Source organism: Acomys minous (genome assembly GCF_964271855.1).
Source record: "Acomys minous genome assembly, chromosome: 13".
NCBI lineage: Eukaryota > Metazoa > Chordata > Mammalia > Rodentia > Muridae > Acomys > Acomys minous.
In genome coordinates this window covers 21303753-21447931 of record NC_140495.1, presented here as the reverse complement: position 1 = coordinate 21447931, position 144179 = coordinate 21303753, and the positions used below count along the sequence as shown (strand labels likewise).

The window sequence follows — 144179 nt, the reverse complement described above, 5'->3', positions numbered from 1 at the left end:
TTTGGAGACAGGATCACACTGGGTCACCTAGCTTGGACTCCAACTCACGCTGTAGCCCAGGCTGACCTGCAATTTAATATGTAGTCAAGGATACCCTAAATTCAAGATTCCCTTGTGCTAACTTCCCTGCATCTAGAATCATAGGTATGCCCAGACCTGGCCACTTTATCTGCCTTTATACACATTTCTATTCTCAAAGCTCTCTGAGGTGTGTGAACCACCTGAGGCCTGGAAAGAAAATGGTATTTGTTTGAGGTCACACATTAAGAAGTTCTGGAATGGAGGCCAAAGTCCAGTGATCTCTGCCATCAGATGAGTCCACTGGACAAAGCCTTTTTAGATGCATTAAGAAGCAGAGGGTTAGTGAGCAAAACTCTCGGTTGGGTGTCCTTTTTTTCTTGAAGCATCTGCAGATTTTCCCCATTATCTTTTAGCTTTGAGAAACTGATTATCATTTAAATATTTTTCCCATTTATGGAATGTTTTAGAATGTTTTCTTTTTCCTCTATAGCTGTTCTTATTTTTAGTTTTTTACTCTTAATGGTATCATTAATTTATATCCTAAACATTACACTGGATATTTCCATTTATATAATTATGCTTAGAATTGCCAAACACTCTTTGTTGCTGTTCTTGAGTGTTTCTTATTAGGCTTCCCTTTTCTTATCATAGGCTCATTACCATGTCTTTCTCATTCTGGAGGTCCCCTCGTTCAGCATCCTCCTTGGCATTCTTCCTATTTGACTCAGGTCACTTCTTTGGGGGCAGTGGAAGCCGTCTTGGATGGTTGATGGCCTTTGTTAGCTGGTGTTTAAAAACAGAATTTTTTTCTGGGGTTCCAGGCCCAGCTGATACACCTACAACATTATCCCTGTGCCTTAGGATCAGAAAACATCATGGAAGAGGAGAAGGGAGGATTCTAAGAGTCAGAGGACCAGGATGTCTGCAGAGAGATTATATCGTCTATATATGACAAGGAAGCGCGTGCGCACACACACACACACACACACACACACACACACAGAGAGAGAGAGAGAGAGAGAGAGAGAGAGAGAGAGAGAGAGAGAGAGAGAGAGAGAGAGAAACAGACAGACAGACGGATGGACGGACGGGCAGGCGGGCGGGCAGACAGACAGACAGAGACTGTGCCTTTGTGGGTGTATAGTGGACTTCACTGCAGTAGAAAAGTCCTTTCTATTGAGGACTTAGTTCCCAGTTTCCTCATGTTTGTTTTACTTGCTAAGCCAACCAGTGAGACAAATGTCAACCTTGTATCCTCAGCCAGGTTTCTGCCTTCTGGTAGCTCTGCCTGGAAACAGGCTCATGACACAGTATGTGGTCCTTGTGTCTTCTCTTCACTGTAGCTGCCCTGTCCTCTCCCGAGGATGCTCAATCCAGATGCTCTTTAGGGAAATCTCACAGAGAACAACTTTTACTGCTTTCTGCTACAGTAGAGATTGGGGAGTGGGATCTCAAAGGTTTTCTGTAAGTCTGCTCAGTCCATCTCTCTGCTTTGTCCTGCTTCTAGTGTAGGAGTGTCCCAGGGCACAACAGTGGCTGCCAACTTGATTTGTTGCTGACATCCCCTCTGTCCTTCTCAGTCCTCAGTAGCTCTGAGTGGTGGCTAAGACTCTCTGGCTCTGGTATTCCAAATACCACTCTCATTTCCAGTTTCCCCAAAACTTGTTCATTCTGAAAGTTTCCAGCTCCAGTCCAGGCAAACATCACCCCCACCCCTTTGTTTATGCTGTTTAGAGGTGAATTTCCTTCCATAGCTTACAATCCAGGATCTGAACTAATGCACAGGGTAAGCAGACAATCTAATGTGGTTTTGATCTTTTTTTTATACAGAATTAGCAATGCAGGTTGCCATAGAGGTCCCTAGAAGTGGGGATGGGGGGGGGGCGTGGATCTCTGGTTGATCTCTGACTTGGTGAGGTGGTCATCAGCTTTCTCTTGACAAGCCCAGATCTTCCCCTGGTCTCAGTTCACAGCTGAAGCCTTTTTCATTCCACTGGCTGAGTACTCCGCTGACTCTCCCTTCCCATTTCATCGCCATCCCCCGTAACCATGGAGCTGATGGGAGAATGGCTCATCTTTCTGTTAGATCTCTTCCAGTACTGCAAATGTACATACCTGGTGCGTGATGTGGTAGAAAATGGAACGAGACACATTCAGGTTCCCCCTGGCGGGGCAGCCTTGCCAGGCCACAGAGGAAGAGGACACAGGTAGACCAGATGAGACTTGATAGGCTGAGGTCAGATGTCAGGAGACGGGGGGGGGGGGGGGCAGCTCCCCTTTCTGAGCACGAGGGGAGGGAGGGAGGGAAGGAGGGAGGGGGTATGAAGGAGGGATGGTGGGATCTGGAGGCAACAAGGGAGGGGCTACACCGGGATATAAAGTGAACAAAGTTTTAAAGAATGGGATGAGCCCCGCCCCCTGGTTCATGGCTTTCTAGCCCAGATGGGCGTGACTTACTCTACACTCTTGCTCTTCTAGTATCTTCTTGCTAAGATCCATGTTGTTTGAAGATGTTTTTATTATGTATATTCATTGCACATGTAGTTACTTAAGGGCATTTCCCCCAATTACTAACACATGAACACTGTGTGGGGAGCATATTGCTCCAAACCCTCCTGTCTCACCTTCCCTACTCTCCTGCTGGTCTCCTTTGTTCCTGTAAACAGACTTGCCTCTACATTCAGGCCATATATACACGTATATCTGATTTTACGTGTGTATATAAAATCTAGGAGGCATAAATAAGAGAAAACATATATTTGGTTTTTTTGCCGGGCATGGTGGACCACATCTTTAATCCCAGCACTTGGGAGGCAGAGGCAGGTGAGTTGCTGTGAGTCCGAGGCCAGCCTGGTCTACAAAGTGAGCCTTGGACAGCCAAGACTACACAGAGAGACCCTGTCTCAAAAAACCAAACAACAAAAACAAAAGCAAAAACCAAAACAACAGCAACAACAACAACAAAAAACCCCCAAAAAACCAAAAATCCCCACAAAAACCAAAAACCAAAAATTTGGTGTTTTTGAGATTGGTTTAATTCACTTATTGTAATTATTTACAGCTTACTGATAATTTACTCCTCTTTATGGATTAACACACACACCCTTATCTATTCTTCTGTTCTTGGATGTCAAGGTTGGTCCCATAACTTAGCTATTGTGAAAAGTGCTGAAATATAAACATTGATGTGACATGATCTCAGAAATTAAAATACTATCACATAAATATTACTTTCTTTGACATCTTTAATCTCTTGTCCTTTCAAATATGCTCTCAGCAAGGCAATGCTATGCCCATTTGATCTGTGAAAGAACAAAAGTTCAGACATCATATCATAAGGATACATCCATTGTGAGTGGCAGACCTAAGATTTGAACCCGGTCTGTTCGGACTGCAATGCCCAAACTTTGCCCTCCGTGCCATCCTGCTTGCCACTGTTCTACATCCTGCCTGCTGCAGTTCAACCTTTTGCCTTCTGACTGCTTTCATCGGTGAGCAAAGGTGTGTGTGTGTGTGTGTGTGTGTGTGTGTGTGTGTGTGTGAGAGAGAGAGAGAGAGAGAGAGAGAGAGAGAGAGAGAGAGAGAGAGAGAGAGAGAGAGAGAGATCCATGTAGGACTCAGTAAGTTGCAAACGTATGCTCCAGCCTTTCTTTCTCTAAACTAAGCCAGAATCACAAACTACCCAATACTACGACAAGGCTGTCACAGCCAAGTGCCTCACAGAGAGAGCACAGCGGGAGCTGGTGGAGTCATTTCGAATGGTACAAGGAGCAGCTTATGAAATGAGGAAATTGGGATGGATCTTGGGTGCACTTCTGAAGGATGACGTCCATTAGAACAGTTCTCCTGGTGAGTTGGGGCATGGAAAGCACATTGTTGGAGTTATTTAAAACTGAACTAGGAAACTCTTTGGGGAGCAATCCTGCACTGATGGGGGGCGTGGACAAGATACCTTAACAGGTCATTTTAGTCTGTGATTTCAGTAAAATCTACTGTTCTCATGGTACATTGAGATTTTCTGATGAGTCTCCATTTCTAAGCACAAGATGTTTCTAGGCTGAACTGAAGGTGAGTGACGTATGGGCTGTGGATAACCGGGGATGCATTTCTCTGCGTTCTTCCTTGAAGTTCTTGTAGGCAGCCCCAAGACGCCTGTATCCTGCCCTCAGCACCTTCTGTTGGCAGTGCTGCAGAAACAGAGCCCGCCCCACCTGACTTTAAATGTTGTCACTTGAGTACATGTCTGTGGTCCCCAGCCAAGGCCCCAAGGCAGCTGGGAACAGTGACATATGCTAAATGGTCTGGTTCCCAAGGAGCCGGAGCAGGCCCGCTGAGAGGCCCATAAAATCCTGCCTGCAATTCCCTGCCTCCATATGCTCCGCGAGGTGTTTGCTCCGATCCGGGCTGCTGGGTACAGAGGGAGCCCGGCTAATGGCATTGTTTGCTGAGTTAATTGCTCTGTTTGATCGGAGGCTTTTCTAGGGTGCACAGGGAAATGAGGTGTTTGGTCAGGGTTTTCCTCAGGAGCAAAGTTTACTTCATAACCTGGAAAGGAGACGAAAATTAAAAAAATGAAAGAAAGAAAGAAAGAAAGAAAGAAAGAAAGAAAGAAAGAAAGAAAAGGAAGTTTCTGCAGCAGGGGCTGTGCAGGACTTGAACATGCCTTGTGAGTGGTTAGCCAGACCGTGGGGGAGGGTCTGCAAACCACTTACAGCTTGTTTCTCTCTGCCTGGCAAATGAAGGCAAAAAACAACACAACTCCTCGTAACTCTCCTTGTTTATGACGTTTACATTATTTATTTCCAAAGAAGCGTCCCCTAAGACACGACAAAGGGCGCCTATGAAATAAGGCAATTGTAACAAAATGTCAGACATTACACTGGGTCGGGGAGGAGACAAAGATCGGGCTCAACCCCTAGCATAATTTGGCTAGGAAAACAAAGTACTAAATTAGCCCAGGATATTAGAAATACAACGAAAACATAAACAGAAATACCCAGGAGCCCTGATTTTCACTGCGTAATGAAGGGATGTAAGTCTGATTAGGGGGGGGAAAGAAAAATTATTTCCTGGTTTTAAATTCTGAGGAGACATGTTGAGGGAATAATTTTCCCCTATCATCACCACCCCATGAAGTTGTTTTAAATAAGTAAAAATTATTGAGGAAAAAGTATTTTCTAGACTGTAACACAAAGGCGACACGCATGGTAATCCCATTACTGTGGGTGACAGTTCCTTCGATAGCAATTTTATCTTTGGAACAGCTTCCTGGGGCAAGGAGGCGGGCCTCGGAGTGTCTGGAGTTCCTGTTGGTACAGACTGAATTCCTTCAGCAAATTCAACTGTATTTTCAGACTGAACGGTTAGGGGTCGGGTAGCTGAGGGGTTTTATATAGATGCTAAGAGGAAGGAGAGATGCTGGAGATAGGCAGCTGATTTGTGACCTTATGTGAGACTTTAGCTCATCTGTGCTTGCTCCAACAAGTCTGTGGTTTCATTTGTAACCTACCAAAGCCCCATCGATTCTCTTTGCTTTTTATCATTTGTTTGGGATGCATGGGTGCCCATAAGTCATTTGCAGTTTTACCAAAAAGCACGTGTGCCACAATGTACCTGACAGTTCTATCAAACTGTAGGCCAGGAGTCCCTGAGACACCCAAAGTTAGGGTCTAGTGCGGGGGGGGGGGGTGATAAATCCACTGGGCTGAGACTCACTACCTGGGGCTCCATCGTACGATTTTTAAAATGAGGGACAAGGGTGATAAACAGGGACTTTAGACAGGAATTCAATAGAGATGTCGTTATAGCACTGCGTCTTCTGTATACGTACACTCACAGTCTTTATCAGGGTTAGCAGAAAACCTCAATCCAATGTGACTTATCTTTAGTACGTAAAACTATGAGATTCCAAACATTTTCGGGACTGTCGATGTCTCTGGAGACGTCAAGTATGTTAAAAGAATGAGATGACTCCCGTCCCAGGATTCACTGAATGGCCACCAGGGACCACCTCTCAGCGTTCATGCTGTATTCTATCCATGGTCGTGGGAGCTGAGTCACCGTGCGTTTGACCCCTGGATGCTCCAACATCATTCTCCTTGGCCAGAGCTGTTGGTTCAGGGACACAGGTTGTGTTTCAATCAGAGACGATGTGGCACAGTAATAAGGTCGTTGGGACTACTGGGCTAGAGATATGCTTCTTGCTGGTTGGTTCTGGCAGAGAGGATGAAGTCGAGCTATAGCCGTTGAGGCCGTTCATCAACCACCAGGATGGAGGTTCTGAAGTTGTTATGGAGGCAGCAGTGAACGGTGGGGGGAGATGGGATTCTCACAACAAGATTTAAGTCCCTGGATCAAGAGATTTCTGAAGTTAGACCTTTTCTCTAATACATACATACATACATACATACATACATACATACATACATACATATTGTTCTCGGCCCTGATGTCTTCATACGTAAAATAGCAGTGCTTATAATTATTCCATTGGATTATTGTGAAGGCTAAAGGAGAAAATTTACCTCATAGAGCCTGACGTGCAATGTGGACTAAAGGTGAAATGTCTCTCACAGGCTCGTGTGTCTCACACTTAGTCACCAGCTCGTGGCCCCATTTCAGGTGGTTACGGGACCTTTGGGACATGGGTTCCAGCTGGAGCACATAGGTTAGTGGGGCGGGTATTGATGGTTATAGCCGGGCCTTGCATTCTTCCTTACCCTCTGCTTCCTAATCTGCCAAGGTGTGAAGCACTGCCTTGTGCCACCGTGGTGGGCTGAAACCACGAACAGAAGCAACTCTTCCCTCCTTGAGGTTGCTTCTGGGGGGCGGGTCTCACCAGTGAGAAAGGTAGCTGATGCAATGCAGAGTGGATGCTCAGAAAGGGGTAATCTCCACTTACACTTCTCCCAGCTCCCCAACTTTTGGGGCTTTAAGTCCTTCATGGGTACAGACAGGTCGAATGACATCTGTTTTGATGTGATATGCAGGTGTTCTCTGTACTCAGTTGTAAGGGGGCTCCCTCCTCTTCTTCATGCTCCCCGGCACCACGCTGGCATCTTTGCTAGTCTCCCTAGTGCATCTCCTCCTGTTTCTCCTTTTTGCAGCCTGTTGCCTAGCTCCCTGTAGGACTATGAGGACCCAGATGACAAAGAGGGTGCCCAGAATTTGCTGAGAAGCTGCCATGCAGGGGCAACGTGAGGCATATATACAGGCCACTGCATTCTAAGGACTCAGAGGTGCCTTACTTTGAGGTGGGGGAATGCCTGAGGTTCTGAGCCTTTCCTGTGGGAAAGGTCAGAGTGTGGCAGGTACTACTGACCTGTACGAGCCGCAAAGTTAGCGGTAGAGTTAGTGGCAAGCGTACACTGATGTTTTCCTTCAGAGTCAGGATTGTGAATCTCTATCTTCCCTCTGCTTTTCTTCTTGCATGGATGCTGTGTCAAGAGACACACTTGCAGCTGGGGGCTCTCTCCCTGGTCTATAATCAGGCAGGAGACTGCTTTCCTGGAATCCTGTATGCAGCTAAAGCTGATGCCCAGCAGCCTGGGATGGGTCATGATCCCGTCTATGCATCAATTACTGATCAAGGAGTCTGAAATTGGTTGTTCCTAGTCAAAGAGCCAGCTTCGGGTGCAGGAGACGCCTCGTTCCAAACTGCATGGAAGGAGTGTGAGAAGATGCTGTCGTCACAAAAAGGGAGGAGGAGGCCACAGGTGTGGGAGGGAGAGGAGCGTCTCCTCTCTGGCTTTGACCTTTCTTATCTCCAGCAGGCCAGAGACTCTCTGGGGCTTGTGGCACCTGCGTGGACTGCAAACAAGCCCCTAAAAAACCTACAGTCCTTCTCCATGGAGAACATCTCAATCTCCCCAGCAGTGTTTTATCTCCTCCATCTTCAGAGGCTCTTTGAAGCAAGGTTCGCAGAACACCTTGCCAGACACACCCAGCCCTGGCAGAAGCGGTTGTGGTACAGATTGGCAGAGGCTTCAGTCACCACCTTTCCCTTTCCTGGGTCATGTCTGCCTTTGTGCATGAAGAAGTCAGGGCATCTGGTGGAGATCCTGGCTGCTTCTCCTCGTGTGTGCAGATGGCAAGGGCCCAGCATCCCTCTTCATCCGGGGATCGATATGATCTCCTTCTCTAAACCAGAGGTGATGCGTAAGGAGGAGCTTCGCCTACAACCCTGGACCCCTCCTTAAAAATTCTGCGCATCAATAAGGTCCTGAGAACTGGCTTCTGAAGGCTCAGTTCCATGCCTTTCCCGAGGATGCCTGGAGGTGGAACTGTGCTGTGCTCAGGTAGCAGTGATACAGTCAGTTTACCCCTGAAGGAATTCCAAAGCTTTGGACCTGGGCCTCTTCTGCAAAGGGGACTGGAGCAGCTTTGCTCCTGCTCTCTCATCTTTTGTTTATTTCTTTCCTAAGAGTGAAGCTGCTTGCAGTGTGGGGTACCACGGAGCCCTGCAAGGTTCGCATGGAGAGAACGGAGCACAGGATGAGCAGTACCTCCCTCTGTGTGGCATCAAGGTCCCGATCTCATTCAGAGAGCAGGCGGGCTCTTCTTGGGCTCCAGGGCAGACTGGGATGTGGTATTCTATGGCTGTCCTTGTAGTTTCATCCTCATGGCCCACAGTGGTTTTATACGCTTCTGATCTTGCCTGTGTGGTACCCAGGCCCCCATCAAAGCCTGCCTCTCTTGCCTTGTGCTCACAGCTCATTGTGCAGCAGATCTCGTATAAGAGATTGAGCATCAGGGTTTGAGAACTCAGTCCTCTAGAGCTCTCTTGATGTGTGACCTCATCTCCAGTCACAATGCCACATACGGGAGACCTGAGATCACAGGCAAGGCCTCAGCCACACACCGCCTCTTCCTGGCTATTATCCATTCACTCAGGGACTTTGTAGAAACTGCATGCCCTTTAGTGTTGACCGTGAGAAGGGCGGCTGCCCATGCCTGAGTTTGCTGACAACACAAGTCATGAATTCCAAGCCTGATCTTGCTATCAGGACACTGATGGCCCTGTCAACATAGTGCAGGTGGTGAGAGAGCAGCAGGTCTTGCACTGACATCACTGTTGGCTTAGGGGCTGACTGTTGCATCCAGGCTCAGCATCACACCCTCAATGCAAGGGGAAGGCTGGCCTCTTATTTGTCACAGGTGTGGGACTGTTCTCCATGAACTCTCAAGATATTGCTTGCTTGTTTATTTTGAGACAGTTTTCCTCAGTAGCCCAGGTTGGCCTTGAACTCATAACCTTCTTGACTCTGCTTCTTTAGCCCTGGGATTGCAGGTGTACACCACCACACCTGGCTAACTTTTGATTTTTAATTTTTTTCCATTTGCCATTGCAGTACCTTGAAACACTCCTTACCATTGGCTGCCCTGTTCTTCTTTCTCTTCCGTTGCCTCTGGCCTTTGTGCTATCCTTCTCCTTCCAGTTATCCAAGTCTGGCCAACCCCATATACTGTCCTCGGACCTCCTCCCCTCATTTCACCAGCGTTCCTCATCCCTTCACTGTAGCAGTGTCCTGATTCCCCAGACTCTGCTCTTGTGCCCAGTGTCCCTGAGACACCTCTGCCTCCAGTGTCACGTCACACTGTCACCTCTCTTCTGGAAGCCATTGTGGTCTTGGCAATCCTTTCTCAGACCGTGGATATCAGGGCAACTGCCTTCTCTGCTTTTCCTTTACGTCATAAACACTGTGCCTCCAGAGTTTGGCTTTGGGTACCCTGCCGGCACTCAGCTCCCCTTGACTACCACCTTCCCCTCCTTGGGCATCTCCTCTTCGTTATCCTTACCCACCTCTTATCTGGGTGGCTGTTCTGTTCCAGGCTGCCCTCCTCTGTGTCTAAGCTGTTGACTATTGCAAGCCTTCACTTGACTCTCAGTCATCAGTGTCTTCCTTTTCAATTCCTCTATAACTCCCATCCAGTCAGATTTCCTTACACACAGCTGTAAACAGGCCTTGTCCCAGCATCTCAATACTGGTAGAATCAAGTCTAAAACTCTGAGGCTGGCAGGGCAGACTCTGTGAGCCATCAAAGCACTGCTTTTTACTGATTCCATGCATCTTGTGTTTTACCCAAGGGTCAGAGTGAAGTCCCGCACTGCAACGCTACCATCACCTAGAGACTTGGTGGAAAGGAAATCCTTGGGTCTGACCAAAGGTCAGAAGGTCTGGGAGTGTTCTCCTGAGGTCTGTGTTTTGGCAATGAATTCCACATGGGCCACACACAGTTGAAGTCTGAGACCGGAGGATCCTGCTGGGACTCAGCAGAGCTGGCTGTACTTAGGAAGCACCTGAGGAGATGATGATAAAAATTATGCTCTACCTAATTCGATTTGAGACCAGTTGATTCAGGATCTCGAACAGTGGGCTCTTGGATTTACATTTTTAAAAAAGCTTCTAGACAATTCTGTTTTGGGATGAAGATGCAGAGCTTTACTGGAACTTGGTCCAAACGCTGGCAATCCTGAAGACCATGTGTAGAGGCCCCCCCAACTCCCTTCATTCCCATCTCCACTGTTCGCTTGCCCCTTCCTCTGCCTTCCTGCACCTGCCCTAATCTTCTTCCTCTGTCACACCCCCAGCCTGAGTGTCTTCTCTTCCATTAACTTTCCCAGGAAGGAAGTGATCTGGTCTTTGAGCAAACACGTGTGCAGGACTGGTGGCAGCACACACCTGTCATCCCAGCACTCAGGAGGCAGGCTCAGGAAGACAGTGAATTCCAGACCACCCTGGGATTAGTAGTGAGACCCTGTCCCCCTAAATGCAAACCAAACAAAAGTTAAAAAAAAAACATGTACATACTCTGTGAAAGCTCAAGTATTTGTTACTATGGTTATATTATCATATGCTAATCTTTTGAATCTGCCACTAGTCATGTCTGGCATTTTTATGGGATGCTGACTGTGACTTGCACCGTTTAAATGATTTAAGTGGATTACGTAGTTTAATCTCCTTGGAAAACTACAGAAGAGGAAACTGAATTGGGGCACAGAGAGGCTAATTAACTTGCCCAAGGACACATACCTGGTAAGAGGCAAAGCTAGGGCTTTATCCCTGACCATCTTGGCTTTAGACTTCCTATCTTAACTTAAAACTGTAAAATCTCAATATACAATTACACATGCATTGAAAATAGCTACGGGAATATCATATGTCTACAACGGTACCCTTTGGTTCTCACAGTTCTTTGTAGGATGAATATTCCTTTGTCTTTTGAGACAATTCGGGGGCAGGAGCTATTGTTGTTGGTCCCATGTTTACGACAGGAAGGACAAGGCTAGAGGGTGTATGTCTCTCACCTCGGGCACATACCTATAGGGTGCTGGAACTGGCATTTGAGGTTGGCGGTTGGTTCAAATCCAGGTGTAGGCAAGGCAGCCTCGTGTGTGTGTGTGCGCGCGCGTGTACACACACACACACATACATTAGCATAAGGGGATGGAAAAAGGACTTTCCTTCATGGGTATGGTCCAGCCTTGTCTGTAGCCTGGCAGAAACCAGCTATGTTGGGCAGGGAAGGGGGAAATGGGCCAAAAGGGCCTTGGTCTTGGCTGGCCAAAGCTATGGACATCTGGTCCTGCAGGGAAGATGGCAGATGGGGGTGTCTCAGTTTTCAGCCAGTCCTGGGGGATCACCTAGAGGGTGAGGAAGGTGGCGGGAAGGGACTGTCTAGTGATCTAGGCAGCAAAGGGATTATTTTTTAAAAATTTTTATTAATTTATTCTTGTTACATCTCAATGGTTATCCCATCCCTTGTATCCTCCCATTTTTCACTCCCTCCCATTTTCCCCTTATTCCCCTCCCCTATGACTGACTGTTCCTGAGGGGGATTTCCTCCCCCTGTATATGCTCATAAGGTATCAAGTCTCTTCTTGGTAACCTGCTATCCCTCCTCTGAGTGCCACCAGGTCTCCCCCTCCAGGGGACATAGTCAAAAATGAGGCACCAGAGTATGTGTGAAAGTCATACCCCACTCTCCACTCAACTGTGGAGAATGTTCTGCCCATTGGCTAGGTGTGGGTAGGGGTTTAAAGTTTACTGCCTGCATTGTCCTTGGCTGGTGCCTTAGTTTGAGCGGGACCCCTGGGCCCAAATCTGCCTATCATAATGTTCTACTTGTAGGTTTCTAGGACCCTCTGGATCCTTCTACTTTGCTATTCCCCCATGCTTCTCTCATTTAGAGTCCCAATAGGATGTCCTCCCCTCTGTCTCAGTTTCCTGGTAAGTGAAGGCTTTCGTGGGACATGCCCCTTGGGCTAGTATGCAGATATAAGTGAGTATATACCATTTGAGTCTTTCTGCTTCTGGGTTAACTCACTCATTATGATCATTTCTAGCTCAATCCATTTGTCCACAAATTTTGAGATTTCCTTGTTTTTAATAGCTGAGTAGTATTCCATAATGTATACATACCACAGTTTCTTTATCCATTCTTCTACTGAGGGACACTTAGGCTGTTTCCATGATCTGGCTATTATGAATAAGGCTGCTATGAACATGGTTAAGCAAATTTTCTTGTTGTGTGCTGGAGCATCTTCTGGGTATATTCCAAGGAGTGGAATAGCTGCAAAGGGATTCTTGAGAGGGCAAGGACACAGTGGGGAGGAGTAGAGAATCCATTGGCCATTCTGAAAGCTCTAGCTAGGTCCACAGTACACGTACCTTGGTGCAGACCACATACTTAGAAAATACCATACATAGCTCAGTTTTAGGGGCTGCATATCAGTGTAGTGTAGTGTTCCTGTTGTCTCTTAACAGGAGACCCCTATAGTAAGGGGTACACAAATTAGTGTCCATGACACATGAGCATAGTGCTGAGCATTCCAGGCACACAGTGTGACTACTGTGTAAACCCTCAAGCATTAATTACTGTGGTCATCTTGTATGTGTCCAGACAACACCAGTTCTACTTTATTGTGATGACTCCCTAAGCTAGGCCACACAAGTCCCTTCAAATGACAGCTTTCCTCTGTCCCCAGGAGTTTTCTGAGTACTTCCCACATACTAAGTACTCTGTAAATATTTGTCAGAGGAATAAATCACTTTCTTTGAAGAGGCAGGACAAGCCACACAGAAAGCCAGTTCTGTAAACAACCTCTCAGAAGTGTTGAGCAGGGGGTGCCGCCTCTTCCTGGACAGATGTGCCACAACCTCACTGAGAAGATCCTGCTTCTTTATTGGGCTTCGAGGGCTGTCCTGACATCACATCTGTGCCTATGACAAACACCACTAAGGCAGGGCCAGCTCTGCATTGTAAGGTAAAAACCGAGAGACAGGTTTGCCTCTGGTGATGACAATGGCTCCTTGGTGTAAGGTCAGGTGGATGCACTTGCAGTCAGGCTCCCTGGGCACCAGCTGTGTAATTTAGTTGGGGCCCCATTGCTACAGCTGCAAGTTGAGGGGTTTCTCTCCCAGGTGCCCAGAGCTGTGATTCTTTTCTGTGAACGTGAGTTTCTGCCTGTCTAGCATCTATGCATCATGGTCATGGTTACGCCCATCCTACACTCCTCTCTCTCTGTCTCTCTGTCTCTCTGTCTTTGTCTCTGTCTCAGTCTCTGTCTCTGTCTCTCTCTGTCTCTGTCTCTGTCTCTCTCTCTGTCTCTCTCTCTCTCTCTCTCTCTCTCTGTCTCTCTGTCTCTCTCTGTCTCTCTGTCTCTGTCTCTGTCTCTGTCTCTCTCTCTCTCTCTCTCTCTCTCTCTCTCTCTCTCTCTCTCTCTCTCTCTCTCTCTCTCTGTGTGTGTGTGTGTGTCTGCTTGTCTGAATGTGCACCACATGCATGCAGTGCTCGCAAAGGCCAGAAGAGGGCATCAGATCCCATGAAACTACTCTTAACAGGTTGTTTTGAGAGGCTTGATGTGGTCTTCTGCAAGAGCAGCAAGTGCTTCTAACTGCTAAGCCAGCCATCTTTCCAGTCCCTCTTCCTGTTCTTTTTAAAGTTAGGTTCCTGGAAGTGAGGTAGCTTATTTGCTAACCATAGGCACTTTAGAGTTTGTCACTCCAGACCCAGGGATTTGGTAGAGAAGCTGGTTTTGAGTCTCAGTTTTGCCCCTTAGTGGCTGTGTGCCTTCAGAAAAGGGACTTGAGTTCTCTGTGTTTTATATTTTTTCATCTTCAAAGCAGGGTTAATGATAGCACTTACTTCTTAGGGTGGCTCTGAAGATGAAAGGAGTTACTACAGGCTTGTCCCTGGTTAGTACAGGCTTGTCCCTGGTTAGTACAGGCTTGACCCTGGTTAGTACAGGCTTGTCCCTGATTAGTACAAGCTTGTCCCTGGTTAGTACAGGCTTGTCCCTGGTACTTGGTAAACACTTTATAAAACATTCTTTACTTAGTGATCACCCAAGAAAGAAGCTGGTGTTGAGAGAATAGAAAGCGTGCTGGAAGAACCCTGCAGCACTGTCTGGAAGGTGGAGAGAGCTTCATTGTGTCCCTGTCATGTACACCAGGCTGTACAACCTCAGAGAGCATGGCAAACTATGGCCGAGGTGGGGGCTGACATAAAGAGTTTCTACCCTCTTGGATGGGATGAAGGCAGTTTGCAGGGTGAGGTCGCAAGGCCGGTACATTACATTTCTCTTATGGGACCCAAAGATTTACTAGACAAAGACAAATGATGATGTAATAACTGAAGAATGAGCTGGTGACATTCCCTCACCCTCCGGATGGCCCTTTTCCCAGCCAGTAAAGACTGGTGTGAGTTTATTTCCTAATTTGAAGGTTTCATAACACAAAAAAGATCCACATTATGTAGGATTTCAAAGGTGCAGTCTCTGGGGGTTCTGGAAAGAACTTAGGACACAGTGCAGCTATTTACAGCAACTAAGACCTGCTGAGAATCTCATCATGAGCTGGGCGGGACCTAGAGGGAAGGGTGCAGAGTGTGCAGGTGTGCACGGCTCTCTGTGATTGCGAAGGCATGCCACAGGGCTCCCTGTTCTAGAAAGAACCTGCCATTAAGCTGTGGGGAGTGCAGTTGGTCCATAGTCTGTCCCAGTAGCTAGTGCTGTGCCCAGGCTCTTGTATTTCAGGGCAGCCCCCGAAACAGAGGACAGCTGGGGTCCCAGGACTTGGCCGTTGTGCCCTTTGCAGGACTCTTCCAGCAGGCAGCCTTTGCTCTGCAGTTTCAGAATGGGTTGGAGGAGAGTTTGTTACATCTCCACAGCTGTCTGCAGCTTCTGTTCCACCTCATCTCCACAGGTATTCCCTTCCTTAACCCCTACCGCGCCCCCCCCCCCCCGCCCGCAACAACAAACTTCTTACAGGCCTAATTCTAGCTCGCCATCCACTTCTCAGCCCCCCTCCCCAAAAGTTACAGCATGAAGACGGAACCCAGACATCCCTACCCAGGAAGATAGATTTGGGGAACCCAAGGCAAAGAGAATGTGTTCCCCACAGCTGGTCGGAGCTTTGTGGAGGCAGGCAGGTTCCTGAGAAGACAAGATGTTTGGCTTCTCCTGTCATTCGGGGACCTGATTTCTGAGTGCCTCTCAGCCTAGTGCTTTAGTGTTAAGAGGGTCAGGGCACCAAGGCAAGAACATGTTAGAACCAAAGAGGCCTGAGGCCAGAAATGGGGATTGACTGAAGCCATCAGACCAGATGGCCAGGAGGACAGGAGCCAACACCAGCAAGGAAGCAAGTAGACTTCTCCTACTGTCACCATATAAGGCTGTCTCAGAGACCTGCTGGGGAGTGACAAAGATCGTTTCTATCTCAAAATGCTAATGAGGTTTTAGAGAAATAAAAAGATTTTTTTTCCCTCACCAGAGCTTGTAGTCTGGGATTTACCTTCAATTCTGGCAATATCTGAGGGGCTAGGAGCTCCTGGATGACAAGGGCATGCAAACCCCCTCCCATGGCAACGTATGGGCCCTTTCTAAACAGCTCTGGGTCCTATCTGCTGGCGCTGGAGAGGTCTCCTACGTGAGGCTGGAGGGCTTTGGGGAGGTGGCAGCTGCTGGGATGTTGTTACATGGCAGATTGTGGGAAGGCAAGCCAAGAACCAGAGCTGCGGGAGACTCAAGGACACAGCCGCAGGACCTGAAGGGATGTGACTCTAGCCATGAATGCGGGCAGTAGCACCAGTGGGAAGCCAGGCCACAGAGAGCTCACGTTGTAAGGGCGGCAACATCAGCAGATCCAGAGGAAGCAGAGATAAACCAATCTCAGGCACAGAGGGATGCGAGACCCTGGCCAGTTGTGTGGCTCCTCCCCCTACTGCATCTGGATGCAGGATGGAGGGTGTACGCTCATGCCCAGATCCCTGGACCAGAGCAGCTACCTGGAGCCCTCAGCGTCTCTGTGGGAGCTTGGATCTCAGAACGATAGACCAATGCGTGAGCCGCTACCTTCCAGTTTTCCCTTCTCTTTGTCATGAGTTACCTTCCATTCCCTCCTGCTTTCACTCTGCTGCCTTTTGCATCGCCCCACTACTCTCTGTTGCTTTAGAGGTGAAAGTCTGGGCATCCTCAGCCAGGCACCCAGTGGCTCCCTCTGCCTTCTGCTGAAGTGATGCAGGGTCCTTCTTCCTATGAGCCCATCACTGCCTGACCCTGACTTGCTCAGGGCCTTTCGCCTTCAAAAACCCTTTGCCCTCGCCAGGATCCTCCGCAGCTTCAACTCCTCCATGAAGCTCCTGGCTTCCTTTTGCCTTCCTATCTTCTTCTCCCCCAACTCCTGCCCCCAAATACACAAGTATAACCTGCTTTTCTTCACAAAGCCTAACCCTACAAAGCACCAAAGAATCACCCTTACCCCTCATCTTGGCTAAACCTCACTGTACTCCTTAATTTTTAAATCTAAAATAACATTTATAACAGTATAATAAGTATGAAACACTAATCTTTGCTTACCACTTTGGTGGTTGCGGGGGGTGGGGGGGGGCAGCATTTCAAATTTGGATATTTATGATTTCAAACTTGATTTTAAAGGAGGAATTCTCATTACAGGGATAAAGTCACCTTCATGAGGAATTGGCATGCACCTGGTCATTTTTTGCTAGTCCCATTTGCAAACACTCTTCCCAAGTGGGGAGAAGAGATTTCCTTTGCATTTACGCTGCACTGTGCTGGCCATTTGCAACATCTGCAAAGACATCTGGATAATTTCATTTTCATATGCGTGGAGATGTCTGTGGCTGTTTGGATAAGTTCAAGATGAGGGAGGTAGAAGCCTTAGTACAAGCTCATGGAGAAACACTTTGTGTAAGCAGCAAGGTGGGGTGGGCTGTTCAACAAGGTTCTTCTAGAATGACTGGCCACGGGTAGGTGAGGGCCAGGCTCTCACTGCATTCTGTTACCAGAAGGAGGCGCTCTGGATCCAGTTTTTACTCATTGTGCTGGCTGTTAAGCCTCTTTTGGTGTTAGGTATGACCCAGTTGGTAAACTGTGTGCTATAAAAGCATTAAAGACCTGAGTTTGAATTCTCAGAACTCACATAAAATGCCAGACACAGTGGCATATGCCCGTGACTTCAGTCCAGGGAGGTAGAGACAGACAGATCTCTGGAACTTACTGGCCATCCAATCTAGCCAGATTGATTGCATTCCATGCTCAGTGAGAGACCCTGTCTTAAAGGTAAGAAGCAATCAACAACACCTGATGTTGACCTCTGGCTTCCACATGCATAGGCATGCACAGGTATGTGCTTGCACACACACACACACACACACACACACACACACACACACACAGTTTGTGTATTCTGGGTGTGGAACTGAGTGATAAGGGGAGGGGTCTGCAAGATAACCCTGCTCTTGGCCAGGAAGTGATAGCACACACAGGGTTCCCCCTCCCCCGCCCTACAGGCGCCTAGAGCCTGGTAGCTTTTAGAACAATGCTGTTTGTGGAGTGTAAAGTGTCAGGAATTTATAGCTGGACAAATCTGAGTTTAAGCGTGGTTCAACTGCTTCAAGGTGTGTTTTGGGAGAAGGCACTTCATCTTTTGGAATATGGAATATGTCCCCCACATTAGTGGAAGCTCAATAAAGACCCAGTCTTGGAGCTGGCCTCACACAAGGATTCCTTTGGGGATTCCTCCCCCCAACACTTGGCCTGAAGGGAAGGATGCTTTCCAAGAAGAGCCCATCCAGGCGGGGGATGCTGGGCCTCTGGCTCTGACAAAACTTTCATATTTGGAAACCAGAACCTTCTAGAGATTCCGCCAGGAGACACGCTGGGTTCCTAGACAGGACTGTCTAGTTCCTTGCCTATTAGTGTGTTGTTTGTCAGTGTGAGGCCAAGGTAGCAGAATCCAATGACAGCTTCCACCTCCCGACTGCCAGAAAATGCAGCCGCTTCACCTGGGCATGCTCTCCAGCCAGGTCTGAGGCAGCCAGCTCCTGCTTACCACCAGAGATGTTGAAAGCAGTGCTGGAAATCTACAGGCTGAGGCATTTCTCAGGGCTGGTCAGTGAAAGCTGTTATAGCTCATTCAGATGAGAATAAGACACCATTGTGGACTCAGGGTCTAGCATCCTGAGTCTACAAGGGGGCGCTTTATATAGCTTTGATGCAGGAAAGTTAAATTTGAAAAATCCAAAGCTTAAATCTAGAGTGTTGATTCCCTTTTTAATTATAAAACTGGAATAATCCCTATGGGGGAAATGACCCCAAGGCATAATAAAAACACATTAAAAATGTAGTAAACCTAAAGAAACTAATCTAATTAAAATTAAAAAATTTTCACCCTTCAATAAAATATCAATGAAATTATTCACCGTTACTGGAGTCAATATTGAAAAACGCAAACTCTCTCATGGGTGGCTGATGACATGAGCCTGAATGTCAGCCTCACCGACTCCCTCCATCTTTTCCAAGGCTGGAAAAGAAGCGGGATCTATCCCAGCCCTCCTGCATCTCCTGGCACCCACCTTCTTTGTTCCCAAGCTGCTGTAGCCTGAAATCAATCCGAGCTAGAAACCCTGAGCTCCGCGAGCCAAGTTTGTTCCGGTTTCCTCAGGCTCTTTTTGGTCTTCCAGTCTTTGAGGTTGACCAGGATCGCTGCAAAAGCTGCTTGCTCCCCCGTAGAGCAGCCAGAAAGGAGCCTCCGGCATTGACACTGACCAACCTTCGCACTGCGATGGTTCCCCGAAAGACCTGAGAAACTCCTTCTGTGTGTTCAGAGGAGAAACCTGAGGAGAATGGAGAACTCCACTAAGGCTGGAGATCTTTCCTCTCAATAGCCCCATGCACTGTTGTCTCCTGAGCATACAAGGAAGGGGCTGAAAGGAGAGGTGAAGCAGGGAGGAAGCAACTGACGTCTTGAATTGCTACTACCAAGCAATGAAGCTGACCCGGGCCAAGAGGTGTTGGTAGAAGGCATGAGTGGCCAGGGTGCAGGTGAGGGCTGAGTGGGGGGATTAGGGAAGAAACAGACACAGTTGCCTGAAAGCACCCTGGAAACCAAGGTGCTGGATAAATGGTAACGTGGCCACAATAAGTACTCCTTCACACCCGTCTTCCCGCCTTGCTGGGCTTTCACTCTCTTCCAAGTCCCTGGACTGAAGGCTTGCACTTCCTGTGTGGACTTTTGTTCATGTCCTGACCCAAGGCCATTGTTTTCATTTGTCTCTGCATGGCAAGCACAGTGGGCCTGTTTATCCCTCATTCTTGATTTGTGTGTTCTTATGGACGACACCAATCGCTTGATATATCAACCTCTCTTTCTTTTCTGCTTTCTTTTCCTTTTTTACAAAGCAGCGCATCCCCTTTCTCTTACTACCAGCCATTCCCATCACTGAAAATTGGTACTTCCGGAGCTCTGGTCCAATTCTCTTGTCTCCACTCTCCCTATCTATCTCTTCCATGTCCACGCTGTCTGCTACCACCTGTGGGCTCTGTCTCTGAACACAGCCTCTTTCTTAAACTCTGAGTCACGGCAAATGTCCTTCCAATATGCTCTGACAAAACCTGCTTTTCCTTCTGGGCTTAGCATCCTCTATGTTGGAAAATGGAACGTCACTAATCTATACCAAGGAGATAAGAATAGAGAGAGAGAATGAGTAATGGAGCGAGGAAGAGAGAATATACTACGATTTTCTAAAGCAATAGACACCTAGAATGACAGGAAGTAGGTTGCACGCACATTTTAAGCAGATTTTTAGGGGTCTTGTGGTTCTATCAATACCCGTTCTCAGTAACTCAGTTATATATGTATTTTTGAGACAGGTTGTCACTATGAAGCCTACACTGGCCTACAGCTCGTTTGGTTAGACCAGGCTGGCCTCAGACTTGTGTGATAATTCTCTTTGTAAATGTAGTTTTTATTTCCTCAGAAGATGGGATAAGATGCGAACTGAACCCAAGACTTATGAATATACAGCTTGGGCTGAGCGCAGAGCATTTCTATCTAACTATGCCTAGGCCTACACCTGGATGCTTCTAGCCTCCATACACTCAAATCTTCTGGAAGACTTAAGCTTCTAGCCTCTGCTAACCTAGGCCTAGAATGCTTTCAGCTTCTGAGACTTACTGTTGAATAAGCTCACCCTTTCTAGTTCTTTTTGAACTCTGACTGGCTGGATCAACTCAGCTATTACTGGCTCAAAATTCACCTCCAAGCTGACTGATTCAAACTGACTTCTCTTCACTTATCACTGAATTGCTCTGACTGGCAAAACTGCCTTTCAGCTCCACAATTGAACTATATAAACCGAACTGCGTTCAACTCAACTTCATGAACTGTGTGCACTTTACTGTACGCCCAAACTGTCTCACTCTCTGCCTACTCTTAAGTAGCTTCTCTTTCATGTCTATTCTCTTAAGAATTGGTCATATCCTATCTCTGACTCATTCTGTCAAATCTTTCTCTGATTCATTACTTTTTCCCTCAATTAGACATTTAATCATAAACAATTAGTCACTGTTTGGGATTGAAAGTTTGCACTAAATTCAAGACAGAGGAATTAAAATTGCGTCACGTGTATATTCCAGCCAGAGGAATTAAAGGTGTATACAAAGGCATGTCTGTATTCCAACTGAATCACACAGAGTAGGTCTTTGGATGTGATCCTTTGCTAGAGTAGCCATGTTGCTGAATTAAAATTCCTCCATATCTCCTGCCTCATCTTTTAGGTGTGAGCCACCAGGATTGGCTAAAATAGACCATTATCAAGTAAGGACAAGAAAAATAAAACAAGGAAGAGACTAAGGAGAATGCTTTACTGCAAAAGTGTTGTTGCACTTCAGTGCAGGGACAAGACAGATGGCCATCAGTCTTGCATTATTTGGATATCCACGGGCAAAGAACAAGTGTAGGGAAACCGACCTCACACCACGGCACATCAATTCCAGTTGCATACTGAGCTAAGTGTGGAGACAGATAAAGGTTGTCCTAGAAGATGACGTAGGCAAGTGCCCTGAGTTTCTTAAATAGAACATGACAAACACTAGCCTCAATAAATAATGCTAATTGCTCTTAAATTAAAAATGCCTATTGTCCCAAAGGCATTACAAGAATTAAAAGGAAATCCACATGGAGAGATACTTGCAATACCAAGGATTCAACCGAAGATGTGTAAATAATAGTGTTTTATACCAGCAAATCACCTGCAACTTTGGCAATAACATGCAACAGAGGAATAGCCCATTGGAAAATGTCAAAGGATATGAACAGGTAAGTCACCAAAGAAGCCTTTCACACTATTTTTTTTTTTCTGGTACTAGGATTTCTGATACCAGGACCACAAGCATTGTCGGGCAAGTGCTCTGTAGCTTCAGGTTCAGAGAGGTTTCGCAAATGCTCGGTAAACCTGTGGAAAGTGACCCCTTTAGTCTGATTAGGTTGCTACAGTAAAACAAACAAGCAAACAAACAAAGAAAAACAAAACAAAACAAAACACACAACCCAAAACCCAAGCGGCATGCACATACCCAGAAACCTTTCAGAGTTCTGAGTGCTGGAAACCAAAGACTACCGGTGCAAATAGTTTACATGTCTGGCGAGTCCTGATTTCTTGTCACAGGTGGGAGCGTCACCAAGCCTTCCCTGGCTGGAGGGAGTCAGGGGACTTTTTGATGAAGGTATAAGTCACCATCTTTCACAGGTCCTACCTTCAAATTCCACCATCTGAGGTCTCCGACTTCAACGTTTAGCTTACTGCAGCTCCTCTACATTAATGCACCCTGGGGAAATTCTAGCTAACTCTGTAATTAGAGCCTACCACAAATCCATTCTGAATGAACGAAATTAAGGAGACCAGCAGGTCCAGGGAGGACAGTGATGTGGAGCAGTTGGAGCCTTTAACATGCTGCTGGGAGTGTAAATTGGTTCTACCACTTTAAAAACCATCTAATACCCATTAACGCTAAACATACACTTCTTCTATAACTCAGAATACAATCCCAGGTACAGAAACAAGAAAAATGACTCAGAAGCCCACTGGAAGGTCGGTATGAAAATGCTCACAGCAGCATTACTTACGATGCCACAAACCTGGAGACAATACATGTGTCTATCAAAAGCAGAGTGAACAGGTATAGAATGCCACACAGGTGACAAAAGAACAAGCTATTACTGTTTGACATAGACTGGATGAACCTGACAGACAAAATGTTGAGACATAGCCAGGCTTTAGGGATCATACTGGGTATGGATCAATTTATATCATGTTCCCCGAAGTCAAATAATCCATAGTGATGGGGGTCAGAGTAGCAGGTGCCTTTGGCAGGCATCTGATGGAGGACTAAGTGAGGTATGGGACTTCTCAGGTATGGGAAATTGTTATATGGCAATATGAAAGCTAAAGATATATATACATACACACACACACACACACACACATATGTTAAAATTTGTTGAACTGGCACAAACTCTTTACACTTAGTCAATGAAAACATTGAGGAATAAATATTTAGTTCCATGGGATAGATGGTGCTGATAAAAAGGAATGCAAAGAATATTGAAAGTATTGACATTTTCCTGGAGCATTGATGTCAAACTGGAGCAGGATGGGAGTGGGAACTGATGGTGGGAGGAAAGTTTTCGTGTACATAAGTGCATTAAGACAAAACCACATTGGCCGACACAGGCCTCTTGGCCACTATGGCTGTTATGGGTGCCTGATGTCAGAGGGTGAAGGCAAGCAGATCTAAAGGCACAAGGGGCAGCAGCTGCCAGAGACAGCTTCAGAAAGAGCGGCCAGTAGCGCTCATCAGGCAGACAGGCAGAGAGCAGAGTGTCAGGAGACCTGCGAGTCTGGAAAGGCCGTGATGGCCGTCTAAGGGATCTACCTCCTATTTTATTTTTCTGGCAGTGCTGGAAACTGAACCTAGGGCCTCAAGCATACAAACACTGCCACCGGAGACACAGCATCAACCCCTAAGCCCAACACTTTACACGGGTGTTGTGAATCTAAATGCAGGTCCTTATGCTTGTGTGACCAGCTCCCCAGCTTTTCACGCCCCCTGAGTTTGGAATGCAAAGGGCTCTTGCGGCAGCAGATTTTTCTGAAAGGCTAATTTGCTCTCTGGGTTGGAAACAGTAGACACTGGGAGCCTGGCCATGGGTCAGAACCTGTTCTTGTGATGCTCAAGTCTTCCAAGGCCGGTGACAAATGTGGAATGACAAGTTCTGAATGTTAATCAAATGTGCAATATTGTCCAGGGCAAAGGATAAGTAAACAGGACTTTAGCAGACACGTTAAGGTCTGTGATGCTATCCTACGGGCCCTTTGCCGTGCCATGAAAATAAATTTCATAAACCTTATGAAATAAAACTGATTAATACAAAGATGAATGATTTGAAACAAATTACTGAGGAACCAAGATTAGAAAGAACATAGGATTAAACTTCAAAAAAAAAATCTACTATCTCGTTATCTTAGGGCCTCATGACTTCAAAATGTGAATATCGTTCATCGAGTGGCTGTTCTCTGAAGAAACATACTCTCCCAGCTAGATAAGCAAAGGCACCTGACAGGGCTGACAGCAAGGCTTTTGGGGACTAGCCTGGGCTTTGCTCTCACGTATCACTAAAACTTCTTGAAAATAGTTTTATTTCTATAAAAGCAAAACTGTTGTCAGCCAATCCCCCTTGTAACCCATAAAAATCACCCCTGCTGTTCCTGTTTGGGTTCAAAAGCACAACGGGGAAATATGTTTAGTCTGTTTCTGCTCAAAAGCCTCCATCACGGTATCGTAAAAGTTCCTTACCCAGTTCCCACCCCCACCCCATCTCCAGCCCCAAATTCTCACAATGGACCAGTCCCAGGGGAGTGATGGGGGTGGGGGCAGACTGAGCTTTCCCACCAATGGGAAGGAGATCAGAGGGAGGTAGATGCCACTGTTTCCATTGCTCTGGCCTTGTTAGGGCAGAAGAAAGAAGCCCCCTTGCTTCAAAGATGCCCACTTCCCATTTAACAGCTGAGGAAACAGCTCCATTCTCTTTAACAATTCCCAGTATCTCTATAATAAATTCTAGGATCTAAAGCAACAGAAAGTGGGATACAGTAAAAGGGAATTGATGCACATTAGCTGCTCTGCAGATGCGTCTTGTAAGGAGAAGACTGAGCATTAGAAGTGGATCTGATGGGGGAAAATGCACAGGGAGAGGCCATTGGAAGGGACGCATGCTAAGTGTTCTTTATTTCTTCCTGCCAGCAGAAATGGAGTAAATGGATCATGCAAGGGAAGTAAGTGTAAAACCCTCTCCTTGAAGAAGTGCACTCTAATGCTGTGCCAGCGCACAGGCTGCTCTTGGCTGTGGCTTGGCTGAGGCCAGTGTTAACTCCAGTTCTGCTGAGGCGGCCCCCTGGTGCTGCGTGGACTGCAGACTCTGCTTTCGGGCCAAACAACTGAGGCCGAGAAGCATCCACAGAATAACTCGGAGAAATCCTGAGAGCTACCTGTGCCTCGAAGGCTACCGACTCCTGGGCATCACCTTTGCTCAGCACTTGGGACAGTTGACTTCATGTGCCACCTGACTGGATCACGGGGTATCCATATTAAACCGTATCTGAGTGTGTCCGTGTGACAGTTTATTGATGAGGTTAGCACTTGAAGTGGTTAACCTAGTAGAGTGTACAGCTCTCCAGGGTGTGTAGCCATCATCCAACTCACTGAAGGCCTGAAAACAACAACAACAACAACAACAACAACAACAACAACAACAACAACAACAAAATGGAGAAAGCAGGAGATAATCCCCTTCTTGTTCCCCTGTGAACCGAGGTGCCAGCCTCTTGCCTTTGGACTGGAGCTTACACCGTCTCTTTGCCACATCACTCCTCACCTCTGCCTCCTGTTCAGAGGCTTTCAGATTTGAACTGCAATTGCATCGCCGTCTTCACCGGATCTTCACCCTGCGGATAGCAGATCATAGATAGGGCTTGGTTTCCAGAAACAGGTGAATCAGCCCTTTAGAACACCCGTCCTCTGCCAGCCCTTCTTACTCAACGGGTCTTATCTTTCTGCAAAGTTCTGATTAGGGTATCACTGTGTCTGCAATCCGACCTCTGTAGGTGGTCTGTTTGGATTCAGTAGTTTAACTTTTTGTCTCTCCAAACAAATATCCCCTGGCCACAGAAACCCCATGAGTCTCAAAAGAAGAGGTATGGTCTGCTGGGGGGATGCTCAGTGGGTAAAGTACTTGTCGTGCAAACATGAGGACGTGAGTTCAGATTCATCTGGGTGTCACGGCACACCTCACAACCCCAGTGCTGGAGGCCATAAAGACAGGTGCACCCTGGGAACTTCATGGCCAGCCTGAAAAATGCCTTCAGTGAGAGAGCCTGGAGGAAGACATCATAATGTCAAATCTGGGTTCAAATGTGCCTGCATGAGAAAGAACACATGTGCATTCTGCTGACACGCCAAACACACGCATACCCACACCCACATACCCCCCTCACCCCTCATAATGTCAACCTCTAGGTTATATATGTGCGTACATAAAAAAGAACGCACATACACCCTACTTACTGACAAACCAAACACCACACACACACACACACACACACACACACACACAAATGCACACACCATAGACTTGTCTTTTGAGCTTTCCTTAATTCTGGTGTTCCTGGTGAGTCGCTGCCGACCTCAGTGACTGGGGCCCTTCCTCAGCCTTCACTGTTTCTGGCTCCTGCTTGCAGAGCCTCGGCTATGTTCTACTCACTTCCTACACTGTGCATCGTATCTTCCCACCAACTCCTGCCCTCTACTTCTGCCTCAATTTTTCACTGAACTTCCCTTCTTAGAAAACTGAGATTCAGTGTCCCTGCACCTCCGAGTCGACCAGTTGGCTGGATCATGGTTTGAAGCTGACCAACAGGTTCCAAATCTACACCAGAGTATCTTCCCTTTCTGTTTATTTGGTTTTAAGGTTTGTTTCTGATTCTGGTCTTCATGTCCTTCCAGGACCTCTGGGTGTGATTCATCAGCTCTTGGATGTCTAAGACATAGGACAGAGGCTGCTGTTGTCCTGGCATTGCATTCCCCATGACTTGAGGTCTTCTAGATGAGTAAGCATGTGCTCTGCAGTCTGACCAGGGCTGTTGACTGTGTGCTGCTTCTAGGAGGAAGTGTCCTCAAGGATGGTGTCCGTGGAGCCTGGAGCTAAGACTGTAAAGGAGGCGTGCCTTCCTCTGGGAGTCTGTCCAACCTGCCTGGCTGGTTACCATAGATTCTAGGAGGCCCTACTAGTCTTCTGATCCTAGCCTGTCTCTGGCGGCCTTACCCTTCTACGGAAATGCTCACGTAAAGAACTACTGTTGCCTCCTCTAGCCGAGTTAGTGATTGAAATTATTCACAGCTCTCCTCTAAGGAGATGAAACCCACTTTCTGATTTCTTAGCTATTTCCAGAGCCACAGCATATTTTACTGCTGGGAGGACAGATGCCTGCTCAAGTGTCTGATGAAGACACTTAAGCTTTATTGTTATTTGACATTCATTAGGGAACCATCTTCCGTAGGCAAAACACAAGACATTTCTTCAGACAGGAACCATAAAAGGACTAATGATGGGTCATAGGCCAGATGGTACGGAGACAAGACGAACTGAGCCCTCAGGCCGTACCAGCTCACGCCTACACTGCCTTTGACAGCAGTGAGACGTGTGGAGTGTGGAGAAGAAAGAAATAGATATGATTCCAGGGCACTGGCAGCATAGCCCGGGGATGGCATTGCAGAAATATAGAGCCACACATGTTGCAAGGTCAGTGACAGTGTCATCCAACGTCTCTCAAGCCTCTGAGGAACTGTTTGTTGAATTAATGATCAAGTCCCCTCTCCCTCAAATAACATTTACTTGGTACTGATTATATGTTGGCAAACTCCCTGAAGTCTTACAGCAACAAAGGGAAGTCAATGGCTTGCTTTATCCCACATGTCAGAATAATAAGGATGAAAAAAGAAATTTTACCAAGGACACATGTGTCATCAACAGCTCTGAAAGGGACCAGTCTTCCATCTACAATCATTTCCTTATGCCTCTCGAATCCTAAGTACAGGTACTTTTTACCTCTAAAGTATAGTGGGGAAAGTATTCAATGAAGAAAAAGATACGTATTATAGATATTTTACACCTATGCCTATTTTATAATAATACATGGTTATAGGGTGGGAAAATACAACCCATATTTTCCCTGCCTTTGCTAGATGAGTCACGAGATTCCCTTCCTGTTTTCTGGCTGACTTCTGGGGTAGGCAATGAAAATGTGAGAAGCCAGAGAGAGGGAACAGAGGCCTGTGAGCACCATCCTGTGCCTGGTAGGCAGCTCTCACTTAGCTACGAGAAGGAAGAGATGAGCCTAGCTTGCCCCGGGGGTTTGGAAACTTAGCTATCAGGATGGAAGATGTTGGTGAGGATCCCTGGCTGATTAAACACCTCTGATTCTGCTAGCGACATCTCCTTGGAAAGCTTCTCTTTTTGACAAATGAGGTCATAGATTTTGCAATAGCAACAGGAAGAACGCTATTTCTTGGGTTCGTGTAACCATGGGGCAGTTTATCTTGGGAACAAGGGTTTCACAATGTCTCCAGACATCTTCATGAGGCAATGCTAATATTTTCTCCACCAAATCCTGTGTTGTCTACGCACCTTTGCTTTCGACTCTGTTTTCCTTCCCTGCATTATCAGTCCCTGTCTCTTCATCCCAAGCTTACTGTGTGTGTGTGTGTGTGTGTGTGTGTGTGTGTGTGTGTGTGTGTGTGTACAGAGGGACAGTGCTGTAGTCTTTCTGAGACACATTTAATTCCATCTGGAGGCTATGTATTGATGAGTTTTTTTTTCCTACTGGAGTTCTACCTTGATGATAGTGAGGGATTCCTGTGTTTTGGGGGGGGGGCAGGGAACAAACTTCCCATCATAAAATATGGGGATCACCTGCTGCTCCCCAACCATAAAGCCATGCTGTCAAATTAAAGAAATAAGCCAAGCAGATGTGAGTGAACCCACAACCCCAGCGTGGTTTCATTTTAATGCTAACTGTCCTATTTGGAGCAAGAGTAATTAGAAAATCAGCAGCGAGTTAGGGGAAAAGAATTGCTGAGGTTTATAATTACTCGGGGTAGAACGAGAATCGAGGATCCATTTACTGAAAGTCTCATTAAATTCTCCATTAGGAGACTCAAGCTGCAGCCATCAGAGCAAGGGAAGAAGGGAAGGACATCGGTGAAGGAGGCCAGGGTGTGGTCAGTGGTCACCTTCGCCTTGCCATAGGAAGCTTGCGGGTCTAGGCTAACCAGACTGTCCATGGCTGCCTGTCTAGCTCAGAGGAGATTCATAGTTAATATCTTGTCCATGTCTTCACCTGCCCATCGCTCCCAGTTTTTTCTTGGTTCCCTCTTGAAAGTCCTCAAGAACAAACTCTATCCCCCTCCTTCCTTGATGTAGATGAGTTTTTTATGGTTTCTAGATTCAGACATATCTATCTCTCAGTGGCTCTTTGATGACAGTTTCCCTTCTGTGGACATCCAGTTACAGTTTGAACCATGTCCTCCCTCTCAAAGGTATGCTAAAATCTAAGGCCCCCACCCCGGTATCTCAGAGTATGACCTTGTTTAGAAATAAGGTTGCTGCTATTGTACTATTAAGATAAGAGCTTATGTCCTTTTAAGAGAAGACACGGGGACCCAGGCACAAGAGAGAAGAGTGTCATGTGATGATGAAGATGAATATGCTATCTGTGATCACCAGTCAAGAACAACTACAGGCTACTTTGAGAGGATTACAAAGGGCACGTGGCCCTACTAACACCTTGAATTTTTTTCCCTATAGCTTCTAGCTGGTGACAATGCATTTCTGTAGTTTTGAGCCATCCAGTCTGTGGTAACTTGTGCCAAGACACTAATGGACACCCTTTGTAACAAACGCCCAATAGAGCTCAGTATTAGATTCTACAGGAATAAAAGACAAGTAAGGTAAGATTCTTGCTTTTTTGAGTGACATACAGTTTTGGGTTTTGGTGGGGAACAGACAATCATGATTAATACCCATCTGGGAGAGATATAAGTGGATTTGATAACTGGGAAGCAGAAAAAGTGAAAATATGCATCTAGGAAGGCTTTGAGGTCATTACAACTTGAGCTGAGCTTGAGGGCACAGGGCTTTGACAAGGATAGAAGTGCAGCATTAGTGGGGATAGCTCATATGGAGGTGTGGTGAGGGAGGAACAGGGCACGTGTGGGTACGGCAAGTGGGCTGCTGCAGTAGGTGGGTAGTGTAAGTGGCGAGCATCTTGGGCATAGATGTCAGTAGGAAAAATTGAGAAAGCAAGGGCTTTAAGACTTAGAGTAGAGTAGATATCTGCTTATATAACAACCTGAGGAGCCATCATTAGCAAAAGTGCCTCTTGAACTGACCTTCCAACACAAAGACCAGAGCATCCTGGGTGTTTTGTAGGTCTTTTGATGAAGAAACTAGCTAAAATGTATTGTGAGTTCTGAGCTCTTGTAACTCTACTGCCTCATCATTTGACTGAATTCTGGAAAGGAAGGCTTTCTTTTTCAATGGACCAGATTCTCTCCCAAATGATGACTTCACACTGGGGCTAGCTTTGGGTAGGAATGGCAGCATCTTGCCGTGCACTGTCTATCTGAGCACCAACCAGACCCTATAGGGAGAGGCTCGGCTTTGTCCCACCTGGGAACTCTTGTCTGTGATCTTGACTTGATCCATACTGTGCTGGATAATTTTATGTCAACCAGACACATGCTAAAGTCATCTGAGAGGAGGACACTCAATTAAGAAAATTCCTCCATAACATCGGGCTGTAGGTAAGCCAGGAGAACATCTTCTTAATTATTGATTGGTGGGGGAGGGGCCCAGGCCATTTTGGGTGGTGCCACCCCTGGGTTCCTGCTTCTATAAGGAAGCAGGCTGAGCAAGTTATGAGGAACAAGAGGGGATGAGGAGGAGATTTGCCTCACTCTGAAGTTGAAAAGAAGCCCATTTTGCAAAGAGATAGGGAAAGATATTTCAGCAAGAAGGAATGAGCGAAGGAGCACTTTGTTAACTTTAAGGAACTGAAAAAGAGACCAGTGTAGATGGGATGTTTAAAGAGAGCCGAGGAGAAGGAGATTGATGTAGGTAATTCAGAACATCAGGACATAAAAGATTAGGGATATATTCTAAAGACAGTACAAAACAATTTAAATGTTAAACATGAGAAGTAATTTGGTTTAACTTTAATTGTATGAATTGCCTAACTGGAAGAAAGGAGCCAGGAGCCAATACTGGAGACACAGAGGCGTACAACTGTAGGGATGGAGGTAGGTGCGTGGAGTGGAGCTAGGTTTGGAGGTAAAGCCAGCAGGGCTGGTTTGTATGCTGGGGAGATCACGCACTGCAAGTAAAGGATGCACACATGCAGTCCCAGCAATAACTTAGGCCCAGACCTCTAGAGAGGGAAGGCGTGAGGGAGTGTAATTTTCCCGTTCAGTCTTGAGCACGAGGATTTTGAGATCCTTGCAAGCTTTCTGGCTGTAGATCCAAGCATGATGCCGAATGTATGGATTTGGATCTCTGAGGAAATGTCTAGGATGGCTTTCTATTGTGTGTGGAGTCAGAGGAACGCACGGGACCCTCGATGAATGGACAAGGAGAAGGGAAAGAGTAGATAACCCCTGAGAGGCACCCAACATGTAGAGTTTGGGTAGAAGGCGAGAGGTCAGTAAAGGAGGCAGATATGCAACAGCTGGGGGATAAGCCAGAGATGGGCTTCTGCAGGGTCAGAGTGGAGGAGCTATTTCCTGAATGAGTATCAGGGGCTGGAGAGAAGGCTTGGTGGTAAACCACCTTGCTGTATAAGCACAACGGCCTGAGTTCAAATCCCCAGCACCCATTAAGAGCTGGGCTCAATGGCGCATGTCTGTAACCCCTGTGCTGGGAGGCAGAGGCAGGTAGATCTTTGAGGCTGGCTACCCAGAAAACCTAGCCAACTGGTGGCGAATTCTGGGTTCAGTGAGAGACCCATTCGCATAAGCTCGCACGCACATGCACACACGCAACGCAGGTCAGATGTTACTGAGAAGCTGAGTGAGACAGGGCTCCATGCATCTGTAGGCTCTGGCAGAACAGTGACTAGCCTTGGCCTTCACGGATGCTGCAACTTCTGCTTCTGCCTCGTTGTACCTTCCATGTTGCGGTGGGTTGTAGAATCACTGTTTGTGCACTAGGTAGACAGACAATTTAGTTGGTCCTTGCAACGACTCCATCAGGTAGATATTGCCCTTACTATTTTGGTTACATAGAAAAGGACACAGTGTTACATTAAAAAAATGTATCGGTTCAGCCTAAGATGCTAAATTAAGATACAGAGTCTGAAGCCTACTTTAAAGCTGCTAGCACACGCTGGGCAGAATCTAAACTGAACAAACTTATTCCTAGATCTAACATACACAAAATACTCTAAACCTCATATAATACTTATACTCCCAAACATTTATCACTACAACCATCAACAGGCCATTAATTCCCCGTTGTCCCCCTCCTCAGTCAACAGTCTCTCACCCCAACTCCAAACCTCCTTCTCTCCAGGAAGATCCGCCTCCCACTTCCTGTCCTTTTGCCCAGCTGATTGGCTAAACAGCGCTTTATTGATAGATGTTACATCCACTCAGCATTCCTCCACAGCTCAGGCTCATGTAACTCACTCATGCACCTAGCTCCTGGTCTTCAGTCTTTATTTTGTACACCTTCAACTTCATCTTCTGTAACGAAAGGAGGAAATTTCAGAGCTGAAAGAGACCTTTGAAATGTTCTTGGATTCATTTACGTTTTAAGCTGGAGAAACTGATCTTAGAAGTGGGAGTGATTCATGCTTTTTTCCTAAAACTCATCGTGAGTGTTATATACCTAGTACTCGAGTACCCATAAAAAGAACAGTATGAGAGTTTTCCTGTGAAGAACCCCAAGCCCTGGACAGTGAGGACCTGAATCTGGGGCTCTGAGCCTCGCTGGCCCCAAAGTTTCTATTGACTTCATGTGAATCTTAGCAGTCCGCCAAGGTTGTGAAAAAATAAACAGAAACAAACAACCCAGGAAGTAGGAGCACACGGTCCTGTTTCTGGCTCTTCCGACAGACTGTCAAAAAGCTCCGCCCATCTGCTTGTTATGCAGGGATGAAGGGCCCACTTGTCATCACTTGTCCAGATGTGCAAACTGGGAATTACACACACACACTTGACATGGTTCAATTTAATCCTGAATTTCCTGCACCATCTTATCTGGCCAAGCTCTCGGCTACCCCATCTCACGGTTTTGGCCCTCGTCTGTAAGCTCTAGCCTTTCCTCACAGCCTGCCTTCATTTGCAGGCTTGGACGGTTCCTCATTATAGCTCCTATTTGCTTTAGATCAACTTTAAGTTCCTTTTATCTTTACTCTGAGCTTTAAAAAAAATCTTCCTGGAACTTTGATTGGTTGTTGTTTGATGCTTTTTTTTTTTTCAAAGGCGGCCTGACAAAGTCTTTTTGGGGCTTTTGCAGCCCCAGCCCAGTTCAATTAGAGCTGAGGCTTGAGCCAAAGTCTCCTTTCCGATTTGAGGTCACTCAGTGTGTACAGTGAGACTCTTAACTCACACATTTCTGTACTCTTGGCTTATTAAGTCCACTCCCTTCAGAAATGTAGCTTTAACTTTTCTCCTACAGAAAAAAAATACATCTTTAATTATCATTAAAGTATGCCTTCTTGGAGACTCACAATGACAAGTAGACAGTTGATACATAATACATGAGGAAAACAGCGTAACGGGAGGAATCATCTACTTTACCTCAAGGTTTCCGTCTACTGTGGCACAGCAGCTGATGTCCTGGAAGTCAGGAAGTGGGGCAGGGGGAGGAAGAAAGAGCAGCCATAACCTTCAAAAGCAGCGACCTGCCTCCTCCACCGATTCCCCCAGCTCCTGAAGCTTCTAGTGCCTTTCCAAATAGTGGCACCATCTGAGAAACAACTGTTAACACGTGAGACAGTGGGAGACATTTTAGAGTCAAATCATGGCGCCAATCCTTGTGGCAATGGCACACTGGCTGTGATGTCATTCTGGCCTCCGGGGGAGGGGTAGATGGAGTGAGGTACCACGTGTGGGCAGCCTTGGGGATGCTACCCTGTCCTGTTTTCAATCTTGTTTCCCATCCTTTCTTCTCTATCCTGTGCTCCCTTTTAAAAAAGTGTATGAGTGTGTGCCTGGATGTATTCCTGTATACCATGTGTATGCAGGGCCCACAGGTAGTATGAAGAGAGCGTTGGCTCACCTGGGACTGTACAGATGGCTGTGAACTGACATGTGGCCGCTATAAATTCTGCAAGATCCATCTCTCCAGCCCCCTACTCTTCATTTCCATTCTCCCTTTCTAGCTTTCTCCAGTGTTCAACCTCAGTCCTCCAGGTCCTCCTCATCTTCACCGCCTCTCTGTGACCATTCAAAGGAGAGGCCATAGTAGGGTAGGTGAGCTATTCTTAGGATGCCCTGGCGAGAGAATGAGAGAAAGGCCTGGGACTCTGGCAGGGACTAATTTCTTTCTCTGTCTAATGTAAAATAAGTGCTACTCATGTGAGGAGCCATTTTTCTTCTTAAACCTCTGCCTGGCCTTCTTAAGTCTATCAAAGAAATTCATATTCTGTATATTAACCTAAATTTGGTTACACTTCTTGCCAGCTAATACCATGGCCTTATTATGCTAACCCTTTGCCTGCCTGGATTATGTCAGAAAGAATTCTGCATTAACGTGACAAGAAAGAGCTTAGGGGACAAATTTGCTTCTCCCTAATTCCTAGGTGGAGGAGTGGGGAGTGCATAATAAAGTTCCATTTCATTGTGTCATATAATTCAAATAAAGTTGGTGTAAATGCAACGAACTCATTTCAAATAACGCACTGTGAATGTCAGGCCAGCGCAAGATAATGAGGACTTAGAAAAGAAATCCAGTCCCTATGTTCAAGAAGCTTAGATTTCACCAAAAAAACAAAACAAAGAAAAACAAAAGCTGTTAGAGCTCCCAGCAGGATCTGCACAGAGGCTTAGAAGTGTCAGGCCAAAAACTCAGGGAATGTTCTTCAGTCAAGCCCTCCCCTTTGATGTACCTAGGACCCAGAAGCACAGAGGTTGAATCCTACTCACAGGTGGGTTCAGACATCTGCACACACACCCATTCAGGCCCCTGTGGCTGAAGATGATGACCAGTGCAGGCAGGCGCTGGGTGCTGCTGAGCAGGAATGTGGAAGGGGCCGTGTTTTAAATGTATAGGCAAGGGCAGTCCTTGAATCCTGGACTGCCCTGTTTCTGCTACCCCAGCTCCCATGTGTATGTTGAGTGTGTGTGTGTGTGTGTGTGTGTGTGTGTGAGAGAGAGAGAGAGAGAGAGAGAGAGAGAGAGAGAGAGAGAGAGAGAGAGAGAGAGATATGGAGAGGGAGGGAGGGAGGGAGGGAGAGAGAGAATGTACCAATTAAAAAAATTCAGCTGTGCTCTCCTTCTATTATTAAATGATCTGTGAGAGATGTGGATGACAAGGAAATTAATGTTGTAAAGAACTGCAGATATAATGCTAACGAACTTAGTGACCAATGCTTTCAACAGAGTAAGCAGGACAAAACAGTTCATCTCAGACAGAAGATGGAGAAGCCACAGCTAGAAAACAGATTAGTGACAAAGAAGAGGAGGTCCGGAGCCTGATGGGAGTGATGGGTACATGTTGTTTGCAAAGAAACCTTTGGAGGTTTCCAACATTCTTGTGAAGCTGATAGTAAGGGAAAAAAAAAAAAACCAAGGCCACTACAGGCGTGATAGCACGCTTGTGCACACACACATTTAACTGGCAAGCATATGTACATTTGCACCTCCTAAATTCAGCACCACAGCTGATCAAACTGAGTCCATGGAAAAGAGAAAATTGGCACCAGAAATTGTATTCTGCTTTTATACAGAATAGCAGAGAAGAGAAAAAAAATATTTGCCCATCAACATAGGAAAATCAAAGGGATATTTATATTTGAAAATGGACAAATGGCTCCATACATTGTAGATTGCTTGCTTAGCTTTCATGAAAACATTTTAAGTTAATAAGAAAAGTCTCTATGGAGAAGAAAAACAAAAGAATAAAAAAAAAAACTGGCCTTCAGGGCAAACTTGAATGCAGGCAGACTCAACGGCCAAACTCTGCCAAGACAGGATAAGCAAGTCCTCAATAGTTCCTGTTTCACAAATATGTCTGTCAGATATACTGGGCCGGAAGGCTGAAGATGATGCTCCAATGTTATAGAGAGTTTTGGGTGACTATTTAGGTACAAAACTGTCTCTATCATCTTTTCATTTGGAAAGCTACTAACCTGCACTCTCGGCATACTCAGATAATCAAGTTTACTCCTTCTCAAGTCTCTGAGGGAGTTGAAGACCAGGTAGCTTAGTTTTACAATGAAGCTTAATTGTTTAGGGGTTAAGATGTTTTTAGGTGTAGATAAGTGTTCTACGTTTATAATGACAATATGTGATGGAGATTGATTTACACTCAGAATTTTTAGACATACCAAGATAGGAAAGATGTTTTCTTCAAAGCTGTCAAATACAAATAGCCAAAACACTAAGAATGTAACATTTATATAATTCCTGATTTTGTCACGGTTCTTCCAGCCATAGGTAATCTATTGTATATATGAGTAATAATATAAATGTATATGTACAAAAATAAGATAATTAAAATAAAAAAAAACTGACCTCCAAGAACCAACTAGAATTTGTGTGGGGGGGCACAGGTCTATAATCCCAACACTTGGGGGAGACAGAGGCAGGCAGATCTCTGTGTGTTCAAGCCCAGCCTGATGTATAAAGTGAGTCCAGGACAGCCAAGGATACACAAAAAAACCCTGTCTCAAAAAAAGAAGAACCAACTAGATATCCCTCTGGCTATGGTACCTTTCTTTAGAAGAAAAAAAAAAGGGGGGCGGGGGAGTTTCACTACTGGAAAGATATGGGACAAAGTAATCACAAGGTCGATATGAAGTTTTACAAGTGATGAGGCTGTAAGCAGTTACAGCTAAGCTGCTTGTGCCTTTGGGGGTCAAGGAAAGAGATGCCAAGGATGGCGCATAGCAGCACACTGGTTTGTTGGGCTAGGGCATAGTGGGCCAAGAAGGGTGGACTAGAGAGTAAGATGTTGTAGCCTGGACTAAACAGGACATGAAGAGTCCAGGACTACCATGAGCTGTGTTAACAGGACCTAAGGCAGCATCTGCATATGCTCAGTCCATGTGATACTTGGGTATGTTAGTATGAGCGTGAAACAATGACGTCATGCCTTGAAGATAACACAAATGTGTTCCAAGCCAACTGGTGAGTAAATACTCAATGAGAGGATCCTAAAATGAGTTGTGTGAGGAAAGAGAAGGCCTTGTGGGATAGGCGGGTCTGCTGAGCTTTACTGGGAAGGGTAAGACAAGCTAGAATTTGGGGGTTGAGACACTTTGGTAAAATGGTAAGGTGGTGAAAGCAGGGTCTAATGAGAAGAAAGGTCTTCTAGTTTCAACCCTGACATGAAAGTTTTGGAACTCAACATCTCCATCCATATGACATAAGAGAAAAAAGTCTAGACACATTGAAATCAATCAAATGTCTTTCTTGGAATTACAGAGAACTGGAGTCCTAGAGTGTGTAGGTTTCTTTCCCTGTTGCTGAGGCAAAGTACTCAGAAAAAATACTAAAGGGGGGAAAGGGTTAATTTTGTAGACATCCCCGTCACAGCAAGACGTGAAAGTGGCAGGAGCTGAAGGCAGCTACTCACATTATATACCCATGTCAGAAGAGAGCAACGAATACGTGGTGTTGCTGCTCAGTTTCCTAACTTACTAAGCCTAGGGAGTAGTGGCGCCCAGAGTTGGCCCGTCTGACCTCAATTAACACAATCAGTATATTTTCTCACAAATATGCTCATAGGCCAACCTAATTTAATAATCTTTCATTGAGACTGGAGGGTGTGTATATTGGAGGAGTCTGACCCCTGGAATGTCTAGTCTTAGAGATTCTTTCCATGTTTGTGTTTTATTCTCTAGTAACCCCACTATATGTGTACACTGAAAATACTGCAAAGATCTGCTGTGGTCCTGCCAGGGAAAGGGGAAGAGGAGTCACTGTGCAGCTTCTGAAACCTTCTCTGGACCAGGAGCCCACACTCCAGAGAAAGAGCTATGCTCAAACAAGAACTGGAACTTTATTCCAGTAATGGAAGAAGAAACTTTCCTTCAGCCTTCTTGTCTCACCTAAGGGGGATCAGTCAACAGGAGATAAAAATGGATGAAATGGATTTTCAAAACTGTAGCAACAAGCTGCAGGGGAGAGGGCACGGTGAACCATACTTTTGGGGAAGAATTAGAAACACACGTGAAGTCCAAGATATGGCCTCACACTAAATGACAAAGACTTAACAGAAAGGTTGAGTGCGCATTGATCGTCTGTGCCAACACCTCACCACCACGCTAGTGGGTTCTGAGTGTAGTAACAGCAAAAGGGCAGCAAGACACAGACTCATACTGAGAAGCAAAGCATAGCAAGTTCCCTAAGCCAAGAGAGGAGACAAAAAACAAGGGCACATGTGAAATTTCAGCCCGTGGTACTTATAGCTAAAACAGACATTAAGCTGAAATTCCCAACTCATTAAAATAAATTTTCACACTAAAAGCGTGTTTACTTCAGTCTCTTTTATATAATACATCTTGTTCAAGTAAACAAGGAAAATTACAATATATGCCAAATGTGAAGTTTGAAGATACAAAATAATCATATATATATATATATATATATATATATATATATATATATATATATATTAGAAATGCCTGAGAGTTTAAGATACCTATGGTTAATTTTAAAGGTATCTAATGGAAAATTAGGCAGAATACAAAGACAGGTAATTAAACAAAGAGATAACACTGAAAAAGAATCAAAGGAAATACCAGAAATCAAAACCTTGGAGAAGTGGAGAATTGAGGTAATTAGACTCAAAATGGCTGAAGAAAGAATTGTAAAACTAAAGACAAGCCAAGAGAAACTTCTCAAACTAAAATATAAAGGGAAAAATAATAAATACATAACTAAATATCCAATGCTGTGAGATAATATGAAAACTAATATAAGTAAAATTGAAAAACATGGAAGAAAAATAAGTATTTCAGATACTATGACTGAACTTTCCAGAATTACAGTCACCCAACCAAACCAGTATATAGTGGGCTAAGAAAACATCATATTCCAACCTCAGGAAGAAAAAGAAAAAGAGAAAATCTTGTAGGAGGCACAAAGCAACAACAATGCAAAAAAACCATTGTGTGGTTTAATGGATAAAAATAACAGTGGACTGACTGTCAGAAATCATGTAAAAGAGAAGAGAATAGAGTGGGATGTTTAAAATGTTCAGAGAAAAATTCTACCAACGTATGTAGATTTCTCTGTCCAGTGAACTAATTCTTTGCAAATGAAGTTAAAGTATCCTGACATCGTAGACATTGGAAGCAAAATAAATGACGACTGTATACCGCTTTATGGCCAGAAATGTACTAGTGTAGATAAAATGGGTCAATTATTTGTTTTAGTCTGTTTTGTGCTGATAAAATGTAATGTCTGTGGTTCAGTAATCTATGAAGAATGGAAATGAGATTTCTCACAGTGACGGAGGCTGAGAAGCATCTGCTGAGGACCACAGTTCCATGTCCTTACATGGCAGAATGTGGAGGGGCACAAAAAGGGTGAACTCTGTGACCTCACACACAAGAAGAGCAGTAGAGGGACAGCTGCTAGGCATTGTGAGGATTCCATCTTCAAAATCCAAGTACCTTCCTGCTACTCCCCACCTCCCAACACTGACACCCTGGGGATTGGGTTACAACATCATATTAATTTCGAGACACATTCAGACTGTATCGTATATCATGCTTCAAAGACAAAGTTGTTCAAATACACACATGGGAATATAATATTAATAGGTTTACACATCTACTAAGAAAGTTGGCTCAAAACATAATGACCTTACTGTCTCAGTTAGAGTTCCGTTGCTGTGAAGAGACACCATGACCAAGGTAACTCTTATGAAGAAAAACATTTAATTGGGGCTGGCTTAAGGTTTCAGGGGTTTAGCCCATTATTGTCATGGAGGGAAGCATGGTGACATGCAGGCAGACAGGGTGCTGGAGGAGCTCAGAGTTCTACATCTTGATCAGAGGGCAGCCAGGAGGAGATTGGAATTCCACACTGGGCGGAGTTTGAGCACAGAGGACCTCAAAGCCTGTCCTCACAGTGACACACCTTCTCCAACAATGCCACACCTACCCCAACAAGGCCACACCTACCCCAACAAAGCCACACCTACTCCAACAAGGCCACACCTACTCCAACAAGGCCACACCTACTCCAACAAGGCCACACCTACTCCAACAAGGCCACACCTACTCCAACAAGGCTACACCTTCTAATAGTGGCATTCCTTACGGTCCAGGCATCCAAACACACACATCTGTGGTGGGGCAAACCTATTCAAACAACCACAAAAGAGAAAACAAACACAGACAATTTTATTGCTAAATATTACCTAATATTTTAGGGATGGGGGGGAATACAAATTCTCCACAATTGCTTCTAGAAATGTAATTGGAAGTAATATTTCTTACCTTACTTGGTTGGGCAAAACATTATCTTAGTACCAATAGCAAATAAGAGAGTATAAGAAAGTAAAAATATTACAATCCACAGCCCTAAGGAGGATGCTTAATTCTCATTCAGAGGACCGAATAGAATAGACACTGAAGGCAGTTGAAGAGAGGGATCAGGACTGGAGTCTACCATAGAGGTCCTCTGAAAGGCCCCACCCAACAGGGGATCAAAGCAGAAGCTGAGTCTCTCAGCCAAACTTTGAGCAGAGCACAGGGAGTCCTATGGACCAATGGGGCAATAGAAGGACCCAGAGGGAACAGGAGCTCTATAAGAAGACCAACAGAGCCAACAAACATGGGCCCAGGGGAGGCAGCAGAGGCTGATGCACCAAACAAGGACCATGCATGGAGAGGACCTATGCCCTGCTCTCAGATGTAGCCGATAGGCAGCTCAGTTTCCATATGGGTCCTCTATCAATGGAAGCAAGTGCTGTCCCTGTTATGAACTCTGTTGCCTGTACTTTGATCACGCCCCCTTGGTGGGGTGCCTTACCATGATACAGAGGATGCAGACAGTCCTGATGAGACTTGATAGGCTGGGGTCAGCTAGTAGGAGAGAAGGGCTCCCATCTCAGAGAACTAGGGGAGGGGAATGGAGGGAGAAGGGAGGGAGGGTGGGACCAGTAAGAAATGAGGAAAGGGCCTACAATCGGGATGTAAATGAATACATTAGAAAAATAAATTAAAATTATAAAAGAAAGGTAAAAGAAAGTAAAAATATAAATCATTTCTCAGGAATACAAGCGCAAAAGTTATTAACAAAATATTATCAAACCAGGCAATAATGTTACACACCATGACAAAATGGGATTTATTCTCACATGAGAATTCAAGGCTTAGCCAATATTCAAAAATTAATCAATAAAATAAACTATATTGAAAGGATGGGGAAGAAAAGTCATATGATTATATCAATGGATACAGAAAAAAATCCAACACCCACTCGTGACAAGAAGTTTCAGCAGCACTCTGATGAGGGAAACATTATTGACTTGATAAAATAATGTATGAACATCCTTGTTAGCATCATTCCTTAAGAAAGAGCTGGGGCTTTTCTCTTGCTCCACCTTTGTATTATTCCACTTTGAATCTTATCTACCAGAGAAAGACACAAACAGATGTTCAACAGTAAGAAGACAAAGAAGTCTATTAGCATTCAGTATGATTGTCTATACAGAATATCCAAAAGGATCAAGAAACTCCAGAAACTAATGATTTCAACAAGATAAAATCTTATTTTCCATATTATATCCCCAACGAACAAGTAGAAATGAACTGGAAGAATTACCACTTATTGACGTACTCTCCCCAAAACACTACATAGCCATGACCACAACACAGCACGTACAGAGTCTGAACAGGTGATCTAAATAATTGCAGAGTTAGGCTTTGTTTATTGATTGAAGCACAACACACTTAAGATGTCAGTTCTTCCCAAATTGCCATAGATTCAATGTAATTCCAATCAGTATCCTAGTGGAGCATTCAGTAGATATCAATAAATTGCTCCTCAAGTTTGTATGGAAAAGCAAAAGACCCAGAACAGTCAACAGCTGAAGACTAAAGTTGGCATCTATACTGGTTACTTTTAAATGGCAAATTGGCACAACCTTAGGATCACCCAGGCACAGAACATCAATAGAGGAACTTTCTAGGTCAGATTGACCCATGGGATTCTGTTGGGGGTTGTCTTATTACTAATTGATATTATTGATTGATGTAGGAAGACCCAGCCCACTATAAGTAGAACTATTCCCTTGGCTGGGCCCTGGACTAAAGAGTTAGAGAAAACTGCATAACAAAAAGCAAAGAGGCAGCATGGGTGTGTTTGTTTCACTCTTTTCTTCACTATGGATATGGCGTGACTAGATATATCAAGCTTCTGACCCTGTGACTTCCCTCAAGGGGTGGACTGAAACCTGGACTTGTCACCTGAACAAAGCTTCTCTGACATATGTTGCCTTTGGTCCACATATTTTGTCACAACCACAAATGTGAAGCCAAAACAGTGACTTTCATTGTCTGATGACAAGATTTACTAAAACTGTACAACATTGCAATGTGTGTGTGTGTGTGTGTGTGTGTGTGTGTGTGTGTGTGTGTGTAATGAATTGACACATAGCTTGAGGGGGTAGAATAAAGCCTGAAAATAGGATTCCCCCCACCAAAAAATTAATAATAAAACAAAACCAAAACCCTAATACTTCACAAGGGAATGCCAGCAACTTAATAAAGAATGGTGCCTGAGCACTGAGCATAGATGCCGACCTTTCATCTTGACAAAGCTATACTGAAAGTGGAGCACAGGCTTACATGTAAATATAAAACAGAAACCTTCAAAAGAAGAGACTGGAGACATGTCCAGCTGCCTTTATGTTGGACAGTATCGTTTCAGGCATAACGCCAAAAGTACAACTCATGAAGGATAAAATGGACAAGTTGAGCTTCATTAAAATAAAAGTTTTCAGCCTTACAAAATGATTTCATAGGTTAAAGTACTCACTGCTAAGTCTGGTAACATGAGTTTGATTCTTGGGACATGGTGGAGGGTAAGAATTACATCCTGCAGGTTGTCCTCTGACCTTCATATGTTCTCTCTCTCTCTCTCTCTCTTACACACACACACACACACACACACACACACACACACACACACACACACACACACCCCACAGAGAGAGTCATACAATAAATAAATAAATGTAATTAAAAACACTAATTTCATGACTGTGCATGTGAGAGCCTATGCTCACTGTCTGTGTTAGTTTGAAGGAGAACACACACACACTCTGCTATTAAACTCAGATATTTGAATACTTGGCCCCAATTGATGGTACTATTTTGGGAGTTTGGCAGGTATGGCCTTGTTGGAAAAAATATGTCACTGGATGTGGGCTTTGGGTGTTTAAAGATGTGCCTATTTTGAGTTCCCTCTCCCTACAGCATGCTTGTGGTTTAAGATGTGAGTTCTCAGCTAGCTTGCTGCTCCAGTCACCAGGCCCACCAGCTGGTACAGTTTCCCACAGTGATGGTGATGGAATTTTATTCCTCTAGAACCATAGGCTAAATAAATCCTTCCTTCTGTAAGTTGCCAAGGGCGGGGTGTTTCACCACAATGGCTGAACAATAACTAATACAGTTCCCCACATTCACATTAAAATCCAAGTGTCCCAGCACTGAAGGAAACATGTGACTTCTTTGGGTATTTGGTGGCTAGCCACTATAATCAGCGAACTTCAGGTTCTATGTAAAACAAACAAACAAACAAACAAACACCCAAGATAATCAGCTCCCGAGGAATGGCACCTGAGGCTGACATCTGGCCTTCACACACATGTAAACATGTGCACTCCTCAACAGCTGCACAAATACATATATAAAGAAATAAACTAAAACCTTCATTTCTGTGAAAGCCGTCATCAACAGCCACCAATTACAAGAACATATTTTTAAAAAGATGTGTCTGATAAAGTACTTTTGTATAAATTGCATACATAACCCTTAGAAAGCAGCTCTTAAATAAGACAACTAAAGAGGAACAGGAGTTCTGAACAGAAACCCACCAAAGAAGACATACAGATGGCAAATAAAACTTGAAAAGTGCTTACATCACTTGTTGCTAGGGGGTTTCAAATTAAAACAGAAACAAGAGGTCCCTGCATATACCCAAAATACTGAAGGCAATGTTTGGTAGGGATGTGAAATATGGAGTCATATTCAAGACAACTTGGCAGTTCTGAGCCAAACTAAACAGCCTTCCCTTATCATTCAGTAACTATGCTTGGGCTCCTACTGATCCGAAGCGTAACCGACAAAAAAACTACACACACACACACACACACACACACACACACACACACACACACACATACACGTACACACACCGCTGTAGTTTTATTCTTAATTGTTCCAAAGTGGAAGCAACCAAGATGATTTTCAATAGGTGAAAGAACCGACAGCCTACAGTACTCCACACAAAGGAATACCATTCAGTGATAAAAAGGAATGAGCTATAAAGCCACAGAAAGACGTGGGGGAACCTTAAATGCATATTGTTGGAAAACATATGTTCAGTTCCAATTCTTTCATGTTTTGGAAAAGGCAAAGCTATGGAATCAGTGCACAGGCTGTGTTGTCAAGGGAGGGGAAGGAGGAAGTCTGAGCAGGTGCAGCTCATGGGATTATTTTGAGGTGATTAAGCTATTTTGTATGCCTATGTAACGGTGCGTGCATGCATTTGCCAAGATCCGCCGAACTTTACAGCACAGTGAGTCTTAACACATGCATGTGTAAACAACCATTTAGGAGGATTCTAGGACTGAATGTAGACTGGGTAGTGTGTGTGTGTGTGTGTTTGTGTGTGTGTGTGTGTGTGTGTGTGTGTGTATGTGTGAGTGTGTGTGCAAAGAACTTAACTACATTGCAAATGTATGAAAAAGCCTACTTACAGAACATTTTTAGACATGGTCTCTACGTAGTTCTGGCTCTCCTGGAACTCTCCATGTAGATCTGGATGGCCTTGAACTCATAGAGATCTATGTGCCTCTACCTCCTGAGGCTGGGTATAAAGGTGTGAGCTACCATACCCAGATGAGAAAAGCCATGCTGAGGGGAATAAGGGGAAAGATGCTCATCTCAGGAACTTTAGAAACGAGAGAGGGCTATAGACAAAAGACAAGGGAACTGCACACAAACAAACACTGCTGTGGCTGGTAATATACATTTCCCATGACGGGAGCTATCGAACTTGTATACTACAAACAAGAAACTGAACGAATGGGCGCTGGGAGCTGCATTTCCACGGGTGATGTGGAAGATTAGAGTCAGACACGGGAGGGGAGGTAGAATAATCCTGACCGTGCTAGCGGAGTAGGAGACAGTGATCTATGGGCTCATATTTCACTTAATATAGATACAGATGGGTACATGTAAAATCTTGGTAGATATGTATATATCACTGGGTCAGCAGCACATATATTTTCTCATCTGTCAGCTGAGGTTTAGATTCATTAGCATTCCAGGCGCAATGCGCACACTCCGAACCAGATCCTTGTCTCAGATGTAGTCATCCACAGAAGTGACCAGTGATCTTAGAGAAATGATTTGTTGTCGAGTGGGGGAAGGGGACCCTACAGGATGATCCAGGAGCATCTGATAATGCCAAAAGGTTAGAGAAGTGTTCAAAAATACACAATGACAGGGCTTGTCAAAGGGCCACAGGAGCCAGGTGCAAGAACTCCCAATGGTTAAAGCAGGAACGAATAACGTGAGGAAACAGAGTGGCCCTGGACTGTATCAGCATGGGTAGAATAAACCCCCGTCAGTGCTGAAATAACTAAGTGACTAAATAAGTGGTGGAAAATAAACATGACTGCCATGTGTAAGAATTCCAAATAGCTTATGTAGCTCTCTTGCTTTTAAAAAGGCGAAGTGTAGCTCCCTACTCCTTGAGTGTGGCTATAGTTATTTTCTTCCAGGCAATACAGAATGGAAAGGCCTAAAAAGATGATGACCTTGTAGTCAAGAAGCCTACAGACAGACCTCCAGCCAGGCGACCCATGTTAACGTCCATAGTAAGAGTTGGTCGAAGCCTTGTACTCTTGATACGGCGTGGCAAACATGGCGCTCTACCTCCATCCAGGTCATCTCGAGCACAAATCAAACAAAAGACAACAGGAAAATAGCATGGCCCTAGTCTGATCAGATAACCTAAAACTAAAGTATATTCTAGAAAACTACTTGATCGGGATGCCCCAAGTTTTAAAACTAAGACTTACCGAAGACAAGGAAAGTCCAAGAAACTCACATGCCGAAGAATTTCAAAAGGCGTGATGACTACGTGGAGCATGGTATCCTGGGTAATATTTGGGATTAATGACAAAATGGAGGTTAAGTAAAAACATGCTGTATCTCAGTGAAGTCTGGACCCTAGTCCATGATCAAGGGCCGGCGCTGGTTCAATCATGACACAGACACATGACTGTGTCCAGTACAGGCTCTGATATTTGGAGCTAGAGGTGGCATATATGGGAGTTCTCTGTAGGGTCTTTGCAACTTTTCTGTAACTCTAAAACTTAAAACTCATTACAAGATAGAAAGTGTAGAAAAGGGAGAGAGGAGGGAGGGCAAAGTCTAAGAACTCAGCCCGAGAGGAGGAGCTGGTGAGGACCGCGGGCTTTGTCTCCAGAAAGAGGCAGAGACCAGGCTAGAAAATTGGCTCATGAACCAAAGGCGCAGCCCAGGGAACCCAATGCCGGTGGGTCTGTTCTGCTTCCTTCTCTGGATGCCTCATGTGAGGCATTTGCTCACTGAATCCTCCCGTGGCCCTGAAGCAATCCCATCTCTGCGCAGGTGAGAGATTGAGATCCAAAGAGGACATGTGGCTTGCCGGCTGCAGTACGCACCGCGCACGGAGCTTGAGCCCAGCTCTGTTTCCATCTGTGCCCCTTGCTCTTTTGAATGACTTGCTGAGCAGAGACACCCACCATCAAGGCGCATCCATAACGGATGTTCTGCGTGACTCATCTCGGGAAGTTCCTCACCTGGGTAACAGTTTCTGAACTTTACAGACAAGGGAAGAACCTTGAAAAGCTTAACTGCTGACTTTTAAAAGTCCCATAGGTAGGAAGAGGTAGTGCCAATATTCAAACACCCACATTTTGCTTTCTGAAACCCAATGCCAAGCCGCTAGCACATACACCTTCCGGGGTTGTTCTTGGCAGTGGCGTTTCCTGTGTACCGTGGGGCCTTTCAGGCCTTTCTTTGAACTACTTCCTCTGACTCTGGCATCAAGTGGAATCAAATGACCACAGAAGCCTGCTTTTTCCCCTTCTCACTGAGATCTACACGTCATACCGGAAGTCTCACCATTACTGCATTGCTGCATTACTGCAGCAGACACAGAGGCACTGACCTGCCTCGGCTCAGCAATTTAAGCAGCTTCCTTCCCGCCGGTGGCAGATCTCTGCAATAGAAATAAAGCTCTCCAGTAACACCTCACGCAGCTGTGCTGCGTGTGTCCCTGTGGCTTATAGCTGCTCAGTGTGTCCCGGAGTGTGCGTACACAGGCCACGGCCATGTCTTGAGCAGGAAACCAGAGGAACCCTGATGCATAGGATACGCCAGTAGTCTTGGCCTCCCGTAAACAGGTGAACTCCTACCTGCAGAAACTGCTGGCTGTTTCGATCTCTTGATTGTGTTTGGTTGGGTATTGTATCCCTGCAACCTGCATCGAAAGGAGCAGGTTCATCTGTAGGAGGGACATAACAAGAAATTCAAGGTCTCTAAGCCTAAGAGAATGATGTCCTTCTCATTATCCATAGATGCCTCTTGGAACATAGTCATCCTTAGCACAGCCAGAGAGTCAGGGAGCAGTTAGCTCAGCAATGGACCACCAAGATGCTCTCTGCCGACTTTGTCCTGAGTCTGTTGGTCATTGCCAAGATTGTGATGAGCCAGGGCTTAGTACTGTGCTGAGACCTGCAGGGCCGCATTAGCAATCTAATTCTCAATGGCAGCAGATGAATTGTTTCCTGGAGACGTTATCACTCTTCCTTGGGAAATGTTATTGCCTATGGGTGCTGGAGATTAACTTGTAAGCTATGGCAATAATATATTTATGATGGGATTTGTTTGTATTTTTACAGTATTTGGTATAGAATTGGTGAAATGCTGTATTCACATGCTATCTTGATCCACGGGACCGTGTTTTAAAGTTTTAGCCATTTGTTTGTTTATGTGACTGTGTGAGTGTGTGTATACATTGTGTGCGTGCTTTCTGATGTGTGTGCTTGGCTTGCATGTAGAGACCAGAAGATGTCATGTGTGTCCTCTCTCATCAGTTTCCTCCTGTTCCTCTGAGGCTCCCAGTAATCCCCTGTGCCCTCACCACCATCAGAGGGGTTGGAAGCAGTTTTAGGGAATGTCTGGCTACTTATATAGGTGTTAGGATCTGAACTCCGGTCCTCATGATTGCGGAACAAGTTGTGCTGGCTGGTTTTATGTAAGTTAGACACACAAGCTCGAGTCATTTGGGAAGAGGGGACCTTAAGTGAGACAATGCCCCCACAGATTCAGCTGTGGGCAAGCCTGTTGGTAGATGATTGAACAGGAATGCCCAGCTTGCCGTGGGCACTGTCACTCCTTGGTTGATAGTCCTAAGTGCTATAAGAATGCAATCTAAGCAAGCCACAAAGCCCTCCTCCATGGCTTCTACTTCAGTTCCAGCCTCCAGCATCCTGCCTTGAGTTCCTGCCTTGACTCCCGTTGATGGACTACAGGCTGTAGGAGGAAATCAACCCTTTCCTCTCTACGTTGTCTATGGTCATGGTGTTTCCTCACAGCAATAGAAAACCCAAGACACAAGTGATCTTGACTGCTGAGCCATTTCTCTAGAATCCTTTGGCCTTTTGAGGAAACGGAACATACAAGATACTGAGTGAAAATGTTGAAGGCATTTCCTTATCTCCAGGGGGATGACGGAACGGGCTACAGCTCTCAGAGAAGAAATGTAAGGCTATTATTGTGCCTGTACTAGATTGGAAAGGAAAACATGTGATGGAAGAGATATTTCTGCATACATTTTGAAATCGTCCCTATGACAACTGGAGGTAGAAAATTAAGTTTACTAGAATTTGGATTTTCTCCATCAACAAGGGATGGACTTGGAAGAAAGAGAAGGAACAGAATATTAAATTTTATGGGCCAGTTTGGGGTTTTCTGTTCTGTGGGCATTGTGTCCTTTGGACTGCGCAGTGATCACCTGCTACATATTGTTTAACACGGCCTGGCAAGCTTGGCTGGATAATGTGGGCCATTATTTAAGATGGGAAAGAGGGTAGCAATGACTTCTTGGCCTCCTGCCTGATGGTGTAGTTGAACTTCCAGCTCTATCTTGGCATGGACTGGCAAATTGGAGGAGCTCTTCTGCCAGATAGCTGTGTTCAATGGAGATGGGCGAGCATCCTGTGTGAACGCACCGCAGTGGGAGAAAGAGCCAGGCACGGTCCATGGGTCCAGAACAAAAGCCCTGCTTGTTGGCAGTCAGGCATCATATTTTTTCCTAGTCATTCACTCACTCACTCATTCATTCATTCATTCATTCATCGGACTCAGCCACTCATCCAAAACACTTTCACCGAGACATTAATATGTAGCAGTCACGGTGCGGTGTGGAGATGCAGCAGCGAGCAGGACAGAAACAACGAGTGCTCTTATTCCGTGAACATTAGGGGGCCAAAAGTGAACCTGAAAGAGCCAGTGCTTTAAACAGTTTGGCAGACACTGGAGCATGAGTGGTTCACTTCCTCTGAAGCAGGTGTTGGGTGGAGAATGGCCTCATTCACAGCTGGCCACACGGGCCTTTTGGCACCAGCGAGACTGTGATGTATGTCGGTGGTACTTTCTGAGGAAGTAGGAAAGGGAGATTCCACCTGACGTAGCCGACATCCCCAGATCCAGAGGAGCAGAAGCAGAGACCTTGGCATCTCCCAGGGTAGTGACAGGGACAACAATGCTGAGCAGGGGATGTTGATGGCAATGCAACCCTATCAGAGAGGAGACGGGAAAGTGGCTGATGCTGCGATGCCCCAAAGGTAAAGAAGGGGACATCTATGCTCAGAGACTTTGTCCCTGTCCTCATAGATTTTGAAAGTTATCTTTTGAAAATTACACACACACACACACACACACACACAGACACACACACACACAGACACACACATGTACCTTAGTCACATCCATCCTTCACTCCTTTCCTCTATCTTCTCTCATCACCAATATATGTTTTATCTCCCTCTCAACTCCACGCTTTAAAAAAAATCGCTGTCTGATTAGTGATAGTCATATCTGCATGTGTGTGTGTGTGGGGGGGTGGTCAGCCAATGAATCATGGGCAACCTACCAGTGGCTGCCCACCCCAGTGAAAAGTGACCCTTCCTCAAGCAGCTGTCAACTGCCATTAGCTCCTTATGTAGATGAAGTGCATCAGAAGTGTCTCCCTGCTTCCCTCTGGAGTTTTGACTGGCTTGGCCTTGTGCAGGTCTTGTGCCAATAACGATAACATTGTGACAACCATGTTAGGTCCAGAGACGGTCCTTTCACAGCATTTATCATCAAATCTCTTTAATTATTTAACCCACTCTTTCATTATATGGGGGGAGGACATTGATACACACACACACACACACACACACACACACACACACACACACACACCCCACACACCCCACATGAGCACTCACAATTGCTTATACTAAGTACCCCAAGCAATTATGAGTCTCTGCATTAACCATTACCCTTTATACTAAGAAGCTTCTCTGATCAAGCATGAGGGCAGTACAAATCTATAGGTACAGACATAAATATTTTAAAGGAGTCTGACAACATGACCAGTGAGCAAAACAAAACAAAAACAACAAAAAACCAAAACAACAAGAAAAATCCAAAACCCAACCAACCAACCAACCAACCAAATAAACAAAAAACAGAACCTATACAACAACATCATCAACAATGAACCATGAATATGTTTTCCACCAGGGTCTACAGCTTCCCTAGTCATATTTTTTAACCATGTTTTTTTTTAAACCATGTACTAGACATGCATTACCTCATGTAGAGCAAGCTTCAAATCCAATCAAGAGAGCAGCTGGCTATCCCCATACTTTTGGGATCTCATGGAAACAAGCAGAGGTACTGGAGTATATTTTTAGGACAGAAATTCTTTTTTTGTTCATTTTCCTCCTGAAATGAGCTCTTACACTTTCAGGATGCAGAACGAGGTAACTATATGTAATAATTATATGAGAACATCACTAATAACACCTCTACCACTACCACCACCACGATTACTAACACCACTATTGAATTCTTACCTGAGCCATGGAACAGTGTGGATCACTGTAAGTTCGAGGCCAGCCTGGTCTACAAAGTGAGTCCAGGACAGCCAAGGCTACACAGGGAAACCCTGTCTGGAAAAACCAAAAATAAAAATATATCATTGCTAAAAATTAAGAAGTATCAGGAGGGTCAAGATAAAGCAATATGTACCAGATTTATTTGTCTGAAACAACAAAACATAAACAGAATATATGAAACGATAGTTTTAAATAGCAGAGGACAGTGATGGGATGAGAGGAAATGATGAGAAAAGTTTAAAGTATACCTATGATTACTCCAGCTTGTCAGAAAAACTGCGTCATCAATGTTATGTGATTTGTCTAAAACTACCCACTTTATAAGGTGTGACCCGAGACTATTTAATTTGTTTGTTTTGTTTTGTTTTTCAAGAAAGGGTTTCTCTGTGAAGTCTTGGCAATCCTAGACTCACTTTGTAGACCAGGCTGGTCTTGAACTCACAGCAATCCTCTTGTCTCTGCCTCCCTGAGTGCTGGGATTAAAGGCATCCTCCACCATGCCCAGCTTACCCAAGATTCTTAATGGGGAATGCCTTTCAGTGGCATCAGATGGCTAACATTGCTTGAACATGATTCATGAAAAGATTGGAATTTTAAATCTCCCCCCTTCTTTCTCTCTCCCTGTCTAATGTGCAATACTTAGCCCCATGTGATATATTATGAGCATATTAACTTTTTATAAATAAGTTCCTATCTCCTCTCCCCTTCTTGGCTAGTAGAAAATAAGTAGGGCTTCTGTTCTCCATGTTCTTCGTATGAGCTTTCTCCTATCTACCACTTCTGTACATTTTTGTTGCTTGCCCTAGCTGAGTAAGCACTCATGAACTCCAATGGATTTTACAGATCTGTAACCCGACAGTGGTTAGGTTATAGATGCCCTAAGCGGGCATCGTAGAACACACCCAGATGGCATGTGAGTAGAAAATGCTTGTCATAATATCTGATGGCTACAATTCTTTAGCAATATAGCTACTATGATAGTTCTAGGAAATATGGAGTGGACGGGCTTTAAAAAGCTTCTATTGGAACCTTAAAAATGACCATCTCTGATCAGCCAACTGACAAATTCTGTGTAAACCATAAATGTCTTCGAGAGATTTCAAGGAGGTGCCAATGTCTGAAGCTATGAAGTGATCTGCTGTGATCCAGGAAAACATCCCACTGTGATGTTGTTCCCCAGAGCAGCAAGGGAGAGGAATGCATGGCTGGGAGAGTCTTTCGCGTCATGGCCATGTCTTGAGCAGGAAACCAGTGGAACCCTGAACCAGGTCATAGGACAACTTGACTAAAGGGGCCAGATGATCTTGAGGCCACAGTCTCCTATGGGCTTTCCAGAATAGCCAGGAGTCCTTATGCCATTTGTTGGAGCAGAAGGCAGCAGCCCATCCTTGCTTAGAGGGCATAGAATGACCTCACCTGAGGTAGCCACCCCATATGGTTCCATAAGATATTTTCTCCCTCACTAATTTAGCTCAGCAACAAAGGCCAGATGTCAACACAGACTGAGGAGAAGACTGGTCCTGCTATGGGAAAGCAGCTTAGAGCCTGACATGTTTGTAGAGACCACAGCACATATGTGAGCCATTCTTGTGAGTGTTCAACCAGAGGAGAATGAAATACTCGACAGGAGAGAATTCGATGTTGGTGCAAGTACACATGAATTTGGATTCGCTGTTTGTCATGGGAGCTTGCATTTGACATTCGTCTAATGGTATGTGGTGATGACCCTTTGTAGCTTGTGTGTAAAGATAGACTACAGTGCATGATGATTTTAAAAGTGTGGTCGCAGAGTCACCTGGGAAAATATTAACCCCCTGTTGAATCAGAAGTTCCAGAGTGGATCCCAGAAGTTCGTGTCTTAGCGAGCCCTCTAGATAATTACTTTGCAACCCTGTAAAGTTTCCTGGGAACCCCTGACCTGCGGTGCTGAGGTAGAGAAGCCAGGACTTTGTAGTGCATTACTGAGGGACTGCGTCAGGGGGAATCCTGCACTTCTTCGTTTTATCAATAAAGAAGGTGCGGATGAAATAGACATGGATGTCTTTTAAGGAACATGGTGGGGCTGCCTCTGAAGATGGGGTTGATTATGCGAGATACTGCCAATGATCCTGGGGTCTCCCAAAGGGAGCAGTCACGGCAGTTAGGAGTCTGAAGCAAGAAGGTATCTTTGTTATAATAGGCAGGAAGGACAAGGTGGCAACTGGGGTACATTGATATACAAGGGTTTGTGGAAAAGACTAATACCAGGACAATTGCAGGTAGGTTTGTGCCTGATGTAATGACAGTTGATCCAAGTATTGTTCAGATTGTAGAATAAGGAAACCAGCTCATTTTGGATGCTTCAATGGAAAACCAAGGCCTCTCATTCAATTTAGAGCATGGTTTCAGACTCTGTACTTTAAAGCAAAAAATACATCCATTCAAAAAAATAATAGTGTAATGTCATGTACGTATGGTGAATGTTCCACTTTTGTACGGTGGCCTGCTGGGTTCATCATTTGCTGCAAAAGAGAAAACCCCAGATCTGGGGCATCTGTTAGTTCTTAGCTTAGCTGGTGTCTTAGCTGGCATCTGCACCAGGGGACGAATATACCATCATGGTCTCTGGACCTGGAAGATGCTTAGCACAGCATCCCTGTGCCTCTTCAGTCTTGGCTTCCTCATAGCTTCTCCCTGATCATTTCTGTATCCCCAAGACCATTAAAAAAAAGTGTCATCCAGTTTCTTCTAGTTCATGCTTTTCTGATTTCTAGTTATGACAGAATCTAAAATTGCTATTGAGCTACCAGTGTAGTCTCACTCAGGCAGAGTTGTGTATTGTTGGCAGTTGAAGTCCGCCTCTGACAAAGCTGGGCTGATGGATGCCATTATCTCAGTTTCAATACTGAACTAATATGACACAGGCGTCTATTTTTCTAAACTAGAACAATGTAGCTGCCCTTCTGTATTCTTCTTTCCCTGCAGTCAGGCCCCAGGGATTTTGGACATGGAAAGTTTGCACTCAATAGTATACAGTTCAATGCCAGTTTCCTCACGCCCTGAACACAAAGAGCGTGCTCATTTTTGCCAGCCCCAGATTCTTCCATGCAAGATTGAGGAATGGCTGACAGAAAGCCATAGCAAGCAACATGGTCATATCCATGAAAATTACCCATATAAACTTCCTAGGACCAGCAGGAGAAGTGATAGGTTGGATCTATATGCTCTAATTATAGAAACATACACAGAACCCAAGTCCCTCCCCTACTATGTTTTTTCCTTCCTGTCTTTGCTCAGCATCAGTGTCATCATGACATGGAGGAGGCTGCTTGATGTCTCCACATCCTGATCCGTACAGTCTTCCTGGAGAAGCAACTCTAGCTAGTTTTCTCTGACATGTGTACAGACAGCAACGACTCACGCAGTCTGTAGAGGCCTGTCCTATGGCAGATCTCCCATCTTAGTTGATGTTAAGCCAACATGTCCTTGTATTTCTAAATTCCATGGTGGCTTGTTTGTTTGTCTGCTTATTACTAAAGCATTTCAACACACATAGTTGTGTACGCGCGCGCGCACGTGCGCGAGCACACACACACACACACACACACACACACACACACACACACACTTTAGTTTCCATTTATTCTTAACTGATTTGAGTATTGCAAAGGAAAAGTCCAAACAAAGACAGATTCTGAGATGCATTTCCTCATCCCTCGTTTGGGTAATGATAGAGTTTGAGTTCTCTGCAGAGAGCGAAATAAGCATTTACAACACACAAAAGGACAGTATAGATTCTTCACAGCGCAGAACTCTTCAACTAATCTTCGTAGCTGAGTGAAGATGTACAAACACGGATAAGGCATCTTTGTGTATCAGGAGAAATAACCCAAACGGGAAAACTCTGGCATTCCTGATCTTTTAGTCTAAGCATTGCAGCTATGCCTTAGTGGGAGAGCACTTGCCAATAGACAAGAGGCCCTACAGTCAATCTCCTGTCTTTCCAAAAATAAAGTCACATTAAAAGACCCCATAGTGTAGTTAAGAAGGGACCGAGGGTGCATGAAGATAAGAAAGCGCTGGAATCATGCAGAAAGCATCTGATACAGGGAGGCAAATAGAGCAGCCCTCACTAAAGATATCAGCAAGGCAGCGATGCCCGAGCAGGGTTCTCAGGATGCATCGACTGGGCAAATTGAAAGAATGGGATATGACAGTTCTGGGAAAGATGATTATGTCTACCAGGAAATGCAAGTACATCATTCTGCGGCAATCCAAACACTAGCGAAAGAAGCTGGAGAGACAGCTCGAGCCAGTCCATGATTGCCATGGGTTATTTGAAAGACAGGCCAGTGGTTCCCAAAGTGTCCCTGGACCAGTGACGCCACAGCATCGAAGAGCTTCTTAGAACTACAAATGCTCAGCACAACCCCCAGCAAATGAACAGTGAGCCCTGGAGTTGGAGCTAGAAATCTCTCCAGGAAATTCAGATGCGTTCCGAAGCTAGGCCTAAGAGCTTCTGGGGATGAGGAGCCATGTCAGGTTCCAAATCCTGGGAAGCTAGTACTCTGGAAAGAACTCACAGCTGCATGCAAACTGAATTGGAAGGGATAAAACCCAAGACAGACTACCAATTGGAAGACTACTCCAACAGTCCTAATGAGAAATTACAAAGGCCTCCTGAGGAGGCCAGAAATGAAGGGACTAGAAAGAGAGAGGGAGGCGGGTTGGAGGCGAGAAGGGCATCTGGACATAAAATGACATCTTATCATGCCATCCAAATAGCGGAGATGCTGTCTCTAGGCACGTCAGCACCCACATAGATGTTCATTATTTGCATCTTCCCCTTGGCTCTCATTGTGAAGAAGACGTCCCTTTCTGAGCCATCAGAACTACTGACATGGAGATTACTGTATTATGCATTGTGCATGCGGAAAACATCACAGGACCCGCCCTGCTGCTGGAAAGAATGGAAGAGAGGTGGGCATGGTAATGCTATGGTGTGTCATCTTTCTGTTAACTTCCGATTGCCTTGTATCTCCCTGGGTACTTGCATTTGCACGAGGGAGGAGAGGTGGACTGGAGTGAGTTACATGGCTGTCAGTACTTCATTAATACCTATGTTTACACTGTCTCAGCTTCTCTGTATTTAGATTCTGACACAAAATCCAGATAGGAAAGTGAGATCTCTTTCTGTTTAAGAGGTGGTTCACTTCCAGCCTTAACATCTTTTAAGAAGGTTCTAAATTCCAGGCTGCAAACCACAGAGGGTGACCACGCCACTCTGATGTTTTAGCAACAGATACTCAAGGGTCACGTTAACGTATTGCCCCATTGCCACCAAGCATTCCCTTGTGGGTTGAACTGTGTTCTGCTACATAGTAGTTCTCAACCTGTGGGTCGTGACCCCCTTTGGGGATTGCATATCAGATATCCTGCATATTGGATATTTTTATTACAATTAGTAACTAGCAAAATTAGAGTTATAAAGTAGCAACAAAATAATTTTATGCTGCCCCCCCACCACCACAACCTGAGGAACTGGATTAAAGGATCCCAGCATTAGGAAAGTTGAGAAGCACTGTGCTAAAGGATGTATTTAAGCCCAAACCCCAGTGATCTTATTTTTGAAAATAGGCTTTACTGATGTAATCAGGTCTACCGAAAGCCATGCTGATTAAAGTCAGCCTTGAGCCAACAACTAGCCTTTATTTAAAGAAAGAAATTTAGATTCAGACACAGGGAGGAAATCACTAGACCATGGTGGCAGAGTTTAGAATGGTGCTCACGCACAAGGCAAGGAACACCCAGCATGCATTTGTACCAGGAAGAGTTAAAACAAAGGTTCTCTCTGGAGCCTTAGGTGAAAGTCTCGGAAACACCTTGGTTTGGGTTTTCTGGTCTTCAAGACCAGGAGACGATACAATTCTGCTCTTTAATTTAAGACACTCAGCTGACAGTAATTGGAGCTTGAAGCTAAGGAAGCCAGCATAGCCTTCAAATCTTGAATAGTTTAAAAACCTGCGATTCTAGCCCCCAAAATGCCAAGGCAAAGACAACAACAGGCACAGTATGATTTGAAACTTACATGAGACAGGCCTTGATATCAGGGGAGCCAGAGAGATGGGCGAGAAGCCTCCTGTGTGTGAAACGCAAAGAAAACAGATCGCATTATTGTATCAGGCTGCCTTAAAGCGCAATAGACGGCCATCTCAGATGTGAGGGAAAACCCCCCATAATTTCTAAGGAAAATAAGGACAGTCAGATAACCCTCCTATCCCGTGACAGCCCATCACCAAATGAGAGATGGGGAACAATACAGAAGACGGAGAGGATATAAAAACGGGCCCCAGACGCGGAGCTTTGCTGGATTAACTGCAGCGCCATTTGTGTATGTTGTCATGTCAATAAAATTACTGAAATTGAAACCTGAAATCGAACAGAGTGTGAAAGAAAGAAGATATTACTCAAGGGACCCAGGCAGTAAATATTCACGTTAAGAGGAGGTGATCTCATGGAAAAGTCTGCGCGCTTTGTGATGCCACTGAAGTCCAAAAGAAGAGGGGGTAATCTCGTTACTTCCCTCTCCGCCGTTCTCGGCTGCACAGAGCATTTGCCTGTAATGAAATTGGGCTCCCGAGAAGTGAAATCCGAGTTCAAAGATGCATCAGTAGGTTGGAGTGCACATTCATTTGTTCACAAGCCTGGTGGGGCTGCTCTCTCTCAATTAGGAGCCACGCTCTTCCCTTCCTCGCCAGCAGGAACTGAAGTGAAGAACAGGCAGTGAATTTCCCATTCTTTGGCTGCGTCTAGAGCGACTGAAGTTAGCTTAGTGATGCAGCTAGAGTTCTGCTTCTCCCCCATCTCCGCTTTCTTAGCCATGTCATGTTCCCCTTTGGTCCCCTCTCCATCCGGCACACTCTCACCGCGTTCCCAGTACATGCTTACCTATACACGGAGCCCTCTCTAGGGGCCTCCCACACCCTCTATTTCTTCTGGCACCTTAGGGAAAGTCTAGTCTGTGCCATTCCTTCTGTGGAGTCTGAGAACCATGAAGGGTGGTTTGCCCACCCCCACCGCCCTTTCTAGTCCAAAATTCCTTGGAAGTGGTTTTCATCCGAGGCAGGCTGTGGGCCCAACAAGAAGACTGACACTCCAATGCTTGATGGGGCAGGTACTGGGAATTCTGGGCCTTTTTTGTTCATGGAGTAAGAATTTGATTCAAAATATACAAGTAGGGCTTCCCAACACCCCCAAACTGCCAATGTTGCCCCTTAGGGGTTATTCTTTATTGAAAGAATTGGAGCCTGCTTAAAGTTCTCACATTCTTATAAAACAAATCAAAAGGAAACAAAACTCATCATCTAATTCATCACTGCATCCCTGCAGGAAAGGCCCAGTGTTGTCAAACTGGTGAAAAGCCCTGCTTTGTCTTTCCTGGGGAAGTCATTAATATGCTGAGCGCCAGATAATTTAGCTGAATTTTTACAAGTGATGGGAGGCAGTTCCTATTACGATCCTTGTTTATAAATGGAAACAACCTTGGAAAGGTTAACAGCTGTTTTTGTTGTTTACCCAGTTTACACAGGCTTAGGATTGAAACCCAAGTGTGTGTACATCTCTCCCAAGCCAAGAGCACTGCCATGCCACACGGCCACTTTGCAAACTCCAATTTTCAGGGATGTGTATAATGTTGTTGAGTCTGGTGACTATTTTGGGCCATGTGTGCTACTATAACACATGTCAACTATTCAGTCATTCTAGCCAGTACTCTGGTCCCACATAACCTAATCCCCAAGCTTTGACAACTGGTGGAACATTTGAGGATAGGATTTCCCTTGCTCTAAACCTTTGCTTTTTATTTAGTTTTTGAACAAGACTTTATCCATGATGATTTCAAAAAAGAAAAATAGAAAAAAAAAGCTTTTCATTTCTTAGACTATATGAAAATTTGTTAAGGTCTCATATTTTTGGAGAACAGAATTTGGACAAAATATTATAGGTATGGTTCAGCTGAGCTAGGAAATAGCAAAGTGATGCTTTTATATCCTGATTTTCACCACATTTTTTATACTGGTACTCAATGTGGTCTTGACTAAGTTTTACGTGTGATTAGATTGGACTCTGCTCTCACTTATGATTTGTGATGACCTAGGCACCTCACACACCATCAACAAAGACAGCAGTTTTATGAGCATGAGCTAGGTTAAAAATATTAGCCCTTTGTGTATCCCATTGGCCAATGTTTGTAAAGGCATGAGCATAGTCCTCGACTCAAGCTGAACTCATTAAAATCAACAATCGAATTGTTTTCTGTCCAGATTCTTCCCCCATGGCTGTTTGCTAAGGACTTTCATGTATATCTGTAAGTGAAACACTCCCATTAGCTCCAAAACATTGGTTAGGCAAACACTATAGAGAAAGTGCATTTTGGATGCAGGCTCTTACTCCTAAACTGGGGTAAGAGGCATTGAGACCCCTAGAAACCAGCAAGAAATGTGCTGCCTCCAGTTCTCCCTCCCTTCTTCTCTTCCCAAGGGGCAACTCACCTTCCCCTTTGCATCGGCATGGCAGTATCCACAGAGTAAACTGCTATGCTGAGTTTAGCCTGTAACATCCATTCAGTTTTCTCTAAAGCACTTCTGTGAATTTTGGACAAGAATACTAGGTTCAGTTTTGGCCAAGATAGAGTCCCAGTCTGCTTAAAAATATCAAGAAGTAGCAATAGTTAATCAATCCTTTGACAGCCTCTCTCCTTATCTCTCTGTCTCTTTCTCTGTCTCTGTCTCTCTCTGTCTCTCTGTCTGTCTCTCTGTCTCCGCCTCTGTCTCTCTCTTTCTCTCCCTCTCTTTATCCCAAGATCCCAATAAAGTAGATGATATAATTCCCACTATCAGATGTAGTCTGTAGTCCCAGCCCTTAGGAGGTAGAGACGACAGGAGGATGAAGAGTTCCCAACCAGCTACAGGATGGGTTTGAGGCCAGCCTGAGCTACGTGTGGCTTTGCTTCAAAAATTAAAAACCAAAGCTGTGTCCATTAAACAACTCTCCATCCCTCTTTCCCCAAGTCCCTTGAAGACAATACCCTGTTTTCTGTCGCTGGAATCTTAACTACTCTACAAATTTTGGGTAAATGGAATTATGTGATATGTGTCTTTTTCTCACCAGCTTATTTCACTTGGCACAATGTCCTTTAGGTTTATTTATGCTGTAGCTTATTTCAGAGTTCCCTTTATTTTTTGAATACTGTATAATATTTCACTGCACGGATATACCACAGTCTATTTACCATTCATTTATTAACAGCTACCTTAGACTGCTTCCATGTTTTAGATATTGTTAATATATCAATATTAAAATGTGTGTATAAATACCTCCAAGAGACCCTGTTCATTACTATTTTGGGTAGAATTGCCAAATCATATAACAATTATTTGTTTACACACTTGAACATTGGTATAAGTTTATACAGACCCACAGTATTCAATCTGACCAAAGGCAGGGAAAGAAAAAATATTTGACTGGAATGAAAACTCCAGGTAAGACTTGGACCATGGCACTGAAATCATGGACTCAGATGTCATGAACAACACACTGTTTTCACTACCTAGTGGCCAAGTATTTATATGTAAAAGTCAACCGATGTTAGTACTAGATTAAGGTCCTTCAGTGAGGAATGTCGGGCCTAGGGGACCTCTGTCTGAACAGAACCACATAAAAGATGGAACAAAAATACTTAAGAACGGAGAAAAGATACAGCCACTGGAAGGGAGGCCTGTGTGGGAAGACGGTGAGAGCGGAGCTGTGAAGGCTTCCTAGAAGGACTAACTACTTTTACTGTGTGTCAGGGGTGGGGGGAGGGGGGAGGGAGGGGCTTGATGACAATGGTTCAACCATTTGCTCATGTCAAATGGAAATCCAGCATCTTATTTATTTCTTTGCCCCTTGTTAAAATTAATTACATGACAATGCCAAGAACATACAAAAAAAAAAAAAAAAGATGAATCTCTGGATTCCACATTATCCAACACCCACAATCAACAAGTACAAGGTCACAGGCAATCTTATTCCCGATACACACCCAGTGACTAGTCAAAGCCTTCAGTGCTTTGAGGCCAACTCCGCCAAAGCATCCGTTTATCTGTAGGCACTTCCCACTATCTCTTTGAAAGTCAGAGGTTCTTTTTCTTTTTCAGTTAAACGTACAATCAAAGCACCATTCATTATTCGTTATTAGGGCAGGTAGTCTCCCAAAATAGCATCAATATCGTCAGTATTTGCATCTGGCTCATCTTATTCTTTCTGTATTTTATAGTGTGATTTCATCCACCCGCATATTGCAATTGTTGATATCACTCCTAAGTCTCTTCACCCCAAGGCCCTCCTCCATCTCTCACCCTGTCTCACTTTTTTTCTTTATAATGTAGTCATTGAGGAAACAGAGTTGTTTTCCTTAAACACTGTCTGGGCTTTGCTAATTGGATCCCATGGTGTCATTTAACGAGTTTCTCTGTTCCTTTTTCAAATTGGTAGTTAGAGCTAGGGGCTTGATTAAATCGGATTTTATTTCTTTATGTTTTTTTGGCAACTGCTGCGTGGTGGAGTCCTGTACTCTTACCGGGAGGGCTGTGATGTCTAGGGGTCTCCATGTGATGTCACACTGCCTGGATCCGCTGGCTCATCTGTGGTTGCTGAGTCTTTACTTTCTCATCGCATTTACTTTGTCTTCACTTAATGTTTTATATAGTAATACACAGAAACAGTACCCTTGAAATGCACCTGTTTTAGAACAGAAAGGTAAATACTCGATACTTTCCCCGTCTTTTATCAGCTTTCAGAATAATGAACGGGTTTCCCTAATTCCCCATTAGGAATTAGTTGTAAACTGATTTCGCTGGTTTGTGCACTGAAACACATCACACTGGTATCAACCCATTAAAATATATCCTTATTGGTGACCAATTGTCTCACCTTTGGATAATGGGAGCCCTTTCGACTTGGATTCCCAGTCAGTTTGAAAAAAAGAAAAGTAACCCTCTATTAGTCCTTAGTTATCACCTTAATTTTTTTTTTTATGATCGTGTTTCAGGCTCTTCTTTCAGCACCAAACTGTGTTATTTTTTAAAGGAGAGTCCTTTAGGGAAAATATTTAGAGACAACAGTCTGGACCTCAGTGTTGTGCAGTGCTATTGAGATAGTCTGTTCTAAGCTTCTCAACACACACAGAGGCAGAAAACTCAGAGTATTTCCAAAGATAAAATTCATGAGTTCCTGCTGAGGCTGGAAATTACAGCTCAGGTTTCTACCAAATCTCATTGATCTTATACCTGTAATATTTCTCCAATATTAAAATTGCAGTGCTCAAAAAGTACAGTAACTACATTTTTTTTTTATTTTTGTATTTTCTGTTTGGGTATTTTATGTCTTATTGATTTGCTTGTTTTGATTTCTGGTTCCTTTTTTTTTTTTTTTTTTTAGAGAGAGAGAATGAATCTTGAATGAGAGAATGAATGAGTAGGGAAATGAGGAGAATCTAGAAGAAGATGGAGGAAGGCAAAGACAGTGATCAAAATATATTGTATAAAGTCTCTTCTTGGTAACCTGCTGTCCTTCCTCTGAGTGCCACCAGGTCTCCCCCTCCAGGGGACATGGTCAAATGTGAGGCACCAGAATAGTCATAGGGGAGGGGAATAAGGGGAAAATGGGAGGGAGGGAAGAATGGGAGGATACAAGGGATGGGATAACCATTGAGATGTAACAAGAATAAATTAATAAAAAAATATTGTATAAAATTATAAAAATAATAATGGTGGAAAAACTACATACACAAATGCCAACATGAAAAAAACAAGCAATGTAGCTCATGATATAATTGGGTAAATACCACTCATAATATTTTTATTGTCATTTTATTCTTTAAGCTTTTTTCTACTTAAGATTTATATGTGTTAAAGCATCTTGGAATAACTTCTCTGTGTCGTTTTGCCACTAAGTTGAGGTGATATTTTTTCTTCACTGTGCTTTAGACTTTTTAGAATTTAGAGAAATTAGAATTTACAGAACTATTTTGTAAATTTTTTTACTTTGATTTATACTGGTGTTTTAGTCAGTTTGGGTAGCTACAACCAAATATCACAGGCCATGGTTTTCTAAGATTTTCCATCACCCCCTCAATCCCTTTGCCCATCACATAAGTCAGGTAGGTATACACAACAGGTAAGCAGCCAAACATTTAGTGATATAATCATAAATCATAAATTTATTTTAAAAATTCTTTGGTATGTATATAACTTCATCATTGTTGTGAGTTAACTGAGCCAGAGAACAGACTGACATGCTCAAAGCCAGAGAGACTTTAGTCTCATTGGCTGGCCATGACATGTGGAGCTCACCCCAACCATGCCACCCTGAGGCCTCGCCATTTTGGGGTTTTTATGTATAAAAATCACATCCTGGTTTGACACTCTTCAATGAACAAGAACACTTAGCAATACGTGGAGATACAGAAGCCAAAAACACATGGCTAGTACATTTAAACACTCTCCTAAAATTATGGGGTGTATGGCTTAGATTGTTTTTTCCCATTCGGCAGGTGTTGGGGTCTACATGCTCGGCTATTAGGTCAGAATGCTGCCTTGGTACCTTTAAAATGGCATCAGTTGTGTTGAGATCTGGGGTCTGTTATAGCATTATTAAAGGCAAGATCAAATTTGCATGCTGTTGAAAGGGGTGTAGTTTTAGTTTTTCCATAAAGATTTAAATGTTGGCTGGATATTTTATACTCTAGGATGCACAGATTTTCAACATCTTTCAGTATTAATCAATATTTTGATTTTATAATCATTAATGCTGAGAACACTGCTTCATATAAGTAGAAAATAACTATGTCTATGTCTAGGCCACTTCAGAAATTGTTGGAAATTCTGTTCAAATTTCAAGCCAAATTTCTTTTAATAGAAACGAAACACAAGTCATCAATTCAAACAACAATTTTAACTGTTAAGCATTCTGATACAATATAACTCAAAGATGCAGTAATTTGAAAGTTAAATGTTGAGGAATGTAGCTAGATTGGATAATTCTGAGTGTCTTTGTTTTCAGTGATTAAACTATTAGGATTTTTATAAATGTAGGAAATTTTACATGTACAGTAAAAACACTGTAATTAGTAACAAATAATAAATAGTCTAAAATCTAAGCTGAGATATTTCAGGGAGTATTTTTAACACAATATTATTTATTTCTTTTTTTAAAATTTCATACAGGTATATATGGTATTTTGATATTATCCACCCCTTCTATCTTCCTCTAATTCATCTCAGGACTCATTAACCTATCATCATCATCATCATCATCATCATCATCATCATCATTATTATTATTATTATTAGTAGTAGTAGTATTGCTGTTACTGTTATACTACTACTGCTGCTACATGAATCCAGGTAGTGCTGTTCATATGCTCATAGTGTTGGACATCCCCTGGGGTATGAGCAGTCTATCAGCAGCCCCATGCTTAAAGAAAAGCGACGGGCTGACCCACAGTAACCTCTAACTGCCCACAGCTCTCACTGTGCAGGTGGGGTCTCAGGATCTCCCATCCCATCTGTGCTAGAACTTTGGCTGGCTTGATCTTGTATAGATCTTGTGCAGGGAAACATGGCTGCTGTGAGTTCATGTGTGCATCAGCCATGTCATGTCCAGATAACAGTATTTCATTCATAGCCTTCTTCCTCATCCTCTGGCTCTTACATCCCTTTTGACTCCTCCCCCACGAGGTTCCTTAAGTCTTGGCTAGGGAGAGGTTATTATAGATGTCACCTATGGCTAAGCATCCATAGTTAACTATTCTCAGCATTTTGGCCACCCACTGCAATAAGAAGTTTCTCTGAAATAATAATAAAAATCATTAAATGCCATATTCTGTAGGTCCCTGAGGTTTTTGAAAACCTTATCTAACTTTTTTACTTTATATATCTATAGAATCATATCTATCTGTTAAACCTAGGATGTATAAACTTGTGACAATAGACTAGTAATTGACATGACCATGATTTGATCAACTAACAATTAGCTTGAATTACTTAATTATTCTAAACAGCTTGCAATAGCACCTTCAAAGTATTGGAAGTAAAACTTGTATTATATTTGAGTTGTATGGGTATAATACCTCATATTAGAGTAGAAATATACATATATAGTATATATAGTGTGTATGTGAAGAATAATCATAAATTTGAATTTTACACCAGTGTATCAAAATTAAACTTATTTTGCATCAATACACAAAAATCTACACCAATGAATTAAAAATTACCTTATTTTGTGAGTAACAACTAAGGCCTTAAGTTGAGCAGTAGATTCGTTAATCTACTTTTTGTTCTATTATCTCTCTGTTCCCCCTTCTTTCTTTTCAAACTATCTCCATACCTACAAAAGAAAGATAAAGGAAAAGAGAGACATCCCTGAGTCCAGACTTGCTTTATATCTGAATAAGACCAACACTAACTTACACCCAACTCCCACTGAAAATAAACATCTGTAGTCTAAGAGTGCAACCAAAAACCTACCCAACAACCCCCACCCCTCTTAGGGGAAATAGGGCGTTGTTCTCTTAAGGTTTCTTCCAGCTGATTTGGATTCACTGCCTTAAATTGCTACAAATATTGTAAAACTAAGCTACCTGGACTTTAAACTCCATCAGAGACTTGAGAAAGAATAAACTTGATTACCTGAGTATGCCGGGAGTGCGGGTTAGTAGCTTTCCAAATGAGAAGAAGACCCGAGACAGTTTTCTACCTGAATAGTCACCCAATTAAGATGTTTTTAGGACTAGATAGATGTTTTAAGTTGATAATGACAAGATGTGATGGAGATTGATTTGCATTCAGAATTTTAGACGCACCAGGATAGGAAAGATGTTTTCTTCAAGGCTGTCAAATACAAATAACCAAAATACTAAGAATGTAACATTTATATAATTACTGATTGTGTCATGGTTCTTCTTGCTATAGGTAGTTTATTGTATATACATGTAATAATATAAATGTATATGTAAAAAATTAAAAATGTTTAACTAAAAAAATAAAATAAAAAATAAAATTTCAAAAAAAAAAAAAACGCCATTGCTACCAACAGTACATAAACTGTCCCTTTCCCCACACCCACACCAGAATTTATTATTTCCATTCCTGATGAACATTATTCTAATTGATGTGAGATAGAATCTTAAAGTGGTTCCAATCTACATTTCCCTGCTAGCCAATGATGTGAAGTATTTAAAGTGTTGGTAGCCATTTGCATTTCTTGTTTTGAGAATTTTCTGTTCAGTTCCACTGCCTATTTTAAAATGTTTCTTTTCTATTTTTGTTTTGAGTTCTTTATATCTTAGACACCAATCCTTTGTCAAAGGTTTCCTCCCATTCGGCAGGCTGCCTCTTGAGCCAATGGGCAGTTTTATTTACTGTACACACTGTTAGGAAGTGTGTTTGATGCTGGCTGTGCAGGGCAAAGTGTGCATTTTGTGTGTTCATAAACAAGACCGCAGTGAAATAAAACAGTGCAACATGGGCGAAACTTGTCAGAAACACCTCGGGGTCACTACGTGTTTGAATTTGAATTAGTTTCTAGAGTTGCATAGCCAAAAATCTTTTACTTAGTGTTGGAAGCTTGCCTCTGAAGAAACACTGGTTCTCTCTGCCACAGCAGCCATTGACTGCTTGTAACTCTTTATCTAGGGCTGAGGACTAAGGGACGTTTCCTCCATCCATGTAGGCATGAGGATTGGGGTCGTCTTTGACCATTATAAGTAGGTAGTCCTAAATGTATGCATATGCAAGCAACACTAACAGGGCTCAGACACACACACACACACACACACACACACACACACACACACACAAATTTAAAAACTTGTTCATTGTTGTCAAGTTTGCCATGACCCCCAAACTCAGATGTGTAGTAACCCCAGTATCCTTACTAATGCCAATGACTCTGAAGCTTATAACCTGAAGTGTCTTAGTTAGGGTTTCTACTGCTATGAAGACACACCATGACGGCAGCAGCAACTCTCATAAAGAAAAAAATATTTAACTGGAGCAGGCTTATGGTTTCAGATGCTTCGTCCATTATCGTCATGATGGAAGCACGGCAGCACGCAGGCAGATGTGGTGCGGGAGAGGTAGCTGAGAGATCTACATCCGGATCAGCAGGCAGCAGGAAGTGAACTCAGATACACTTTCTTCCCCCAAAGACCACACCTACTCCAACAAGGCCACGCCTCCTAATCCTGCCGCTTCCTGTGGGCTAAGCTTTCACATATATGAGACTATGGGGCATGCCTATTCAAACCTCCACAGGAAGATGGCAGCTCCAGATGCTGGAGTTGAGCATCACGTGGCCAGCATGGCTAGCTCTGATGAGGGCCTTGTTGGGGGGTCTAGATGCTGTCCTCTGACTGCATCACATCTCTAGGGTACAGGGCCGGAGGCTTTCTGTGGCCTTCAGTGAGTCATTAGTCCCCTCCACAGAGGCTTCGACTTCACGGCCCCGCCTTCTCATAGTGTCATTGTGAGGGCTAGAATTTCACAGCTTTCATCCGCTCCAGCTCGTGTCTCTTCTATATACTAAAGTCTGTCAGGAAACCGAGGTTTCTTCCTCCTGGCTCTTAATTTAAAACTTTGCTTTGTGAATTCTACCTATGCACGCTGTGCCTTGCATGATGCTATCACCCTTAGATCTACCTTAAATTAGCACAAACGCAGCCGATTTGCACTAAGGGACTAAGTGGGTAACGGGTGGGGTTTATGGACAATCACTTAGGATGAGCATCTGACTCTATACTCCATGTTTAGCTGCCCCCCCCATATCCCACCCCCACCCACCTCCCACCCCCTGCAGCGGCCCCTGCCTGCTGCAATCCTTCTGCCTCCTGAGCTTTCTCTGTTCTGTTTTCTGCCTCTCGTGGCACGAACTACAAACTCCCAGTTATTCATTTTCTTTTCTTTTTCTCCAGGATGAATAGATTTATTGGAACTGGCATCTGGAGAAAAAAAAGTAGCGCTTGAGACCTCACAACAAGCTGAGGGCTGTGATAAGGGAGCTGATACGCAGATACCACTGTTAGGCAGTCCAGGCTCTGCTGGGAAGCGGCGTCCCCATCCTTAAAACAGTCTATCAAGCTACCTGGTTTTTTTAAAGACAGTGGCACTATTTTCTTCATCTGTCCCATTCATTTCAAGCACTTCTGCTACAAATAGAGGGAAACGCAACGCGGACTAGTCTCACATTGTGCTCCAAGATTAGCTCTAAACAGTCCTTATTTTCCAGTTAATGCTGTTGGGAACCTAGTAGTGACCGTGAGAAGGGACAGAAAAGGCCTGTGTCCTTTTCTAATTCTCCCTCATCAGTCAGGGCCTTTTGACAGGGAGCTTCCGGCTCGTGGAGTAGGATTTCTCCTCACCTACCTACACAATAACGCAGTAAGACACCAAAGGTGTGATGGAGAACTAGGCTGACACAACGTGTTGGTAGAAAGCAGAGGCCTGGTCTGGTCAGGAAGGTGCAGGCTGCTTGCTGGCTGAGTTCCCTGGCCTCTCTTAATATTCTCTCCCCCTTCATCTTTTCTCATAGTCCTGGCCCCTCATCCAGGGTTACCTGTGGATCGCCGGCAGGCTTGCCTGTGGTGAGCGTGGGTGGCCGTGGGAGTAGCGGGTAGCGGGTATTCACACTAGAGGTTTCACTTCCTGGCTGTTCTGACCGCAGTCCAAGGCAAAGGGCACGCCTGAAGGAAAGCAAGATTTCCATGAGGGGCTTCTGGAAAAATATGTAGTGGTGTGTGTGTGTGTGTGTGTGTGAGAGAGAGAGAGAGAGAGAGAGAGAGAGAGAGAGAGACAGACAGACAGACAGACAGACAGACAGACACAGAGACAGATAGAGACAGAGAGACAGAGACAAAAAGAGACAGACACAAAGACAGAGAGACAGACAGAGACAGAGAGACAGACAAGACAGAGACAGAGAGAGTATGTGTTAGGGAATAGCATTCACAGAATTGCAGCCTTACAGAAAAGCCGAGTTGGAAGACAGTGTGCCCCATAAGGCACAGCCTCAAGCTGCTGATTCTGGGGTTATCTGGGCTCAGGACTCCTTGCTCACTCTATGCCTGGACCCTGTTCATTATTCGCTTCTCTTCTTGCCAATCTCTGAGCCAGCAAAGTTTATCTTCTCTTTCCAACCCAAACCAAGCATTGCCCAACCAACCCAACCCAACCAAGGAGCTTGGTTGCCCCTAGATCTAAACATTCTTAGGAACGTCTTATTAGCAGAAAAATATGTACCCAGGGTCTTCATATCTTCCAAACAAGAACAGAGCTTAGAAATCCTATAATTTTTGGTAACTGACTATCGTCCAGTTTAGTCTGTCTCTCCTTTCTCTTCCTTCCACAGTCAGACCTTGGGGTGTATGAGATTTTTTTTAACATATATTAGTTTACTGTATATTTATGGAGGTCAGAAACAACTTGTGGGAGTCAGTTTTCTCTTTCACCATACACGTTCTGGGGTGGTTAGGCTTAGTAGCAAGTGCCACTCCCTGCTTAAGCCACTCATGTGCCTGGTCCCAATTCTTTCTTTGCCTGCCTGCCTGTCTGTCTGTCTATGTCTGTCTATCTGTCTCTGTCTCTCAGCTACAGAAATATCAGAAAAGAAAAGAATGTGTGTGCAGTCCAGACAGCACAACACTATCGCGTGTGACAAAAGTTCGACTCAATGAGTGCTTCTTCTTTCATGCTTACACCAGCTCCCTCTCTAAAGGGTTAGCTCCTCGTGTCTGCCTGAAGTAACGTCCCAGAGGCGCCTCAGTTCTGCTGTGGTCTTTTGTTCCATCCTCAAGGTCTTGCTGGTTTCTGAAAAATAACAAGAAGAGAGCCTTGAAAAGCTAATACTTTATCTCCATTGGTAACCAGAAGTACCCCCAAAATGAAATACAAAGATAATTATGGTTTGGATAAAGTATACCTTAAATAGATAAATGATAAACATTTTCCCTCTATGTACAATGCATCAGTACTCTTCTGAGTACCACATGAAGGGAAGAGACTCTGGCCTGGATTCATGTTTTCTAGCCTCTGCTGTTCAGGCTACTTTCCCCATCACCCCCCAGCAGCACCTACTCCTAAACCAGCAGGCATGCAGCTGTACTTTGGAGCTGCCGTTCTCAAGACCACAGATCTGGCACAGGTCAGATCCATAGACATCAGCCATGGGCCTTTGTGGCCTGAACATTCTGGCCTGAGTTGCCATGTGTGTCGTTTGAGTCTTCCTTGGTGGAATCGCCCGATGCAAAGTAGAGCGCTTTGCATGCTCTCTGCATAACTCAGTAGAGAACAGAGGCCTTTGGTAACTCAGGACCTTACCTTATTAAAGCCTTCATGGCCTTGCCCTGCTGGGTTTGAGTCAGAGTTTGGCTCTGGACTCCCAGGACGTTTTGCAGGACCCAACTGCTTTCTTTGACCCATACATGCCTTGTGTAATTCTAATTATTTTTGGGGCCACAATCAGTGTAAATACCTGGCATGCTTAAACATAATCATGGCTTTCTGTGATAGAGTATTTCAAAAGAGCCCTGGCAAGGAGACTCTGAGGCAGAGGAGGCGTCCTGCCTGTACTGGTGTGTAACAACCACAAACTCAGAAATAGGTCTCTGACACTGTGACTATTCCCTCTTGTATCTGAAAAGCTAAAGTAAACTTACTTACGGGCTGTGTGTAGTTAGCAATGGGCCAATTGTCATCATCTGTTACCACATTTTACCCATAAAACAAAGGCATTTGAGTAGGAAATCCCTTAATGCCTTTTCTGACTCAAATTTGTGAGAGCACGATCTTTCTGCAAATCCATATGGAAATACCAAGAATAAGGAAACAGGACCAGGATGCATCACCATATCTTACCAAAACATAGAATGTCTTGGGGGTGGACAAAAATCCCATTAGAACAAACCATGTCTCTGAACTGAACACTTTATTTGCGTTAAAATTAGCATCACACTCATTTACGGAGGCGACGTCCACAGAATTAGCATGGATGCTGATAATTTAGTGGAAAAATAAAGTTGAGTCCCTACATCTCCAGCCTAAAGAATCACAGCCCATGACATGGTTGAGATGACTGTTACAAGGCAAGGCATGAGAGATATGCTCTTCCTATAACAGAGGTCAGTGGAAGTTATCATGAAATTGCCAAGGAATTGGTTTGCAGGTGAAAGCCCAGAAAGCTACTATGTTAGACAACAGAACTTTCTGGAAAGTAAGCAAGTCAGGGGGATGGAAGGCTTCTGTAGACATTAGTTGGGGAAGCTTCTGCAGGGCTTGGTGCTTTTCCTCACAGGAGATGCTCTTGCCTAATTGGAGTCAAGATGTTCCTGAAGAGCATGCTGTAAGCAGAGCCAATACTGCCATTCCACCAGGTTTTCTCCTCTGCTCTGGGGTGGGGAGTGGCGCACTAGAAAATGCATAAGCAATCCACATCCCTGAAGCATCAAAAACCTCAAGACCTGGCTTTGATCAAATCAAAAATAGCTGGCATGCTTTGCTGGGCAGATCTTGCAAACAAGGACATATGTTTCAACCCACCTTTATTACACACCTACTTAGCACCAACTCTGCTCTTGTTGATGTGTCTTCTCAGCTGGGCTGAAGGCACATCAATGAAGATTTATATCCATGTGGGCGGGGCTGTGAAGATTTAAACACCAGGTGCCATGGTAACACAAAATGAGGGCCTTGACCTTGTGTAGCCGGCAGGGGGAAATCATCGCAGCAGCCAGCAGCCAAGAGGACAGCTCCTGCTTAGCCTCTAAAGACCGCTTCGCTTTTGGAAATGGAGCAGGGAGAAAGGTACAAGAGAGGTCATTCCCAATTCTGTCATTCATAAATTTTCCTGAATCTTTTTGGAAGGCATTTGTATTTCTTGCCAGCACCACCTCTTGGGGGTGATGAATTCCAACAAGTTCCAATCCATTTATTACTCACCGCGAGAGAAATTGCTTCCTTTTATGTCTGGAACTTAAACCTGGATCACATTTTGCAGGATATCCCCTGGTCACAGACTTGGGGATTTGGTAAGTCTGTGGCTGTGTACTCACTGAGTTTTGTGATCCCCTTACCTCTCAGCTGTGCATGTGCGAACACACACACACACACACACACACACACACACACACACACACACACACACACATTTTATCTGCCCATCTCAGAATAGTTACATATTGTGCCTTTCTAGAACATACTGTCCAGGACATCCCTTAACCATCGTGCTTCATAGGAAATGAAGATTGCTTTCTCAAAGAGAAGAAAGACTTCTGCGTCCAGTGTCTGATCACGCAGTGTGGGAACACTGGGTATCTGGCTGAGACACCATATGGAGAAATCCTGCATCGCAAGCTCTTAGGTTGCCAAGAGCTTGTCTGGAGATGAACATAGGATTAGCATGGAAGACTAGGGGGTGAGTGGGTGTGTAGCCTGAGTGCTGTTCTGCAGAGGGGTCCTGCTCTGATCATTGCTGACCCATCCAGACACTTTATGTGATGCACAGGACTCTGGTTTATTTTAGTTTAGTTTATTTTAAAAGTTTTGCTTCTGATATTCCTAATCTCTCACTAGACTCTAGGGACTTCTTCAGTGACACTGCTCTCCTTGGCCTGTGCTGGTCAAGTCTGACAGCATGGAAAATCAAAACAGAAAAAAAAAGAAGAAAAGAAGAAAAGAAAAGAAAGGAAAAGAAAAAGAAAATCAAGACAGACTTCTGGGTGTGTCCGTGAGGGAGTTATTAGATGGAATCATTGAGGTGGGAGGACTCTCCCTAAATATAATTGGTAGCATTCCGTGGGCTGGGGGGTCCCAGACTGAGTAAACAGGAGAAATGAGCCATCTTCCTGCCTCCTGACTGGGTGCGATGTACCATCCACCTTCTCCCCCCGTTACTGTGTAGTTCCTGCCGTGATGGGCTATACCCTTGAACTGTGTGTCAATTAAGTTCCTTTTTGTCAAGTATTTTATCACAAAAGTGAAAAAAGTAACTAACACACTGCTTTATGGACCTCGTTGATTATTTAGCCAAGGTTGATATTTTTGAGACAAGGTCTGCTGCTTTGCTCAGGCTAGACCTGAAATCTCATGGACTCAGCTTCCCCGTGCTGGAATTATGAATATCCTATACCCAGAATAAGGGAATTATGTACAGTTTTTTTCTCCACAAGATTGTTGTATTTATATAATTACATAATAGGAAATTTAATTGGGAAGAATTTGGAAAATAAAGGACAAAGTAGGAAGGTAAAACCATCAAACATTTTGTCACACCTCCATTTCTTCCCAGTCTTTTTCCAAGATACATTAATAATTCTTCTTCATCCCAGGGTATTGTAAATTGTCTTTTTCACGTATTACACATCATGAACACTTTTACATGCCAGAGTATTCTCTGAAAACATCATTTGAAATGCTTGCTTGAGAATCTGCCAAATGGATATAAATTTGACCAGCAATTCTCCTTTGGACGGGCCAACTGTTTTCAATATTGATTATCACAAATATTTCTATTTTTAAAAAATGTTGTTTCAACCTTCCAAGACAAGTCTGACTGTTCCCTGCTCACTACAGATGATTGGGCCGCTTTATCTAACTCAGTGGCCTCCAAACTGAGATGCGCTTGTTCCCAGTTTGTGAGGCAGCAACAAACGTGGAAACAGACGCAATAGCCTTAGTTTTTGTCTGTTCTTATCTTGTGCTTTTAAAATGCCTATTTTAGTACTTACTTTACAATCAGTGTAATATACCAACATAACTGTGTGTGCAGGTGTTATGATGTGAACCTGGAATGTCAAGTTCAAAATGTCAAGTTTTGCATATCGGATCTCCAGGATATCCCATAAGTTAGAGGCTGTGGGGCGTCTGGGAGACAGGGCCTGACTCCCAGAAGTGGGTTGCTAGATGTGGGTATTTAAAGACTGTGCCAATCTCTGTCCCAGCCAAAGTTGCACCCTGGCCTAGACCAACTGGTATAAGTACAAGCTTTCTTCTGCCACAGACCCCCACCATTCCCAGCGACATGCCTTACCCACCAACATGGCCAAGGACCTCTGACACCATTGAGCCAAAACTATCCTTCATCCCTTAAAGTTGCTTCTGGCAGATAGTTTTGTCCTGGAAACCAGGAAAGTAACTAATACAGCACACAGCTGCTAACAAGTGACCCTTATCAGAGAACATGGATATCCTTTTTAACCACGAGTGTATGTACTCACATAGGTGCGTGTGTGCATGCATATGTGTATATGACGTGTGTGTGTATGTGAAATGTGTGCTTGCCTGTTTGTGTGCACATGTGTGCTTGCACATGTGCAAAGTATGTGCCTGCATGTGTGTGAGGAGTGTGTGTGTGTATGTGAAATGTGTGCATATGTTTGTGCATGTGAGTATGTGAAGTCTGTGTGTGAAATTGTGCATGCCTGTGTGTGTGTGCATTCTTGTGTGCATGTGCATGCACATGTGTGTGTGCATGTGCACATGTTCATGTGTAGTGGTGTCTCTCCTATGAACAGTCAGGGGTAATACTTCTGTGGCTTTGCTGAGCTCTCTCTTGGCTCCAGCTGAGATGCTTTTTCCTTGATCCCTGCTTCCATCCCTACTGTCCTTCCTGACCTGTTTCACGCTTCCTTCACTCTTTTACAGTACTATCTTCTTAAAGGCTTCCCACACCGACATAAATAAAATAAAAAGCACTCCCTTAAAATAATTCCACGGTCCTTACAATTCTGTAATTTGTATTTGTTTTAATATCTTTACCTTTTAACATGTACAAGTTGGTAAATTTTGATGTGTGAAAACTCCCATGAAGCCATCACTACAATGTGGATGTATTTCCCAAATGCTCCACGCAAAGGACCAAAGCCTGGTTCACCTCCTTCCATCATCCACAGGTTAGCAGAGGTATTTTATATCATTACAGAGTGGTCAGCCTTTTCTAAAGTTTATATAAATAGGACTATTATGTGTCATTTGTCTTCTTACTGGCTCCATGGACTCGGCGTAATTATTTTGAAATCCATCAGTGTTGTTTTATCAATGGCTCATCCCTTATTGCTGCTAACTGTTACTACACAGCTGTATCATAATTTGTTCACTCACTTGCCCATTAATAAACATCGGAGTTGGGGCTTTTATAAATGAAATTGCTGTGAGCACTTGCTCACTAGTCTGTGTATGGGAGTATGCTCTCATTTCTCTTTGGTAAATATATAGAAGAATGGCTGCTTCATCATAGGTGGATTTTTCATTTTTAAATAGATTCATGTCTTTCTTAATTTTGTATTTCTCTGTCTCTGTCTCCCCCACCCGTGTGTGTGTGTGTGTGTGTGTGTGTGTATGCATGTGTGTGTGTGCGCGCGTGCATGCGTGTGTGCATGCATGTGTGTGCATGTGTGTGCGCGCACGCATATACACGTAGGTGCAATGCCTAAGGAGGCCAGAGTTGGGGCCACAGGTGATTGTGAGCCTCCAGATGTAGGTTCTGGGAGCCGAACTTTGGTCCTCTGGCAGTGCTTAACTGCTATCCAGCCCAAGTATTTAAATTTTTGAATGCAGAAAAGATAGTAATATATTATACCCCACCTGTGTGAGAGAGAGAGATGTCATTGGTTCCCTGTCTTCCTCACTACTTGGCATGGGTCAGTGTTTCTAATCTTATCTACTCTCATAGACCTGTAGAAATAGAAATAGAACACATATCATCTTAAAATCCCAAATCTGAAATGCCCCAAACATCTGAAGCTCTTTGAGACCCTATATGATACCACAAGTGAAAAAAATTCAGCAGCTGGGCTCACGTGATGAGTTGTAGTTAAAACAGAGGCACACCAGAAAAGAGCAAGGGGCATGGGAAATGTAAGTGGACTTCGTGCTTAGACTTGGGTCTCTTTCTAAGAGGTCTCATCACACATTTCAAATATTTCAAACTCCAAAAAGACGTGAAATTTGAAATACTGTGTAATAGTAAGAGTTCTCTAGAGGAACAGAACTGATAGGATGACTTTCTCTCTATGCCATCATTTCTCTTTGGTAAATATCTGTAAAAATGGATGCGTCATAGTAGGTAGATATTTAATTATTAAATAGGTTTATAACCTTGTTTGTGTTTGTCGTATATGTATATACATATACATATATGACAAATTATAGCTACTTGATGTTCTTGATGTTTTAAAATGTTCTGCCCAGGTATAATTATTGACTTTGTTTCTCTTATTTGTTTTTGAGAGCTCTTTATATATGAGTTGTCCCTGGCTTATGATGATTCGGCTTATAAATTCTTGAGTATTATGGCTTTAAATCTTCATCTTCTGTACAAAAGCAACAGTACTCTTTCAGATGCTAGACAGGGACATTGGACTGTACACAGCTCCCAGCACTCACATGGTTCCTGAGGAGAAACCACAGGTGCCTGCAGTGTACTGTGTGGCTAAGTCCTGATGTTGGTAGGTAGGATGTAGGTTGTCTGTATGTGGTATTTTCAACTTATGATAGGTTTATTGAGACAAGAACCTTTTTTAAAAAAGTTTAGATATTATCAGTTGTCCTAAAGTCAAGGCATGAATGTTGCTCATGTGGTAAAAGGTAGTAAAACTTTAGTGGCAGCCTTCTGTTCATGTGGTAAAAGGTGGTATAACTTCAGTGGCAGCCTCCTGTTCATGTGGTAAAGGGTGGTATAACTTCAGTGGCAGCCTCCTGTTCATGTGGTAAAAGGTGGTAGAACTTCAGTGGCAGCCTCCTGTTCATGTGGTAAAAGGTAGTAGAACTTCAATGGCAGCCTCCTGTTCACATGGTAAAAGGTGGTAGAACTTCAGTGACACCTCACGTAATGCCATTCCATTAGCACCGCTGCAGACTGCTGACATTCTGGACATGGTTTCCTATCTGATACGCACTTGGCAAATATTTTCTCCCAGTTGCATTTTGTCTCTTGATTCTCTTAGTGTCTTTTGAAGAATAGATTTTGTTTTGACAAAATACAATTTCCCATTTGTTTTAGCTTTTAGACTGGGCTTTTGGGATCATGTCTAAGACTGTGTTATCCAGTTCAACATTGCAGAGATCTTTTCTTTTGCAGTTTTTATTCTAGAATTCTTTAGCAGTGCATGCAGTGTCTATGATTTCTTTTTCTGAACTGCATCTTGGTCATGGTGCACCGTTCTGCACATGGGAGCTCACTTGCCTTAAGGCTGTTTTGGAAAGGTATATTCTCTGCAGCGAGCTGGCCTTCCACCCTTCTTGACAGTCAGTTGGTTGTCCCTTTGTGACAGGGTCTGTTCTAGCTACTTGTGGTTCATTTATACAGTTGTTTATCTTGGGGCCATTTTCACACCGTCTTGATTACTGAGCTTTGTTATAATTCTTAAAATTTGGTAATCTGAGTTCTCCAGTTTGCTCTTTTTCAACATTGTTTTAATTATTGTCAAAAATCATATTTTTCATATAAATTTTTGTAATAAGTTTGTTAATTTCTCTGGAAAAGACTGCTGAGATTTGATAGGAATTATGTTGAATCAATAAATCAATCTGGGAGATTTAGCATCCTAGCAACACTGAGTCTTCTGAGCCACGGGCACAGGACACCTTTTGACTTATTTAGGTTATCTTTAATGTCTCTTGGAACTTTAAATTCTTTTTCATTGTATAAGTAAAATGTAAAGATATTTTAATGGGCCTTATCCCAAGGTAGATAACATTTTGAATGCTATTACAAGTGACACTCTTTTTTAATTTCAATTTATGATTGCTCATTGCTAGCATATAAAGATAAAATTGATTTTTGTGTGTGTATTGATTTTATATGTTGGAACTTTTCTGAACATACACATCAGTACTAATAGCTTTTTCTTTGGGGAATCCATTGACTTTTCTGTGTAAATGATTGTGTTATCTGTGAACAAATATGGTTTTAATTCGTTCTTGTGCCTTTACTCTTCCTTCTTGCTTTATTGAATTGGCTAAAACCTTTAGGAATGTTGAATGAATATAATGAGACTGATTATCTTTTCCTTATTGTCAATGTGAAGTAAGTCACTCAATCTCTCACAATCATGCTGCTTACTTTAGAGTTTTCATGTCTTCCCTGATTACATTAAGGGTTCCTTTCTATTCCTAGTCTTCTGGGAGAAATTGGTTTTTTTTTTTGTTTTAATCAGGAATGGAGATTTAGTTTTTTTTCAAATGCTATTTCTGTACCAATTGAAGTGAGCTTTTTCACCTTTTAGTTTGTTGATATAAATTACATTGAGATTTTTAAAAATTATTTTTTAATTATAACATAATTATACCATTTCCCCTTTCCTTTTCTTCTGTACACTCCTCCCTTCTCTCTTTTAAATTCATGGCCCTTTTTCATTAATTGTTATTATGTATATGTGTGCATGTACACATATATTCCTAATCTGTATATATGCATATACATACGTATTCCCAAATACATAAATACAACCTATGCAGCTATATAATGTTACTTTGTATGTATGTTTTCATGACTGGCCATTGACACAGGATGGATAATCAATTAGTGTGCTGTTACCTAAAAAAGACTATTAAATTTTTAAATATGAACTCAACCAGGCCTTCCTGTGATAGACACTGCTCAGTCTTGATGGCTTGTCCTGTTTGAATAATTCTGGATTTAATTCTCTAAAAGTCTGCTTGAAACATTTGTATCTATGTACACAAGACTAATTGACCTAGAGAGTTTTTTTTCCTGTGATAACTTTGTCTATATTAAGTATTAAGTTTGCTGGCCTCAAGCAAAAAGTTGGGCAGTTTTTATGTCTTATTACCTTCTTCTCTCTAGTGAACTCTGCCAGTTCACTAGAGAAGACATTCGGCCTTGGAATTTCTTCGTAGGAGATTTTTAACAGCAAATTTAGTTATTTAATACAAAGATACCTGCTCAGGCTATTTCTTTCTAAGCAATATTTGGTAGCTAGTATCATATAAGAGTTTTTAGTACTCTAGGCTGTTAAATTTACTATCATGAGGATAGTCCTACATACTCTATAACCCTTTTAATTTCTACCATAATTTTACTTCTCTCATTCCTGATAATTCTAACTTGAACTTCCATTTCTTTGCTGGTTAATCTGGCTGTAGGTTTATAGATGTGCATAGAATACTAGATTTTAGTTTTAGGTTTTTTTTTTTTCTGTTGCTCACTATTTTTGGTGGATATCTGTTCTCATGCTATATCTTCTGATTGCATTCAGTTTTATTTCTTGGTTTCTTCTAGATTCTTGGTGTGTAAACTGCGGTCACTGAGTTGAGGTACTCACTACTCTCAGCCTCCCCCAGAGTGCAGCATTGCCAGCATCCTGTAAGTGGGAAATGTATTTTTATTTACTTTATACTTTCTAGTCATGGTTTTGATTTCTTCTTCAGTTGATGGATTATTTGGAAATGTATTATTTACTTTTTGAGTATTTATAGATTTTTTTCCCAAGATCTTTCTGTTACTGATTTATAATTTTACTATGTTTCAAACACAAGATGTGCTTTGTTCCAGTTCAAGTCTTTCAAGTCTACTGAGACTGGTTTCTTCCACAGAGCATAGTTTACTGTGTTTCATCTCAATAATACTTGAAATAACTGTTTCCGGATGTGTTGGAGGGAGGGTATTCTATCAGGCAAGTCAATCAGGCAAGTCAGTTTATTTTGTTTAAGTTTTACATTCCTTAACGATTTTCTGTCTCCTTGTTCCATCAATTATTGAGATTATTGAGAGAAAAGTATTAAAATCTCTAACAAAACTGTGGCTCTGATATTTACTAATAGTGCCCTCAGTTTTTATTCTATGACGTTGACATTTTGTTTGGAACTGTAAAGGTGTTTTGGTTGCTTATATCCCACTGACGAATTGACTTCTATGCCATTATGTTATTCTTACTTGGGTGCTGAGTATTTGAGTATTAGTGTAAATACTATTAAGTTTTGTTCTAGGCTACATTTAAGTTACTTAGACGCATTTTAGTCATTTTGGTTTTTGCTGGATTTTTCTCTCGACCAAAGCTGTGTTTCGTCTGGGCATAATTACTTCTCACCACTAAGGCGAAGCTTTTTGGGTGTTCTACCTCATGTCCTGTGACTCGTGACTTTTTTTTTTTAAGTCTCCTGGGTGTGAACAGGCTCTTTCCTTCACTCTATGTGAACACTAGAATGATTTTCTTAATTCTCTGCTGTTTCTTCTCTGGAGCTTGGATAGCTCCCTCACAGGCACGCAGAGTGCAATCCTTACACACGCCCCATTCCTCCAGCCTCCAGCTCTGTTGTCTAAACTTAAGAAGTTCATTGCATTCTTTTTGCTATCTTCATTCTGGTTTCATAGTTGGGAAGCTTTTTTTTTCATTTTTTATTATTTCTTTTTTAACATATACATTTATATTATTACACACGAGTAAAATAAATTACATAAGCAGGAAGAACCATGAGACACTCAGGAGTTTTATAAATGTTACATTCATGGTGATTTGGCTATTTGTATTTGTCAAACTTGAAGTAAACATCTTTCCTGTCTTGTTGGGTCTAAATTTCTGAATGAAGATCAATATCTATCATATCTCATCTCTATTAACTTAAAACATCTATCTTGATCTAAAAACACCTTAGCCCCTAACTAACTGAGCTTAATTGTAAGACTAAACTATCTGGTCTTGAACCCCATAAGAGACTTGAGAAGGAATAAAACTTAAATACCAGAGTGAACTTGAAGTGCAGGTTAGCAGCTTCCAAAATGAAAAACTGACTGAGACAGTTTACTGCCTGAACAGTCACACAACACTCTCTATAATGTTGGAGCGAGTGGTGATGAGGGAGGGGCTGGAATCAGAATGTGATGAGGGAGGGGGCTGCAATTGGGAAATAAAAAATTCAAACTGCAGAACAAGCAGGCATGGGATTATATTGCTAATCCCACTACATGGGAATAGCTCAACTGATCCTGGATCAGACCTGACAGGATTCATTGCTCTCAGCATGCTGGATGCTGACATCCTGCATCCTCCGTGTTCCAGCCCCAGACACCTCAGTTGCTGTTACCCATCAGAATAGGACAGCTTCTAGGACAGCATAGTAGAAAACTTCTGATCCCAATTGGTCCAGCATTTCAGACTGTGCCACACAAGTCTTTTATTAAGCCTGGAATTTCTCAACATTTAGAAACTGGACCACAAATGCTATTCTCTGGCTCGCTTAACCATTTTCCTCATTTTTTGGGCCCCTTCAAAGTTATTATTTGCCCTAAAACAGCCTGAAGAAACCTTAAGAGAATCATGTCCCATTTCCTCTAAGGGGGATTGGCTAGTTTTCTGTTTGCTCTCTTGGTCTATAGATGCTTATTTTCATCAGGTGATGGTATAAGTTATTATTGGTCTTATACAGAGAGAAAAGTGGGTTGGACACAGGGACGTTTCTCTATTCCTTTATCTTTCTTTTGTAGGTAAGGAGAGAGGAGCTGAAAAGAAAGAAAGGGGAGATATAGACATAGAGGGAGGATAGAACAAAAGGTAGGTGATTGAACCTACTCTTCAACTCAAGGCCTTAACTGTTACTCACAAATAAGGTTATTTTTAATTCATTGGTATAGACTATTGATGTAAATAATGCTCATGTCAAATGCTAGTCTAATTTTATCACAAGAATATATATCCTAGGTCTAACAGATAGATATGGGTGTATATATGTACATATATATATATATATATATATATATATATATATATATATATATATATATATATATATATGGTAAAATAGTTAAATAAGGTCTTCAAAGCCTCAGAGACCTACAGAATATGGCATTTAAAGAGTTTAAAAAATTATTCTAAAGATTCTTTGACAACAAGACAAGTTAGCTCCTGGCAACACCCAGTCTATCTCAAAGAAGATGATGAGTATCAAAGAACCACTTTATGGAGTTGGCTTCAAATGTGGCAAACCAGTCACTGGGGAAAATGTCCTCGTTTCTGCCACAGACAGAATTCTGCTTAAAAATGGGCAAGCTTGGATGCAGGCAGAGTCGATGGCCAAACTCTGCCAAGACAAGGTAAGCAAGTCCTCAATAGTTTCGGCCTCGCAAATATGTCTATTAGAGATATTGGGGTAGAAGGCCGAAGATGATGCTCCAATGTTATAGAGAACGTTGGGAAACATTTTCAAATCAGCAATCTGGAACAATACTAAAGCTCTTCTTGTTTGCTCACCATCTCTCTGCACCATTATCCAGATGCCTGTTGTGTCTGATAGACAATAGCTTGGATACAACATCTTATTGTTTATTTTTCATCAGAATGGCTTTGGAGACAGGCGCGCTCTCTCTAGCCCTGGCTGGCCTGAAACTTACATGCTTCCTGACTTCCAAGTTCTGGGATTTAGGTTTGCACCATTATGCCTGATTTTGATAAGCTTTTAATGTACAATTATAAGAAGGGAGATGAACTCAACACATTTTTCTTTGACCCAGGAAAAAGAGTTTTCTGTCTGTCTGTCTATCTGTCTGTCTGTCTGTCTTCCCTTCATGGTTTGACTATGGATCCCACTCTCCTCCATTTTTCTCCTTCACTAAGCTGGTCAGAACAGTATGCAGTTCTGCAGATCTCTTTCTAGTCTCTTCTTATAGGAAGTCTTAGCAAAACTCAGAAGTAGTGCATTCTTTGCAGGTAGGTAGGGCTTAGCAGCATGAAACATGGATTGAGAAACTCAGCATTCTCCCTCGACAGTTACAGCAAGGCTAGTCTAGATCTCGGCGGATCTTTGTTTCAGAGATTCTTGGCATTGTTTGTTATATAGCATAATATCATAATAACTAACTGATATGTGGTGCTGGATACATATCACCATCCCATTTCCTTAAAAGGTTGTGATAATATTAATATTTACACAGAACCTAGCCTGACAAACTCAGTGCTAGCCTCATGTTTTAACTTTTGAAAGCATAATACACTAGAAGTGTTTTTGTTACTGTTGTGTTTCTCAGAACCATCCGCGAATTTGCCAAGCACCTGTGAGCCACGCGTGTATGAAACATTAATGGGTCTCATTTCCCTTCCAGTGAGAGAAAGAGATTAAGCCCCTCCATGGCAGCTGCTTGTAGAAGAAGCCAAGCATCAACATTGACAGAGGCAGCAGACCATACAGTCTCAGTCATCCACATCTCTCTTGACTCCTCCTACGTTTGCAATCTTGTGTTTCTGATGGGCAGATCTCTGGTGTGCCAGAAAATAAGAAAAGCCTGCTCAATGCCACCGTGGCCCTCTTCCTGCTGTGGTCTAGTTTCCGTTCTCTTGGCTGACTGCCAGCTCAGAATTCACGTCCTCGCTTGGTTACTGTGCTGCTCTCTGCATCTCTTCCAACCTATTAAGGACCCTACTCAAAGAACAGCACATGCAAACACAACAACAATATCAAGACCTGCTGTGAGATGGAGGGAGGAGCAACTGACCTTTTTCATCCTTGGGTTCAGCTCCTGTACCACACACTTGTTTCCATCAGCAAGATGGGGTATTTCAATGCTTTCTTTATTTGCTAGGTAACACTTCTCTCATGCGAATATTTCTATTCTTGTCCATTGCCTACTTATCTCTTGAGGTCTTGATTTTAAAAAATCAATTTATATGAATTCTTTATGTAGCAGAGAGAGAGTGAAAACTATTTCTGCAACATTTTCTGTGAAATTCTTTGTCTAATATTTGTTTGTTACTTCGGTTTTTGCTCTACAGAAGATATGTGCTTTGAGTGTAAGTTTTATGCCCATTAATAAGAAGGGCCACATTTAAGTGTGTGTGCTTTCATCTTAACGTGGCCTATAATATGTTTTCTCAGGCAAACTGAGTCTTACTATAGAATGCTCAGATTAACAGCCAGCAATGTTTTCAAGGGGGGGAGGGAGAAGAAATTGGATCACTCTGTGACAGGAATGGCTAATGACATTTTCTCCCTGATGAGACTCTGTGGCCCACTCTTCATTTATGGATTTTAAAATATTTATTGCACATCTACTCCGTGCCAGGCTCCACTGCCTGGAACGTTCTGAACCCTTGTTTAATGGTCACTGAGATTTAATTGAGGTTTGAAGAGATGGATGAATGGTAAACAATATCAATAAAGTTGAGTATTTCCTTCACTGCATTCCTAGAGTTATTAACTTTGGAATCTATAGAGACAATCTCGAGAGAGCAGGGACGGCATAGTTCTTCAGATGTTCACAGAAGATCGGAGAAGGCAGACAAGCAAAAGACAATTAGAATGGAGTATGGCAGGAGCTGTGAGGGAGGACAGGTCGTTTGGAGGTCTGAAAACATGCAGCTAGGTTTAAGGGCTAGGCACCACCTCCTGGACTAGTAATGTCCAAATGGGCATCTGGAGAAGATCTTCAAATGGCCGAGAGGAAAGGGTTGATGTCTCTGTGTTCTTGGGAAGAAGCAGCTCACATTTGATGTGTGAGAGAAAAACCTGTCTTTGAGAATGCAGGGTGCTGAGGAGCACATCCCAGAGGTGGTGCCTGACAAGGGCCAGGTGTTGTCATGGTCAGTCCTTGCATTGTCTGACTCACTTCTTCCTTCCTTCCTTCCTTCCTTCCTTCCTTCCTTCCTTCCTTCTTTCCTTCTTTCCTTCTTTCCTTCCTTCCTTCCCTCTTTCCTTCCTTCCTTCTTTCTTTCCTTCCTTTCTTCTTTCCTTCTTTCCTTCCTTCCTTCTTTCCTTCCTACATTTATTTATTTAGTGCATATACTTACCAATGGGAGTCAGAGCACAAGTGTCATAGTTCATTCTTCCCTTCTCCACATGATTTCTCAGGTTCTCAGGCTTAGCAGCAAGCATCCTTATCTGATAAGCCATCTCACTGGTCCTCCCACTTCTCTTGACTCTTGAAAAAACCTTTGTAAGATAGACCCCTCCACCACCACCACTTCCCATAGAAAAGAAGATTGACTTGAGAATTGACAGTCAGTTTCAAGTGTTCTGCTACGACGTAGCATTGTTGCTTTGAGGAGTTGATCCTACCTGGGCCTGTTTCTTGTTCTGTGAAAGTGGGGACCAGGCCGGTCCAGGACCCACTGTGAGATACAGACGCTGCATGGACTCTTTTTGAGCACAGTTGTTGACCGGCGTTACTTTCTCTTCTTCAGTCCATTTTTCATGTCTGTGCCCCAAGCCTACAGGAGGCAACTAAACGTGAGAACACTCACAAATAGCCAGAGTCCAAGAGATTTTCCCCCAAAGTCAGCAAACCAAATTCCCCAGTTAGATTTGGCCTAATCCTTGTTCCCAAACCATTGCGCATAACCCTGCAGACTATTGATTTCTACAGAAGCAGTCAAGCCAGTGAGTGAGAGCTCCTGGAGGATACCTGGAAACTGGGGGGTGGGGTGGGGGGAAGAGGGGATTTCTAGCCAGTACCTAGTACATTATGGGCCTTCAGTTAATACTCATTGAAGTTTCATTGACGTTTGATGAGATGGATGAACCATACAATATGTCAATAAAGTTAAGTATTACCCTAACCACATTCTTAAAGTTATTAAAAATGTCAAGAGCAAGGTGATTTATTTCTTCATTCTATGGACACATTGCAAAGACACTATGTCTAAGAAACGTGCAGGGCTTAAATGATAATGATTTATCTTTCTGGTTCACTTTAGCATTTAGTGTCAGAGACCATTTCTGATGCTATTGTCTCTTTAAGGTCTTTGGCCATTTGACACCATTTTTTTTCCGGCCCTAAGAGCTTTGGGAGATTGCTGTCTGGGCTGGAGGCTCAGAAGCTGACGTAAATTTAGTCCCTAGCTACCTCCTGTCTGCCTCTGATCGCTACCAGCTGCCTAAGTGTGACCCTTTGCATTTGACACCATTGCCCTTGAGTAATGGGTACTTTAGTGGTTGGGGCGGGGCCAGTTGACCAAAGCTCAGACCCTGAGTTAAGAGATGAAAACCATAGCTCTCCCTCGGACATAGGGTGTCTCCGGGGAGACTATAAACACCAGTGACCGCTGTAGCTGGAAATACCTGCTGTGGGAGTTTGTCTTCACTGTGAAATCATTTGGCATATCCTAGTATGCAGTGGGGCTCCTAGTGGGGCCAGCCTTGCATTCTCCTGATATCTGGTATCTTGGCCACTGGACTCTAAGGGCATGAGAATCCCAAACCTCAGTGGATGCCTTTCAACATCTAAGATGCACTGCTGTGGAGGACTGAGCCTGCACAGATACTGTCTAGTAGCGTGTTTAGAGAAACACGTGGAAAACCCGATTTTACTGCCTGAACTAACAATGTGATTAAAAACCACGTGCAGGATGACAACAGCTGAAACAATAACCAACCTTCCAGCCTTGCACCCTCAGCGAAGGTTAAACTCCTAAGCCCCCTCCCCAGCTGCTCACCGGCGCCCCCTCTTTCAAGGAGCCAGCTCTTTGAAAGCTTCAGCCAAAGGCTTTGTGTGAGCTCTCCTCCTGACTCCTTCCGCCTGCGTCCTCCAAACCATCTCCACGTTCTGTGCCGTTCTTGGCCTCGAGGGGGCACCAGAGCTTGCACATAGCGAGGTGGCTGCTCCTTGAGACAAAAGAGTTGGATTTTGGATGCCAATTTGTCTTAACATTGTGTAAGGTCTGTCTCAAGCAGAGGAGCCCACATAGACAGACCCGAAATGGGATGCGCGTTTTCTGGCTGTTCTGTTGCCAGCCAGGGGATGCCGGTGGTCAACGACGCGAGGTGATGGGGAGCTAAACTGGACTACTTATGGCGTGGCAGAATTCATCCTATCCGGATGAGTGGCTGAGAGAAAGGGGGTCCTTGGAAGAAAATCTTTTAAGGCAGGTTTCTCCTCACCTCGCCCCTTGCTATGTAGGAGCCACCTTCCAGCAAAGAAACAAAAGGTCCAGAGAATCGAGGCTGAGAACGCATTGAGATGTAAGCATCCGGAAGAAAGAGAAGAAAAGGATGTGAGCTAAGGGCAAAATCAAGGAGACACAGAAAAGCTAATGTATGGTGATTGTTCTAAGCAGTGTTATGGGTTTTTGGAGCAAAACACAATTTGTAGGAAGCAAACTTCCCCAAATGTGAGTACTTAATAAAGAAGAAAACAGAAGGATTGATAATGGAAATTAGGCTAATGAATAAACAAGCGGCTTAAAAAATGGGCTCCTCTCGCAGTCCGTTATTTTTAACTTAGTGGCAATTTGCATACTAGTTAATTTGCATATATTAAATACTGCTCCCCTTCTCCTTCCCACCTCCTCCACTTCAGAATAACATTTCATTACGGTGCTGCTGGGCCTGAGGACTCGTAGGCTCCAGAGAGTTTATTAATTTATCCAACACATGCTGTGTACATTTTTATCACTCGCTGCACAGTGGACCTGGTATCTTTGAAGTCATTAACAAGACAGGGGTGTTCTGCTCGAGGTATTCAAAAGACAGCCAAGAAAAGCCAGCGTGCAAAGAAAAAAAATGTACCAACAGAACAGGGGGCAATCATGTTTGGCATCTTGGCATCTGCCCTTTCTAGGAAGACAAAACTGAGCAACGGATGACTCCCTCATCTGTATCAGGTGGCTTCCAGATTGCTTCTCTTGTTTATTTATTTTAATTTCTTCTATATAAGAAATGGAACTGATTGCCAGGGTGGGGTCACAGATGCCCCCCAAAGAACTAGCCACACATGACATTTCCCCTGGCGTTGTCCACAATGGAGACATGGCTCTTGGGGGAGCCTCCAGTACCCCTCCATACAAGATGGGGTGGTGGTGGTAATGAAGGATAGGCACCTTCTCTTCTGGGTCTGCTGTCACTGCCTGAGGCTACCTGGCTCCTTCCTGGACCACACCTTCTCCTCATTGCCCTCTCTGGCACCCTCCCCATAAGCATCCCTTTCCTTGTAGCTTCTGGTGTAACAGGAACTTCTATCTTAGGCTCAGTTGCTTAGAGAAGCGCTCTGCAGGCAGCCATGTCATCTCCCATGGGAGCAAACAGACACAGTTTGAGGGGTTCCTTCAAAAGGTTGCCAGCACTGGCCCACTGCACTAATCCCACTCTTATTTCCCAGTGCCATTGTCTCAGTTTGGATATTTGTCCTGGTTTCTGCCAGCTCAGATGCTTCAGTTGAAGAGAGTCCCATGTATGTGCCTAGAGCTGGGGAGGTTTTTTTTTTTTCCCAGATGCCAATGAACACTGAAACTGAGTTAGAGATTATACCTAATCATTCTTTCATAAAATATTTATTGAGTGCCTACGTGTGCCAGATCACCAGGAACTGGAGACATGGACCTTTCATCCTGTAGGCAAAAACAGACAACACACACATAAGTGACAAATAGCTGATATTGTTTGGGACTGACACGTGTTACACCAGAGGGTAAGTGAGCTGATAGACTGATGAGTGACAGACAGGAGGGAGCTTTTCTTTAGCCAGGAGCCATTAGGGTCAGCCTCCCAGAGGGCATGCTTTGTGAGGTATAACAAAGGAGAGCTAGAAGGAGGTGGGACTAATTCAGGAACTCTACCCATCTTGGTGTGTGGCTCGACTTCCTTTGAGCTTTTCAGTTAGTGACTTTGCATTTGGCCAAACTACTTTGCCAGTCCCAATGTGCTTGATCCGCTTGGTCCCAAGGTATGAGCTGGCAGAAAGCTCTGAGACTAAGAAGCAGGAGTCCTTAGGATGCTCCCTCTAGCAGATGACAGGTTGTGTAGGGCAGACAAGGTTCCTTCAACCCATCCTGAGGAGCAGACTCTTCTTGGAAAAGACAGTGACACATGGTGCTTAGGTAGCCACTCGGGGTGTGTCATGTGACCCCCCTGTCCTCCAGCTAATTGTAGAGTGAATAAAAGAAATATAAAAAGATTGATATCTACAAAAGGCTCAGTAAATATGCCCAGATGTGAGAATGATGATGGAGATTTTTTTATGTGTTATAATAAACATCTATAGAGTAGAAAATATTCCCAGAATGGTCTCTGAGCCCCTGATGGCTTCAGTCAGGAAATCAGGCAGCCTCTGGTTTCAAGCTCGTCCCACCAGCTTCCTAACAGCATTGTCCTTGAGCACACTATCTAATCTGATTATGACTCGGTTTGCTCATTTGTAAGATGAAGATAATAACAGTGTCTCCCATATGTGCTATTATGGGGATTAATGCGACAATATTTGTAAAACATTGAACCCGCACATGTGAGATGCTACGGTTAATAGTATTTCACTGACCTGGCCTGTGGCAATAAGTAGCTTGATTCCTTTGATTAACACAAGCTGGTTGCATTCTTCATGCAGCATGTTGCCATCCTTTATTTTTTGCCTATTTATCCCCTGACCATCTACCACACTGTCATTTCAGTGCCATTTCCTCCTCCGCTAATGTCTTTACCCCAGTCCAAGTCAATGTTTGCTCTCTCTGGTGTACCTGCAGTGGCTCCAGCTTGTCCTCCTGTTTCTGCTCCTGCCCCTCCTAAGCCCTTCCTCAACTGCATGGCAAACAAGGGACTTCTCTAGAACATTCACTGGCCACCCAATGATGTCTGTTCACATCTATAATCGACTCATATACTCTTTGCCCCACCTTTAATGCTTTGGCCACTCTGTACCTCATTATGTCTCTAGCCGAAGTGGTTCTCACTTTCCCATGTGCCTGTCACACTCCCACAACACTTGTTGTTCTATTCATAAACACATCAAACTGTGGCAGCCTTCAGGTCTTCACACAGGAGATTCCTTCAGCCTCATATGTGCCCCCCCCCCCTCCCCGTGGACTTTGCTTGGCTGGGAAATCAACGAAGGATTTCATTTGATGACGAATAATAGAATATTCTAACAATAGTGACTTCCAGGTATACTAGTATATATTTTTGTTATTTGATTAGAAGTCTATGAAGGGTCTATTTCATTATTGCCTCAAAGCAAGAGGGATAGAGTCTCTAAGATTGCCTTTGATTTTTTTTATTATGGTTGCAAGAAAGCTTCCATCCACCTTATTTATACATTATACTATAATCCAAGCCATCTTACGTATACGTTATGCAGGGAAATAGAGTCCAAAGAAGGCATCAAAAGGCAGCCATGAGGCTGAGGAGAGGGCTTAGTGGGTAAAGCACTTGCTGTGGAACTCACAAGTGCCTCAGCTCAGATCCCCAGCACCCCACCAAAGACGGGCATGCCAGCAATTGTCTATAAAGCCAGTGCTGGGTGAGGCAATGAAGGCAGACACTGTGCTAGATATTTGTAATCACCAACTTGAAAAAGCCTAGAGAAGTCTGTGAGGTAAGCCTTGATGGAGAAACTGTCTAGATGAGACTGGCCCATGGCATGTCTGAGAGGGATTGCCTTGACTGTTGATGGATGTGGGAGGATTCTGTCTGCTGTGGGCAGTACCTCTCCTCTCCAGGAAGTTCCGAGCTGTACACTCAGCTAAGCACGAACTGGAGAGCATGTCAGAGGTGACATCTCTCCATAGTTCTTGCATCTAGGTTCCTGTTTTGCCTTCCTGGCCCGACTTCTTTCAGTGATGGGCTGTAGTCTAAAAGTATGATAGAAACAAACCCTTTTCTCTACAAGTCCCATTTGGTCAGATTGTTTCATGGTAGCAACAAAAAATAGAGCAGGCAGTTTGGGGAGCTCTCCGGCCAACCTATCAGAAACAGTGAGCTCCAGGTGCACTGAGAGACTCTGTCTCCAGGGGAAAAAGTGTTAGATGGAAGAAGACAGCTAAAGTCAAAGTCAGCTGCTGATCTACACACACACACACACACACACACACACACACACACACACACACACACACCCTTTATATTAGGGAAGTCAGCTGCTGATGTGCACACACACACACAAACACATCTGTGCACACATGCGTGCAGCACACACACAAGCACAAGTTCACATACATGCATGCAGCACACATAGGGGTATGGGGCATCCCTAATATTAGGGAAGGCAGCTGCTGATTTGCACACACACATATTTTCACACACACACACACACACACACACACACACACACACACACGGAGGGAATTCCTTATATTAGGGAAGCAATGTTTTTTTTTCTACATCACAGTGTACATGTCATTGGCCAGAACACTGTCACACTGGCTATCCCTTGAGCCCAAGAAGGCCGACTGTGTGTGCTTCAGGAAGGCACACTAGATTGTGACCCAAAACAAAGTCGTTGCTGGGTACTTTGTGTTCCTTAAAAAAAAAGTGCAAAGGTGGAAGGCTACTAGGGGATACCATAGCTGACTTCTAGTTTGGTAGGCTTGGGTCTTCTATTTCCTTTTCTGAATATGCTATCATACGATCTTCTGTCATAAATCTTTTTCGTTTCCTTCATCTCACTTCTTTTCTAATGTGATCACTTAATTCTTTGCTGACTTGTGTGGAAAAGTAGAGACCATGCTGACTTGGTCAAAGCTGAGCATGCCCTGGCTCTCAAGAAATCACTCACTGAATGAGTCAGTCAATGAACGGGTGCAGGAAGTTCTCATTTCTTTCCTAGATAATCCCAATCAGGAGTGGTCATCACAAAATGGAATTGTTAAATAAAAACGAACACAATAAGCCAATGTTAACATCTCGTCAGATTATCGTATGGCTAAATGGATGGAAATGGTTTTCTCTTCTGTGATGTTGAGATGCCTAGGACAATGCTCACCAGGCACCTCCTGCATCACCGCGTAACATAATTAACATGGTCTCAGCGCCTCCATTTTCTTCCTTTGCCTGTGCCTCTTTCCAACTGGTCGGTTACTTCCTCTAGCACACACACACACACACACACACACACACACACACACACACACATACAAAGAAAGAGATTCATTTCCACTGAAAAGTAACTAACATAACTTCTTTGGCCACAGCTCCTCACTACTGACTTAGCATCTGGCCTAGTCACAGACTGGTGGCTTTTCCCACTGATTTGCTATAGGGCATGTCTCTTCCTTGCCTACTTGTGCACTTTACCCTCTGACTGACTGCATTATCTGGTGAGGATGCTTGTGGGAAACAATTCTTCCATTTAAATCCTTAGTTTCTCCTCTTAGCTTAGAGGTAAGCTGGTGCATGAAGATGGTGGCGGTGCACACCTTTAATCCCAGCACTCGGGGGTGGGGGGGCAGGACAGAGGCAGGCAGATCTCTGAGTTCAAGGCCAGCCTGGTCTACAGAGTGAGTTCCAGGACAGCCAGGGCTACAAGAAAAACCCTGTCTTAAAAACACACACACACACACACACACACACACACACACACACACATATATATATATATATATATATATATATATATATACATATAGTGCTAGAGAGACAGTTTAGTCAATAAAGTGTCTGCATTATGTTACTGATAGCCTGTATTTGGATTCCCAGAATCCACTTAGGAATCTGGGAATGGTAGCATGCACTTGTAATTCCAGTGCTGGGGAAGCAGAGAAAGAAAAATCTGTGCACACACTGGCCAGCCAGTGTAGCCAAAGTTGGAGCACTCCAGGTTCAGCGAGAGACCCTATCTCAAAAAAGGAAGATGGAGGGTGATTTAAGAAGGCCCTCGATATTGACACATGGGCTGTACATGCATTGCATGCCTGTGCACACATGCACACACATGTGCACATCACACACAGAGGAAAAGGCTGAAGTAAAAATTCCTCATTGTACGGGGCATCCTGTAGCTCATATCACACTGCTAACCATTATCTCTGAATGTACTCAGTCAGTTGGAAACCTACCGAGTGACGTCATCATGAAGCATACATCTCCGCCACCTATTTAAAACGTTATAGGAAACTCCATTGAAGTTACTACCTGAATGAACATGCAGTGTCTACTGTGTCTCCTTAGGACTCTACTGTGCTTGTGTCATGAGTTGGCATGGCTAATGTAACGTTTTCTTAGTGTGTCTGTGCTGGTACTAGGGAGTATGTTTCCTAACCTAGGGACTTATTCCCTCTATTACACACTTAGCCCAAGGAGGCTTTAATGGTACCGCGTTATTCTTTCAAAACTCAGACCTAGCCCTCTTCCTGAAATATAGCAAATATATGAGAACAGGACAAAAGAGACTAAGATAAAAAGCTGTAGAAATAACTCAGATCAGGCATTAATAATAATGCCCCAATCAGAAACCGTGTTAAAATTCTAAACCTGGCTATGATGTCACTTGGGCAAATTATTTAAAACTTGGCTACGCACCTGATAATCTTTCTTTGGAGACCAAGAGGCTATAAAGGATAAATGAGGCCACATAACAGCCAGAGGATTGTGGATGAGAAGTGAAAACTTGGATTTCTTGTGAAACCTGCCACTTCTCAGACTTAGTGAGATCTGTTCTGGAGCAGTCTTTGCTCTCTGACATCTCCAAGAGGGACCAGAATCCTTTTCAACCCTGTCTCAAGGAGTCGTTGTGACAACCCAGGTGAAAGGCTGCATTACACAACAGTGAGATGCTAGCTACTACTGCTGCCTCTGGGGAAGTCTGTGTCTTCAAGTGGGGGTCATGGCTGTCAGAGCCATGGTTGCAGCCGTAAATTCTGTGGGATGTTGGAAGCGCGCACTGTTTGGGGCTGATCATATTCTCTAATTGTGTGTCACCTTTCATGAGCCAAGCGGCTGCCAAATCTGATTGCCTCTGATTTAGTTTCTTGGAACCGATCAGCATATTGTTTTGCTAACAACTATGTGAGGATCAAAAAGTCTTCTGAGTGATAGCATTTGCGGTCCATCGCCTCTTCAGGGGGCTGCCTCTGTAAGCTCATATGGGGCTCCCATACCTTTCTCTTTGGGTGCATCAATGTGGTAACAAACCGGAAAGGGGGGCTCAGTAACTCTCCAATGCCTCCAGTGCCCAGGAAATAATTTTTGTATTTCAATTAAGAAAATACAACCTCAGTTCTTCCTAGAAAAACCTGCCTCTGCTTATAAATTAATTAGGATGCACAGAGCCAACTACAAGGTTGAAGACAACACTCACATCACCTTAATAGCTGGAATCTACCCAGTACCTTCTGTTCCTTCACCTATATCTCTGAACACATGGGCACCCATACACACCCACCTATTTATTTACCTTTTCATCTTTCCATCCATCCATCCATCCATCCATCCATCCATCCTCCACCATCCATCCCTCTGTCCACCCATCTACCCATCCATTCTTTTATGGGCAACTAAATATTCAGTGATTATTTGTGATGCAAAGGACAGTGGGACCTAAACTTTGAAGTGAAAGAGTTTATGGTTTAGCATGAGACAAATTGTATACAGTTGACGGTTGGTCAAGAACTAATTTCATCTGAGACCTTCATATTCCTCCGTGCTTGTCGGAACAAACCTTCTGCTCAAACTCTTCCCCCTGGAGTCTATTTCTAGGATCCTGAGTGAGAGCTATGGGTCTCCTTTTCCCCAGCTTCTTCTGTGGTTCCCTATCCAGGGAATGGTTCTGTCTTTTCTTTCAATATGGGTGGCTGAAGGAAGGCAATGTTCTTGTTTTTAAGGAGATTCCTCCACAAGCTCAGGGTCTTCTCCCAAATTCTGAAACTCTAGAGGCTAGAGCTTTTCAAGCCCCATTGCCCAAAACATTTTCCGTTGGGTATTCATGGTGGTTCACCTTGAAAAACAGTGGTGGCCACAAACACATACACAGAGTCTGAGAGTAGAACTGTTTAATGCCCGGATATAGCGAATGTAAGAGCATCACCTACGAAGCAGGCCGGATGTAAGGGCCTTGGATGAAGTTCCTTACAGACTCCTGGGGCTGAGCATTTGGTACTTTCTGGAAGGAGGTGGAGCCTCACTGAGGGAACTGGGTCATGGGAGGTAGGCCTTGAGGCTTTGTAGCCTGCTCCAACTTCCTGTTGTCTCTGTTTCCTAAGGGCAGATGTCATGTGACCAGCCACCTCACACTTCTGATGCCACGGCTTCTCCTCTACGCATGGCTGTGCCCTCAGATTATGAACCAAAACAAAAACAAAACCATTCCTCATTAAGCTGTCTTTGCCAACAACAGAAGTAACTGATACAGAACTGGGCTTTGAAGGGTTTGTTTGGGGCTGAGGTATCCATTGGTTTAGGGATAGGCCAGTGTCCACTCGGAAGTGTGCTTTTAACAACAGGACTGAAAATATATGTGGCTCAATGCCCAGCCAAGGTAAACAATGAAACAAGCAGGAGAAGACCGTGGGGGGTCTGGAAATAAAGCCACAGGGAGCACCTGCTCCAGCAATCCAGACAGGCTGCTGCCACCACAGGAGTGCTGGCCCCATGGTCAGACCTCACATTTCATAAGAGATCTGGGTTTTTAATTCAATTTCAGAAAAATACGATGCCCAGGAAGGAAACCATATCTGCGAGCTGCATGTGGCCCATAGGTTGTGGCTGTTTCTGTTCTGAGCCACTGTGCATGCCTGAGAGAGCGCCTAAGGCAAAAACGGGGAGGAATGTCACATGTTCACTCCTATAGGGGCTCTGCCTTTGATAGGCCACTGGGAGGCAGGGTAAACTGGGGTCTGGGGTGGTGTCTATGTAGTCTGAAGAAGGATCTGAGAACAGACAGTGTAAAATATGCTTCTACATGTGTGCTGGCCACTTGCCTGTCTATAGACTGGGCGAAAATCTGCAGGTTTTAAGAGCAAAATCTTATTTGCAAATGTACTTATTCCTTAAATTCTTTCTTAAAACATTGCTGTATGTTATTTAATCTTTGTGAAAGCCTTCAAGGATTTCCAACTGTACACAAAGATAACAGTTGGCAGTTAAACCCTTCCATATTAAGACCACACATTCAATTCATTCATTCAGGTGAGAATTCTCACGTTTGATATATAGACAAGTGGTTATGCAAATACTTATCAAATGGTGTGTGTGTGTGTGTGTGTGTGTGTGTGTGTTCACCTGCATGCACACACACAGGATACTATAACAGGTGCTGCTGGGAACACAAAAATGAATAAGATATTGTCTTATTATATTTAAAGCCTGCCTACTAAGTGCCTGGGAAGACTGCCTACTAAGTGCCTGGGATGGTTTGCATCGATTATTAACATGATAGGATCTGGAGTCACTCAGGAGACAAGCCTCCAGGCACACCTGTGAGGCATTATTTAATATAGGTTAGCCTCCCGAAGCCCATGAGGGATCTTGGTTATGTTAACAGAGATGGGAAGACCCTCCCCTAAGGATAGTGATACCTTTTCCAGGGCTTGACTACTAAGGAAGAATTGAACTGAGAAGAAACATCCATCACCTTCTCTGCTGGCTAACTATGCATCCAATGTGGGCCTGCTGGCTTCTTGCTTCTGCTCCTGGTTTCCCTGCCAGGATGGATTCTATGTCCCCCGAAACTGTGAGCCAAATGAAACTCTTTCTCTCTTTTTCATTGAGTCTTCCCAACTGTCTAGCTAATAAGGGACTCTTGTCTCTGACCCGAGTGTGGAAAGAATATGGAGGCACGTGTTGTTTTGACCGTTTACAGAAGCTCAGGTCCCTCAGGAGCCAAGAATCGGCCTGGCGTGTACTTTTCCTGACTCTTACCTGGTACAATGTAGGGTGGCCCTGGATGCCTCTGCGCTCTGGTGGAGAGAATGGCAGAGGCAACAGAGAGTGGACCTGATGGAGATAGCTGAGTCTAGAGAGTAGAGAGAGGTGTGAATAGAAACAAAAAGTTACATGCCAAGGTCTACACTGGGGAAGCCAGAGTGGGAAGGAGGGAAGGCAGCGCTGGGCAGCTGGGCAGTCCTGCGGCTGTGAGGCCAGCTTCCGGCAGAGACGGTCTGAGTGGAAGACGCTGAGATAAACAGAAGGGCGTCAGATCGTCCACCTCCACTCAGATACTACGACGTTCATTATCTTTTCTGACAAACACAAACCACAAAATGAAACAGCACCGTCCCACATCAGAGGAGTAAAAATCCAAAAGCTTCACGCTACTTTGTGCTGGCCAGAGCTTTTCTTCCGGACAGTGTTGATAAGAGTCCGTCGGGAAAGACAATTTTGAGTACAGTCTGGCAACCTGTGCATTTGCATTTCAGATGCAGGTACCTTTCGCTAAATCCGCTACATGCACTTAGCACAGAAACCAATCTACCAACGCACACGTAGGGAAGGATGTGGCAGTTTTAGAAGCAAAAGAACCAGAAGACTCCTCATCAGAAGACGGCTGTATAAAGGATCATAAAGCAGGCTGGGAAACACCAAAGCTTGTAAGCATTCTTGAGACAAACCCCAAGGCTGGCCACGCCCTAGTCCCCGCCCCTCTCTCAGTCTCATTTTCCACTGCTCCTCCAGCCACGGGGGTTTTTCACTGCTCCTCACCTCCTCACCGAGACCAAGGCCCCTCCACTCTCATGCCCATGTGTCTTGCTGTTTTTTGTTCTTGGAGGGTTCTTTATCCAGATGTGCTTATGGCTCAACACTCGCTTCATCTTCTCTCTGCTGCAGTACCAACATGATGGGCAGTTTCAAAAACGGTCTTCATTGGTTCTCCCCCGCTCCACCACTACACACACACACACACACACACACACACACACACACACACACACACACACACACACACACACACACACACACACACACACACCTGGTTTGCACAGCATGTGATTCCTCACCCCTTGGGTGGCTGGGCTAGTGCTGAAATAAGTAGGGGGTAAGAAAATGAGAGGGCCACGTTTGAGATTTGATTATAAAATGCTGTGGCTTGTCTCCTCTCTCCCTCTGGCTCTTACAGCTTGCTGCCTGGTGAATCAAGATGCTATACTATAACTCTTTCTTTGTGGACAGGCTTATACAGTAAGAGACCAAGAGAAGCCTGTAACCAAGAGCCAGTGAGGAAAGGACGCTCTCCAAGAACAGTCCCCTGTCTGACTGACTCTTGAAAGCAAGTTCCTCTGCAGCCAGGCCTTCATAGCCTTTAGAGCTGGCTGACCCCCCTTGGCTGTGCCCTGAGACCTTGTCCCAGAGGACACAGTTAAGCCACTTCTGGATCCCTGTCTTACAGAAACTGTGAAGTAACAAAGCACTGCTTTAAAAAAATACCAGTTAAGGGAATTTTGTTACACAGCAATGGGTCACTGACACAGAATTCCTGGGAGAAGCCTTCGTCACTACACAACCGAAAACAACATCTTTTCACTGTTTCCCTTTAAACCTGGTTTGTTTTCTTTCACAGCATACTTTTTGACCTCATTTGATACATATCTGTTTGTATGCTTCTTTCTCTCTGCTAGAGTATGAAGTCTTCCAAAGAAAAAGCTTTCTTTTCTTTAACATTGTGTTCCCTGGTGTTTAAAATGGTGCCTGACATTGTGTTCAAAAGGGATTTGTGAAGGAATAACTGGTTTTTTTTTTAAGGGAGGAGGGTATCACTCACACATATCCAAGCATAGGGAAGGCTTCCAGATATAACTGTGTGTGTGTATGCGCAGCGTGTGTGTGTGTGTGTTACAAGGCATTCTATTTGTAGCACAGTATAGCACATTCTTTCTTCACACCTAAAAGTTTTGTGTATATTTTGGAAAACACCTGAGAGGATGCACATCAAAAGTGATAATCTCTGAAAGATGAGAAGATGGGGCCACGCTGTCATCTTAAACATTTTCATAATTAGTAAATGTCTTACAGCAGTCATTTCTGACTCATAAAAACTCATCGAAGACATGTTACAGCATCGGTGCGGTTGGCCAACCCCTTGCTCTGCAGTGATATTACCACTGGTCTCTGGGTAGCTCTCAGGGGAAGCTGCCCACTGCTGCTCTGTACACAGCAGCCTTGTTCTGAACGCCGGGGCCAGAACTCACCTTCCCAAGCCTCATCCAGCCAGACTTCAGTCTCTGAGAGGCACACAGGAAACACTTGCCTCTCTCCCACATGACAGACTGTCAGAAACCTAGCATGTTTGCTGTGAACACTTCTTGGCAATAATTACGGAAGAGGAGATAGGAGGCTGAAATGAAATAAAAAGACAACATCGCAAAAGTAGCTGTTTCTGCAGATCGGCCTTGAGGGGAACAAGTCCACCGCGGAACTGTCAGAGGGAGCCGAGGGTGCGCCATCACTCGTTGGATGGGATTTGGGGAGGACCTGGGAGCCGTGAACGTACATGTGGTGCTGTCTTTTGTGTGTTCCGAGTGCTTCTAGGCTCCTTGTAGATTCAGGGCAGTCTCATGGCTCTTCCCCATGGCACCAGCTCCTTGTGTTATTGAGTAGACAGGCTATCTGACAAAAGGCAATTTAAGCGGGGGAAAGGCCCATGTTGGCTCCCAGTTTGAGGGACTACATTACAGAAGGGAAGGAAATGGCGGCAGGGAACTTCATGGTGGCAGAGGGATGCGGCTAAGGCTCCTCGCATCCTTGCCTCTTGGTGAAACAGGAAACAGAAAGTTGACAGGTCACTGTGTCCCCACGGTGGAACTTCAAGGCCTGCCTCCTGTGACCCACTTCCTCCAGGGAGGCCCCACCTTCTAAAGGTTCCACAACTTTCTAAACAGGTGCCACCAGCTGGGGACCACCTCTCCAAACATGAGCCTCTGGGGCACATTTCACGCTCACAGTATCGTCACAGCTTAGCTTGGGCCTTTTCATCCTCTCTATGGGTATAACCCCTTCCCATGACACATCACTTGGTCGAACCACTGCATCCTCTTTAAAGTGTGCCCAGACAGACATCACTATATGGCAGAAGAGAGTGTGGCCACCTCTTCCCTAATCTCAATTTCCATAAATGGGACCTTTTGTGCTTCTCACCTTTGCTCACAGTTTGAAGGCATTCTTACTGTTATTTCTTTAAAAGTCATTTTAACTATGAGACACTTCAAATACGGCAGTGTGCTTTGATGTTGGGAACTTAATTTCCAATGCAATAGAATTGAGATGGCGGGCCCTTGAGTTACAACCGGGTCATGGGTCATGAAGACTGTGCCTTCAGAGAGGACTTAATGTCACAGTGGAAAGTGAAGTTTTGTAGCAGGGGGGTCCTGTTGTAAAAGGGAGTTTAGTCCTCGGTAGGCCATCTTCTTGCCTGGACCTTGGAATAATGCAGCCAGGAGACCCTTGCCAGGAGTTGGTACCCGAATCCTGGGCATCTCAGCCTCGAAGGGATGAAGACCACAGGCTTCTTCATCATAATTACATAGCTTCTGTGTTCAGTTATCACTGCACCGTGTGAGTCAAGACACAGAACAGCTTCAGTAATCTGAATATTAAAAGGCCTGTGAACACCACCTCTTGAATTTAATGACATGCTATTTTTCCTATACTCATTTCACTTTTTTTTGAGAAATAAAATATTCATAAAAATTATAAGCCCCCCTTATTTCTAATTCTTTACTAGTTATAACTCCTCCCAGGAGATACATACTATTCTTTAGTTAGTGTTCCTATTTCTTGCTGTATTTCCTAAATTTGTTGTATCTATGTATATTCTTAAAAAGGAAGAGCCCTAGGCACTGAGCCTTACTTCTCTATAACTCAGAATTATGCTTTCATATTCAACATGGAAACATAATTGAATTTTGATTCTTGAAGCTGTGAGTTTGTCGCCATTTGTCCACTTTACTGCGGTGTCCCTATTTCTTCCCTTTCATTTGGTTCCCTCGATTTAGCAAACTCCTAAATTACCAATATACCATGTAATGATATCTCACTTTAATTTCTATCTTCTTCACACTACTAAGGTTGGACATGTTTTTATGAATTTCCTTCTTTTTCCTACTTAGAGGTTCTCTCTCTCTCTCTCTCTCTCTCTCTCTCTCTCTCTCTCTCTCTCTCCAATTGCTTGTTCTTTTTTTTTTTTCAATTGCTTACTCTTACACTGTGGTAGATTACTTGTAGGAATGAAGACATTAAAGTAGTAATGGCCATTAAATAATGGTGGCTCTGTGATATTGGGCTGAGACATGTGCCTAGCTTTGGTCAACAGGACAAGAAAATGTGAGGTTCACATGTCTCATGAAGTTAGCAGATGCTCGTGTGTGGGGCACGTGCTAGCCCTTACTTCTCTGCACCCAGCTGTTTTGTTGTCTAGGCAATAGCCCACCGGCCTCCAGCAGTCCTGTTACAGTCAAATCCCAAGAAGAGGGAGACAGAGTCACTGGCTATAAGCAGGAGAAAGCCCAGAGGGGCATTGGGGAATAAGAGAGCTATTTCTTCTCAAGCCCAGTCCAAGTTGCTAACCCCCCAAACCATGGGCAGCTATCTTTTAAGATTTTCAGTAAAAGGATTTGCCACCCAGAAACAGCTCATTTGTACAGGCGTTCCCCCTCCCCCCCCCCCACCCCCGCCACACTGTCCTTGGTGACATCTTTCCCCTAGTGTCTTACTTGGCTTTGTGTTCTCTTCTCTCCCCTCCCTTTCCCCCCCTCCCTTCCCCTCTCCTCTCTTCTCCTCCCAATCCCCTTGACCATTTAATCCTTGTTTTTTCCTTCCTTTCCCTCCCTTTGTCTCTCCCTCTTTTCCTTCCTGTTTCTTCCCATATTTTCCTTTGCTCTTTCCTTCCATTCCTTGGCTTTTTGAGACAAGGTCTCACTGTCTTACTATGGAGCCCAGCCTGTACTTGCATCTGTAAGTCCCCTGTCTCAGCCTCCTCAGCTCTGGGATTACAAGCATATACCATGCTATCTGCCACTCACTGACTCTCAAAACAGCATCCCATGGGACTCTAAATGAATTTGTAAGCACATGTCATTAGCTGAGCTCACTACCATTTTGGAGATAAGGGTGTGGGGGATTTTAAGAGGCTTGTAGACCGAAAAAGGATCGTACAACCAGTGTGCAAGCAGGGTAAAACTTGAGTCTCTAGCTGCCTGGCTCCAGAACTCTTATTCTTCAGCCAGGTTCTCTGCACTGCCCTCATAGGCTGACTTGAGTCCTCAGTTCATACAGGCACTGTGCACCTCTTCTCCCATAATCTTTCATTTTAACCTCCAGTTTAGCATTTTCTATTTTCTCTGGGGGAACATGAAAAACTATACCAGCTAGTGACATCCAGGCTTCTAGTCTCAGTTCTGAGTTCAGGATATCCCAGGGTAAATGTCCACTGGCTTTGGAAGGAGTCTGCATGTCACAGAATCTAGTAAATCCTACTGAAGCTTTGCTTCCCGAGGGCTGGGTCACCTGCATGGTAGGTTCTAAGCCGTGTTGATTCCCGTTCATCCTTTCGAGTTAGATTTGTCATCTTGATTGCTTACTATCATGGGGATCGAACATGATATGGCCACTAACCGCTAACAGACTCCTCTTGGCTTCCTGGCCACACACGGGCTAAGTATATCCTCGGTGTTAACTATGTGCTAAGGGTTGGCAGTAAACACTATTCTCCACATTCAGTCACTTGATCCTGATCCATTCATTAGTCAACACCTTTATTCTTCTATGAATCAACAATTTTAGTTGAGAGTTTACTAGGTGCAGTAGTATGTTAAGTACTTTATATGCATTGAAATGTTATAACCTCCACCCACCACACACACACCACACACACACACACACACACACACACACACACACACACATACACACACACACACACACACACACACACACACAGCCACACACTGCCACACACTGCCACACATTACCACAGCTTTAGAGATACAGATTGAAGTTAAAAGACAGTTGAGCTATGCTTTTTAGGAGTCTATACAATTAGCTGGTGGCTGATCTTGGGTCCAGACCCAGTTTGCCATCTTGCATTTACTCAGCCTACAATCCCACTCTCTGTTCTCTATGTGACCTACCTCAGGGGAGTCTGTGTTCTCTGAACTATGGGACCTAACAGGCAGTAGAGAGGCATTGGAAGTTTTCAAGTGGAGGAGGGATGTTTTTCACACAGCACTTGAAATGCTTTGTTAGACTAGTGTAAGACAGATTGGCCCAAGTAGAAAAAAAGACCAGGGGCAGAAATAACACTTGTGGCTTTATAGCCACCATTTAGTGCTTGATTGTGTCTATAGAAATGGAACTACTCCTCGGTATGGAGTTTTCACTCCAGCTAGCTCAGCCTCTTGCTGACTTGGCCAAGTCATGAAAGCTCTGCTCACATTATTTCCTAGGACAGGGATACATTTTATTATCTGTTTTATTTATAATAAAACATTTAAAAAATGATTACAGGTAGATTTTTATTACGGAGCTGTCCCACAGCATCCATTCCCTTAAATGCCCATCATCTGGTTTGCATTCTTCTGGTTTAATTGTTTTCCACATATTTATTCTTTCTCACATGTGAGTCCTTAGGCTCCTTGAGGGCATGGGCTGAATCTTATATCTGGGCATGCGCTGCAGGGCCCAGACCACCAGACCCCCATAATGATCTTGGCATATAAGAATACATAAATAACGCTTTCTTTCCTCTCTCCCACAGACAAGTTCATTGACAGTAGGAGATTTGAGTAATATTATTAGGAATCTCCAGAATAAAGTTGTGTTAAGGAACTGCTTAAATGGTATAAGGAAACATAGAGAAGACAGCCAATTAGTATCTACAAGTGCCCATGATTTCTACATGATTCAAGAAGCCATTTATTGCGCCCACTTGTCTTAGGTTCCTGGTTGCAGCCTCTCCCCAGAGTCCTTAATTGTTTCATCCAAAAGAATGCAGAGAGAAACCCCATTCATAATGAAGAGATAAAACTCCCAGACTGAGCGATTGCAGTTCCATTGATGGATCTGAGAACGTGGCTAGAGAATCCAGAACGAGGGCCCAGAACTGAACTGTTGTGCGTAACCCCTGCTACGTGCAAATGTGCAAATACTTTGGTAAACACAGCTTCTTGTGGTCCCCATGACAAAATGCCCTGAGTGCCTTGTTATCCCTCTTGTAAGAAGAAAGAGCTGAGGTCTGAAAGGGCGTGCAGAGGCTACATGATTGGTCCAAGAGTACACAGATAGTAAGGGAGTAAAGAATTCAGATCCACCACCTTCTTACTCTAAAAATAAGCCATTATTGTTTACACAGAGGGCTAGCCTGGTGATGTAAATGTGTGCATTGGACCAACAATACAGTGTGAGAAGTTGGCAAGTCCTTTTTAAAAATGCCCACGGTCTAACTCCAAAACTGCTGGCAAACAAAACAAAACAAAAAAACAACAAAAATGAAACCGAACCACAAACAAACAAGCAAGCAAAACAACTGACACTAAAATGGAGGCTTTTGTAGGCCAGACTTTATGTTGGATCATTATTTAGGCCTCTTATTTTAGTAAGAGTTCTGTTCTTGGTCAGGGCCTGGAAACACGGGCGCCCCTGGGGCTGCTTCTCTAATGGCTGCTATTAGTGGGTAAGGCCAGCCTGGAGGCCCAGCTAACTCTCCAGGAGAAAAAAAGGTATTGTGCAGAAGCTGTGAGAGCACAGAGAAGTCATCTAGGGACCCAATTAGGTGGAACTCATAAAGAAATAAGGGCTAGAGTAGCAGGTAGCAGGCTTTTGCTAAGTGGCAGAGCAGTTCAGGGGTAGGCAGGGTATGTGTGGCCAGCTATCTGAATCCATAGAAAGTGTAAGTCTGACAATACACCAGAGACCTTGTTCTAGAGCTTGGTAAATGGGGCCTCCGAGGGGTGGACTGATGAGAAAGAAGGTAGGTGGCTAGTCCTAGGATGATTAAGGGTTTGGAACAGACAATAGAGCTATGTGTGTTATTCAGGGCTGGATTTCTTTGCCTGAGAGGCCAATGGACCAGAAGACTGTCTCTGTTATGAGACACAGTGGGAATTTAGACTTAGCAGAAAGACACCAACAGAATTCTGGGAGTTGTCATCCAGAATGTGCCCAAGGAAAGTGGAAAGAGATGACTCTTTTTCAGTTTTCATAATTTAGATGGCCATGAGCATCAGAGAGAGAGAGAGAGAGAGAGAGAGAGAGACAGACAGACAGACAGACAGACAGACAGGCAGAGAAAAGGACACACACACACACACACATACACACACACACACAGAGGGTGGGGAGGGAGAATGAACATGCAAATGGGTGCATGCATATACTTAAGTAAGAATACCACAGTACCTCTGTCATTTCACACTTTCATATCCAGCAGTTATGACCAGCATGTCATGACCTGCAAGCCTGAATTCACTGTCATAGTTAGCAATATTTGAGGCCCAGGAAATGCTCCCACATCTCCTGCTTTGTGATCTGGAACCTCAACTCATTCAGGTATGAAGGATGCTATTGCTGCCATTAGAGCAAGGCGAAGGAGACTTGAGCAGTGCATCACTTGCTTCAGAAAAGACAAATGTCAAAGCCTTCCATTGAAAGCATGAATGCAATGAAATGTAGCAGCATTAGGTGTAGTGGGTGTTTTGATTTGTTAAAAAAAAAAACCTAGTTATGTTACATTAGTATGTTTTTGTTTTAATCCTGGGTGTGGGATAAGAGGCTGCTTTACAGGAGGTGATTATGATTTGCCTTGTGCACCTGAAGGGGTGTCATTTCTGACACCTGCAGATAGTTTAATTCTGGGGACCCTGGAATGGTTATAAATGGGGGAGTCCAGAGAGAGCCTGCAGAGGCTGCTGCCCCCGCAGCTGCTGGTTTGTCCTGCTGTTGTGTTTGCCATTGCTGGATTGCTGGACTGCTGGATATTCTGGCGACTAAGATTGGACTCGCCTCAAGGAATTTCATGCTCCTAATCAGCAGGAAGTACCCTATGGAGGTCTATGCCCCTCTTTCCTCTCTAACCTTCTTTCTCTCCTACCTATTGATGGGGGTTGGAAGGAATTAGGGTAAAATAAGGGTTGGCAGGGAGGTAGAGGTATAAGAACTCCCCCTCCAAAAAAAATAGCTAAAAATACTGCCAACAATCAGGAATCATCTTTTACTTTTCTTCCATTTGTTTTCATTTGTGATTTTTGGAGATAAGCAATAGTTTGATGGTCATGGTCAATGGGGCATGTTTTATAATGTTAAATATTCAGGCCATGTGTGAGAGCTCACATCTTTGGAAAGCTGATGCAGGAGGATAACTGTGGGTTCCAGGTTATCCTGGGCTATAGAATGAGACTGTTTCTCAAGCAAACAAAGAAAATACATGTTAATTGGATTTGTAGAATGTAGCTACAAGTGCAACATGTGTGAGATATAACATTGATTCTTGGCATTGCGTGCTCAACCTATAAGTGACCTTGTTTGTATAAAATATCTTTGATTTTAACTAAAGCTTTGAAAAAATTAATTACATTTAAAGGACTTTGTATTTGCTTTTTCTAGATAAGGGGTTACTATGTCATCTAGGGTAGATTAAAACTGTCTGTGATGTCCATGTTGGCCTCAAAGTCCAATCCTCTTGTCTCAGAATGCTGATGTCAGGAATGAGCCAGGTAATTTAAATAATGTTTTAAAATGTGATATTAATTACAACATGTATTTTATCTTTTTAATATAATGGATAAATTTTGAATATTTGAGGAAAACTCAGAAGTCAGAGGAGAAAGGGCTCATCCAAAGTCATTTAGGAAACAAATATTGCTTTATTAAAGTCAGCCAAGAGTACTACAATAAAAGAAAACCACAGACCAGTATTCCTGATTAAAACAGTACACAGCAATAGTCTCACAAGCTAAATACAATAATACATTAAAAGGGTCATTCGCTGTGACCGTGAGGTTCACCCTGGCATGCTGGGATGGTTCAGCACACGGAAACTAACACCATATCAGCAGAATAAATGATAAAAATCACGTGAGCATCTGAAAAGATACTAAAAAGGAATTTGACAGAATGCAATATTGCTCTCTGATTAAAAAAACTTAAGAATAATTAGTGTTAAAAGAATGTGTCACCACATGATAAAGCTCATATATTATAAGTACAAGTTTACATCACTCTAAAAAATGAAAGGATAAACTCTCTGTAAGTCATGGGCAAGGAAAAGATGTCCAGTGCTGTCACTTCCATTCAGTGTGGTACTAGATGTATGGATGAGGACCAATTACACAAGACAAAAGAAATAGAAGCATTTAGGTAAGAGAGGAAGAAGCAAAATCTGTTTGCAGGTCATAAGGTCATCCACATATAAAGTCTTCAACATTCAACCCTAAAATACCAGGACTAATAAAACATTCAGTAAAGTTGTGAGGTATGAAAATCAACTTACATAAATCAATAGCATTTACAGTCAGTAGCAACGAGCTCTCTGAAAAAGAAATTAAGGTCATAATCCTACTTAAAATAATGTCAAGGACAACAAAATATTTAGTAGAAAAGTAAAGGAGATAAAACGCCTGTATACGGAATGCTAAAAAACACTGATGAGAGAAACAGAAGATTAAAAATTAATACAAAGGTATCCCATTTTCATGAATTGGAAGAAATAATTTTAAATAAATACCCATGCTACTCAAAGTGAACTACATATTGAATGCAACATCTTTAAAAACTCCTAGGGTATTTTTCATAGGACTAGGAGAACCTTAAGATTTGTGTTGAGTTACAAAAGCTCTCATGAGAAAGAACAGCCGTGGGAGCATCATGGTTTATGTTGCATAGCTACACACTGTCATCAAAACAGTATGGACCTGGCCTAAAAATAGATGTACCAACCAAAGGAACAGAATAAAGACTGTAGAAATATGCCCACACATGTACAGCCAGTTTATGTAGTTCAATGGCTTTTAGAACACACAATGGTAACTGGAGTGTTCAAAACAGACATCAGGATGTCTATATACAAAAGCAAAATAATAGAATTGGACTATTATTTCACACTGCGCACAAAACTCAACCCAAGGAGTGAAGGCGTAAGCCTAGTTATCTCAAACTATAAACATTGTAGAAGAACACACAGGAAAATCTCCTAGACATTGGTCTTGAAAATTCCCTGGATTGGATTCCAAACTCACAGACAACAGATCCCAAAATAAACAAGTGAGATCATATCAAATTAGAAAGCCTGTGCAAGGGACAATGAATGAATGAAAGGGCAACCAACAGAAGACAAGAAGACATTTAGAACCCAAGTACCTAATGGAGTTACTAAAAATATGTCAGAGACCAGTGCAATGCAATAAGACAAAAGCCCACAACCAAATAAATAACTTGATACAAAATGGCCTTAAATATACTTATGGATGGTATTAAAAAATATCCAACACATGCAAAAATAAAATTTCCTTGACGTCACTAATCACTGGCAAAATAAGAATAATAATCACTGTGAAATATGTCAGGGTGGAAAAATAAAAATAATAAATAACAAGGTTGGAGGAGAGCGATGATGTGTACAGTGCGAGTGGGATTATCAACAGCCATTGTGGACAATGTTATGGAGGTTCCCCCCAGACAAGCAGAACTCTAATTACTTTATGATCTACCAATCCCACTTCTGGGCTATATAGCCAAAGGAAATGACATCACCATCTTAAGGAAGTATCTGCATCCCCATGTCCATGGCAGGACTCTCCACAATAGCTAAGATAGGAAAACAAATTGCATGCTTATAAGCAGATGAACAAGTGAAGACATTCTGAGATATGTAAATATGTTTGTATAAATGCATATATACATTATGAAATATGTACAATGAAATATTGTTAAGCTTTGAAAGGAAGGGGATTTTGATGTTTGTGAGAACACAGAGGAAAGGATAAGTAAAAAGGAGCCTGACACAGGAGGACAACTATGCATGATATTGATGAGAATCGAAAGTCAAGCCCATAAGAGCAGGAAACAGAATGGGCCGTGCCAGGAACCGTAGGTTGAGGAGCAAGGTAGAAGAAATGGAGAGATGTTGATCAAAGTATACAGACTTTCACTTAAAAGCTGATTAAGTTGTATTTGTTGGTTTGGTTTTCGTTTTTTGTTGTTGTTGTTGTTGTTGTTGTTGTTGTTTTTGAGACAGGGTTTCTCTGTGTAGCCTTGGCTATCCTGGACTCCCTTTGTAAACCAGGCTGGCCTCGAATTCACAGAGATCTGCCTGCCTCTGCCTCCCGAGTGCTGGGATTACAGGAGTGCGCCACTGCACCTGTCTGCTGAGTAAGTTTTTAATATGTAACCCACAGCATGATGCTTCCAATTAACAGCAACACACACGTACACACACACACACACACACACACACACACACACACACACACACACACTTAAACTTGGCTAAGACAATAGATGCTTTCCAACAACGAAGTAGATCCTTGTGTGATAACAATGACTATACTAATTAGCATGACTGTGGTGATCATTTCACAGTGTGTACAAGCATCAAGTCACCACTTTGCACGCTTTAACTATAAGAGACTTTCTGTCCACACCTCAGTAAAAGCTGGAAATAAAACTCAGTCACTGGTCTAAACATAGTGTAATTTTGCTTAACTCTAAAGTCTTTAATACTCTTCTAGAAATAGGGATAATAGCACTAGCTGGTTCTAAGCATCTAATTAGTTCATGTAAAACAGCCGTCGTGTAAGAAGCATGAAATACATTGTAGCCACCACCACATGCTCTTCCTCACTGATGTCATATGTAATATGCACCTCATAGGCTTCCCACTGTTTGAGACACACTCCACTCTCTGTTCAACTGCTGTTTTTAAAATCCTGAGTTCAGATCAATTGCATACTCCTCTCTCTCTCTCTCTCTCTCTCTCTCTCTCTCTCTCTCTCTCTCTCTCTCTCTCTCTGTGTGTGTGTGTGTGTGTGCACGCACACACACACACACACACACACACACTCTCTCTGTTAGGTGGAGACCTTGGGCTGATGATTAGAGCCCTGATTCAGGGTTTCACCTAGTTAAAGTGTATAGTAAGCAAAGGCAGTTACGGACTCAATGATTCACCTCCGCTTGAGATCTGATAGGAAGGAACACCTGGAAGGAGGAAGGCTAGTTTCTGGCAAGAAGATGAATTTGACTAACAGGCTTTTGGATCTCTTACCAACATTCTAGTTGAAGCCAGATTCAGGCTTTCTCTGCTCTCGGAGCCTCGTGGCAACACAATTTGGGTTTGGGGGAAAAGTGAGACATGGGATCCAAAATATTCGAGCTCTAAGCGGGCTCCGTATCATGTATGAGGGATCTGACCTTGGTCCTCATCTCAGCCTAGCTCCTGGGGCACTTGGGTCAGTGCCTAGCTGGGTCTCTGCTGGATAGCTGGTCCCCATCTGGAATGGAATTAAAATCCCCAATATTTGACTGGCAGGGTATCTCATACCTTGCCAAAAGCCAAAACAAATGAAAGACAGCATCGAAAGTTGGCTGTGGTCCTGGACCTAAGTTGGGGCACTTAGGGCCTTGCCAAGGGACGAGGATTGGGGTGAGTGTGAGATGGCTGCGATTAGATGGCTGGATAGTGATGCGTGACAGACGCACCATCCACAGAGCTCTGTACTGTGACATTATGAAAACTGCTGCCAGGGACATGGGCTCCCTCCCTTGCTACCTAATCAGCAATTACGATCTGCCCTGCCTTCTCGGAGGGGCTCTGGACATCAGCCACCTGCTGCAGGACACAGCTTCAGAGCTGGGCTGGGAGCCAGTGGCCTTCTTGCCACCAGTCTTAAGCTGCAAAGGCGAGCAGCCCGGGAGTGCCTCACCAGGCAGTCACGGAGGGCTTGGTGGTGGTTTGTTTAAGAATTCAAGCTGAAATGGAATCTGTAACACCGGAACTTGAAACAACAATCTCAAACGTTCTTCATTTTGTTAGACAGTCTAGAATCATCCAACGCTGTGCCTAAGATAAGATCGGTCCCGCATCTCCCCGGCTACAGGAGCTAGGCATGGCTCTTCATTGACTCTTACTTTTTCTAGGGGGATATATCACGTAATCTTTAATATCACATCTCATTTTAAAATGTATTAGCAGACCTTACTGTGGTCCAGAGCCTAGCCAAGTCCCTGGTATATGGTGGGCTTTCAACTATGACATGCATTAGGCACATTTTGCCCATCATCAGATGCTGTGCTAAGCACTTCACCAGCATTAACCCCTCAGCGAATCCCCACATAATCACTGAGAATGAGGAATGGAAAATGAGGGCTCAATTCATTAATTTACCCAAGGTCAGCCAGCAAGCTAGGATGTGTACACATATAATATGTGTGTGCATGTGTGTTTGTTGGTGTGCGTGCGTGCGTGTGTGTGTGTGTGTGTCTGTGTGTGTGTGTGTGTAGATGCTGGAGAACAACTCCCAATGTCAGTATCAGGAACACCACCCATCATCTTTGAAACAGGGCCTTTCATTGGCTTGTAGCTTACTTGTAAGGCCAGGCAGGCTGCCCAGCAAGCCCCAACTCTGCCTCCCCGCCACTGGCGTTCTAAGTTCTCATTACAACACAAAGCTTTGACTAGCTGGGTTTTGGGGAACTGAACTCTGGTCCCCATACTCGCAAAGAAAATGCCTTACTGTCTGAAACCTCTTTAGCCCACCCTGAGATCAGTTCTTTCTTGCTGTCAAGTTCACATTTCTCATTATTATACCACCCCGTGTCTCAACAAGTAACAAATAGATGCACGAGTGAGTATTATTTATACTGACAGCCCAGGTTTGGGGTGAGCTAAATAGTTTAACACGCCAAATACCTTCATCGATCGGTTTGGATTATTGGTGATCAGGCCATCTCAAGTGCCACCGAAAAGCAGGAAGCAGAGCACAGAAACTCAGCACACTGCCTGACAAAACCTCATGAGGCTTCCTAGCAGAGATGTGATGCCCCCCCCCTCCTGCACATGGTGGGGGAAAAACTCCCCTCAGGCAGTCTTGTCAGGCCAAGAATTGACAGGGTCCTGTTCTTTAAATGTCTGAGACTGACCTGTGAGACTCGGGTGGTGGTGGGGGCTATGGCTAGGGTGTTTCAGAAGCTGGTCTTCAGAGTGGGCTAGAGACCAGGGCTGACCCTTTCACTTCTTCACTCTGAGCCTGCTGAGTCCTGTCCTCCACGCCTTCGGAGTTAGGAGATGAACGTGAGGGACGGGACGAGTGAAGATGTAAACGCCAAGCTACTGGCTGCTCACCCCAGCACAGGACTCTGTAAATGGGAGAAGAAATGAGGGTTGGGTTTAGCCCTCAACTGGGGAGTAACAGTGGCCAGAGGCTAGGTGAACCTGTGAACAAGAGAGCCAGCAGGGACTGACTGACATGAACTCTGGTGCCCCCTATCTGACCACTTCCCCTTGATGGAGAGGCCTGGTGATACTCAGAGGAAGGGGAAGCAGGCTACCAGGATGAGACCTGATAGGTGGTGATCATATGGTGAGGGAGGAGGTCCCCTTCTGTCACAGACTTAGGGGAGGGGAATAGGGTGAAAGAGGGAGGGAGGGGGAATGGAAAGATACAAGCGAGGGGATGACAATTGAGATGTAATCTGAATAAATTACTTAAATCTAAAAAAAAAAAAAAAAGGAGGGGGGGCTAGAGAGACAGCTCAGCCGTTAAAAGCTAGGCTCACAACCAAAAAGGTAACCTTCGGGAGTGTGCCTGTCACTGAGTTGCCATTAGGAGTCTGGATGTCAGAGTCCACCTCCCCTTGGTAGGGAGGCCTGGTGGCACTCAAAGAAAGAATAAGCAGGCTACCAAGTTGAGACTTGATAGCCTATGACCATATAGTAGGGGAGGAGGTTCCCCTTGGTCATAGAGCTAGGGGAGGGGAATAGGGTGAAAGCAGGAGGGAGGGAGGAATGGGAGGATACAAGTGATGAGATAACAATTCAGAGTTGTAATCTGAATAAATTAATTAAATTTTTAAAAAAGGAGTCTGGATGTCACTCATGGTAACAGACTGAGGTGTACAGACCTGAGTGTGGTGGACATTTCTGTAGTTATACTGTTCCTGTGGCCATAGGACCTTGGAATAATTGAACGTGGTATCTTCATGTCCTTCACATTGGGGGCTCTAAGACTGCAGGGCAGAGCAGTCAGGTGGAGGTATCCCATTCTCTACCAGCCCACAACGACCAAGTCAGAAACACCCAACTCAAGCCATGGTAGATGGGGCCAATGACCTCCAACGCAGGCTATTGGCTTATCAGCTATATTAGCTACCTTTCCTTCCTGTTGCTGAGACAAAATGCCGGACAAATGCAGCTTAAGGAAGGAAATGGTTTTTTGTTTGTTTGTTTGTTTTTTATAATTATCTCACAGTTTGAGGGAAGGCATGGTAGAGACAGTCCCTCTAGCTCCTGTGGCAGGAGCATGAGCAATTGGTCACAGTGTGTCTGCTACGTCGAATCAGGGCATGACAGTGTTGTGCAGCCTCTGGCTTTCTCTCTCTCTGTCAAGTGATTGGGATGGTGCTGCCCACAGTCAGGGTGGGTTTTCCCACCTCAGTTAAGACTCTTTGGAAACATGCTCACGGACAGGTCCAGAGTCTCTCTTCTAAGATAGTGTAAACCCAGTCAGGCCGACAATGAGGACACATCTCCGTTGTGGAGAATGGGACTTTCCAGAAAGGCTAATTGGTGGGCTGTGTAATCATCCCCATTTCCTTGCAATTCTCTGTTCTGTGGCTTCATATCGCTGTGAGAAAATATGAAGTGGAAAATTGCAGAAGTAGAGCACTCCTAAATCTTAGATACATTTTATTACAATATATGTTTTATTTGATTATCACATTCATTGTTGGCTATCTATTGTACTCAGTTTATGAATAAGAACATTATATATATATACATACATACACACACACACACACACACACACACACACACACACACACACACATATATATATATATATATATATATATATATATATATATATATATATATAAAAGCAGGTATAATGTGGATAAATTTGAAAAAGGAGGAAGGAAACCAAGAGAGGGTAAAATTGGTGGCGAGTAAGGGGTGGGGAAGTGGACAAAGGGACATGTGAGACATGGAAGAGGGAAAGAGATTTTGGGGAAGCTGCCTCGGGGTATCAGAGGAAGAGGGGTGGATGACGGGAGGAAGGAGGACCACTAAGACCAACCACCCAAAATGCCACTGTGTACTTAACTCTTTACATGCTAACTCAAAAATAAGAGAAGGACTTAAAATGCCTAACAAACCTTCTAAAAAAGCATAGCGTATGTATATGGGATTTGTCCCCACCTGTGGTGCCAGGCATCCACTAAGGACCCTGGAAACACTTCTCACAGGTAAGTGAAGACTGCTGGACTGAAACTTCTAGACAACTCTGTGGAGGGACTGGGCCCAGAGGTGGGGGTGGACGTGACCTAGGGGTCATGGCTTAAGCCCTGAGTTGTGCAACATCCAGAGGTGCTTCAGCGGGGGGGGGGGGGGCAGGGGGGGGCAGGAGGGAGGTGGTGAGCAAATGAACTCCATTTGCTGAGTCTATGGGGATGAAGTTTTGGGTCACTTTGAAAACTTTCCTGACTTCTACCTGCTATTTTGTGTCCCTTTGCTGTGGACTAGATCTATCTACTGTGTCAGCTGGGACAAGATAAAAGTGAACTTCCGACATGCATTTGGAGTGAACTGTGACAGCTCTCACTTGAGAGGAAAGTCCTTCCTCACAGACTTTGCCTAACTCACTCTCACCTTTGGTCGATGTGATATCATCTCTTCTAAAGATAAGTTGTCCTTCTGCCACTGAACATCTCTGTATCTACGGTATCTGACATTTAGTGACATCTGGGAGGCATTTTACGGTAAGATATTTAATAGATTCCCCCCCCCCCCATTAAAACTGAGATGTAGGTAGATATGTGGCATTCGGGTTATTTCCTTTGCTAGGCTTGCTCTTCAGGGTATACACATGCAGTTGGTCCACCCTGTGCCTCTGTGGGAAGGCGAGGAGGTATCAGGAGCCATGGCTTTCTGAGCAGTACTTTTGTGGGGGCACTTCTCGATTCTAATGGCTGTCATAAATCCATGCACTGGAGTCCCTGAGATCACTGCATGGACAAACCCTTCTCCAAGCACTGTACCAGAAGCTTCTCCATTCTGTTGTCAGCAGGGTGGGTGTGAACAGTTATTTTGGTGATGGAGGAGCTGCTGGGAATGTGGACAGCGTTTGGAGCTCAGGGCCATTTGCAAGTGTTTACTGGGAGAACATGTCTTGAGCCTGTGCTTGATTTAGCCTCACTATGCAGAGGACCACACCATCAGCAAATCTCACAGCTGTGGAAGCTGTACTAGTCTCTGGGATCGTAGCATCATCCAGGACTCAAGGGATTTGGTTTCTGGGTGGTTGGGTGGGGCAGTCTCTACCAGGCTACTCAAAGTGAGGTCTGAAGACCTCAACCCCAGCATCATCTGGGAACTGATCTGAGACTCAGGACCGGGGACCTCACACTGGCTCAGCTATGTCAGAATCCCCAGGTGATTTATATGCACAATAAAGTTTGAGAAGCTCTGGCCTATACCTACTGACTCGGGTCCTGCCTTCAATTCACTGTTTAATGAGCACCCACTGTGTTCCGGCATTGTGCTGAGTATCACAGAAATACAGATGAATAATGCATGGGCTTTTCTAAAGGGCTGCTCACAGCTTATTTACTTCCTATGCTCTCTGCAGTCTCTCTTCAGTCCTTGGCAGTCTGGCTTTTGCCCTATCTCTTCACTGAAATGCTTCCTTTGAAGACCACTAATGACCCGCTTGTTGTCAAATTCAATTTTTCTCCTCTCCGTAGCATTTAGTGCTTCTGATCAACACCTACCACTTAAATGCCATCCTCTCTGGGTTTTGCTGACACTGGGCCATTCTGGCTCCTCTTTCCTTCCCTTCCTCCCACCTCAACCCCTTTACTGGACTCTTTTTGTCTTAGAGGGCTCTTTCGCATCTCAGTCCTTCCCTTCCCACTAGGTTGCCCTCACCCACATCCGTGGCATGAATTGGTTTTTAATTATAAAGGCTTTGACCCTCTAGGAACCCCAGAAATGTTAGTTTGTTTGTTTGTTTGTTTTTTACTGAAGTGGAGCCATGGCCCTCTCTTTCCCATAGACTCTGTGCTGAAAAGCTGTGGATGGGGCCTCGGATTGGAGAGGTTTTCACAGATACTGTGGCTGTGACTAGGTGTGCTCTGCTGCTGTACCATTTGACAAGCTCGGTGGCTTAGCACAAAGACATTATCTTATGGTTCTGTGAGAACCGTGGAGCTGTGATCCATGGATTTAGAAGGCCCTGGGTTTGTTTGTTTGTTTTTCATTTTCTGGAAGTTCTTGGGAAGAATCTATTCCCTTGTCTCTTCAAGCTTCTAGAAAATGCCACCAGCTTTGATCTTGAACACTCCTTCAACCTTCAAGGCCAGCAAAAGTAAGTCACATCTTCACACTAAAATACAAAATGGCCTTTGTTCTCTACAACTTGGAAAGGAGCTCTGTTCTTAAGAAGTCACATGATTGGGTTAGATTTACCTGGATAATCTAGGATAATTTCCTGTCTGATGGTTCTCAGATGACATTGCAGGTCTTTTTTGTACAGAAACACATTCACAGGTGCCATTAACTGGGATGTGGGTATGCGTGGGACCTGTCACGTGGTCACCAACCTATGAGTATAATAGAGGTCAGAGAAAGGAGTTGAGAGAGTGTGGCACGTTTCCTGCCTGACAAAGAGAAAATGACTTAACACTGTATCTCAGGACAAGTAAGATGGAGGTGTGGAGGTGGGATGGGAAATGCATAGGGGTTAGAGGTCAGTCTCTACCACTCTTCCCTCACTAACAGCTGCTGAATAGATTCCCTGCCCAATGGCAGAGCACTGCCTCATAATCAACAAATTCAATGCTAAACGCATTGTTTCCCCAATTCATCTCTTCGTGTTTCCTGTCTCTAGTGAGACTGTTAACTTGTTACTCAAAGCAAAATCTTCCTTCGCACTGCCTTCCTTATCCATCATCCTGGCCCCACAGATCACTGACTTGTCAAGTCTTCATTGCCTGTCTCTCAAACAGAATCAAGAGTCAAGGACCCAGGTTAGGTCCTCAAGTCTCATCTCACTGAGTCTAGGCCTTGAATAGTCTTCTATGGCTTCCCTACTGACTTCATCTTTCTGTCACTTCTGAAATTGCATGGCCTTCCCCAAGGAGGCTTTGGGGCCTTGAAGACTTCAGAGATCGCCCACTGCCTCAGGATCAACTCCTGGCATGGTTCTCAAAGCCAGTTTAACCAAAATTTCCATGTCTCATTTTGTTCATTTTGTCCTCTATGCTGAGCCTCCTAGTTGACTCATCCCATCCTTTAGCCACGCCCTTCCACGCTTTGCTACCTTCACTCTTTGCACTGGACTTGGTAATACCTCCCTCTTCTCCCTGTGCATTCTGGGATGCACGCTGTCATCATTCTCCCTCCCCAGACTTACAGGGTGGTATGGTTCTTGATTTCTGTGGAATTGTCCTGGTGTTTCATTACCATCAAAGTTGTATTGTGGCATATGACTGTGCTGATTTCTTCAGGTTGGTGGCCCCTCTATTTACTGGCATGCTGCCATTGCTTTGTGTGGTACCTGGATTCCTCTAGGTGCTCTTTCTAGCATCACTTTGTATCATGAACATCACTTTGTATCCAAGTCTGGGTGCTAAGAAATGAGCGTACCATCCTTCCTTACCATCTACCAGCTCAGGGGAGACACTGGTCCATGCATTTTACTCTGAAGGCCTGTCTCACTTGGTCCTGAAGAGAGGTGTAGATTTTCACCTTAGAGAGGGGCAGAGGACCAGCTGAGAAGCAGTGATCTCCAGGTTTTGTTTTAATGTGCAGTTTCTGTAGAGTTATGCTTGCAGGGAAAGCTGATGTTGCTTTCTGGGAACTGTTCAGAAACCATCTGAGATGCATCCACCGTGCCCCCCTGTGTCTTTCTATTTGGATGCATTTAACTTTTATTGCTTTTTGTGTTCATTTAGTTCAACAATATTGTCTCCCACGTGCCAGGCTATGGAGGCCAGGCACAGAAGAGAAGGGGATCAGAGAGGCTTCTGTCCTCATGGAGTCAAAGTCACAGGGATGAGGCAGCCCATGCATGAGTTGCAGCCATAAGGATAAGCAGCCAAGGTTAGCATGGTACAGCGCAACAACCGGCGCCGTGATGGGAGGCGGGAGGGTCACAAGCTTGGCCTGCATTCTAAGTGTCAAAAAGCCCCTCGGACAGTGACATGACTGAGAGAACCTTTGGCATGGCGCGCCTTTTGACTTGGCTCTGGAAGGGGAGGACAGAATTTAATGATTGATGAGGAAAAGGGAAAGATCGGGTGGAGGGAAGGCTCACATGTTTGGAAAGCAGGAGACTGGGTGTCAAGAGAGGGGGTCTCTTGAGACATTTGTTTGCTCCCTGCACAGCTAGATGTGCCTACGAAATGGTAGCTTGGCCTTTCCGGCTGCACGGTCTGCACCTGGAAGGCTCTTACAAGGTTACTCCACCAAGGAAGACCCTTACCCAGAGAGACATGAGAATTTATAGTCCTAGGGCTTTCACTTGGTTCGCTGCTTGGTCACCATGGCAACAGTTGCTCCTGCTGCTCCGGGGCCTGGCTTCCCTGGAGGTAGCCCTGTAATGATAATGTATCATTCTCATGCTGCTAAGAACAAAGCCTGCTGAAATTCCAGCCTCAGTTAAAATGAGAGGCCCAGCTCTCCAGGAGCTAGCTAGGGGAGTCAGTCTGAGAAAGAAGGTTTCTCAGGAAGATGCAAGTCTTGAGATTGATGACTGGTCTGGTGACTGGTGAAGCTGATTTCCTGGCTCAAGTCTCCTCAGAGGTCCTACAACGTCTTCGTTATTCACAGAGAGGGGACTATCCTTTGCTCTGGCTCAGAAGTGTGGCACAGGCTGAGGGCACATCTCAAATTGAGTTCAGTTATCCTTCCGTGAAAGAAAGGTGATGAGCTCTGTGGATGTATTCATCAAGGGCCTGGCTGCTGAGGGAGCGGCAGGGAATGAGGGGAAGGAACCACATTCTCAGCACAGTGGGCCAGACAATGCGACCAAGTTCATGTTGCATGGTTCTTTCCTGTGGTAACTTGGACGGTTCACTCATGCCAGAGGATCACAGATTGAGTTTTGAGAGGGTAGCAGCATCTGCATTAATTCAGACCTGAGAAAGGTTTTGGCCTAACTCCTTTCCTATTCCTGAACTTCATTCGGATTTGCACTTTTAATTAAAGACCCTGATTTCTCCACAATTCACCACAGCAGTCTAGTCAGTTTGGCCTTGTTGTTTGCAGTGGTTATAAGACTCAGAGAGCTCAAAAATGACTCTGAGATTTCAGCTGTCGGCATGGCTAAGATAAAAATCTCAGGCAACAGCACATGCTGGCGAGGATGTGAAGAAATGGGAACACTCCTCCACTGATGCTGGGAGTGCAAACTTGTACAACCACTCTGAAAATCAATCTGGCAGTTTCTCAGAAATTTGGGGATAGTTCAACCTCAAGACCCAGCTGTACCACTACTAGGCATACACCCAAAAGATGCTCCACCATACCACAAGGACACTTGCTCAATTATGTTCATAGCAGCTTTGTTCGTAATAGCCAGAATCCGGAAATAACCTAGATGTCCCTCAACTGAAGACTGGATAAAGAAAATGTGGCACATTTACATGATGAAATACTGCTTAGCTGTTAAAAACAAGGAAATCATGAAATTTACAGGCAAATGGATGGAACTAAAAAAGACCATCCTGGGTGAGGTAACCCAGACCCAGAAAGGCACACATGGTATATGCTCATAAGTGGATATTAGCCATAAAGTACAGGATAACAAGGCTACAATCCACAAACTGAAAGATGCCAAATTACAAGGATGGTCCAAGAAAGGATTCTTAAATCTCACTCAGAAAGGGAAAGAAAATAAACATCTGAAGTAGATGGAGGGAGGGAACAGTATGGAAGAGAGGTAGGGAGAAGAACAGAAAGGGGACCAGAAGTGGGGAGGAAGGAAGGCTGGGAGAGAGAACAGAACTCAGTGGGGGGGGGGCATTTCTGGGATGGGGAGGCTTCCAGGAGTCTATAGGGATGACCTTAGCCAAGACTTCTACCAGTGGGGCAAACGGAGCTTGAAGGGATCATTTCCTGTAACCAGGCAGGACTTTTAGTTGAGGGAGGGGTACACCAACCCAACCTAAATTTTGTCCTGTCTATAAGTGGTTCAGTGATAAAGATAGAGCAGAGATTGAGGGAATGGCCAACCAATGACTGGCCCAACTCCAGACCCATCCCATGAGAGAAAGCCAACTCCTCCTGACACTATTAATGATATTCTGCTATGCTTGTAGACAGAAGAACAGTGTAACTGTCTTCTGAGAGGCTTCATCCAGCAGCTGGTGGAAACAGATGCAGAGACCCAGGAAGTCTTGTGAAAGAGTCCGGGGAAGGTTTGAGGGAGCTGGCGGGAGCAAGGACAGCATGAGAAAACATACAGAATAAACTAACCTGGGCCCATGGGGTCTCACAGAGAATGAGTCAACAACCAAAGAGCATGCCTGGGCTGGACCTAGGCCCCCTACACATATGTAGCAGATGTGCAGCTTGTTCTTCATGTGGGTCCCCTAATGCTTAGAGTTGGGGCTGTCTCTGACTCTGTTGCCTTCCTTTCCATCCCTTTCAGATAGCTGGGCTGTCTTGTTTGGCCTCAGTGGGAGAGGATGCACCTAGTCATCCTGTGACTTGATGTACACAGGTGGGTTGGTACCCATGAGGGAGCCTCCCTTCTCTTAATATAAGGGATGAGGGGTTGGGGGCAGTGAGGAAGTATGTGACTGGGAGGAGGGGAAGGAGAGGAGCCTCGATCAGGCTATAAATTGAATTTAAAAAAGACTTAGAGCACTCATTCTTACTGCGTCAAATTTTGTGAAGTAAAACTAATAAAAGTATAGTGGGGAAAGTTTCTGAGCACAGCTGACTAAGTATATTTCACGTTGTTATACATGTGCTAAAGATCTGTACTCTCAGCACTGTAAGTGTTTCTCTCCTGTTCTCTCTCAGTCACTTACTGAATATAATTTATCCATCTCTCTTAGCATCCCGTCAGAAAACCTGCTAGGGTTTGGGGAATGATTATACTCAGCTTTGGTGAACATTGACAAACACTGGTACATCAGTGGTCATTCTGATTTACCCGCCTGTCAGTAGTTTCTGAAAACTCAAGTTGCTCCAGGACATTGTCAACACTTGATATTGTCAGTCTGGGGGTATTTCAGCCATCCTAGTGAGATTGAAATTCTCCATTTCTTGCCCACTGCTAATACTTAATAATTTTCCGTGTGTGTTGACCATTTGGATACTGGACATTTTCTCCAAATGTCTTGTTTATATTGTTTTCTGAGTTATATATTTAAGAATTATAAGAAAATTTAAGTAAATAAATATTTATATTGAACCTATTTGGGCTGTGTGGAGATACTTAAGCCTATAGATTCTTAAGTCTTTGTCTGCTATCTTCTACTATTGGCTTGTCTATTTTCTCTTCAAATATTACTTCTGCCTCATTTTTCTGCCCTTTTTCTTTTGTTGTTTTAATTTTGCGTATATTAAACTTGAAAAATTTTGTCCCATATGCACCATTATGTGTGTGTATGCGCTCGCACACACACACACAGACACACACGCACACACGCACGCACGCACGCACGCACGTCTGTGTGTCTGTGTGGTGTGGTGCATGTACTTGAGTAAGTAGTTATTTGTAAGAGTACACACAGAGGCTAGAGCATGCCGTGCCCACTGTCACTCTCCCCCTGGTTTCCTTGAGGCATGGCTGTCACTGAATTGGGCATTTGTTGTTTCCATTAGGCTGGGTGGTAGGAAGCTCTCTGGATCAACCTCTCTGATCCCCAGTGTTAAAGTTCCAGACACGGCCATACTGTGCTTTTCATGTGGGGCCTGGGGATTTGAACTCATGTCCTCATGCTTGCAGAACAACTGCTCTTACCCACTGAGTCATCTCCCTAGCCCCTACCTCACTCTTTTCTATAGTTACCACTTGCTCCCTATGTGTTGATTTGTGTATTTTAGTTTTTCTGCCTTTTCCAATCCATCAACCCTTTCTTCTGCTATGTCTAACCCATTAAAGCCATATGCCTAATAACTGAATCATCATATTTACCACACTTCAAATTTCCATTTGATCCTCTTAAAGATAAATTCTGGTAAAAAAAAAATCTTCCATTTGACATCATTTTCTTGACCATATTAATGCCAATTATTTAAAAATCTGACTATAATACTTTCATATGTCTGGATTTATGATTTGTACCCAAGAGTTTCTAAATGGAACAACAGAGCCTCTCCTATTGTTTCCTTTTAGATTTTGGTAATTCCACCCTGACTCCTGTCATGCCCGGTTTATATTTTACAAGGTACGGCACAAATGTATGTGAGAAATCTCAGAGGTTCTGCTTGATGCCGTTTTCCTCCACAGAGGATTGCATTTTCTTCTGGCTGGTAGATAAGGGAAGTTTATCTTTAATAATGGATGAAAATATTTCAAGGCTTGGTTTCATGTTTGGAGGGCTCATATATCCTTGATTGCCTTTAAACCTAAGGTGGAACAGTTTAGAGGTCTCAGCTGAAAACATGCGTTGCTTATCAGGGATCAGGGCTCCTTCCTGCAGGCAGCCCTTCGTAAGCAAGCATCAGTACACAGAGTAGCATTTGATCACCACCGTCAGCTGGCACACTGATTCCTCTGAGGACGGCTAAGCAGCACTCATCTGCAGGAAACATGGCTTCTAGGGAATGTGCCCTCCACTGGCTCTTTCACAGAATGCACCTCCACTCACTTGAACAGGACCATCTCTGACCTCCCCATCCCTCCCCAGATGATGCAGATACTCACTCTACCCCATCTCCATTTTATGATGATCCCTAGCCAATACCCTCTATTATAGCTGAGGGATCCCACCTAATTACTCTGTCCCTGTGAACCCCATTAGCTTAAGGAATCACACAGACTTCTGACTCCCAGACACAAGACTACGCGAGACTAGGCCTTCGGATCTGCCACACTATGTGTCTGACTCTTTTGAGGATGCATTCCCATCACACCAATAACTGAGGTTTTCCACCTTGTTCCGAGAGCATTGGGAGTCCCTTAATTATTATTATTTTTTATCATTCTATGCATTACTGGTTCCAGCTGTCACTGGTGCAATCATATCTTCCCTGAGACCCCATGTCTCCCAGTGTCCTGCCTTTGAGCTAATTTGTGCATCTCCAGGTCAGCGTCCACAGCTCTTCCTCCGCTGTGCCTTGTGGTACCCTCTCTGTGCAGTCACAGTTTCTTATAGCCTGGCCTGTTTTGAACATCCCTGGCAGTCAGAGATCCACACTTAGACCATGCGGAACAGAGATAAACATGCTTGCGTTATCTTAGCTAAACTTCTGTCCCACAAAAATTGTGAGACTATGTAAGTCCAGAGACTAGCTTTTCATCAGTTGTGGATGGCTGGTTAGAAAACAACAATAGGTAAACAAACAGACAGACAAACAAAACAAACAGACAAACAAATGAGAAAACAGAAGGCCTATGCAGTCCCTGGAATATAGAAGCCTTATGCTAATAGTGCCCACCTCTATGCATCAAGCCGAAAATTCTCTCCCGAGCTTCAGATTAAAATATTCATCTATTTTCTTTGCTTTGAAAAATGTAAGAAAAGAAAAGGAAAAAGAAAAAAAAAAAGGAAAAATATATTAATTCCATCAAATGATGGACCCCTCAGCAACGTTGTTGTGCAGTTGCGTATCCATATGACATTCTTGATCATAATCATCGCTCACGGTCTTCCGTTGTCCCCTCTCGTCCCTTCTTTCTCTTTCTGGCTTCCCTTCAGCCTTCCTATCTTTATTTCCCCTTAAATCTTGCTTCCATATATAAGAAAGTATGAAACATTTGTGCTCGTGAGTCTCACTTCACACAGCAAGCTCCTGCTTTTTTTTTTTTTTTTTTTTTTTTTTTTTTGATAGCCACATTCGCTCTCTAGCAGGTGCTACGTGTTTCTATTTATTTGTGCTGGATTTCTGATCCCCTTTGCCCTGACCTATCCCAAGTCCTGGGCTTCTCATTTTAGCAAGTGACATAAACACACACTGTCTTTTCTCCCCCACTCCATTCACTGGAGAGCCTATGATTCTCTAGTGTCATTTTCTGAATGCTGACAATGCTGTTTCTGCAAGCATCTCCATCTGGTCACCATGCCAGAGGTCAACATTCCTCATGTCTCCTTCTCAGTGACTGCTCACTCTGATGTGAGGCATGTAGGCTGCCCAGACAGTTCAAAATGCTTCGGAAGCCCCTCAGTTCCTAACAGGATAAAACACTAAGTCCTTGTAGTCACACAGAGAGAATTCCACAAGCTGGACCCTACTTGGTCCAAACCCAGCCTCCCTCTCCATCCTCCCTGCTCATCTACTCCAAATCACCCTGTTCCCTGAACAAACTCTCTCATACCACCCTGTCTCTCTGCTCATGCTGGCCCTTGGACCTGGGCACTTCCTTCTTCTACATCTCTTACAGTATGCCTTGAAAGGGTACCATCCTTCTAGACCCTGCTCAGGCAATGCTGTTTATTTTTATGCTACCTTCAGCCTCTACTAAGCTACTCACTTATTTTCAAGTGACTCATATACTCTTATAACACCCTTAGAAATTAAAAAAGGGAGAAACAAATGATATATTGCTTTCTATTTGTCTTCTTACCTTGTGCTTCCTCCCTGTGACTAGTTTATATTTTGTGTGTGCACACTCATTTTTAATTATAAGCTACATGAATGTTTATTTTAATGTAACCAATGCAGTAAGTCATTATTAAGAGGGGGGAAACCTTAAAACGGTACAAAAGCTCAACAATAGGAAATGACTAAGTGCTGTGCATGATCCCTGTCATGAAGTCACTAGACCCAGAGTAGCAATCATATTCATGGACCAAAAGGAACAATATTTTGTCACTATGTTCCTTTTCTCTAAATAGGACTATGGAGTTGAGGGGGAAAATGTAATCAAAAGTCCAGAAACCCTTTTATTTTGCTGAAACTGATGAGCTGATTAAAAAATTCTCACAGAAGGGCTGAGAACCTAGATTAACCAAAACATCTGAAGGAGAATCCACTATCACATTACTGGATTTAAACACTTGTTATAAAGCTGTAGCAATCAAAACAATATGACACTGAGATAAAGATGACCTAGATACAGATCAATGCAGCTGAAGTGAGCAAGAAATAAGGATCTCCCCTCCCCCAACACACAGATGATTCATTTAAACCAAGGTGCCAGATAGTTCAAAGCAAAAAGAACAGTTATCTAGTCATCTTGGGATGACCAGATGCCCATACACAGGCAATGAATCTTGATCCTTAACTCATATGTATATAAACATTAATTCAGTGAGCACCAGAGACCTAACTATAAGAGAGAAAACACTAAAACTTTTAGAATAGAGTGAGAGAAATTACCTAGGGTTACATTATGGTATAAAAACATGAACCATAACATTAACATGGATTTCATTAATATAAAAACATTTCTTTGAAGCATGAAGCTAAGGAATCCATGGACTTGGAGATATATTTGTGCAATTGGATATTGTATAAAGTATTTTAATCCAAATTTTATAAAGAATTATTATTTCTGTATCCTAAGAAGACAATCTGATCTGAAAATAGGCAAAAGAGGCTGAGTGTGGCGAACATCTGTAATCACAGCTCTCATGAGGTAGAGGCTAGCTTAGATGATATAATGTGATATCATCTCGAATCATAGAGTAGGGAGGAGGTCCCCTTATGTCAGCGGTCTAGGGGAGGGGGATAGGACAAAAGAGGGAGGGGTGATGGGGAGATACAAGTGAAGGGATAACAATCAGGATGCAATGTAAATAAATTATTATTCACACACACACACACACACACACACACACACACACACACACACAAGAATTGAGCATATTTCACCAGAGAAACACATGGAAGCATGCTTAACATCATTAGCCACTGCAAATTAAAACCACAACAAGGTACCCCAAGCAAGCTCAGAATGTCTAAGATTGACAGGGTCAGAAAAGCTGACCTCATTCTTTCCATTGCTTGGGAAGTTGGATAACTCTGTAGCCACATTGGCAAGCAATCAAATGGTATATAGTATAATTTAATTAATACATTCAAATGACCTAGAATCCTAGTTCTTTGTACTTATTAAACAAAGCATTGAAAATACATAGAACTTTATGAAGATTCGTATCATGCCTTTCTTCATGGTAGCTCCAAATTAGAAAGAACCGGTAACGCCCAATACCTATGAGTGAATATGTGATGCTACAGCCGAGACACTGAAAAAGGAAAAGAAAGCTATTGTATATATTTAATGACATCTATGAACTTTTGAGAATTATGGTGATTGAAAGAGTCAGGATATACTTAGAAACTTTAAAAAAAAATTTTTTGTAGAAAGTAGACCAGGGGTTGTCAGGAACTGGACAGCGGCTATGAAGATGTATAAAGAATGCTTGGGCGTAATTCAACCATGATGGTATCTATGTGACCTAAACATCTGCTAAAATTTATTCTATTAGGCCAGACGTGGTGGTGCATGCATTTAATCCAGCACTTGGGAGGCAGAAATGGGCAGATTTTATGAGTCAAAGGCCAGCCTTGTCTGCATGCTGAGCACCAAGTGGGCCAGGGCTACATGTGAGACTTTATCTCAAATACAAAAACAAACAAACAAACAAATAAATAAATAAATAAAGTGAAAAATAAGATACTATTATGTAATTGGTGCATTAAAATTGGTTCATTTTGTAGATCCAAAAGTATGCCTTAATAAGGCTGGAAAAGTTCTTTCAAGAGTAATAAAAGCTGTTTGTACAAATGTGAGCTAACAGAAGACAGTTCTGTGGCAGTGTAGTCTCCTCTTCCTTGATTTGTCTGAGCACTTCAGTTTTGCCTTAAATGTGAAACCATTAGTTTGTATGCTGTACTTAGTCACTTACCTCATGGTTGGTACAAAATTAGCCAACAAAAGCAATAGTCAGAAAAGGTTTATTTGGGCTCACAGTTTTGGTGGAGAAGACACTATGGCTAGAGCCCTTCTCGCTGTGTCAGCTGGATCATGCATTTGCTGCTTATCTTTTGTCCCCAGCCAGGAGACAGAGATGAATTCTGGCCTCCTCCTGTCTTTATTTCTCATTCAGTTGGGAACACAAGTCCATGGAATGGTGCTACACACAGACGCACTCAGAGCTGTGTCTCCTAGGTGACTCCGAATCCAGCTAAAGATGAACCATTACATGTGCTTTCTTCCAAAGAAAGCTTTTTTTTTTTAACTCATCACTGCATTCTCCAAGACCTAGCCAGGACCTAACATAGAACACGTGCTCTATAACCATTCTGTCTACTCATTCAATCAAAATCTATTTACTGAAGCGAATGTTTAATGATCGTCAGCTCAAAAACCACTACAGTATCGGACACACATCATAACTCATTTCTTCCAGTTTGATGGGAGTCCATTCCTTGCAGAGACGCTCCCACACTTGGTGGAAACCTATGAGAATGAGAAGAGTTTGCTCACGTTATTTCCATGGTGAAAGCTTTATAAGTATTAACATAACCCTTGTAATCATAGGAGGCAGATAATATTATTATTCCCACTCTATAGAAGCGACTGTTTAGACACAGAGACGTTAGGAACTAGCACTTGCAGAAGTGGTAGAGTCAAGATTTGAACCCATGATGTTCAGCTTCAGGGTCCAAATAGAGTGATCCCTGCTAGGGAAGCTTGACCTAGACATGTGGGCTTCGAATTCTCTCATTCCTCATCCTGCTGCCTTCTGCTTGTGTGGTGTTTATGGTGCTGGTTCTCCTTGCTTTATGGCTTCTGGCCCCCTTCCTCCTCCTTCTCCGCCTCTTTCTTCTCCTCATCCTCATCCTCCTCCAGTCTCTCCTCTACTTCTTCCTCCTCTTCCTCCTCTTTTTCCTCCTCCTCCTCCTCCTCCGAGTCCCTGTTCCCTAAGACATTCTCCTTTCCATGAGGGAATGGACTATGTGACTAGGTGGATTCCCTGGCTTGACTTCAGTACCCAGTCTGGGGACCTCCCTCAATAGGTAGCCTCTGTTGGCACGACTGATCTCCCACAACTTGGCCATCTCCCTGGGTCTAGCCCAAGAATCTGTTGTCAGGTGGACACTGCTGTCTGTTTAATGAAGTCTGCAAACCTCATTACCTACTGCTGAGCAGACACTGCTCTGTGGAGGGGAACCCCAGTCACCCTAAGGCTGGATTGATGCTGAGGCTGTCTACATAGTGACTGGAGTAGCTTTGCCCTCTCCCTGCCTCCTCTTAAGTGAGAGAATATGAACCAGGAATCCAGCAGACCCCTGGCCAGGGAAAGGGTGAGAGTGAAGAGAGGTAGGGGCTGCTAACTTCCACACTTCATAATTGTCAGTTTGGGGAGGCTGTTTAAGAGCCTGCTAGAAAGATTCTGCGAGGAAGGATAATACAACATTTACACTCATCCCTTAGGCAACGCTTCCACATGCATTAAAAGAAAGCATACTACTCTCTGCCTCATTGCAAGCATTTGCCCCTCACTTCTGCCCAACTCTGATGTGTGTTTGGGAGTGAGTGGGTGTCAGCGGGAGGCTGGAGTGTGGCCCTGACAATCTTGGAGTCTAATAATGGAGCTGGAAGATTCGATGATGCCCAGTTCAAATTAGTCATGAGCAATCATCAGCAGGCCAGCCCTGGGGGGATTCCTGTAGCGTAGTGAGGTAAAGCATCACAAACAACTGCTAAGGGAGGCTGGTGTGTTTCAAGTTGTGGGAGTGCTAATTTCAAAATTTTTGTTCAAGAAAAGGATTATAGAAATGTAAAACAAAAATATTTCGACTTGAAAAATACTTCGTAATTATATGTCATAAAATAATTAGGTCATGGCAAATTAGCACAAATGTTTACAGCGAAATTGCCATGTAAAACATTATCGGTAATATTATGCTAATTGCCTCAGAAGCAAAAGCTGATTATGTTTCGGCAGGATTAAAATTTGCCATGTTTGCATTTCTCCCCAGCTTCACCCATTTTCCGTGTGAGCACCAAACCTGTGATTACTACAGAAATCAAACTGCCCATCTGAAAAGGGGCTGTCCTTCCAAAGACCAAGCCAGTCTGTGAAAGAAAGGGACAAAATTTCTGAGGGGGAGCACACCCATGGGTTCCCTGTTGGGGGGTGCAACACAGTGGGAGGCTGAGTGATGTGCTCAGAGAAAGGGACCAGGAACACAGGATTGAGCTGGAGAGGAGTCTCGGGGACTCTCCCAAGCCTTCATGTGCACCCAAATCTGTTAGAAATGCAGCTGTTATCACCACATCTGGAGTGAGCAAAGAGATTCTGCGTTCCTAACAAGATCTCAGGGATGTTGGCATATCTGGTCCATGGACCACATTTTGAGTCGCCTTCTCCGGGGTTGCAAATTCAAATGTATTTGGAGCAAGATAGACAATGAAAAAAATAAATGTGGGAATGGGAAAGTCAGATACAGCAGACCCTGCGTTGAGCAACGGGACGATCTGGCAAATTAAGGGAATCCTCGGGTGATTGATGGGAGAAGTGAGCCTAGGGGACCATCCTGCTGTGTGGGTGTGTATGCCCAAGATTCCAATTTTATGGACTCAATCCTAAGTCAGTTTGAAAAGGAATAACTTGTTTCAGTTCCATATCTGACTAGGCACTCAGGATCTGGCTTCCTTTGCCTCTCAAGGAGCCACACTGAACTGGGAAACAAACCTGGTGTTATTAGAGGCACACACTCATCTGAACTTTGCTGAGCTTGGTCCTTCCAAGGAGACAAAGTCTTCCAGTTTCTTATGCAACAGCGTATTGGGCTGGGTTATTCGTGACGCTCTTGTTGCAGCAGGCATGTTCATATGTGTTCAGGCAGCAGCAGGCTTCTTCCTTAGCATGCTGCGTTGATCTCATGGAAAGCAGCTAAGTCAATCATTTTCCCCGGTCTCTGTTTCTCCATCATAAAACCGAGCTATGTAACATGCCAGCAGCAATCTGGGGAGAAATGTCTTTCTAATCACGGCAGGGCTGAACCAGGTCTTGATCTAAATATCAGAGGAGCCCTCACTGCTCTGTCTGTATGGGGCTCACGGAAGTTCACCTTTAAAGACACTCAGTGCTGTGAAGAAGACCGATCGCCTTATAGTAGGCAAAGAGTGTGGGTTGCTGTAGCCACAGTATCTAGGGTCTTATGTACAGTCCTGTGGGCCTCCATGATATCTGCCTGAGATGTCTGAGTCTTGCCTCTGAGCTACAGAGGGCATCATTTCATGAGGTCTGTTAGTACATACATGAACACTTCTTCACAAGTGCCCCCCCCTCCGGCTCCCACCTGCGTTATGAACTGGATGTGGGTGTTCCCCGGGGGATGATCTTATGTCATCCGTCTAATGGGAAGAAGTTCTCTTATTCGCACATTCCATGATAGAACTCAGGTTTAGCTACACAACAGACAACGCCTCGACTATAGGTCACACCCAAGCCACCATCTGAGTCTGCTGCCATTTAGTCCTCACCTGTGGGTCTGCAAGTACCGACTGTTCTGTGTCTGTTCTTCCTTGTAGTCTCTGTGTGGTGCAGCACCTGGCATGAAGTGTGTATTAAGAGCACACAAATCTTCTTTTATGCCGGGCCCCTTCTTTTTCCGAGAATGACTCCTGACATCTTGCAAAGGACAGGCCTTTGTGTTAAAAAAAAAAAAAAAAAAAAAGATGTTTATTTCCCAGGATTGCTGCTGTGCAGAATTTCCAGAAGGGTTGAAGGCTTGCGGAGCTGGGAGCCTGCCTACCGCTTCCTCTCTCGATTTGTTTGCATTTTGGGCATAAGAGTCACAAAATAGTCCAACTGCTTCGCATTAGCTCCTCCTGCTCAAAATCATAACCCTGGAGATTATGTTATTCTTTATTATTTATTGTATGCCCGGGGGGAATTTTCATTTTAACCAAGACACTGGTTCAATTGCAAAATGGCAAAGAGTGGTTTGTAAGGAGATCAGTGTAGGGAGCTTATTAAAATGAGAACGTGTGTGTGGGGGGGGGGGAGCACGGCTTGGAAGAGCAAAGGAAAATATCTTGGGAGAGGAATTGTTTTCAGAAGTCAGAGAGAAATTCTGGAATATGAGGGAGAGACAGGAAGGGGAGGTAAGATAGAGAACGAATGTTTAGAAAATAAAATTGATAGCCAAACTGGTTGTAAATGGAGAAAACAAATATGTGCAGTCATGGGTAGGAAAACACACGGAACTTAGAAATGAAATATGACCAATTTATCTTCATTTGAAACAGAATGAAAGCTGAGCCCCTCTCTAGCAAGCTCCCAAGTGTATATGACTCGACGGGGGTGTTGTTTGGCTGTTTTCTCTGCAGAGCTTTTGGTATTCCAAAGCCTTGCTCTCACAGCATAGCCTGCTCTGCAGCCTGGCTAGGCTGCTTCTGAGAGGAGAGCCTGTGTGCTATATGGCCTTGGACCATATACCTCTGTTTTCTCTCCTTCAGATGTCTTTCATATTAACAGTGTTTTCTAGAGCCATGTCATGTGGCAACACATCCCCTTTCTAAGGGCCTTCCTGGGTTGACAAAAAGACAAACAAACCAAAAACAAAAAGCAAAACAACAACAATAACAAACAAAACAACCAACCAACCAAACAAACAAACCAAAACAAAAAACAACTCCTTTCTTCCCCACCTCCCCTTCCCGCCTGGGCATCCATGGACCATGTGTATCTTAAGGCCTCTAATGGCTTCCACTAAATATCTTTATTGTGTGGCTATGATTTATGGGGGTCAGATGAGGCCTGGCCCTGGGTGCCTCAGCAGGGACTTCCTCCTGGGGGGCACTTAGCAGAAGGAGTTAAACAGAGTCATTTATGCTCAGAGAGCAAGAAAGCTTCTTTCAAAGGGCTCACAGTGACTCGGGTCTCATCAGTAAGTCCATATTCAGAGGCCTGATTGTCAGGCTGCTGGGATGACAGGTGACCACCGCCCAGCCTCTTGAAGGCAGTTGAAACAGCAGTCAAGCCCGAGACAACAGCAGGCAATTTGTTTTCCTCAGACCTCTATTCTAAAATGAAGAAGGCAGATTTCCTGAATCCTTGGTTTTTCATGGAGAAATGAATTTGGCAATGAAGACTCTTGGGAATCTGAAATGAATTGCGTCATTTTACAGAGGTTGCCACCGAGCGCTATCCTCCTGCTCTCTCTCTCTCTGGGGATTGGTGTTTTCAGCACATCTTTCAAAGCGTCAGAAAAAAACTCATCTCCAACATGTGGACACAGATGTGCATGCACACTCATATACACACATGTATCTCCCAACATGCTAGGGACCCCGAAGTTCACTCCTTTCCTTCCACTCGTAGTCTGAGAGCATATAAGCCCCACTTGTGGACCAGATGTCACCCTCTCCATCCAAGTAGCTGAGTGTGACCAGTCCTCAAAGTCAGACATGGTACCAAGTACCTTCATGGTGGCAGGGGTCCATAGCTGGGGCTCCTCGTCACCCCACATCTTGGTGGGCTAGAAAGCAGAAAATTGATAGGAAGAGGGGACAGGCTATAAACATTCAAGACCCCCTCCCAGGACCTCCCCTCTACAGCAGGACTCTACCTTCTAAAGGTTTTGCAGACTTGCCAAACAGTGCCACTCAGTGGGATCCAATGTTCAAATACGAGCCCGAGAGGGACATTTTTACATGGTACCCTTAATAATGCTCCACCTTGCCTCCATGTTTATTTCCAGGATTTGCACACCTCTTGTTGGACACAGCGTAGAGATCTTGTGGGCATGACTGGCAATGTGGCTCATCTGGGTGGGTTCAGCACTGAGATAGTTTGGAGACAGGAAGGTCAGAGTAAGAGGAGATGTGACAATGGAAGTAGAGGTCAGATGTTTTCAAGACTACAGGTCATGGAGTGACCCAGAGAAGCTGGAAAATACAGAGGACAATCAGCCTGTACATACCCTGCTTTCAGTCCAGTAAGACCCACTGTAGACCTCTGACCTCCAGACCTACGGCATCATAAATCCATATTGTTCTTAGCCACTAAGCTTGTGAGGATTTATAGTACCGATTAACAAAAAAGATAATTTTCTTAGGGTGGCCATTGCTGTGGAAAACATTGAATTGGGGCTGGCTTACAGGTTCAGAGATTCAGTCAGTTATCACACGTGGTGCTGGAGAAGGAGCTGAGATTTCTACATCTTGATCCACAGGCAGCAGGAGAATTTGTGCCACACTGGACGTAGCTTGAGCCTAGGAGACCTCAGAGCCTGCCCCCACATTGGCAAGCGCCCTCCAACAAAGTGACACCTACCCCAGTAAGGCACACCTCCTAATAATGCCACTCCCTGTGGGCCAGGGATTCCAACACATGAGTGAGTCTAGGGGAGACATTCCTACTCAAACCACACACTACTATAGTTATTTCATGAAATACAACTTTACACCTTGCTGCATGGCCAATGAGACAGACGGGGGGGGGGGGCCGGGGAACATCTCACTTTTTATTGTATCTACAACCATGAGAAGGTGGTAAATATGTTTGCTTGTAGCTCACATTGTATGGACAACAATGGAAGGGAGAGACAGACAAGACTAAGACTGGAAAGGATGCCGGACATCTTTGGCATAACTGAGGCAGAAAGCAGCGAGTGTTCCAAGGCTAACCAATTACCATTAGGGACTGAGCAGGGACTGAGCAGGTCTGAGCAGGTCATCTCTAATGACAATGAAAGGCCAGGGCAGGAGTCACATGTGATTAACTTGTTACTGCAGCATACATAGCCCAAGTTGGGCACTTCAAACTGGGAGGATGAAACTGGTCCTGACCTGTACATAGTTCACAGGAAAGGTTGGTAACTAGTATCATTTAGGGTGCCTGGTAAAGCATAGTTTTGGGGTACTGTCCTGGAGTACGTAAGGAGCTCATTTGGAGACAGTGTCTGTAACAGTTCTGGTGTACTAGGCAGGGTGTCGTCTGTCTTTTTATTCCCAGATGTATATTAATCTCTATGGCTAAGTCTCTGCCTCCCCCAAGTAGTAGGAAGTCTTGCATTTATTCTCATTTAAAAATATCTATCAATACCTATGTATTCCTCTACCTCTACCTATATCTGTCTGTCTGTCATCTTTCTATCATTATTATCTATCATCTGTCAACCACCTATCTATTGATCATCTATTTTCTATCTATCCACATATCATGTATCAATCATCTATCAGTCTATTATCTATCTATCCATCCATCAATCTTCTATTTATTGATCTATTGTCGATCATCATCTATTTGTCTATCATCTTTTATCTACCATTTATCTAGTATACATCCATCTATTTCAGATCTTGCTCCTTTGATATGCCTGAAGCAAGGCGCAGAAGCTAAGGGCACTAGTTTGTCACCAGATCCAATGCCTGTGATACCAGCAGTTGGAGGTGAAGAAAGGACAAACCATAAGCTTGAGGTCAGCCTGGGCTGCACAGTGAGGAGCTTTCTAAAGCAAATAACTACAAGGAATAACTGGTTCGAGAATTCTTGTTGACTTTGAGTAACTTTCGTAAAATTCCTGCACCTCAGTCTCCCCATATGCAGAACGGGGATAATAATAGTAGCTAGCACATATGTTTATGACAAGATGGAACAAGCTAATTGGCATAACATTTTTTAGAACAGCACCTGGCAAGTTATATGCGTCTGATAAACATTGGGTGCTACTATTGTTGGTGCTTACCTTAAAGAAATATTTATTTGGGAAAAAGGAAAGAATTCAAAAACCACCTGAGTTTGACTGAGGCTATTGTGTAAAGTTCTCAACTTGCTAGCTCAACCCTTGGCAGGCCTTCCCACAAGGAGTAGAAGGATGATGCGAATCAGCTCATCTTTTTTTTTTTTCTGCATCCTCTCTTTAGTAGGAAAACCATAGGAAGAAGTACAAAAGGCAGAGCACTGGAGCAGGGATGGAAATGGGAGGGGAGCAAGGCGAGGGAGCATAGAGCCCCAAGCTTCCCAAGCTGAGCCAGAGAGGTAGCAAAAGGAAGAGTGGCCCCTGTGATTCTAACTCACACACCACGCGTTGGCTGATTTTTGTCCTCTGCCCCTATTTTCAGAAGCTAGATGTCTGAGCAGGCCGAATTGAGGGCCCTGCAGACAGGTGGCCCCGGACCTTCATGCCAGAGTTTTCAATTACCACGCCAGTCAATGGAAGAGAGTGGAGGGTGAAAATGAAAATAGAATATTTGGTTAGCGCTCTGACAAGCCATGAATCAAAACCAAGTGAAATTGCTCTGGGGTCTCTCGGCCTGTCAGACTCCACCATCCATTCTGCTTGCCCCTTAGCTGTGTAATTCCCGCGCAGCCACCACTGTTTGCTCTTCTCATGGGAAGGCAGGCCCTGTGCCCTGTGTGGCTGGGTCCTTTCCCCAGCCTGCTCCGCCAGGTGTGCCCCTCAGGCCCACACAGACAGACTGCTTCTCTCGTTCTGTAAGAGTACTTACTGCATGTCTGGCTGTGCCACACAGAACTGGTGCTCCTGATCCCCCTCACACTCTGGGAGGGGGTACTCAACATTCTCTCACTGTCTGATTTGGGGAGCCCTCGGTCTTTATGACCCATATCTGCTGAAGGTCAAGGCTAAAGGTGCCTCTAATGAGTAGAAAAAGAAAAAAGGGGTTGTGACTGTCTTCCGCATCAAGAGCAGGAAACCTTTCCTGCCTCCCTCCTCCCCCACAGCCCTGACTGATTTAATACCCATCAGGCCAGAAGCAGAGCGTGTTGGCCAGAGAGCCCATAAATAACAGGGTTTGATTGAACACATGAGTGAAAGGATGCTTGGCAAAGAGGCAGGCCTCAATTTGATAAAGGCCAGCCTCACTCGGAGAAGACCCCAGCATCCAGGGTGTGCAGAAACAGCTTCTTCAGCTTAACTTCTTGAAACTTGTCTTTTTATGGCTGAATGTCTGCTGAGCATGGCCTAAGAGTCTGCTGAGCTAGCCAAGAGTCAGGCTAGCAAGATGAAAATTTTACAGGGTGGCCTCAAGCCACCTTTTCCTCAAGTAAATATTTCTTTAAGGCAAACACCAATAATAGTAACACCTCCGCACATCTGCAAGGGCTCAGATAGTGAATCAAAGTGCAAGCTACGAGGAAGACTAAGCCACAGGTTCTAAGGGAGGATGCTTGAGTCAAGGGGATTCTGGGTGCTCAGTTACCCCAAGGGCGATGCCAGTCAAGGCAATGCTTACATTTGTACAGGTTGGTCACTGCCAAGGACAAAATTAGAGGGAGATGATCTTGTTCACTCTGCATTCATATCCTGGCTTGGGTACGTCTGCCCAGATCAGGCGAGCCTGATTCGTAGAAGCATCAGTGAGGCAGAGGCAACCCTGTAGGAAGTCAGCAAAGAAGTCAGATGGTCAGTGCTAAAAGCTTCAGAGCAGAGAAAGGCAAGGAGTCCAGTTACCACTGCAGCTGTGGATTAGAGCCAGCACTGCCAAAAGAAAGTCAAGTGCATCTGGGTTAAGCTGGGAGTCCAAAGGGCTCATCAAAACTCAGGTCATGAATGGGGACAAGAAACCAGGCAAAGACAAAGCCTGTCAGATCCTGGTCTGTGACCAGCTCTTGGGGGAGGACGGTGCTGTAGCTATAAAGCCTGATGGCGTCACCAGTGTCTGCTTGGCTGTCCCTCTTTCTGTTCCAAAGATACCTTCATCAGAATAGCACAAGTCTTGGGGCTCAGGTCACACTGGCAATGTCTGGGGCAGGTCAAGATCAGTGGGTTAAAGTTTAAAGAGGTGGCTTTGTGTGGTGGTGAGCCTCTGTCATTGCGAGCTGTTTCTCAGCCTAAAGGGGGATCTCCTTGTAATGGATGACAGGTTGGGCTGAAGGCTCCAGGATCCCTTCCAGCCCTGCACAGGGTTTGAGGTTTCAGCTATGTTTACTTTACTCTCTCCTCCTGGATCCCTCCTCATCCCCATGTTAGACTATTCCTTGGAAACTCAAGCTAGTCAATTGTACAGCAAGGATCTTGAAGGCATGGTGCACAGCATGTAGACAGAAGCTGTCAATCACCCCAGCACAGCAGGACAGACTGTTTTGGCAGTGAGGGGCAGGAGACATAGGGTGGCTCCTCTAGGGGAAGAGTCTCAGTGCAGGACATTTGCCAGCCTCTGAAATGAGGCCAAACTCCAGCACAGGCTTCTGAGCTGAGTCAGCAAACACTATCAGTCAGTACCCCGTCAACCAGTAAAAAGGCTCGGTGGTTCTGATTTTCCTATCTCACTGGCTTGGCTGGCATCATGGACCCAACCATGAGCTGACTTATGCCACTAGGGGGGATGGGCTGAGTGGACTGGCTAGATCTCAGGGATGTATGACAGAAAGGAAGGGTGTCTCTCTCCCCCAAACCACGCAGGCTTCTGGTGGGGGGAGCAGCAGAGGGTATCGTAATGCATAACTGCCGGGGGTGTATCTACATAGGCCACCTCCAGCTCTCTCAGTACCAGAGGAAGCACACATTGCACTGTGCCATGTCCCACACCACATGAGCTCAATGGTGGGCAGAAGAAAGGAGTGGTCTTGACTGCTATACAAGTTCCCACGCTCAGCTTCTTGAGGCTTAGTCGTACCTAGTCAGTTCTAGAGAAGTTTCCAAGGGCCACCACTGACCTCTGAGGGAGAGACTTTCCAGTGCTGTCCTTTCCCCTCACAGGAGACAGGGACATGGACACTGGTTTCTGAGGCCCTTCTCTCTAAGTTTAGGGAGCTTGGGTATTTTCACTCTCCTGCTTTTATAGAGTCCTCAGATGAGCTGTAACAGATTATGGTGGTGATTAAAGGTGCTTCATTGATAGTGGTCCCCACGGTTGGGACCTCTCTGCCATTTGCAATACTGAGACTAGACAGCACACATCTAGGACACTGCAACAATCAGATGTGAAATGGCAAAACTCATAAAAAATGTGCCCCACTGTAGGTTCCTTCCTCCTGCTTTTCTGCTTAGCTAGAATTCACCATTGTTTTCCTGGCTCTTCTACACACACCTACCAAACAGATGTAAGGCAAGGTTCTTTCGACCATGGGGTTGAGCTGAGGGCTAAAATGTGATGAAACAAGAAATAACCATCATAATACTGTCATTCCAAAATTATTTGTTTACGTCATCGAGTTAACTCTCACAGCAAGCACAAGAAAGGCTTAAAACAGTTAATTTGCCAGATAAAGTTCTATTCTTGTTCACCCATAAAGGCCAGTGATGGAGCAACCCAGGCCCTCCTAGCTTGGATCCTGTGTTTTCTCCCTGATCTCATCACTGTGTGCTCACATCCACAGCAGAGAGCTGACAGCCAGCCTTTTCTACGAAGCTGCGTTAGAGTGTGTGTGTGTGGGGGGGGCTGGGTGGTGTGGGTAGCAGAGAGATGCTCCCAAACAAACCCCAAGCAGCGTTCTAGAGCAGGTAACAATCACTAGTTCAAGAAAATGGAGACCCTGAGGCTCAAGGCCACTATTTTCTAGTTTTTATTCTCTTTAGGACAGTGTGGTTCTATATTTGCCATAAACGATTAAGGAGACTTCCCTGAGAAAACAGATGAACTTTGTTTGATCTGGAAATAATTTTCTCTAAAGTTGTTTAGATTAGCATAGTCTTGGAAATTAGTTTTCTTGGAGCAACGTTTGTAGTCGGGTCACTTTCGGTGTTCTTTTTATGTCTGCGTTTTGTTGGTTGTATGATATTGTCAAGAAATAAAAACACCCTCTCCAGTCCCCACATCCTAGTAGCTATGTATTGACTTCTGAAAGCACGGCTGAAGATGTTGGTTTTCTCTTACATCTCACAGGCAAACAAGGTTGGAAAAGACGTGACAAGATGCTTTTGTTTCAAAGTTGAGTCTCTCTTGGTGTCTAAGAACAGGCTGACTTCCTTAATTAGTGGATGTGCAACTGAAAGAGACTTGATGAATGGGCTCTGTCCCCTGTTTAAAATCCCAACTGTGTGGTAGGAAACACTTTATACATTTATGTAGTAACACTATGAGACGTTTCGGCAACATCGTCAAAAACTGCCCATGGGTCTGTCTGTGTCACAGTCACACAAAATATCAAAAGCAGTCAAATTAATGTCATGTATCCACCAATTCATTTTTTCCTTATTCATCCCAAAGATTTCTGTTGATTACCTTCAACGGGGCAGGCTCTGGTCCAGGTACATAAGGTAGCAATAAACAGAGCAGTTCTTGCTCTCTTAGAGCTTTAAATTGAGGAGTAGAAGGGAGGAAGGAGCAAAAGAGAAGAAGAAATACTCAGAAATCCCACAGACATATGTAGACATTCGTCAGGATGCATGTGGCCAAGTCCCCCACCAATAAATGCGCAGATGTCCCAATTTAGGAGACTGCGTATTAATTAATTTAATTATTTTGGGACACATTTACTTGTTTGTTTATTTATTTTTTGTTTGCTATTACTATGGCACGTATGTAGAGGTCAGAAGACAACTTGTAGCAGCCAGCTCTCTCTTTCCAACATGTGAATCCCAGGAATTGAACTTGGGCTGTTAAGCTTGTAGCAAGTGTCTTTACTGAGCCATGCTGCTGCAATGAATACTTTTTTTTTTTAAAGCTTGACACTTGGGGGGATGGATAGGTTTGGGTACTCAGAAAGCATACCAGGGACATAAGGACAAGAAGCAGGTCCACTGTGGCCACTAGCATGAGGAAAGGTCGTCAATTGAACAGGGTGAGATATGGGGAAAGGGGTGGGTAATCACTCAAATGCCAGAGACGGAGACCAAGTTCCTAAGCAGACCCAGTGGCCAGTTCATGCTGGCCACTTGGGCTTGGAAGTAGGCCCTGGTAGTCATGGATACGGAGAGTGACACCTGAACCTTCCTTTTCTGGACCACTGGATATAACAGATGCTTACCATTCTCCCCCCCCCCCGCCCCACCCCACCCCTTACACTCAGTAATGGGGCACTGACACCTCAAACTCGATGCTGGGGACATTTACACCACAGAAAGCAGCACCGGCTACAGATCAGGCACCCTAGCACTGGGTGGATCGGGACCCCTTTGTCTTTGGATAAAGTTCTTATGTTAAGTGTTCAATTTACAAACTATTTCGCATCGCTGTATGAACCCTGAGGCTTTGCCTTCACCCTGTCACAGAGCTAGACATGATGCCCGGGTTTGCAAGGGAGGAAGAACTGCGCGAGCAGCCTGCAGAGGCTCACGGGGGAGTTCCGCTGTCTGCCGCGTGGTCCCCCTGATCGTTTTTTGCTTCGCTTACTCAATCTGTCTGAAATCCCAGCAATGTAAATACAGGCAGAAGGAAGCAATCAACTACTTCTACATGAGTGAGAATTTGTTCCCTGTGGGAGTGGAGGAGGGAACTAGATAATTTTGGAACATGCAGCTTGGGGGTTGGAGGTGCTGGAGCTAAGGGCAGGGCGTGTACTCGGCCTTCCAGCAAGCAGGAGAGCCTTGAAGCTAACACAAAGCCGTATCAAACAAGCCACACATTCTCAAAGGCAGGCCCTGCTCCCAGGAAGGGGCACTTTCCCCCTCCTTCCTGCTAGCTCACTGGTCCTAGAGATTATATCAGTATTGTTATTGCTCAAGTTTATAAAGTGTTTTTTAAGGGATGTATTTAGTTACAAATCAGCTTTTAGAGAACACAGTAAACAATTGCCTTCAGCCCTCTTTGTGCAATCAGAATATTTCGGAAGTTCACGCAGACCAAGATGGAGTTACTTGACTCACGCGATAACTTCAAGCATGTCTCATTTTAACTTTGGGTTCCTCTATTGTAAGTAGAAGCTTCCTATGTGTTAGAATACTGTGTCCTTTGATCACCCCTGTCAGATAGCTAGTGACGTGAGATCACTAGCCGATGACCACTTGGCATTCAGATAAACACTGTCATAGTTAGCTAAGCATCTCCCTGTAGCCATTTTGTGGGAGGAGCCTGGCCTTGGTTTTAGATGATCCTTTATGGGTTCTCTACCTCTGGAAATTTATTGCTGCATGGAAAACATACTGCAAAAGTTTAGTAGTTTCAGGCAATAACCATTTTTTATTGGCTCTCGTTTGGAAAACCGGATAGGCAGGTAGGGTTTGGTTGCTTTATTTCTCTGACCTTCTGTAGCGTGGAACAAGGGTGTTCAGGGTTCTCAGATACTCAGTGGTGCTTCCTGGGGGTGCAAGACACTGACACGTCAGACATGGAGTGAATGGAGAGTGCACTCAGCTGCCCTCAGAGGTATGGAGCTTCTTACCCAACAGGTAGCTCCTGTGAGAGTGAATGCCGCGCAAGAACGTGAGAGACTGAGTGTGACTGCCACACAAGAACCCCAGAGACGCTTCATTGTTTGTTTGTTTTGACCTCACTTGGGAGGCAGGCAGCATCTTTCCCAGTTCCTTTAGTCTGCAGTGAGCCAGTCATCAGGACAGAGAAGGGTCCAGCAGATACAAGGAGACTGTATTTCTTGGTAGGGTGTGGCAAGATCCCACTGTGAAAGAGCCCATGGAGTGGAAGATACACTTCGTCAATCCTTTGGGAAAAAACAGCTTGCAACACCTCAGACTAAAAGTGAGTGGTTTTTTGCCTGTTGGCTACCACATTATGTAAAGCAGTAGCTAAAAGCGTTGACCCACAGGAGTTTCTGTTAAATTAACTAAGTGTCAGGGTCTGGATTCATTTCAGCCCAGACCTCCATCCTCCCACGTACAGGAAATGGTGAAATACAAATCCCGGTGTTGCAGTACCCCCAGCAGGTTGTCAATCATCCTGAGAGTTGTCATAAACATCCTAAAATATTAACATTAATTAAGTGATAAATATTTACCATTTATGCCTTTGAGGATTTCAACATTGTTACAGCTGCAATCAGACAAGCTATGACAGGGTAACAGTCTCAACACTTGATGGCAAATAAAATAAAACAAAAACGAGAATCACAGATGTGCAGTATCCTCCACAGCGTGTATGGGTAGAATTCATAGGAGTGATATATATATATATATATTTTTTTTTTCTAAGGCTTCGGGTGAGCATTCGGGCAAGCGTCTCTACAGGCAACTAGTTACATCTCTTTAATTGAATTTGTTTTTCCTCTGAGAATTGACATTTTCTCCTACTTGCTAACCAGCTTCGGTGCAGGCTTGTGCTATTTCATTGTCACTCCCCCACAAGCAGAGATCCGGCTGCATGCATGTGTGCTGATAGCGTGCACACTGCTGTCGCTGGTTGACACTGTGCGGCTGCGTGCCCTGTTCCTGGGGGCCATTAATAAATCGTATCTGATGATTTGATGACATAACCTTTAGATCCGAAATTGCAGTTGTACTGGGCTGTCAGGAAAGGCTTCTTTCGTCATACATTGGCTGGACTTATTAGAAAACATGCGTTACTCTTTGGTTTCCTGAGAAATCTTTCTGGTGTGTTTAAATAATTCCTTGTGCAGACATATTTGAAATCAATTGAATTGCTCCAGTTCTCTTGATTTACTCCCACCTCTTTCAAAATTGATGTGAAGGTGCTTGACATTTTTTTTTTAAAGGAGAATAGATTGAATGTAAATATCCGGGGCATTTTGGTGGTAATTTTATTACTTTTTTTGTAAATGTAAATTCTTTGTACATTTTCTTCAAAGGTTTAACAAATGAAAATAGCCTCAGATATCTACAGCGGAGCACTCTGTGTGGTCTAGCAGCCTAAACTGGGGAGCATTCTGAGGATTTTTTTTTGCTCTTATTTCTCTCTCATCAATTCTTCCTTTCCAGATACCACTTGCCTAGAGTCTAGAAGGCACATATTAGAACCTTCCTGAGGACGTTATTTGATGTCACCTTACAGATTGGGTCTGTGAGATAAAGAAGCCAGGCTACTAGGGTATTTTAGGCCAAGATAGCTGTGAAATGCTATTCATTTGACCAAGGGCACACTGTGAACTGAGATCCGAGGGAGAAAGTGATGTTCAAGTAAAAACAGGAAAAGATCTTCCCACTCAGGGAAATGTGGAGTATTTTCCAAGACCCTGAACCTAGGCCAGCAAAAAACAAAACTGCCCTTCCCTTCAGCACCACCATCAGCTCGCTGTGTTATTTTCTCACACAGAGACCTGAGTCTCCTGAATGTTTCTTTGCCCTTTGTGTTCTAGAGAAAGTTCACATCGATCATATTTCTATTTCGTTGCAGTTGTTGGACTCCAACAACATTCTGTATCTTACTTAAGTTTTAATTGGCTCTATATTCATTACTGATTGATTCTTCTCTCTCTCTCTCTCTCTCTCTCTCTCTCTCTCTCTCTCTCTCTGTGTGTGTGTGTGTGTGTGTGTGTGTGTGTGTGTGTGAGAGAGAGAGAGAGAGAGAGAGAGAGAGAGAGAGAGAGAGAGAGAAAGAGAGACAGACAGACAGACAGACAGATAGACAGAGACAGAGACAGAGAGACAGAGAGACAGAGACAGAGACAGAGAGAGTGTGTTTAAGGAATCTCAAAAACATTTTAGAATGATCTTAGTTGTAAGGAAAGAAAGAGCCTCAGACTTTGCAAGTTTTTGTCCATAACACTGTTAATTAATGTTAATTGTCAAAAGGTGGTCAGACCACTACACAAACACTAGAAAATAAAAGGATGAAAACAGAGGCTAGTCTGTCCATTGATATCAGTTTGTGTGGCCACCTTTCTGCTCTTTTATTTTGTTCTATGACTTATTTTCCCCTGAATTAGATATTATCTCCTCTTCCCTTAATACTTTCCTGAATTGTCCCTTTCTCTCATTGGTATTTTGTTGCTCTTTATGCTTATTGTAATCTGTGCCTCAAAGTAAACATCTAAACAGCACAATAGGATGTGTGATGAGAGAGAAGAATGCTTTCTCTCCCACCTCCACTCACAATAACACATTTCAAAGAAAAGCACTTTTGACTTTTCTGGTTTTACCTCTTATTCCATAACTCTAAATGATATGCTTTGCCTCCAAACCTTGCTGTCTTGGTGCTAAGTGACACTTTAAGTGTATTTATTGATTTCCTATTATTAAAAAAAATAATAAGTTTCACTTCCCTTCTGCCCTTTCTTATTTTCAAATTTTATTTGCCCTGTGTTTAGCCCTTCCATCCACTTTGTTCAAAACTCAAAATAGCATGTCTGTCTTTATCTCTCA

At 44.0% G+C, this 144179-nt stretch overlaps 1 long non-coding RNA gene across 1 annotated transcript; it reads right to left on the bottom strand.

Moving 5' to 3' along the window:
• Positions 1-32876: 32876 nt before the first annotated feature.
• On the bottom strand, positions 32877-33386 carry LOC311580521. Its single transcript, XR_014773489.1, has 2 exons — positions 33236-33386; positions 32877-33107 (listed from the first exon to the last, which is right to left on the bottom strand). It is a non-coding gene; the product is annotated as an uncharacterized lncRNA (long non-coding RNA).
• Between the last annotated feature and the right edge of the window lie 110793 nt (positions 33387-144179).